At 43.0% G+C, this 127786-nt stretch overlaps 1 protein-coding gene and 1 pseudogene across 1 annotated transcript; one reads left to right on the top strand and one right to left on the bottom strand.

The window, feature by feature from the left end:
* Nucleotides 1–51450: 51450 nt before the first annotated feature.
* Nucleotides 51451–121593, bottom strand: PIP4K2A (phosphatidylinositol-5-phosphate 4-kinase type 2 alpha). Its single transcript, XM_066627273.1, has 10 exons — nucleotides 121195–121593; nucleotides 96042–96139; nucleotides 93430–93526; nucleotides 79417–79569; nucleotides 65122–65268; nucleotides 62568–62606; nucleotides 57696–57809; nucleotides 56832–57072; nucleotides 55323–55426; nucleotides 51451–53820 (listed from the first exon to the last, which is right to left on the bottom strand). Exons 1-10 carry the CDS (start codon nucleotides 121333–121335, stop codon nucleotides 53740–53742), a joined length of 1215 nt encoding a protein of 404 aa, XP_066483370.1. The 5' UTR covers nucleotides 121336–121593; the 3' UTR covers nucleotides 51451–53739.
* On the top strand, nucleotides 113421–113537 carry LOC136655126 (5S ribosomal RNA; annotated as a pseudogene).
* Nucleotides 121594–127786: the final 6193 nt, after the last annotated feature.

Here is a 127786-nt window from a genome sequence, read left to right as displayed (position 1 = left end):
ATCTTAATGACCAGCAATTCCCATTTCACCAACTAAACTTGGTCCAAAATGTAGAATCTATCTTGTTGCTATTTCAGCACTGGAACCCCAGTTCAAGCCAGCAAATACGCACACATGGAGTATAGACCCCCTTCCTCTAGCCAGATCTGGTATTGCCAAGGACTTTTTTCAGGTACATTTGCAGGTGTCTTTCTGCATGCCACAGACAGGCTCCTCCAATGTCCTGCACCTCTCCAAGAAAGGTCTGTCTGGTATCTGTAAAGGAGTATAACCCCTTTACAGAACAACCTGCTTGTTGCCTTAAGGGTACAGGTAGTACCTTCTACTGCTCCCAAGAGATGCCAGCAAGCTTCCTTCTTACTATGTGTTGCTACTGGGAGGAATGTGTTGCTACTTACTATGTGTTGCTGTTGACAGGAGTCCAGTGTTGGTTTCATCCCTGTGGGCTGATCATTTGTTCCCTTGCCTCAGGGCTGCATTGGGCTGAAAAGTTGGGTGGGATTGGGCCCTGAATTTGGAGATTTATGAATGCAAAGTGCATGCTCTTTCACTCAACTGCGGGTCTCTCCCTTTTTCAGGGTTGCTAATACAACAGGATGCTATGGAGCTAACAGGATGGTGTCCTCTGGTTGCTTCCATTTATCAATCAGGGGTGCATATGTAGTTCCTGTTGTTGGAGTAGGGTCCTAAAATGCAAGCACTGTAGGGCTATCAGCTTGAACAGGATTGGCCACCTCTATTGAGAGCCGTTTTTTCTCCAGAATGGCCAGTCTATAAAATATATGGTGGATGCAAATTATTTCAAGTACTTGTTTATATCAACCAATTAATGTTTATTTATACAAATCTGCACTACTACTGTGGCATTAGCATACAGCTCCTAAAACTTTCCCCCTCTAGCAGCACTTTCTTCTTAAACTCCACCATTTGTAAATATACAGTTGATTGTCCTTTTGATAACTGCAAAATGTAGGCTGATGAGATGCACTGTATGAACATAAACTACTAAATAGTAGAGATGTCAGTGCATTACATTTTCAGAGGATTAATCATCTGCCTTTTCACAAAAATAATGGATTGCATTTAAATACATTTGCAAAATGTAAGTGCCTTTTGGAGATATTTCTGACAGCATAACTTAGCATTTAAATGATGCAGCATTTATTGGGTTGTATCCAAAGAGAGTTAGTCATGAGAAAGCACCATTGAAATCACTGAGTTGGTTTGACTGCTTAAGGTCTCATTTATTTTAATAGAATTGAGGAATCCTAACTTTCTTGTTCCCCATTTCACATTCCAGCAATGTATCAAAACCAAAATAGCATTAGCAATGAACTATGCCTTTAACTTGCAACTGCATCAGTGAAATCACTGTTGGCACCAAAGGCTGGAGGAGCTTTGGACCAAGTCCCAAGTTCATGCTTGTTGGCCCCTTACACTCCCCTCCCCCATGATTTTGGAGGGTAGCCCAGCACTCCAACAGTCCTGACACACCCTCCAAGACCTATCCTGCCCATTCATCCCCCCCCCATAACCACTTTTAGTAAAGACTTGAGTGAGTTTTAAGGACACACCATTGTAGATTTAACATCACATCATGTTAGAATTGAAAAAGATCTGCTTTTGTGCAGGCAGCTACTACAGCATCCCTGAGAAGTGGCATCTTCATTTAAATGATAATTAAACATACGACAGTGAAACAAATTACAGAGAAAAAGAGGGTAATGCAGCACAGTTAGCAAGAGTCATTAAAAAAAGACTGTACACCTGGACATGAGCAATGGAGGAGAGTGGTACATCTCTGCTGGGAAGGCACAGTCCTGACATAAACATGGAGAAGGTTCTACTTCTCAGGCCATCCGTTGTACCTTGCCCATCCAGTATACTTTGGATGGGACTCTGTGCAGCTGATAGCACACAAAGAACTTGGACACTGATGCCAACATTCAGGGAAGTTCCCTCAGGACAAGGCAGTTTGTCAGGTATCTTAGACCTAGGCTATGAAGACATTCAAAGGATAACACCAGCACCTTGAATTGAGCCCAGAAGCAGGAGGATAACCAGTGAAGATGAGAGCCAGATATATATTATCCTTACGCACATTTTCCAGGGAGTAATCCCTGTTGAACACAACTTTTGGGCAGACATGCATAGGTGTGCACTGTCAGTTTCTTAGTCCCTGTTAAAACTGTGACAGGTGCAACCTGAACCAAGGACCATTTCTAGACTGTCTTCAAGGGCAACCCCACAATCTAGACAATAGTCTAGATTACTAAACTAATACTAAAATAATGAATTATACAGCTAATGGGGCTGTATAGAGCATGGGTATCTAACCTGTGACACAGATAATTCAGGTGGTATAAATAGCAGGGGGATTTGGTAGAGCCTGGCTACGGTACGGAATTCTTCCACCCTGTGTTGCTGCCTAGCATGGGACATACCAAGGCACAAAGAGCTTCAGATGCATGATCATGCACATGAAAGTGGTGCTAATTCTTTGCGCCTGAATGGGGGTTGGGGCATGTGTGTGGGGGGGTCTGAACACTAGCAGAATTTCCCATTCTCAGTACTGTAGGTTTTACATTCAAATGAAATGGGTGGCTACAAAACCTAATTTAAGCGTCCCTTTTGGAAGCAGCCTTAAATGTCTAAATGCTTTGCCTGACCCTGGACAGTAAATAGCAAACAGGTAGTGTTAACCTAGCATGTTTATGATAGAAGGCTTGCAGGTGAGACTTTTCGCCACTGGGGAAGCTTAAATATTTTGAGGGAATGTACCTGATGGCCATTTGAGTGATATTAACTAACTAGATCAAACCAAAGTGTTGAGAAGATGCAGGGCCAGTCCACAAGCCTAGCCACACCTAAGATCACTTGCTCATCAAGATGCCACAATTGGCTGGGCATGCTTTGTCCAAAAGGCAGGATGTTTTGGTAGAAGGCTTATGGTGTATACCATGAAGAAGCTGGCTTGACCTATATGAGAAGTCAAGCATATAAGCTGTTATCAAATACATCTCTGAAATCAAAAAACAACCATAAAGACTTTTGATGCACTTGAGAATGAAAGGGTCCAGAAGGGAGCAAAATATATATGTTTCCCTCACTCAGCAGGATAATTTCATTTCTGAAGGGGACGGACAGACCAGAACACACATCTCACGAAAGGGTAACCTATGAAAGGGGAGAAGATACAGAGTGGGAACTGAAATAAAACTACGATCAGAGCAACACACTGCTTTCTTTTTCTTTTTGGACCCAGAAACAGTTGGGTGGTGGAAATTCTTGTGTTTTGGAGACCTCCCCTCCTCCTTTATTTAGGGAATTATAAAAACAGGATAAAGGGAGAAAAACAGAGAAAAATAATATGAATAAAAGACATAAAGATTACAAAATATACTAAGAAGCAAACTAGCCACCTTGGGCGCCCTTCAGGGAGAAAGGCGGAATACAAATCTAATAAATAAATAATAAATATAAGAACAGTAATAAGCAGATGTGGTTTTTTCAGTTATGATTAATAAAAACACCTAACTGCTTTCTGCACTTCTCATTTTTTTGGGGGAGGAAATAAATCCTGAGATCTGCAAAAACAACAACAACAAAAAACACCATTCTCTAACACAGCAATTTTCAACCTTTTTCATCTCACAGCACACTGACAAGGCACTCAAATTGCTAAGGCACAGCATCAGTCTTTTGATAATTAACAAGGCACACTATGCTGCTGGTGGGGGGTTCACATCCCTCAATGGCCCTATTAATAAATGATATTTAATAAATAAATTTGCCAATTTGCCATGGCACACCTGTCGACCACTTGTGGCACACCAGTGTGTCTCAGCACACTGGTTGAAAATCATAAGAGCAACCCCACTGGATCAGGCCATAGGGCCCAGCTTCCTGTAACTTCCGGTGGCCCACCAAATTCCTTAGGGAGCATACAAGACAACAAGAGACCTGCATCCTGGTGCCATCCCTTGCATCTGACATTCTGAGCTAACCCACTTCTAAAATCAGGAGGTTGCACATACACATCATGGCTTGTGTATATGAAAATTGCTGCTCTAACACCTCAACATGCATCTGCTGCTGCTATCACCTATATCACCTACCTAGTATATTTGTAAAGTGATTATAATTTATAATGTATAAAAATGCACCCTTGGAATAAAAACACATAGCATGGTTTTCTGCACTTCTAACTTTGGAAAACACCAAAATCTGAGAAAAAATAAAACAATCTTCTAGAGGTGAGTCAAAAGTACACGTTTATGAACTGTAATGAAGTGTTCCCATTTGGAACCTTTTTTACTGCCTCTGCTCCTGTTCTGTTGTTTGTGGCAAACTAGCAGGGAATGACAGAGAGCAATTGGAAAAAAGGATGTGCTCTTAGCATTTAGTCTTGAAAGAATAACCGTCATTCTGAGCATTGTACTGATGACCCCTTAAAGCACAGAACCCATTTTATGTGTTATATCTTTTAATGCCAAAGATGTACATGCTAGTTTGCCATGGATGCAAGAACAAAAGAAGGAATGTCTCATGAAAACATTAAAGTCTGGGCTTATTTTTCTTGCAATTTTATTCTGGCTACCCATCATCTTTCTGTTTTTTGTTCACAAAGAGGAGAACATGTGCTTCTCATCTGGATGACAATTCAGAGTAAGGCAGGGGAAATAATAAATATCTCCTATGGCCCTATCCTCAATGTTCTCAATTTTCAAAGCAGGTACGCCTGCAGGCAGATTAAATTTCAAACTAGAGCAAGAACTGGAAAAATAAGAGCCCCTCTCCTCAATTATTTGCACCTTCAGTGAGCGGGGTAAAACAGGGAGCCAAAGCAGACCACAATTTGATGAAACACTTCCAAACCTTGCAATATTTCACAGGTGTAAATAGTGACATCCTAGTCCTGTATCAAGGATCACTGACCAAGGTTTCCCCTTGTAGTATTTTATCTTGCAATAGCTTATTCTCCACAAATTGAAAATCTAAGAGGGTTTTGTCCTTTGGGTTAAAAGAAATACTAGAAATCAACCAGTTGTCCTACAATATGTTATCACATGGTCCGGAGGTCAGTCCTCCTACCTTCCACGATCTTATGGACCCAATGAGAACTGCAGGTGCTTAGTGGCCATGGCTTTTACTGGGGAATAAGAAACAACCCACTCCAACCAGATGGATCAGTCATATATCCTATCCTCCCTCTCAGGCCCAATCAGTCAACATGAGGTATCATGAACTTGCTCCAGCTATTTAGCAGGTGCACTGCAGATCCCAGCTGCACCATTGTGCTGGCTAGGGCTTACCCCAGGGCAAGGGAACAAATGTCCCCTTACCCAAGAAGGCTGCCAGCACTGTAAAAAAACAAACCATAAGATGCAGTGCAGGCCACATCATTGGTGCAAGATTGGGCTATGTCTTTGAGGGAGACTATACTGTATATACCAAAGCAAACTCCTTGAGATTAGATCATTGTTTAAGAAACACTTGGTAAGACAGGAGGAGGTTCAAAGATGCCTCCAGTATGACTCCTGTGCTTTTTAAAAAATAGATAATTACCACATCTTGATGAACTTGCATAGATAGCTACACATTTTAAAAAGGTGATTCACTGTAGAGTCATTGTCAATTAAGTAGACAGGACAAACAAATCTAATACATCCTGAATTATAGTTTATTGCTGAAAGTCCACATTCCTGGGGATAGGATCCTGGAACTAAAACAGGGCATCTTGTTTGGCAGTATCTACACCAACCAGTGACATGGTGAACTAAAAAGAGGTCTTTAAAAATTTTTTCCCCATGTTTATACCCCTTTCACCAAGGAGCTCAGGGTGATGTACATAGTTCCTTCCCTCCTTTTGTCCTCACAACAACACTGTGAGGTAGGAGTGGCTGAGTGACTGGTTCAAGGTCACCCAGGAAGCTTCAAGGCTGAGTGGGAGTTTGAACCAGTATCTTTCAGACCAACTCCAGAAACAATATACCACCAGTATACAATGCCTAGATAGTTTCACTCCAAATGGAACCATTTCTTTGAAGATGTTATGCTTACACTCTCCTGTTGCATTCAGGGATGGGAACTTGAGTCAGGTGACTCGAGTCTGAGTCATGAAAATGCATGTTTTTTGCTGACTCGTATACACTCGAGTCACACATGTGGAAGACTCGGCAAAACACTCAAGTCGAGGTCCCCTTGACTCATCCCCACATATGCAGACTTGAGTCTGCCTGTATTCGGGTGTGCTTGCTTACTGTTTTTGCTGTGTGAAAAGCCTTGTGGGGCCATCATTCAGACTGGGCAAGCAGCAGGAAGGGTTCTAGCCAGGAGGCAAGGAAGAGTTAATGTTTGCTTTTGTAACAAATAGAAGACTCTGGCTCTCTTGGCCATCTCTGCAAGAACCAATGATGATTTGACAAAGGATGGGAAGTCTGGTATTTTCTTTGCTGAGGTGGAGCAGGAGGAGGAGCCCAATGGGGTTCTTGCCTTGCAATCAGCTGAAGAATCCCAGGGAAGGGAATGGAGGCAGGTGCAGGCTCTCTTGCCCATTTCTGAAAGAACCGATGATCATTGGATGAAGGTTGGGAGGTCTAATATTTTCTTTGGCTGAGATAGGGCAGAAGGAGGAGCCCAAGGGCATTCTTACCTTGGGATTTGCTGAAGTCCAGAGAGGGGGATGGTTCATAGCGATCACGCTTTCCAAACACAAGGCTCCATTGTTATGTGGGATGAGGAAGCCTCATTGAACAACTGGCACAAATGGGACTATTTCTGAGTAGAGCTGCAAAGGATTGGGTCATTGTGGTAAGCCTTGCAGTTGCTGCGAGTGACTCTCCTTCCTCTTGCCACTTCTGTCCCCACTCTCATGCAGTCTGTCCCACCTCTCCCGCCTTGTTTACTGATGAGTAGGGACAGCAGGGATGTGTTTAAAGAGAACTCACACTCATACACACATTCTGGCAGCAATCCTGTTTTTTTCCCCATGGTGGGCTTTTTAAAGAGCCCGTGACTCAAGTCTTTTCGAGTTGCAAAAAAGCAACTCAGAAAGTGCCCCCATTATGACTTGTTTGAGTCGAGTCATGGGGGGGGGCAGAGACGTGTGACTCAACTTGAGTCAAGCTCCGCCTGACTTGCCCATCCCTGGTTGCATTTATACCAGTTTGCATGTAAGTTCAATCTCTGGCATCTTCAAGGAGACATGGGAAAGAGCTGTGATTCTGGATTGACAAAGTTGAACGAGATGGCAATGGCTGGGTGGTAAAGCAGTTCCTGTGTTATATATATGGTGCTATATAATAAAAATACATTCAAGTATCAGTGGGCTTACTCCCATGTGAGTGTGTATAGGATTGCAGCTTAAGACTTGGTAAAGATATAGGAAAACCTTAAAAGTCACTATTAAAAATGCTGGCAGGCTAGGGCAAATAACAGTTGGTACCTAGCACTGTGAAAACATCAATTTTTTATTTATTTAAAATATCTATATCCCACCCTTCCATCCCTGAAGGGCCTATCTCATATCACTTGGGTGCCAAGTGAGCTTCTGTCAGGAGGGTGTTCTGATCTAACACCCCAATCCTAGTCAACTTTCCAATGTCGATGCAGCCACAGTGCAACCTCAACATAAGGGAATAAATATCCCCTTACCATGACTCTCTCCTCACTGCAGGATACAGAACGAATAGCATTGGCACTGGAAAGTTAGTTAGGGCCAAGCTGTAAGTCGCTACAATACCGTCCCCGAAATGGTCCTTTTTCTAGTCATCACCCTCTTGTTAGGTGTCATATCTCAGATCAAGAATGAAAAGCGATTCAGGCAAGTTCATGAGGAGAGGGGCGTAGTGGATTAATCTCCTGCACAGAAATAGAAGTGGGTGGCTAGCAGACGGGGCAGCCTTGCATTGGAAGGCATAAACAACACTGGAGTCTTGCCAGGGTCCCCATTTAGAGATAGGGTGGAATCTGCCCTCCCCTCCATCTTTCAGATGGCATGCAGTATTCCTCAGAAGTCTATGATTGCTAGAGATCATGAGATACAACGATTATCCTTGTTTAATGCTGGACCACATGCAACTCTTGAGAATAATGAACTTACTTTGATTTGTAGTGGCTGACTCTCTTCATTTTGCCTTTTTCACTGTTGGAAAGAGAACAGCAAATGGGAATTTGTGCCTTTGCCATGTTTTTATTCATATAATACTCGGCCACTATAGGTGAAAATGGGCCTTTCTGAAAGCTCAGATGTAACATAAGCCCACAGCAAGGTAACCCATGGCTACACGCTGAATGCGAAACAATATTCTTATTAATCTTTTCATTCTTTACCATGGGCCTCTTCTAGGGGTGTCTGGTTTCACAGTGTGGCAAAGCAAGGGGAACTGATAAGCCACATGTTTTTCCCAGAGTCGGTGCAAAAAAGAAATACAACAAGCCACGACTCATGTTACAGTAGAGCAGTTGCAGAATGGGTCTGAGGAGCATTGTTTCATGCTCACGGCATTTGGAAGACATGGTCTTTAAAGCAGGGAAGGCAACTTTCTAAATCTGGTTGGCCAGTACACTTCCCACATTTTCCTCTCTCCTGTCATCTACAGAGTAAAACAGTTGCAGGAACTGGGAGCCAGCAGGTCTAAGGACATATCTATACTACAATCTTGAACTTCATGCCTTCTTCCCAGGGAACTTTGGGAATTGTAGTTCTATGATAGGATTATGGCTCTCTAATAAAAAATTGTCAGCACCATAGTCAAATGACAATTCCCATAGGTCTTCGGAAGAAACTATTTGGATTAGTCATTGTTGGGAGTAGGTTGCAGGGGGTCTTAGGACAAAACAGTACCCCAGGCCCCCCTGCACCTTCGTCTGTTCACAATGGTGCTACCACTGGGTTAGGGTCACCCTGGCTAGGTGTGCCCTTTGATGAGTGTGTGTCCAACCTGGCTGACCCCTGACACCAGCCCTGGGAACAGTGGTATTAAAATAGATACACATTTGTAGTGTAGCTGTGCCATAAGTATTATTATTATTTATTATTAACAGTATTTATATACCGCTTTTCAACTAAAAGTTCACAAAGCAGTTTACAGAGAAAAATCAAATAACTAAATGGCTCCCTGTCCCAAAAGGGCTCACAATCTAAAAAGATGCAAAAGAATACCAGCAGACAGCCACCAGAACAGACACTGCTGGGGTGAGATGGGCCAGTTACTCTCCCCCTACTAAAAAAGGAGCACCCACGTGAAAAAGTGCCTCTTACCCAATTAGCAGGGGTTTCAACTTTACTATGAAACTATGAAGTACTGCATTTCAACTTTGCTGTGTTATTCAGAAAAGGGTGATCATATCAATCCTTGCATACACATTTTGAAACACAAATCTGAGACAAGACTGAAGCAAGATAAGAGCCCATTCAAAAGATTTCTGAGTACTGGATCTTTTTTTTTTTAAATAGAGCCCAGATTTCAGTTTGTTTATGACAAACTTATTTGCAAGCCTGTTCAACTATGAGGCCACATCTCAGATGTGTCTCTCCCTCCCCAGCATTTGGAAAAGTATCAATCGTTATCTGAACAAATGATCAATTCTGATCATTTTTATAAATGGATTTTCTAGGACACTGGACACCACTCACAAGGAGAACAGGAAGTACTTGGTTTATTTAAAACTTTTATTGCATATTTTAAATATGTAAATATATTAAATATTTAAAATATTGATATCTCACCTTCCTATTAGATTCCAGCCCCTCCCTATTACATGCAATGGGGATTTTCTTGGTAGAATCAACAGTGCTGGATCTATTTTTCCTTTATGATAGCCCAGCAGAGTGTCAGTGTTCTCAGAGCATAGATCAGTCAAATTTTTTAGCACCAGGACCCACTTTTTAAAACATTCTATTAGGACCTAACTAGGTCTACCAGATTTTTAAAAAAGGAGATAAAGAAAGAAATATTATTTATTTATAATAACCAGAAAAAGACTCTCAAACTTTATCTCTCTATATTTATACATGCTTGAAAACAACAGCTTAACTCCTTGCAGAGCAGTTAGCAGGTATCTTGCAAACTGCAGGAGCTCAGCTCTTTGCAGGGTAATTAGCAGCTACAGTATCTGATTTTTTCAATAGCCCCAGGGCTTGGCAATTAGTTATCTGACCTTTCCATCACGCTTTGGCGACCCAGCAAAAATCAGGTTTTGACCCACCAGTGGCTTCCAACCCATTGGTTGGGAACCATTGGCATAAATCCATTATCAGTAGCTATTACTGTTCAGTGAGCTAAGTCTTTTTTCTTCTTCTTCTAATGTGCCAGGCTTGCCGTGTGTGTGCATCCATGCATGTCTGTGTGTAATTTGGGCCGAATTTATGGTGAACTGGTCATGCATGGGCTCCATCATGGCTCAGATCACATTTGGACGTGCTAAAATGATGCATTTGGGAAAGGTTTGTAATAGTGCCTCAACCTGTGTTCTGCACACATGGTAAAGTCCTCACATTGCCCATTCACCAAAAGCATTTAGCCACATGCTCACTTGCTGTGTGCAACTCAGCTCTTGATGCCAACTGGGCACTAGGGAAACCAACTAGGGAAACCACTTTCTGGTAACAAATCTAAACAGACACAGCTGAAGTGAACCATGTTTGATGCCTGGATGTTTTCAGTGTCCAGACTTCTGTCTTTCTTAACTTCTATATCTGATTGGGATTAATGTGAAAAAGCAACACAGACCTGTCAACTGTGAAATACAAGCAAGCCTGAAAATTAAAATATGCAAATCTAAAATGATATGCAAATCTGCAGGCTTAGAAACACAAAGGGCAGAGTGGGCTGTGCAATGGTTGAAAAGCTACGGAAGGAGAGAGTTGCCATGTTATTCCCGACAGTGGAGAATCAAGTTACATTGAATAGATTTCTGAATATATATTCCTAAAGCACACAATTTGATTTTACTAATGAATTCAGGAATTGAATCCTAATATGCTTCGCCCTGGCATTCAGGAGAGGTTTATTAGTTCTTAAAATGCTTTATGCAATGACAGTGCTTTGTCATTAAAACTGCCAGCTTTTGTGATAACATGTATATTGGAATCATAATGAAAAAAGGCTGGGCTGTTTGCTGCATCCAGAACAGAGGCATTTTTCCTCTCCAGATCTCTATCTGAATCTCATCCCCTGGCCTGTGTGATCGCACCATATATACATATAATTTTTTCCCTCCTACTTCCCCACCCCCTGCAAATTTGTGATGGTTCTGGAAATGAGATGGAGCAGTAGTGGTACACCAGAAGGAATAAGGAAAGCAACTGTCAAGTTCGTACACAAGCGCTGCGTGAATACATACATACATTCTGTCTCTGGGCACTGCCTAGTCACTTGTGACATCCCTGAAGAAATGTTAGCGACAACTAATTAAACAAGCAGCTGTCACCTGAGGTGCAGATCAAGTCTAAGGTTGTGAAAACAGTGATAGAGAAAGCGTGTCCCCTAATGTGGCAGGACTAGGCTTATCAGATTTCAGGCAGTCCCTTTGGAGACCCAAGGGTCTCTCACTCACACTCAGTCTGTCACAGAAGTATTTGGGCAGAGGTTGACTCCCAAGCAGTCAGTCAGCAATGATTAAACACCAGCATGCCGGGATCTCTTGTTAAAAATCTCAACAGAAAAAGAGAGAGAGAGAGAGAGAGAGAGAGAGATTCTTCTTGGAATTTAAGAAATGTCATGTGGGGACAGTCCACACTCTTCACTGGAGGCCGAGAGCTACTCAGCCTGCAAGCTTACAAACCTTGAAACCTTCTAGGAGTTTGTTTGGATTAGAACATCCTGACGGGGGGAAATGTATTGCACAGGGGCTTGGTTAAAAGCTGCAGGGCCCTTCGTTCCCCAGGTCACTGCTTTAAATCTAGCCTGGGCTTAACACAAGGTCATATACACACACGGCCATATTTTGGAGAGTAATTAAAACAGTGTTGATATTCCAGCCATGTTATTAGCTACTGTCAAAAAAAGGTCAGGCCTGTTTATATGGGCAGGAGTTATTAGCACTGATTGCTGCTGTGCATGGAGAGTGTCTTTTCCATCACAGCGCATAGTCAGGGTGATCACTCTCCGGACCCACCAGCACAATGGATGCCGCATCTCATGGTGTAAACATTCTGACAGCCCCAGCTGCAATCTGGTCCACTGAGGTGCATAGATTTAAGTGGATGTAGTATCAGAAGAGTTCTTGGGGGCTACACTGGCTGTAAACATAAGTATTGTTTCATGCGCTCCACTTCCTCAAATGACACATCGGTTCAGGGGCTACTTTTCACAGGGTCAGTTTTCTCAAGACTGAGCACTGGGGACTTAGGGCATTTGTGCAACCATGTACTGTATTTACTGACAAAAACACTAACTGAGCATGTGGGGGGGGAGGCAAGCACCCAGGCACTAATTTTAGAGCAGCATCGGTTTCCCTAAAATAACTACACCTTCTCCCCCAAAAGGTTCCTTCTTGGAAGCCAGCTGCTGAAACTGTCTCTCCTGCTAGCTGCAGTCAAAACTGGCAAAGTGTTTCCTTCAGCTAAGAACACAGTTCTTTCCTCTAGCACAAATCACATAGTCAAAGCCCTGAGAGAAGGTCATTTTGCATATCCAAAGAAGATGCTTGGAAAAGTGGTTTGGCTTTTCCTTTCATAGAAGAAAAGACAATCAAGAGGGGACTAATGGTTAATTTTTATAATACTATACTATAAGAATTCAGGATCATCCAGTGAAACTGATTGACAGTAGATTCGGGACTGACCAGGTTTGAAGGGACTCTGGGCAAGACATCTTCCATTGCCCATCCCATCACCAGTGGGTCTTTTCATTTTGGGGGCAGAGAAAGCCCCAAAGTCCTGAAATGTTGTTTGATTTATTGAAAATCAGTTACAAACAGAGGCTGATGTATTTCAAGCAAGGTCTTCCTTAGAGACAGAAGATGAATGATTTCAGCAAAAACTGATTCACCATTGTGCACTCACGTCATGGAAGAAAAAGAAAAGATTCTTAACCAATTTGCTGGTCCGAATAGACCAAATTTTTGATATTAACGAATCAAGGGAATCAATAAATATAGTTTGGAAGAAAAGAGCGTACCCTCTTTGTTCATGAGATGCCCACATATGTCACAGCAAGCAATATCTTGCTTGGGCAGAGGAATTTATCTGTCTAAGACAGTGTCAACTACATGCACTATTGCTAAGAACGTATATTAAAAATAGTTTTTAAAAATCCCCTTCTTGAGTAAAATCAACGTTATCTTTTAATTCATCAAAGTTGTGGAATACACCTTGTTTATGAATTAACACAGCAATTCTATACACACTTATCTGGGAGTAAGCTCCATTAAATTCAGAGTTGCTTACTCCTTAGCAGTAATAGTAATGCATAGGATTAGTTTGTAAATGTTGCAGACTGGGGAGGTCTAGGAACATTGGCTTGACAAGGACCACAAAACGCGCTCTTGAGGGCGTTCGCCGTCACTGGATTCACCCCCCCCCCGCCATTGTCCAATGTCCTAGAAAATGTGCTTATAAAAACTTTCTCCTCTCTGCACACACCTTGATGTTCATGTCAACCAGAAACAGAACTTCAGTGTTGGGACTGGAATGAGCACCTGCCATGGCTGTGCGACTGCTAACTAATGAACCTGGGAAGCAGAAGCTGGAAATGGACCCAGAGGCCACCCTGCCTCCTGATCTAGTCACCCACCCCACTCTTTCCCCATCCCACTCAGCAACTGCCCCAGATAAGAACTTGGCCAGATGAGTTAGCGAGAATCAATTTATAAGGTTGTGAAAATGTCTCATAATGCTTAGTGTGGCATGTTAAGAATATGCAATGACTGAAAGACAAGCCACACACCCACTCCTTGTATGCACCTTGTCATTCTGATTCAAAATGTTGCACACCCTGCGAATACAATATATGAATGCAGCACTGGGCAGAAACCAACAGAGGGAGCTATACTCACATCACACAATTAACAAGAGATCACACAGCCATGTCAAAAAAAGGCAAACAAGAGGGGGCCATTGACATGGGAAAACCACCACCACAAAATTTCCCATCTTGCTATGTGGCAATGTGATGTCTGCTGGATACATGGAAAATGGAAGATACATGTTAAGCACTGGGATCAGTGCAGGAATTTCTTTACCAGTCAAAGGATGTGTGCTTAGTCTAATTTTCTCATCTCATGCTTCAAATTCATTTATTGTGTAGGAGGTTGAACAGTTTTTGAAATTGCAACAATATCAGTTATATACCCAACCATATTTTAATGATAAAGTCAGGAAATTAAAATAATTGTCTTTTAGACAATTATAAATAAAGGCGCAGGCTGGCATCCAAAGAACTGAGCTAGAGATCAAGGCTCACACTGCTGAAGTTGCATTCAGCTTAAACGTGGCTTGTCTCTTCAGTAGCAGAGACTGCAGTGGTGAAAATAGGAAGCAAAGCTCTGACCATGCCAGGACTGGCCAAACTTGTTTGACATTAAGAGCTACATACAATATACTTGAGAGTCGCCAGAAAAATATTTGAGAGCTACAATATTTAAGAAGTATTTAAATTCTTAAATAGATTTACTCACCTGAACATTAATGTATGTTTTAATTTCATGGAATCTCTGCTTATACCCAGTAAACAATGATAAAGCTTGAAGATGTCTTGTTAACCTTTTATGTTAATTGTGATGCAAAAAGGAGCTCAGCCAACATATTTCAGAGATCTGCACGTTAAATATCAAAGAGCTACACGTGTCTTGCAAGCCATGGTCTCTGCTGTAGACTATTCCTGGCCTTGAAAGCCTTTTGGCATAGGAGAGGCAAGGAGCAAAGTGCTACAGTGGGCAATTGGAAGCCCAGGATCAAGTACCTACACAGCTGATTAGGTGGTTTTGTGCAAGATAGTATCTTTAAGCCTGAGGCCTAGGCTAGCCCAAGCATATTGTGAAGACCTATAAAAACAAGAACTCTATATGCTAAAAAGTGTATAAAAATGAAGAATGATGATTACATAATTGCACATCTGCATTCAATTACAGGAAGATGCATGCTCAGGAGAGTCAGCATGTGGGAGGGCTCAGATTCAATCACCACTTTGCTCAGTGAAAAAAAGACCCAGAAAGTCTGATGCTCTGGGTAGCTACTGCCAGTTCCTAGAGTAGAGTGCACATGGACCAGGTGAACAACGTTCTGACTAAGGGACCATTAATTCCCCAATTCCATACGTGGTCTTGGACCAACATTCAAACCAGTGCCTGCTTCTTTCAAGGATTGTTAACTCTGCTAGGGCTGTGATGCTCACTATTAAATCAGTTTATAGTTTTCAAATTAGAAATGTGGATTTCTTTTTATGATGAGTGGATTTGGCAGGTTTGAGCAAGCTACTGTTCTGAAGAGCTTCCTAAATCAATAGGATTATTGCAGGACCACTCTAGAAAGATTATGGAGACAAACCATACATACTAAGATGCACTAATAATACTATTCCTGCTCCTTTAAAAACATCCCTTTGCAATTTTACATTATAAATCAGTATTCATCATTCATTAAAAATATTATGTGTTTTGCAAGTCTGCTCCCTTTAGATTCAATTATATATGTTTAAAAATGATTTTACGTTCATTTTAAAAATAGATGGCTATAAATTTATTAATTACCATAGATACTTGCCTATAGTACCTGAAATTTTTGCCAAGTAATCAAGCTCCAATTATCACTTCGCCTTATCTCTGGGTCAATCAGAGGGCAGAGCTTTTCTACTCTGAAAAGTTTTGTTTCTCAAGGGCAGACAGGTGCCAAGTTTCTCAAGCAGCAGGCAGGCAGGCACAGCTCCTTAGAAGCAATTTGTTAACCTTTTATTCTCCTTCCTTCTGCTGCAGCCTGGTTCTGCTTTGCAAATGCTTGCAAAGCAGGTCTGTTTTTTGAAACACCAGGATGGGAATCCTCCTTTCCATCTGAAGCAGGCTACAATTCAATGCACCCTTGCTTAAGAATAACACCCATGGAAAGCAGTGGGTCTACTTCTGAGTAAAAAGGTTTGCAAATATATGCAGCTGCATCTCTCTGCTGTGAATTGAATTGCACACTCCCAGTTATGTGTTGTATGGGTTGTATGTTGTACATAGAGCTTCTGGCTTAACACACCAGACACCTTAAAGGCGGATTTGATTCATAGATCTCCTGCAGAGGTTCCCAACCTTTTTCACTTGCATATTCCTTGGCAGACCATTTCCATAAACTGTACCCTTCATATTAGCAAAATGTTTGTAATTAATAATACAAGCCCTCATCTCCTCTATACGAAAGCCCAGACTTCATGTATTCATCACATATTTTCTCTTTTCATCTGTTTGAAGAACAGAAGACTCTGCCTTTGCACTCTTTTGCACCAGAAGTGTGCTGAGAAATTCTGGGTGATTGATCACTTTCCATATTATGTTTCAGCTTTTTTACTGTGCTGGTTTTCAATCGCTGGTTCATACATGAATTGATGACCAAAAACTAGCTATTGGTGGGGCTTTCACAGCCAACTAGCTACCTCCCTTCCTGGTCCTTGCAAGGCATTCCTGTCTTGCAAGGCATTCTGGAGCATGATCTGCCTTTTTCTACCATTATTCCATTCTTTTTCAAGTACCCCTCAAGGTCCTGAGGAGTGTCACTGGGAGTACGTGAATACCAGGTTGGGAACCACTGTTTTACTGGTATGTGGTTGTGATGTTCATGGCAGACGTTGACCCTGCCCCCTTGGGGGAGCCCGAGCACGGGGGGCTTACCCGGACAATGTGCGCAGGTCGTCAGCAGAAAGAAGGACAGGAGGCAGATACAGCAGATTTGTATAGACGATTTACTCTGGTTAAACTCTTGACATTCATGGGGCCTGTTACATCACAGGCCCCTTTGATTTACAGAGACAAGCGGCATCAGCGACCTACATGCGTGTTCCCCACTCCTTCCCGACCCCTTGTGGGTTCCGGCAGGGTTCCCTGGCCGGTGCCAGTCGGAAAGGGATAGGGGTTCCTGCTGGCTGTCGCAGCATTGTCGGGGGTTAGCTTAGCTGTCCTCTGGAGGTCCCCTTGTACCTCCGGTCTTGCCCCTTGATAAGCTGGCCTCCAATGTGGGTAGTTGAGATGGGGTCCTTGCGGCAGCAGCCTCGCCTCTCCGGTTTTCACCCCTGGGCCCCAGGCGGGTCTAGCATTGGGTGGTTCCCAGCCTCCGGCCTTTCCCTCCAGGGCTGAGGCTAGCAAAGTTCCCCTTGAAGCCTCTGTTGGCTGAATAAGGCCGGGGTGGCTACCCCCTCGGGCCTCCTCTGCAATCCCTCTCCCAACTGGAGAGGAGTGACCTCTCCCTAGGCTGTCCAGCCTCCTTATGAGGCTAGCCTTGTTCTGGTCCAGCCCCACCCCTTCTGCCCACGTGGCTGCTGACTGCTCCCAGGAGGCACTAGGGCCTACTCCCAGGGAAGTGCCTTGCCTGGGATCCCAGTCCTGATAGTGCCCAGGTTCTACTCCTGAGGAGGCCCTTACCCCTGAGGAGACCCCTGCTCCAGGGTGATTCCTGGCCTCCTGGGCTGGGCCTAGGTGACAGTGGTTTACAGTGCACTTACTCTGATAGTGTTTACAAAAAGGTGATGAAGACCAGAATTTAAAAAGAATAAAAATGTATCTTATGATCTTTTACTATGTTTTTAATAAATTAGAGACTACAGTTCTTAGGTAACAATTAGTGGTGGTTTATTTTTCAGGATCTGGCCTCAAGTAAAATCAGACAAAACTATAGTCAGACCCCCCCCCCTAAGTTTAACCCCCGACTTATCTGAGGGTCATAGAAAATTCCATTATTGTTGGCTCAAAACCTGCCCTCGACTTATCTGTGGGATCAACTTATAGGCAAGTGTCTGCGGTATATATGAAGCGGGAATTATTTTCCACACACCATAATATTTCAACGTGTGACAAGTCAATTAAATGTACAAGTCATGCCTCATTCAGTGGCTGAAAGAAAAATCAGTGGAAAAATAGCTTTAAAGACCCACTTCCAGGTTTCCTGCTTCTCTGTTGTCACCCCAGAATGCATTGGTATATAGACTCTATACTGCATTCAGCCACTAGATGGGGTGAATAATAGAATCTAATGATGAAATTGTCATTATTTTGTAACAGGATAAAGATAGGAAATTGGATTTTGGTGCTTTTTTCCCCTTGTTACAAGGCATTTAAAGATGGAGTTCGGTATCAGTGGTAAATCAGTGGATAGTGGATACCAAAGTCCCACCTGTCTGCAATTTTCTGAGTCAAAGTGCAAACACACCAATAGACAATAACACATAGAGCAATTGCTGTTTGACAGACATATGTTATTACATCAACCCACATTTTTCTTTGCTTTACTACTGAATTAGCTCTTATTGGATGATAGAAATCTCATTTTTCTACATGTTTTGATAAGTCATTTCACATGAGCATTTTCTCTATTTGATTATGAAACTATTCCAACAACTCTGCATTGTAGACTAGTTTGTCTGGCTAAAACATAAATGATTATTTCTCTTTAACACAGCTTTAATTCAGCACAGCTGTTGGATCGTCTTAAACCGAAAAATGAATTTGGTCAAAAATGTCTTCACTGAGGTAGGCATTTCTTTAAGCACTCTAAGAAATAAAATATAAGGGACAAATGTGAGGATACATTTCCCCCTAAATTCACAGAAGTATTCAAGAAAAAACATGAACCATCTATATGTACGTATAATGAAGGTTTCCCGCTGGATCCTAGGTGCTTCCTCCAGCAGAAAATGTCTTTGGAGTAAGAAGTCCTTTGCAAAAAGAAGACTTTTCACAGGAGGAAGGGAAGTTCAGGATACAACCGAGTTTTTCAGATCTTATATGCTGTGGTCCTATGGTAACTTTAAAAACATGTACTGCATATTATATTAATTTCTCTTGTATCTACTGGTGGCACACACCCATCTACTCTTACCTTAATATTGGTGCACATGAGAAAATTCATTTTGCACATGGAAAGAAAAAATTAGAGGGCCCTGATTCACCTCTAGTCATGCACAACAGCTAGTGGCCCTGGATTGGGGTGTGCAGTTCCCTCTGTCTCCAAAAATGCATTCAGACAACTCAGTAAGCCAAGGTAAGCATCATGATGAGATTCATGACCAGGTGCAACTCTGTAACTGCATCAGAATTGAATGTAAAAGACGGAGCCATGGATATGAACATCATCCTATGTGACAAGTGCACAAGCATACATTTCTCTGTATAATCATATGTTTGAAAGCTGTGGCCAACGGTAGTTTTCCAGTGTATGCACATGCAATGAAATAGACACATGTGCAGGCAACACATGCGACAATTGATGTGGTTTTCAAGCTTTTCTGGTATGAAAATTCTTCTGAAATCCTTATCTCTGACTGAAACTTAAGTACCTAAACTTGAACTTGGTCATACTCATCTCTTATACAACCTTTGTTTCTTCCTTCCTTCCTCTCCTTCTATTAACTCCCCATTGGCAGGACTTAAATTGTAAACTCCTTGGGGCAGGGACAAACAGCTTACCTACAACGCTAAGGAGAGAGATGCTGCGGTAGTTGTTGCAGTCACCCCTGTCACCTTTGTTCTTGTACAGCGTGATGATGTTTGCATCCCTCATGTCTTGAGGTACTCCACCTTCTCTCCAGCAGAGACAGAGGATTTCATGCAGCTCAGTGACGATGATCTCTTTGCAGCATTTTAGGACTTCAGCAGGGATGCTGTCTTTTCCAGGTGCCTTGCCAAAGGCAAGGGAGTCCAGGGCCACGTGAAGTTCTTCTAGGGTTGGTTCACTGTCAAGCTCTTCCAGCACAGGCAGGCACTCAATGTTGTTCAGTGCTTCTTCGGTGACTACATTTCTCTGGAATATAGCTCAGAGTAGTGCTGCACCCAGCGTTCCATCTGCTGCGCCCGATCCTGGATGACCTCGCCTGTGGCAGACTTCAGAGGGGCAATTTTCCTCTGTGTTGGACCTAGGGCCTGCTTGATACCATCATACACCCCCTTGATGTTGCCCGTGTCAGCTGCTATCTGTATCTCGGAACAGAGCTGGAGCCAGTAGTCGTTAGCACATCTCCTGGCAGTCTATTGGACTTTGCTGCGAGCAGTTCGGAGGACCTGCAGGTTGCGCTCACTGGGACAGGCCTTGTATGCCGCTTGAGCTCTCCTCTTTTCCTCAATGACTGGTGTCAACTCCTCAGAGTGGGCTTCAAACCAGTCTGCCGTCTTGTTGGTCTTCTTGCCGAATATGGACAAGGCGGCGTTGTAAACGGTATTCTTGAAATGTTCCCATCTGTTGGATGCGTTTGCGTCGGCCGGGCCTGGAAGAGATTCCTCAAGCGCTTGTGCAAATTCCTCCACTTTTCTCTGATCCCGGGTCTTGCTGGTATCAATGCGAGGTCTTCCTTCCTTTTTCGTGTGATACAGTCGCTTTGTTTGCAGTTTCACTTTGCTGCACACCAGGGAGTGGTCAGTGTCGCAGGCAGCACCATGATAACTGCGTGTGATCTTGATGCTGGGAAGGCTGGAGCGTCTGGTGAGGATCAGGTCGAGCTGGTGCCAGTGCTTTGATCTTGGATGTCTCCAAGAGACTCTATGTTGGGGCTTTGTGTTGAAGAACGTGTTGCTGACACAGAGACCGTGATGACAGCAAAACTTGGTCATGTCGTGAGAATGGATGATGGCCGGATCCCAAAGGATCTCCTCTATGGAGAACTCATGCAAGGAAAGCGCCCTACAGGTAGACCACAGCTGCGATACAAGGACATCTGCAAGAGGGATCTGAAGGCCTTAGGGATGGACCTCAACAAGTGGGAAACCCTGGCCTCTGAGCGGCCCGCTTGGAGGCAGGCTGTGCAGCATGGCCTTTCCCAGTTTGAAGAGACACTTTGCCAACAGTCTGAGGCTAAGAGGCAAAGAAGGAAGGCCCATAGCCAGGGAGACAGACCAGGGACAGACTGCACTTGCTCCCGGTGTGGAAGGGATTGTCACTCCCGGATTGGCCTTTTCAGCCACACTAGACGCTGTGCCAGAACCACCTTTCAGAGCGCGATACCATAGTCTTTCGAGACTGAAGGTTGCCAATATGTATATGGGGCAGGGACCTGTATTTGTGCTGATGGTACTGTGGAAATAAAAATTAATAATACAAATATCTTCCTTGTTGAAAAGGCAAAAGGTGGAAAGTAGTCCTAGAATGTATATGTGTGTGTGTATGATTGAGAGAGAGAGAGAGAGAGAGAGAGAGAGAGAGAGAGAAATGAGGGTTGAATAAAACTGCAATTACCAAAACTACAATTACTGCAGTTAATATTTTTGCTTTCCGTTTAAAATGAGAGACTTTGTGAGGGCTATGTGAAGCAGGATGGATTTGATAACAATGATTTTTACGATACTGAAGGCTGGAAGTGCTTGTCAAGAAAAAGTCAATCGTAAAACGCAAGTTAATGAACACCAAAAAAGATTTGCAGCAAAAATACATGCGTATAGTCCTTTTAAAATGATTTTCAGCATATGAAGCTGAAGCAAATAGAAAGCCTAGACAAAACACACACACACACACCCCAACCAAGAGGCTTCTTATAAAGCAAACACAGGGAATTTGTTGCAGGCTTAATAGAGCTGCAAGGTAAATTGGCTGCTTTTCTTTCTATCAGAAAGAAGAGTGTATTTGATTAAGTTGTAGAGGAGCCATTTCTTTGTTCCTGAGATGACTGAAGGCAGCTTTTTGACTCAGAAAACAGGCAGACCAGAGGGGAAAAAAATCTATTAAATAGATAACAAAGAAGGAAGGCACTTAAACAAATTCTGTCAAAATTCAGGGAGAATCCTGAGAGGTATATAAAAGATATATTCATCTTTGTCCCGTATGGGCTCAGAAAGCAGTGGGCTATTTTAGGGCAGCCCACAAAGAGGAGTGATTTCTGGACAGCGTATACAGAAAGTGAAAAGCCCTAGACATTTTTGAGTCAGAAGAGCTAAATCTATAAGGACCAATTAAATACCCCACAACTCTTTGGGCTTGCTAGCATTGTCCTCAAAACTGCTTGCCCTGGAATATTGTAACTGAAATCAATGAAATGATTCTGGAAATAAAGTGATCTGAAAATGACAATTCTCTATGTGCCTTGCTGAGTTAAAGTTTACCAGGCTAGCTGCATGATTTTCACTAGGGTTGCTTTTGTTTTTTTAAAAGGTAAAAACTGGACACATGAGTGCAGTTTGGGTTGCCAACCAAATGAAGAATATTTGGTCAGTCCACCTGCTTTTTAACAGGTTTAATAGATTGAATTAAACTATATTTGCATGATACCCAAACCTCACTGTAAACAGTTTTTTTGAAATACTGAAGAAAATGGAAGATCATTTACAAAGCTGTTAATTTTTACATGGGATGGCCAACATCAGTCCTGTCTCTTCCATTTCCCATTGCAGGAACCCATTAGAGTTAAAACTAAGACTAAAGAAAAAACTTAAGTGTTTCTTTAAACTGCCACTCTACCATATGAACATAAGAACATAAGAAGAAGCACCACTGGATCTGGCCAAAGACCCATCTTGTCCAGCTTCCTGAATCTCCCAGTGGCCACTGAATGCGTCAGGGAGCACACAAGACAACAAGATACCTGCATCCTGGTGCCCTCCCTTGCACCTGGCATTCTAAGGTAGGCTATTTCTAAATCCAGGAGATTACACATACCCATCCTGTAATGGACTGTTCTAGAAATCTGTCCAATCCCCTTTTAAAGGCATCTAGGCCAGATGCGATCACCACATCCTGTGGCAAGGAGTTCCACAGTCTAATTACTTAAATTACCAGGCAAAAGTAGCTGTCAATCAATCAAATCTTTAGCTTATTAATCTACCAACTAGTGCTGGAAGGTCTAAAAAATATACACATCCAAAACAATACAATGGTCATAGGGGCCTAATAAACAGTTTCGTGTAGGCACTATCCATTGACCAAGGGGTGATTTAATTAAAAGCAGCCTTGTCAAATCAATATATTTCTAGTAGCTGTTTACCCCTTCTGGCCCCAAAAATATGCACCAGCAATATTATCCTCCAGATTGAGGGTCAAATTACCTTTTCTTGTACTATTTTCCCAATTAACCCTCACCCCAAAGTTGGTATTTGCTCCAGGAGGCAAAACATTCATGTATCATAAGGGTCCTTGTATGTCAGCAAGAAACACCTATTCCCTATCTTCTCTGTGTAATGGTTTTTCACCATTGTGGTCTGCTGATGGGTGTGCTTTGTTTTTTTTTAAAGCCAACACACAGGGTCAAATAACATTGTAATGTGTAGTTTGAACCTGAGGAGCAAGTTCAAGAGTAGCTTTCAGTTCAGGATTCCCACTGGGTCAGAGTTGTAGCCTTTGAGAATGGCCTAAAGGAGCTCTTTAGCCAGAGATGTTTGGACAAACATTATACACTGCTTACATGGCAGTAAACTCAATATTCCCAATAACTTTTGTATTTTTCTTGGGGTTTGTGCTAAGAAAAAACAAAACAAGACACAGAGCATGTTGTTCTACTGACTGTATACTAAGGCAGTTCTCCGACCTGATTATCCTTCAAAGTCAATATTGATTAGGGTTCATCTTTAGTCAATATTTACATTCCAGGCCAATACATTTTTATATTCAACTCTCTGTATGCTTGATAAAGACTTTTCAATGAAGCATTTATTAGACAACTCCTGGACACTGTTTTGTCTTCTTGAGTTTCACAAGCTTCTCATCCAAAGGTATAAAGCTCATTTCTCAGTACAGTTTCTATTTTTTTCAGTTGTGCGTGTCCACTTCTCGGAGATTTTAAATAAAACTTGAAATCAACCCCCAAGAAAAGACTCATACATAATCAGCACATTTTCACACATTGCAAAAGAGAAAGCTTATTTAAGCTTCTTGCATGCTGTGGTTGCACATCTGAACATCTGTCAACATCTAAAACGAAGAAGACCCATCACTGAAAACAAATGTATCCAAAATAGGTTTTACATTCAAAGTACAGATATATGGGAATTGCAAAATGAACCACTCATGTTTAGTGTATGCTACTTCATAATCCTTATCTCATTTGTACTCGCATAGAGGTAGATAAGTTAATATTTCCATTTTACAAACAAGGAAACTTGCCCAAGTGCACTCATGGTTGAGCAGACATTACCTCTAGAATCTCTACCTGCAGCACTAACGTAGTGTTAGTTTTGGTGACATATCACTGATGTATATTCACATAAGAATTGCCATATGATCTTGTCTAGTCTTCTGATTTCACTAGAGAACAGTGTGATGTCTCTGGAAGCTCACAAGCAGGCATGCTAGAGACTACCATATTTTGTGTGTTTCAAACATTTGATAATCAAAGATACACTGCTTCAGAATGGAGAAGTTTGATTGAGCTATCATGACTAATAGCTGTTGATAGACCTAATAAGACTACACCGCCCATCCTAAGTACTTATTTGCCAGAAGACTTCTTAGGTCTGGGTTTTTAATGGACCAGGGTCATACCAGTAAGTGTTCCTTTATTCAGCACTTTGGATGAAAGGTATAAAGGGCAAGGATGAAAAGGGAAATATTAAACAAGTCAATTTCTTACATTCTTGAATGGGAACATAATATTGAATTACAAGTCAAGGAAACATCAAAGACCTAACCTAACTTCCTCTGAAATCAATGGGAGTCTATTGATTACTCTAATGGAAATTAGGATGAGACTGAAATCATTAGAAACAGCCTGGAAAACAAGGAAATGAGGCAGACAAAATTCATTGCAATGTTAATCAGAAAAAGCAAAGACAGTAGGAGAGAAAATATTTAAAAAAAGGAAAAAAATAATTTAGCCTTCCCTGCATAATTCAAATATCACCAAGTCATCAACCAAATCAACAAATAAATATTTAAAAATTAAATTTAAAAAAATCTAGCTCCCTATAGTTTTCTATAATGTTCTTATTGTCTATGAACCTTTTCTTTTTGTATTTAAGGGACAATGTTCACAAAGCACCCCAAAACAAAGGAGATCGTGATAATTTTAATGATCCAGATTATGGAGGGATTGAGTGCAGAATTTATTAAAGAAATCGCTTCAACACAGTTGTTCAGACTAAATGGTGATGCTTAAAATAGCCACTGAATATTGATCTCAATTATATAAGCTTCCCAACAGTAAATGTGAGCAATTAGTCCTTTGAAAGTCACAAGACTGTTCATTGGTCAGATTAAAAAAGTAGTTACGAAGATTATGCAGGCTTCAAATAATTATCTAATATTTAATTTTCTAAAATAAGAACACATCTGGATACTACCTGACACTGAAATCAAATAACATACATTTGCAAGGAAATGTGTTCAGGGCTGACATGTTTTGGATTAAGATAAGGAGACTATGATCTATTTTAGATACTTGAAAAGCAGGTATCTTTGGAGGGAATTTTAGAATGAGCTCCCCAGGGAAATACTACAAAAGCAGAACACATCCCTTTTACATTTTGGGAGGGGAGGAAGAAAGGCAGTTTTAAATCTAGCTTTTGGGACATGGTTTGTTAGTAAGGATTGTTGACAATGGACTTTCAAGAGTTGAATTTTGCTATTTCTTTGATCTAATTGGTATATTTTTATATAAAAATGTACAACTTATTAATTTTAAAACATCTGGATCAATATAATGTTATTTGAAACAGCAGATCATTTAAATTTTTTTTCCTATTCTTTCCATTCCACAGCCTCTTCTCTCCCCTTCTCTTCAACCTTGTCCTTACAATTTGAACTGTTCATTAGCTTTGGCCACATTGAACATGGTGGGAGGGGTATATACATACTCATATAAAAGACATTAAAAAACCCCAAATGTCTAGGACTGCAGTCTTTGATCAATTATTCAAATGAATCAAGCAAAAGAAAATTTCGATAGGAGCCCAATCCTATCTAACCTTCCAGCAGTGGCATTGTTAGGGGGCTGCGGGCCGCACTGGGTGAAGCGCACGGGGGGATGACGTGCACTGGGGGTGACACGCTAAAATCGTGGTGGTTTGGACTAACACCATCATGTTATATACCGTTGGATGTGGAATTTCCAGCAGAATGCAATGCAAAAAACCAGAGTGAAATATCTCCTTTCTATCAAAAGTTATGGACAAAAAAACCCAGAGAACAAAAAATGCAAGGAGCCCTATGGAAAGTGAAACTGAGCCATATCGCGTGTTAACTTGCAAGTAGGCGAACTTGCCTTAGTCCATTGGAAAGGGCAGGCTGAGAGAAATCCAACGACACCAGAATGGTCCTGATCCAACGAATGCAGCCCCCCAAAACACCTGAGAATGAAGTCCCTCCCTCCAAGCAGACAAATGTATTGAGCCCTATGGAAAGTGAAATTTAGCCTCACTGTTGCGTTTGCTCGCAAGTAAGCAAACGTGCTTTGGCTGGTGGTCAGGGCAGGCAAAGGGGAAAGTGAAGCCACCAGAATGGTCCTGATCTGATGGAACTGGAGCTCAACAAATGCTCCAGAAGGCAGCCTCCCTAAAAAGGATCAAAACAGGCTTCAGCTGATAAGGTGAACATTTTTGAGACTTGCAAAGCCAGGTGGATCCTGACAGTGATCTGGTTTACACAGAAGTTCTTAAATTGAATTGGGCACTGGATGGGACTGAAACCTTACTGATTTTGGAGGGGGGTGTTATTGCAGGCAGGTGACAGAGGAAATTCACTTGGTGGACCAGGGCTGGCTTCTACTTATTTAATTATTTGTTTTACTTTAATTATTTATACTGATTTATTTTAATTTGCCTGATGATGTCACTTCCACCATGACATCACTTCTGGTGGGTCTTGGACAGATTGTCATTCTAAAAAGTGGGTTCCAGTGCTAAAAGTTAGAGATCTGCTGCAATCAGGTGTTAGTAAGTTGACACCTGAGGGGTGGGGTCTGACAACACTAGTGACTAAAATCACAGTTTGGAGGAATAATACCATCATATCAATCAATGCGTAATTTCATGCAGAATATGTTCTATCTTTGTTCTATCAAAAGGTACAGCCAAAAAAACCAGTGGGGATGGAGTGATGGTACATTACCATGCCCACCACCTGGGGTGTTGCCCCGCCCACTGCGTGGGGGGTGATGTGCTGGCATCCCGCACCAGGTGACGCAAACCCTAGTGATTCCACTGCCTTCCAGCATTGATGCAGCCATGCCAATGAGGCTTGCACTGCTTCCTGTGGTGGGAAGCAGTCACGGAGGCCACCTCAAGGTAAGGGAACATTTATTCCCTTACCTTGGGGCTGCTTTGCAGCTGCATCAGCACTGGAAAGTTGGATAGGATTGGTCGCTAAGTAGCCTAACTGTGAAATCCTATGAATGTCTCAGAAGTAGGCCCCAGTCTTTTCAATGAGGCTTCCTCCCAGGAAAGTCTAAGGTTGCAATCCAACACACACTTACATGAGAGTGAGTTCCAGTCAACCCATCTGGGGTGCCTCTGAGCAGACATGCAGAGTGTTTCATTGTAAGATGTCTTCAATTGAGTGATAGCCCTTAAGCTATCATCCTGCCTGGGATTTTTTTTTTTCCAAATTAAATGTTGACATACATATCATGACAGGGTATATTAATGCTGATACACTTCTGTAGGCACTGCATGGACAGAGCATGCACAGATAGACAAAGCTGTAAGACAAATTATAGTAATTTGCAAGGAAATACTATTGAAATCAATTAGAGTTACTTCCATGTGAAGATGGCCAGGACACTTCATTTTGTAATTTCACTGGGTATTTCATTCATTCATTTTTAATTTATACCCTGCCTTTCTCCCCATAAGGGCACTCCAGGTGGCTGAAAGTACATGTTATCTACATGTTGCACAGCAAATGTGGTTGCTGAATGAACACTGTTGTTTTCCATAGTGGTATGAATTACTCACATGCATGCATATATCTCAAATTCCTATGTACACACATCTGGAGACCTTGTGGATGGCTGTCCATATGAAACAACAAATAAGTACTGCATGTAAAGATATGAGGCATACACCAGTAATGGAAATGCGCAAGATCCCTTGAGGAGATCGGGTATGGTGTCAATAGTGGCTCCATACTCTGGCAGGCAAGCACTAGGGCCTTAGATGAGTGTGCTGCACCGCTGCAGTCTGATGAAGGCAATAGGGCCCTCAGGGATAAAAGCAGCACCTGAAGAAAGGAAAAGGGGTGTGGATAGTAGGAGGAGGGAGACTGGACTGATGGATTAATGGACTGAGGAAATAATGACTGACGGACTAACAGACTGATGGGCAAATGGACTTCTGAGGATTGCTGGAACAGATTGCTGGTCTGCTGGTGATTGCTATGTGGCTTCCACACCCAAGACCCGCTGAGAAACAAGGTGTTGCTGTGGTGGCTGGAGAAGCTGCTGGCAGGAGAGGGGAACAAAGGGGAGCTAATTAGCTTTAAGTGGGCAGAAGTTCTCTAAGCAAAGCTTGGACTGGGGATCTGGCAAAACAACACCTGAGCATTTCATCTACTCTCCTAGTGCAGGGCTGTCCAAACATTTTGACAAGAGGGCCACATCATCTCTCTGATACTGTGTCAGGGGCCTGGAAAGAAATAATTTATTTACTATTTAAAATTTGAATAAATTTACATAAATGATATATTAGAGATGGAACTTATATGAATGAATGAAGGTCTTGGAATAGCTCAAGGCCAATAAAAGGCATTGCACAAAGCAAGGCCAGCCTTTCGTTCGCTGCCACTGCTGCATCACAGACATGAAACAGCAAGTAGTGGAGGGAGCCCTCGTCCCACAGCTCAGATGAGAGGTCGAACAGTTATCCTCATGCCCAGAGCAGTCGGGCCAGCACAGGCTCCAGCAAGTCTCCAGAAGGCCAGAGGCTCATTGGAGACTGGGGGCTCCCTGAGGGCCTGATTGCTTTCATTAAACTTGTAAACATTTAAACATTTTCCCTCTTAAAATGCTAAGCATTTGCTCTGTTTAAATGATTTGTTTTAACATAAATGGCTGGCTTTCATTAGCCTGTATCAATAAGAAAAAGGATCACCGATTAGCATATAAAAGAATATATCTTTCTATCTTTCCCTCCCATTCCCTTGCCTATATGCCTTGCTAGACAACTTTTCACAGTGTAAACATCACCTGGTAACAACTGCACATCAAACAGCTATGAATGGCAGAAGAGCTAGAGCCAATAAAACATTTGGCAACCCTTTGGCAACACTAACTACAAGAGAAGGATAGGTAATCAACTTAACTGACATGAACTGACATGATGCCCCTCAACATAATAGCAATTATTATTCCTGTTCTGTACTTATAACGAATGATTTAGATATTTCCTTTGGTTAAAGCACCCATACCAAACCTCAGACAAAAATTAAACCTTGTAAAATCAGATGTTTCTAGCAATATAGCACTATTTGTGTACATGGTGTCATGCAAAATTTCACAGGCAACAATAAATAATTTTCTGCCCCAAGTAACTTACCATTCAAAACAGACCATGCTGAAACCAACAGAGGGGAGACAGAGACAAGGGGAAGGAGGGATGAATGTGGCCACATGCCATTACATGTACAGTACTTAAAGCTTGGTTATGGCTGGGAATGGAGACTGGGTTTTGAGAAAGGAGAGGGATAACCTTATGTTAAAACCTTATGTTTTTTTAATATAATTTTGAGCCCAACCAGTACAATAGAATGTGATTGGTTGACATCAACAAGAAATATGCTAATCCTTCATTTTACAGGGAGAAAAAAACACCAAGGTTATGCACAAAAATTACATTGGCATTGCAGGATGTAATGTTTATAGTACTTTTCCAACTCCCCTTCCTCTGGCCTAACAGCTCTGGAGAACAGAGACATATACCTGCCTCTCAAATTGCAAATGTTCATTTATTTTGGCTGCATTGGCCACCCTATTGAAAAGATGGTGTCTATGACTGTAAGCACACAATAGAACCACAATGAGGCAACGATAAAGCTGCAATCCTGTGATGAGACACACAGAGGACAGACTATTGAATTCTGTGGGCCTTATTTCTGAAGTAAACAGAATGCTATATAAAAGGTAGACATCAGTATTATGCTGAACTTTTTAAGCAGTGCACAAACAAAGTGATTCTGGTGAGCCAGCCAGAGAATCAAGAATGGGGAGAGTAGTTTGGAAATAAACCTGTTTGGGTCCCCTCAGAGGGGTGGGATACAAAAAAGCAAGCAAGCACTTTTTTGGGAAAAAGGAACTGGGGTTCTTTTATTTAATTCCTATGTTTTGAGTCTTTGGGGCACATGCTATGATTGTTTGGTTTTTCCTTCCAGTCTTTCTCTGCAACAGTGAAGACACAGCAACCTCTTTTTAAAAGCATTTTTTTTTACTGAGAGTCACATTTTTAATTAATTTTTTGAATCAGCCAAAAGAGTTGTTCGCAAGCCCCTGAGGTCAGACCATTGAAAGTTATTTGTGCATTGCAATATGACTATAGACCATGTCAGACCTGAATATATTTTCTAGCTAGACAATAAATTGGTTCTGCACAGTTGCATATATTTGCTGGAGACCCTGCCTGTCTCATAAATTCTCTTTTACATCCCCCATACCAGCCTGCGCATCAAGCTAGTTTATGCTTCTTAGTTTATGCTAGTTTATGAATCAGGTCCATCAGCTCTGTGTGGTCAACATGGACTGGAAGCTGTTTCAGGAAGGAGTTTGTCTGGGATGGATCCTGGGCCCTTCAATCCAAGCATGAAGTCTGCTGGCAAGGCAAGGGAGTTGAAGGAAGGGGGTAGAGCTGCTGCTCTGGACAGTCGCATTTTTACTCCTTCCTTCAGATCCCCATTCCTTCCCTCTTTCAAAAGCAGAGGGGGGCATCTGAGGGACAAGAGGGAGAACAAGCTGTGCTGTGGTGGCTGTGGAGGAGGAAGGAAAGGAAAAAGAGTAAGAAAAGCAGACATTTATTGGCGCTCAGGACTCTGCAAGCTCGGTGTGTCAAGCAGGAAAGGAGACAGGAAAGTTGGATTGTGTGTGTCAAGAGAGGCACCTCACTTCTGGACTGAGCCTGGGGCTGTTCCAAGCCCATATTTTATTCTTGCTGCAGTTATGTACATAGATAGCAATGATTCATGGTTCCAGTATCCCTGGAGAACAGTTTCCTTGAACTGCATTAGACCTTTTCAATATTAGTTAAATATTGCAGCATGCCTGAGGTTTCCTCTCCTGTGGCTGCTGCTTTAGGGCCTTCTTGCCTCCCTTCCTTTTTAACTGGATGTGATGACAGTGGTGCTTGTTATTAAAAGCAACACATTCAACACATGCAGACTCCAAGCCTGCACATTCTTCTTCAGGGAGACTATAATAATACAGAATGGAATCTCTCCATTACATCATCCAGAACATTTGAGCATAAAACATGCATGGTCAAGTCACAGCCTGGCAGCTCTCCAGCTCTGTTGCCCTCCTTTGCGTGGCAGCAAAACTCAGGGCATTTGATTCAAGGTGCATTTGATTCAAAACTCAGGGCAAATCCAGGGTGATTGGACTCTGAACACCTTATGGGTGTGTTCTTATTTCAAATCAAATTGCAGTAGCACTTGCAAGTGACCAGATGTGACAATTCACTAAATTACCTGTGAACACAAACTAGACAGGAGTTAAAAAAAAAAACAACCAGTTAATTAAAACCCCAAAGGAAAAGGAATTAAATCAAATGAGGAAAGGGGGTTTGAGAAAAGAACAGGCTGATGGAAAATGCAACTCAGCTAGATGGACACAAAGAAATGGTTTGACCAAAGTAGATGCAGGCACTTGACACATGGAGTACTACTCAAGAGAAAACCACATAAAACTCTGGCTTGGAATGAAAAGAGGAAACAAAATAAAATTAATTTCCTAAGCATGCCCAACTAATAAATAACCCTCCCCCACACTCCAGCAGCACACCATTCAACAAAGTGCTGTGGCACATTGTTTGAAAATCACTAGATTAGAGCCTGATCACCTCTGGGCCAGCTGTGGTTAATTCTGCAACACCAGGCTTGTATACTTATTCCTAATATGCTAGTTCCTTAAGTGCCAGGCATTTTTTTTTTTAGAGGTGCACTCGCATGTGAGCCCCAACCTGCAGTCTAAAGTGGTTCAACCCATTCACAGGTCTACCACTTCAGAGAAAAAGAGGACCATGTGAACAAAAGTGCAATTCTAAGAAGAGAAAATTTGAGGAAGGCTACTTTGAATTTCTGCCATGCTTGGCCCTATTGAAAGGTTTTAAGGATGATAATACGAAACTGCCTGAAGTGCTTGTCTCAGGAGGCAGGTTGGAAAGGAGTGCCCACCACCCACTTGGCTCTGCCATTCCTCTTACTCCTCCTCCTCCCTGGGTTCAGAAAGGGGAATAGGGCAGAAGAGGAAGTATGGAGGAGAGGAGAGTAGTGGGCTAGAGCATCATGCTGTAGCTTACTGTTCTCCAGCCCTCCTTCTTCTACTCTGTTCCCCTCTTTCTTCAGGGGGCAGGAAGGGCAGCAACAAAGGGGGCAGCTGGTATACCGCTGGACATGGAGGTAGCTTTTGGCACACTGCCACTGATGCTGGATTTGGACTAGCCCTGGCTTTTAGTAAACTACTTTTGGACAATATATTAATGCAATTTATAAATGAGATCAATTTGGATGAAAGCTGATAATACAAAAAATTGCTGGACTCTCTGGTAAGATTTGCTCAATAAGTGTTTAAGAAGTAAAATCTCCCACAAGTTTGGCTGAAATGAAATCTCAGAACCTGTTTTTTTTTTTTTTATGGACTATGCTTTGGGCCCACGTGCGCCATTCTTGTAGTCTAGATGTTATTTGCATCATCTTGGCTAGTAATGACTGGATCAGCAGAAAGAGCTTCTGTGTTAGAAGGGATTTTGGGATCAGAAACATCCCCAAAATTCTTGTGAAAGTCAATGACGTTAAATGGGATATTATTTGATCAGCTAGAAGTACAATGCCACATCAGTATAATGAGTTATTTTGGGGGCACTGCCTGCCACATCCAAATCTCCATTCCTTGATTGACTGTTTCCTAGAGGATGTACAAATGTTTGCATCAAGTTGATTAAATGCCAGACTAAACTCTGTTTTCTCTATTTGGTATAGTAGAAAAGACACAAAGCTGATATAATACAGTATGTATCCTATCATGCATTTTAAGCCAGGGATGGGAGTTACAACCTGTCAGTGGTAAAACCTGAAGCTGGTGTGTTTAGCCTGATCTAGATCCATAAGCACCAGCTGTTGTACAGCTTTCCTGTTTTTCACTCCCACCATTCAATTGTTAAATGCTTCCTTTGAAAATCTTTAATTGGCTCGAAAATAGGGGTTAGGATCAGGCTAGGGTTGTTCACTGAATCTGGGATTGAAGCAGTGGCGTCGCTAGGGGGGTGCAGGGGTGTGGGCCATACCAGTTGACACCCCCCTGGGGGGGTGACATGCCCTGGGTGGTGATGCGCTAAACATCACAGCATTAGGAGCTACCCTGTCATGCCATGCACTGTTGGATGCGGAATTACCAGTGGAGTGCAATGCACTAAACTCAAGTGAAATTGCTCCTTTCGTTCAAAAGTTATGGCCAAAAAACCATAAAGAAAAAATGCTTGGAGCCCTATGGAAAGTGAAAGTGAGCCATATCGCGCATTTATTCGCGGGTAGGCATACTTGCCATAGTCCGTTGGAAAGGGCAGGCTGAGAGGAATCCAACGACACCAGAATGGTCCTGATCCAATGAATGCAGCCCCCCCAAAAACACCCGAGGTTGTTCCCCTCTCCCAGCTGCAAGTCTATTGAGCCTGAAAGGAAGCCACGTGGCTGTGTTTACCCATGAGTAGGCGGACTTGCCTTAGTCCATCAGAAAGGGCAGGCTGAAAGGACTCCAAGGACATCAGAATGGTTCTCATCCAATGAGTGCAGCCCCCAAAAATTCAAAAGGGAGAAGGAGGTCCCTCCCTCCCAGCCCTATGGAAAGCAAAGCAGACTCATGGTCACGTTTACTTGCGAGTAAGCAGACGTGCCTTGGTCAGGCCAGGCAAAGGGGAATGTGAGGACACCAGAATGGTCCCGATCCAATGGAACTGGAGTGCAACAAATGCTCCAGAAGGCACCCCCCCACACACACTAAAAAAGACAAAAAAGAGGTTTGAACTGGTAAGGGGAAAGTTTTCTATTTTGCACTTGCAAAGCCAGGTGGGTCTTTATCTTGATGTACTTGAAATAGAAGAACTTTAAACTGGGCACTGGGGAGGCCTGGTTCACTGATTCTTTTTTTGGAGGGTGTTATTGCCGGCTCTGAAGGCCTTAGGAATGGACCTCAACAAGTGGGAAACCCTGGCCTCTGAGCAGCCTGCTTGGAGGCAGGCTGTGCAGCATGGCCTTTCCCAGTTTGAAGAGACACTTGGCCAACAGTCCGAGGCAAAGAGGCAAAGAAGGAAGGCCCATAGCCAGGGAGACAGACCAGGGACAGACTGCACTTGCTCCTGGTGTGGAAGGGATTGTCACTCCCGGATTGGCCTTTTCAGCCACACTAGACGCTGTGCCAGAACCACCTTTCAGAGCACGATACCATAGTCTTTCGAGACTGAAGGTTGCCAATATATATATATTGCCGGCAGATTACAGAGTAAGCCCCATTGACCACTATGGAACTTACTTCAGAGTAGAGATGCATAGGATTGGGCTCACAGGCTGCAATCCTACCCACACTTTCCTGAGCGTAAGCCCCATTGACCACAATAGGACTTACTTCAGAGTAGATTCACTTGGTGGACAGGACTGGCTCCCCCTTATTTAATTATTTCTTTTATTTTAGTTTAATTATTTATAATTATTTATTTTAATTTGCTTGATGATGTCACTTCTGGCCATGACATCACCTCCAATGGGTCCTGGACACATTGTCATTCTAAAAAGTGGGTCCCAGTGCTAAAAGTTTGAGAACTGCTGCAATAAGGTGTTAGTAAGTTGACACGGGTGTGTATGAGACTCTACAAGTTTTCAAAATCACTAAAATCAGAGTTTGGAGGAATAATCCCATCATGTTATATATCAATCAATGCGTAATTTCATGCAGAATGCAATGAAACAAACCACATTGAAATATCTGTGTTCTAACAAAAGGTACAGCCAAAAAACCAATGGTGGCGGGGCGATGGTACATCACCACGCTCATCACCTGGGGCATTACCCCACCCACTGCATGGGGTGACACGCAGGCCTCCAGCACCAGGTGACACGCAGGCCTCCAGCACCAGGTGATGCGAATTCTAGTGACGTCACTGGGTTGAAGTGAGATGACTTAGCTTTAAGAAAACATTCTGATGGAGAAACTGTTCAACTGCAAATTGCCCACAATTTCTAGTGCAAATTAATATAGCAGACAGTAGACATCAGATTCCATTCATGCAGAAAACAAATGCACATGCCTAATTTTTAAGAGAACTGGAAATTGTTTTAGAGAGAGACTGTGTCTCCTGGTATTCACATGCAGATCATTTGTCCACCCTCCTCACTGGTCAAGTAAGTTTTACAGGCTTTCAAAACCAGGATCTTATGGGACGAGTTTGCTCAACACGAGCAGGGATCCCACTTTCAAACCACCTTTGGCTCTCTGGAAAAAAAAACACACACACCACCCCCCTTGCCTGCTTCTTAAGACCTCATTGTACAGTGAGGCTAATTCCTTTATAGCAGCAAGAGGAAGCTGTGCTCTGACATTTATAGCTACACAAACCTGCCTCCGCTGATGGTCACGTCTTTAACTGTGACACAGACTAGAGATCTAGGCGGATTCCATTAGATAAGGCAAATCTGAAGGCAAGCACATTTGAACTTGGTGAGGCGGCTTTTGTTTTGGTGGTGACAGCATTTTTCTGGACAATGAACTGTAAGTGATAAATGCAAATGTGTCCTTTTTCTCTAGGATGGAGAGCGACCTTTATCAGAGCAGAGGAAGGGAGGCGCTCATTTCCCCAATGCTGTTTTGTTGCATGCTTGACTGAGTATTTGTGTCCCATGTGGGGAAACAGAGGCAAGGCAACATCTACACATTAACCTCACAGAAGATGTATATATTTTCCCAACAAATCTGACTAAGGAAAAAGCCTTAGCAGCATAAAATGGTTACTATTAAAAATATTTTATAAAACATGAATAAAAATGGTTCATTTGAGAACAACCGAAGTCTGCTGGAATTTAGACATGGATTTCAGTGGGATTTTGGCCAGCCTTCTGAAAGGCTTGTCGGGACAATGGCCATGTGGCTGCCTGTCCTTTGGTTCAATGCACAGTGGAGGACAGAAAGTGTCCTTTAAAGAGCAGATTCATTTCTCCTTAAGTATCTCAGCAGTGACCATTATTGCCACAGATTCAGTAATCCAGGCCAGTTTGTTGCAAGTGGCTTGCAATGTATAAATTGCAGGAGAGAAAAAGTAAGTGCTGAAATAGCATTCCAATCTGTTCTCTTTGTAACACCAAGATGTGTTACATCATAACCTGGGAATGGACCATTTCAAGCAAGGATTGCATGACTGAATGCTTCCCCATCTTAAAAAGGACCCTGTATATACAAAACTCGCACATCAGACAGAAGGCGAGATTAGAATCTTTTACACTGCAACAGGCAGGGAGCTTGTGGTATGGAATTCAGACATGAGCTCTGCACCTACATTCTGATGGAATACAACCATCTTAGGCAAGGGAAAGAGTCTTCTGCAGTATACACATCTTCTAGAAGTCATTGCACTAAGTAACAAATGCTTAGGCTGAATCATACTGAGCAGGTAGGCTTGAAAAATTATTTTGTTTTTGAAATTTTCATTTTTGTTTTCAATGTTTTCATTTACATTGTTTTTTTTTTTGGTTTTCCACTTTTATTTTTGTTTTTAATTTTATATATATATATATTTAAAACAAGGCATAATGTTACAGTAGCTAAAGGCAAATGAAGGAGGGCACTGCAAATGGACTTCTACTTGTTATCATTTGTTCCATGGCTCCTTTGATTCTGAACAAATGGAATTCGATATGAATGGAACCAATTTGGATCAGGTTCTCAAAACAAACACACAAACCTCTCCTCCAGAGCAAGTCCACAGCTGTATTATATGTGAGTTGCAGGGGTGCTAAGCAGGCTTTGTGGACACAAGCATCTGTGCAAATGTTTATAACTGGTGTGCCAGGATATTATGACCTTAAACTTCATTCAGCAGGACTGAAATTGAAAAGCTGAATATGAAGGCAATTTGATAAAACAGTTTCCAGAGATATATATACAGTATTTGAAACATGCAATGGAACATATAGACTCCAATTTTTAGAAAGGGAAGCCCAGACAACTAGAATGGAAGAAAAACAAATGGTTTAACTGGAGTTATTTCATGGATACCATAGAGATCAAGTAATTTGTTCTAAGTGCCACTGCAGGAGAGAGAGAGAGAGAGAGCGAGCGAGCGGGCGAGTGAGAGCGCATCTTTAATTGTACGTTTTGCTTGCCTAATAAAGGTCATAGATCAGCATGTGGGAAACCACTGTATTTAAAGTTAGTTTTAGAAAATTGGTGTGTGTCAATTGCAGTTTTGCAATTAGGTCATTGTAGACTGTGGTTTTTAGTCTTTCCCAATAAAAGTCTTGTGTAGCCTTGGTATGGTGAGAGGCAACACAGAGACTCTGACATATTCTTGCGAGTTAAATCACATATTTTTAGAAGTCGGAATTTTTCTAACAAGTTTTAAGGACCATGACAAAAAAATGAGATACTTTTTTTTTCAAAAGGCAGTGACAATGTTAGCATTTCATGACAGGGGGAGTGGATTAGCTCATACACTCATACTCCCATTGATTTGAATACAGGGCAGCTGAACACCAGGGATAACAATAATAACTATTTTGCATGTTGATTGTTGGCCCAATCCCAACCCAGCTCTGTACCAGCAGAGCATGCACTCTCTTGAAGCAGGCTGGCAAAACACTTTGCAACAGTGCAGAAATTAATGGCACTGCGGGGAACGTTTGTAGTGTCCTGCAGGTGCTGGCCCAGAAGGAGTGCATGTTGGTGCTGATAAGGGCTGCTCTGAGCAGTGTAGGGACAGGGTGGGGAGGGGGAAGGAGGGAAGGGGTGTAAAGGGGGGGAGGGCAGAGGTGGCAGCAGAGGATTGGTGGATCAGCCACGACGGGGTGGGATCAGCAGTGCTGGTGTGTGTCGTATCCAATGCCCCTTTCAGGGCCTGATTTGCTGACATGAGGCAACATGGACTTTTGCCAGCTATTTAGCAGGCACAGATCCAAGTTGCCCCATTGCATTGACTGGGGAATAACCTGGGGGAAGGGAATGAATGCCCTCCAAGCCTGGCTGGGTTTTGACTGGTGTAGCTCACCTTACTGTGCTGGCATAAGGGGGCACTGTGTCCTCTGGTAGTGATATCCTGCAGATATACCCTTCACATATAGGCTAATGGGTTCTGAGCTGCCTGTGACAGGTCAGGAGAGAGATCTTGGAGTGGTGGCGGACAGGTCGATGAAAGTGTCGACCCAATGTGCGGCGGCAGTGAAGGCAATATGCGGCAGCCAATTCTATGCTTGGGATCATTAGAAAGGGTATTGAGAACAAAACGGCTAATATTATAATGCCGTTGTACAAATCGATGGTAAGGCCACACCTGGAGTATTGTGTCCAGTCCTGGTAGCCTCATCTCAAAAAAGACATAGTGGAAATGGAAAAGGTGCAAAAGAGAGCGACTAAAATGATTACTGGGCTGGGCCACCTTCCTTATGAGGAAAGGCTAAGGCGTTTGGGCCTCTTCAGCCTAGAAAAGAGGCGCCTGAGGGGGGGGCATGATTGAGACATACAAAATTATGCACGGGAAGGAAAGAGTGGATAGAGAGATGCTCTTTACACTCTCACATAACACCAGAACCAGGGGACATCCACTAAAATTGAGTGTTGGGAGAGTTAAAACAGACAAAAGAAAATATTTCTTTACTCAGATCTGTGGTTGATCTGTGGAACTCCTTGTGGAACACAGATCACAGGTGATGGCGTCTGGCCTGGACGCCTTTAAAGGGGGATTGGACAAGTTTCTGGAGGAAAAATCCATTACGGGTTACAAGCCATGATGTGTATGCGCAACCTCCTGATTTTAGAAATGGGCTGTGTCAAATGCAAGGGAGGGCACCAGGATGCAGGTCGCTTGTTATCTGGTGTGCTCCCTGGGGCATTTGGTAGGCCGCTGTGAGATACAGGAAGCTGGACTAGATGGGCCTATGGCCTGATCCAGTGGGGCTGTTCTTATGTTCTTATGTCCTTATGCAGTGCTATGTTAGTTGTCATAATGACTATCGCCCCATGCAGAAGCTGCTCAGGATCCCCTCTGGCATTTTGTGGATTGACTGCCTGTGAAAAAAGCTGATTATGTCCCTTATAGTACATGTGGTTAGAAATAACTTGTATGCTGTATGGACACCAGGCAAGACGGAATAAAATTACAGAGCAAGGTACTTGAAGATACATCTGGGTGTTATTTGAGAGCCCTGGAACAACACTAAAAGTAATACACTTCTGTGGCTTTATGGAAATCATCCCATTTAGAACAAAACTGAGAAAGAAAAAGTCATATAGTCCACAAAAGGTTACATCAAATATTTATTTATTTATTTATTTATTTATACATACATACATACATACATACATACATACATACAGGTATTTATATACTGCCTTTCTTTGTCCGAGATTTCTCCTCGGACTTTAATCCAAGGTGGTTTACATAGGCAGGCTGTTCTAAACCCCCGTAGGGATTTTTACAATTGAATAGTTCTAGTCTTTCATAGAACTCCTCGTTCCAGCTGGATTCCTTCCCGGTCTGGCCTCTCTCTGGCCCTTCGCCTCCCATGCTCCACTTGATGGCAACTCCTCTTTGCCACCTAGGGTCAGCTCATCAGTATATCAGCGTGTTGTCAGTTCTCGGGTACTTCCAGTTGTTTTGAACTGGCAGCCTCAGATCTTCAGGCATACTAGGCGGCAGCTCTACCAACTGAGCCAGACCTCCTGCCTCCCCAAATACCCTCCCCAAAGACTGATCAGAGTTGAACTGTCTGTTGGAGACAAAATGAAGACTTGAACAGATGCAAATGACACTTAAAGTAGATTTAGAGCCCAATCCTATCCAATTTTCCAGTGCCAGTGCAACCATGCCAATGCGTTGCACCCTGTGGTAGGGAGGCAGTCATCTAGGGCTCCTCCAGGTAAGGGAACATTTGTTTCCTTACCTCAGGCCTGCATTGTGGCTGCAGTGGTGTTGGAAAGTTGGATAGGATTGGGCCCTTAAGCTCCTACCCTGCAATAGGTCTGGATGCTGGCATGGGGGGAGCGGCCCTCATTATGAATCAGTTGAAGCAGAACACCTGGTTCAGGACCACCTGCCTCAGCACTGCTAATGATGAATGATTTCAAGGGGGACTGAATCCTGCCACTGACTCCACAGCCAAAGCAGTTTCTGGAAGGTAAAAAGGAATCCCAGAATTTCTTAGAAGCCTTCCATGCGCAGGCCCATCCTAACTGCCCAAGAGATCGTACCGTTCTATTGCATGACGGACGGTTATTGATTGTTTGTTCGTTTGGGGATCTGTATCCTGCTTGTCCTCTCACAGAGCACGTAAAGCAGCTTACATTTCAAATACAAATACAATTAAACAACAAAACCAGTTATTAAATGTCCTTGAGGATGGGCAGTTGGCAGGTGTCCAAAGGGGGCAGGTCAGCTGACTGAGGCTGAGATGTTCCGTATGCTCTTCCTCCTGGCTCCTCCTTTTTCTACTACATCAGTCATAGAAGAGCAGGAGGAAGATGCCCAAAAGTCTCATCTGCTTCCCTCTGCAATGCTTGTGCTGCCTGTTAGTGGGTAGGTTTCAATGAATTCCTGAAGCACTTTTAAGCATAACGGGGGCTCCTGCATTTGTGCAATTTTTACTTTCCTTTGTTCTTGGGTAAGGAACTTTGGAGTCAGTCCTCAAACTTGGAGTATGCTGGCTGCATAAATACAAGCAGGTTGGACGTAGGGGCAAATGCTTTTTGAATGCAGCCACGTTTACCGCTTCACACGTGGTACGGGTGGAGGGACGGCACTTGAGCTACCCAATCCCAGAATGGGCTGAAGGCCACAAGAAGCAATCCTGCCTGCTGAGGAGAGGAGATGCAAAGGAGAGCTCGGCGCAATGTGCCAGAGAAGATTGGCACTAATTACTTGTTTGAAGCACAAACAAAAGCAAAGGAGCAGAAAGATGTCCCCATGTGGCGAAACAAGCACTGACAACCTGACACTGTGGCTGGGGTTGACTGATGCACAATAGCTGGTGGCTGCTTCGCCGGATAGCGCAATCTGTATTGCCATGCTGGGAACGTCACAGTGTGGGACAGTGGCATTGCCGCCGACAGCAAGCCAGTGACGGCTTTCTCCCTTCTTTAATGTGTGGCAATTCAGACATTGTTAATAGGGGGTCTGCAAATCACTGCAAGGTTTTCAGTCAGTCCCCTGTGACGTTTTAATTGAGGTTGTGTTCGCAAAACTGCAAAGCTTCCAAACTTCCTTCGTCAATTGTACTGTTCAGTTCCTTTATGCTCAAGACAGACAAACTGAAACGACCAGCTTGCTTAGCACAAGAAAACGGTCCTTATTATTTTCCTTGCTGTTTTAAAATAAACAATGCCTTGGACCATGCGTTTGAACAATGCAACCGGTCTCCCACAGTTTGAGGAAGTATCTTTACATTGCACTCAAATGGACGTATGGTATGTGAGCTTCAACATCATTTTTCCCCCCCAAAGGAGCTTAAAAAAAAGTAGGGAGAGGAGACACTTCAGCCTCTCCTGGCTACGGTTTCTTCAGTCCAATTCACCTCCAGTTGCTGTGTCCTCCACAAGGCTTAAAATACTCGTTTGTCCTTTTCCAACACTGCAAGGAGAAAAACCAGTCAGGGAGTGGAATTAACAAGCAGGTAAAGGGCTAAGCACACCTCCCTGCTGCTGCTTTACTGCAAGGCGAATGTTGCTTTCTTTTGGTCAACCGGTGAATCCATGAGTTTGCTAGAAGCAGAACTCAGACTCAATGATTTAAACCTGCAGCAACCACATGTCCCACTTACAGCTGAATCCTATGCATGTCTACTCAGAAGTAAGCTCCACTGAGTTGCATGGGAATCACTCCCAAATAAGCGCATACAAGACTGCCTCCCTAGACTGAATAGTGGCTGAATGCATTACCACATATCAATGCTTCTGCCATGGGATTACCAACTCTATTTCCTGTCACAGAAGTTGACATTTGGAAAATCGAATTAAAAACAAAAAAAAATCAAATAGATAACCTTCATGAAGGCTAGAAATACATAGAATTAATTTGTGGCAGAGCTAAGCCCTAAAATGGTTCTGTGCCTAGAAGAGTTCTAGGGGAAAAAAAGTGAGTAATAAAGAAATACCCTTCTAAGTATATGCGGAGCACAGTTCCACCCTCCCTGAAAAATTACAATCTGTTCCTACGCACTTGGGCCAATGTTTAATTTCTAAAAAGATCCCATGTAGTGATAGAGGAAAACTTGTATATTTGTCAACATTCCCCTTTTTACTTTCTTCTGTGCTAGAAAGAAAGAAAGAAAGAAAGAAAGAAAGAAAGAAAGAAAGAAAGAAAGAAAGAAAGAAAGAAAGAAAATTGTCTGAGAATCTGATCATGGAAGCAGAATTAATTTTTAATCATTGCCTGCCTTTAAAAACAAAGCAAACAAAGGTGCATGATTTTCACAAATCATTCAAGAATTTGGACTTACTGCACAATTTCCATGGCACTACTGCAAACCATTAAAATAACAAGCTGCACATATAGCCCATCTCAATTAAAGAGCTATCTCCTGGTCAATTTCTTTGGCTTCTACTAATTCACATTGATTTTCCTGTTTGAGCTGCTATGATGTTGTGTGATCCCTATTTCTCCAAACAGTGAGAAGTTCCAAGGGGCAGCTTTACTTCCCTTTGGATACAGGAGCATGGAAGATCTATGGAATATTTGTAGTATTTGCTTTATTTACAGATACAAGTAGAGATAAGTGGAGCCAAACAGCAGTCATTCCTACAAAGCAGGTCCACTGTTCTACAGCAGATCCTCAGAAAAGCACCTCCCTTGCAGTACTTTTAGCGCCCCCCCCATAGCTCTCCCATCAGCTGGAGAGATAGTACCTTCTTAGAGCTCTGATGGCTATTTTAGTTCCTTCAAAACACTCAAGAGAGATCTCCCACCTGCAGAAGACAGTACACCATCTCCCAATGCAATGATGAACCATCAGCTTACCCTTCTGGGCTATTAATCAGTAATCTGCCCAACAGAGCAACCCTTGACCAGGGAGATCTGAAACATTGAGACATCAGCATTATTGCACCTTGTCCGGTTACCAAAAGGCAGGCAGGATCATACCTTTACCATTGTCCATGAGTTTTCAGTCAACCTGTTTTCTCATCTTGCCCTGACTGCATGTTGTTGTTTGCAGTACTGAGCCTGCCATAAGAAGCTACATCACCAGGGTGGTCCAGCACATGGCCTTTGAAGCCCATTTTTGGCAGCACCCAAAAGCCCTGCTACAACCCTCCCACCTACCTCCACCTCCGCTTCCTTCGACTGAGCCTGCTGAATGACTGTGGCAGCTCAGAAGTAATTAGTGGTGACTTTACCACGTCACTGCCAGTTACTTCCGGGTCTGCCCAGTCAGGTGGGGTCTGCCAGGGTTATGTGCCCCCCCCCGGCTGCCAGAAGTTGGACCACACTGGGCTATGCTATGGGTTCATTAGCTTAGTACTAGCTACATTTCTTTAAGATCTGGAGCAAGATGTTTCCTAGTCCTCCTATCATTTAGCTGGAGATGCCACAGACTGAACATAGAACCTTGAGCATGCAGTTTGCAGTTTATCATTAAGTTGTGTATGAACATATAAAGCTGCCTTCTATTGAATCAGATCCTTGATCCATGAAGCTTAGCATTGTCTATATGCAGTGACAGTGTCAGATGAGGTCAAACTCAATCCTATCTGATGATAGCAGGTATTAAACTTTGGATGTTCTACCTACAAAGCAGGTGTTCTACCACTAAGGGCGCAATCTTAACCAACTTTCCAGCACTGGTATAGCTGTGTCAGTGGGGAATGTGCTGCATCCTGGGGGGCAGTCATGGAGGCCTTGTCAAGGTAGGGCAATGTTTATTCCCTTACCTCGGAGTTGCATTGCCCTTATGTCAGTGCTGGAAAGTTGGTTAGGATTGCGGCCTAAGTTACACTCCATCTCCACCCCATAGCCCTGATCCACTTGATCACACATTGAGGCCTATGAATTATGTGAGAACTACTAGCTAGGAAACATGGGCCCAATATCTATGGCATGAAAGAAACATGAGTCCTCTCTGCAAATAGGAGGAAGAGCTGTCTTTTACCCAAACATAAGCAGGCAGGAACAGCAATCTGTCTGCAATTTGTCGTAGTCCTGCCAAGGTCTGTTTAATGTCATATCAGCCTGCTGCAGCATCTCATTTGTGCAGCAGAAACAAATGTGTGACCAAATGTGCTCTGTGTTTCATCAAGTTCAGTATCCCCTTCTACAACAGTAGCTCTTCCCAAGGAGGAGGGGTTTGTATTTAACCCTTTTTGGTATCTGTCATCTCCAGACTGTGCCTGGGACTCAGACACATCTAATAAATCTTGCAGTGTGCAAGCGTTAAGGTGCAGATGCAGAAAATCTGAATCAAGGATCATTCTGGAGCTCAGGGGCTACAACTGCATCACTAGGCAGAGAACTAGGCAATAATGAAAACATCAACACAGAAAAACCCACTTGGCCACCACTGGATACCACCTCAAGTGTAGGAGTTAATCCAAAATGAATGGTACTGAAGTTGTAACTGGGTTACATTCTGGGCCGATCAACATGTTTCTTGCCTATTGAATCAACAATGACTCTAACAACACTGTCTTACACACTGCTCAGCTTTTGGGGAACATGTCCTCTGGTTTTGCTGTGACCAATGGTGATTTTTTTTTACCATGTGTGAGGGTTGCCCTGAAAAGGGGGGGTTCTCAGGGTGTCATCTGGTGGGGTGCCGAGGGTCAGCTGGATGGTCTCATGGAGGCCCTGGGTGGGGTGTCCAACTCCCTGGGGTTCCTTGCAGGGGAAGCCTCAGACCAAGCCAGGGGGAGGGGGTTAATAATAATAATAATAATAAAACTTTATTTTTATCCCGCCCTTCTCCCAAAAAGGGACCCAGGGCGGCTAACAACATATAAAACAAATTAAAACATAATTTCACAGATAAAAACATATTAAAAACACATTAGCAGAACCCATAAAAACAGTAGTCAGAAGAGTCAGAATAAAAGAGCATAAAACAGCAGTTCTTAGAGGAATCGGGCCTGTAAAAAAGCAACTAAAAATATATAAAAGATGTTAAAAAGGCCAGAACGTCAGAAGGCTTGGTTAAACAACAAAGTCTTCAGGCCTCGCCGAAAGGACTCAAGAGAGGGAGCCATTCTCAAGTCAAGGGGAAGGGAGTTCCACAACATTGGTGCCACTACTGAGAAGGCCCTATTTCTTGCCGCCGCCCCACGTACCTCCTTAGGCGGCGGCACTTGTAAAAAGGCCTTCTCTGATGACCTGAGAGGACGAGCCGGATTGTACGGGAGTAGGCGATCTCTAAGATAACCTGGCCCAGAGCAGTATAGGGCTTTAAAGGTCAAAACCAGCACCTTGAATTGGGCCCGGAAACGAATGGGCAGCCAATGTAGCCCCCGGAGAAGCGGGCTGACAGAGTCAAACCGCCTAGCTCCAGTGACCACACAGGCCGCCGCATTCTGCACTAATTGCAGTTTCCGAACCATCTTCAGGGGCAGCCCCACATAAAGCGCGTTACAATAATCTAACCTCGATGTCACCGTAGCATGGATCACCGTGGCCAGGTCTGCACGATCCAAGTACGGACGCAGCTGGCGCACCAGCCGAAGCTGAGCAAAGGCCCCCCTAGCCACAGCCGCCACCTGGGAATCCAGGAGCAGCTGCGAGTCCAGGTGGACCCCCAAGCTGCGGACCTGCTCCTTCAGAGGGAGTGCAACCCCATTCAGAGCAAGCTGATAATCCAGCACCTGCATCGAGGATTTCCGAACCAGGAGAGCCTCTGTCTTATCCGGATTTAATTTCAGCTTGTTAGCCCCCATCCAGATCCTCACTGCTTCCAGACAGCGCTCCAGGCCCTCAACCGCCACCCTGGAGTCTAGAGGAAAGGAGAGATAAAGCTGGGTGTCATCAGCATATTGATGACACCCCACTCCAAACCCCCGGATGACCTCTCCCAGTGGTTTCATGTAGATATTAAATAGCATGGGGGACAGAATTGAGCCCTGCGGCACCCTGCACCTCAATGGCCAGGGTGTCGAACAGGCATCCCCCAGCACCACCATCTGGGACCGACCTTCCAAGTAGAAGCGGAACCACCGCAAAACAGTGCCTCCAACTCCCAACTCGGCCAATCGGCCCAGAAGGATACCATGGTCGATGGTATCGAAAGCCGCCGAGAGGTCCAGCAGGACCAACAGGGACGCACTCCCCCTGTCCAGTCCCCGGCGTAGGTCATCCACCAAGGCGACCAAGGCAGTTTCCGTCCCAAAGCCCGGCCTGAAACCAGATTGAAAAGGATCCAGATAATCCACTTCATCCAAGACCCTCTGGAGTTGGGCCGCCACCACCCGCTCAATTATCTTGCCCAGAAACGGGATGTTGGAGACTGGCCGATAGTTGTTCAACACATTGGAATCCAGGGAGGGCTTCTTCAGGAGGGGGCGAACCACTGCCCGCTTCAAAGCAAGCGGCAGTGTCCCCTCCCCCAAAGAAGAGTTGACCACCCTCCCCGTCCACTCAGCCAGTCCCCCCCGGGCAGCTCTTATCAGCCAAGCTGGGCAAGGGTCAAACAGGCAGGCAGACGGCCTCACACTCCAAAGGAGTCTGTCCACATCCTCAGGCTGCACAAGCTGAAAAGAATCCCACAACACTGGACAAGCAGTTGCCAGGGGACATCATCAGACATTGTCAATGTGGCATCCAAGTCATAACGAATGCGATCGATTTTATCTGCAAAATGTTGCGCAAACACATCACAGCGGCTGACCATGTATTCCTCCTGGTCCACTTGCGGGGCCTGATGGAGGAGGCCCCGCACCACACGGAACAGCTCTGCCGGACGGCTATCAGCAGACGCAATGGTAGCAGAGAAGAATGATTTCTTCGCTGCTACCACCGCCACGGAGTAGGCTCTGTAATGAGCTCTACTCCGTGTCCAATCGGATTCATCACGAGTTTTCTGCCACCGTCGCTCTAGACGCCTGCCCTGCCGCTTCATCAGTCGCAGCTCCTCAGCGAACCAAGGAGCCGCTCCGAGTCTGCGACGTGGCAGATGTCGCTCCGGAGCAATCTCATCCACTGCCCTGGACATTTCCCCGTTCCAGAGATCAACCAGGGCCTCAGATGAGACGCCAGTCTTGGCAGTGGGGAAATCCCCCAGAGCCCTCAGGAAACCTTCAGGATCCATTAGCCTCCGGGGGCGGACCATAGAAAACGGTCCCCCGCCTCTGCAGAGGTAGGAATTCGCAAACAGCCTAAACCTTACCAGGAAGTGATCTGTCCATGACAACGGAGTGATCTTGATCTCCTCTACATCCAGATCACTGCCCCCATGCCCAGCTGTAAACACCAGGTCCAGCACGTGTCCTGCAGTATGTGTCGGGGCCAAGATCTTCTGGGACAGGCCCATGGTTGTCATGGCAGCCATGAAATCCTGAGCTGCACCTACCGCAGGGGCCTCGGCATGAACATTGAAGTCCCCCAGCACTAACAGGCGGGGGGCCTTCAATGCCACCCCCGAGATCACTCCAGTCAGCTCAGGCAGGGAGACTGTTGGGCAGCAGGGCGGGCGGTACACCAACAGAATCCCAATCCTGTCCGGTCCTCTCAACACAACATGCAGGCACTCGAACCCAGCAGACTGCTGGACAGGGCACCTGGTGAGGGAGATGGACTCACGATAGACCATTGCAACTCCCCCTCCCCGTCCCTGCAATCTTGGCTGCTGCAACACCTGGAAGCCTGGCAGACAAAGTTCAGAGAGACTAACACCTCCCTCTACGTCCAGCCAGGTCTCCGTAATGCATACCAGGTCGGCTTTCTCATCCAGAATCAAATCCTGGATGATACAGGTCTTATTATTCACCGACCTGGCATTCAAAAGTAGCAGCTTCAGATCCAGGGACTCACCGCCAAGACCACCAGGCATCCGAGAATTGGGGGAGGGACCAGAAGGGGAGATGATCTGCCTGTGATTAACTCTCCTTCTCCTGTAACGGCCTGTCCGACCCCCACCGCCATATCTCCCCTGGCCCGTCACTCTCTTGATAGTGGCACCCTTCCCTTCCCCTGAGCTCCCTCCTAAGAGCACACACATGTGGCGAGGCCCGCCTTCTGAAACTGGCCTGCAGGCGGATCCTCTGCTGTAAAAACAATTGTTGCTCCTCTCTCCCCTGCCTCCACTGACGGGGAGGGTATCCGACTACTGCTAGTTGGTCCGCTGACGGAGAGGGCACCTGATCTTCCGGGCACGAGCCCCAGGCTAAGAGCCACGGGCCAAGAGCCCTTTGGCTCTTGCCCTTCGGCTCGCGCCAAAGGCTCGCGCCTCTGGCAAGCCCAGCAAGCTGGAAATGCCTGGGGAGAGAGGAGGAGAGCAATCAGGCAGGCCAATGTCAGTCAGGTCAGTTCATGACACCCTTGTCCTCCTCCCTGGAGGAAGGACCTGAGGCCCTTGGTCTTCAGGCAGGGGCTCCAGCTCCAGCCTTCCCTCTCCAGAACTGCCTGTCATCACAGGCCTCCTGCTTTTATCCTCTCCAGCCACACCCTCGGCTCTTCCCCTTCCTCCCTCTCTAGGCTTAAAGGGGCCCTGACCCTGGCCTGCTTCCCTCCTCTTTGGTGGTTAATGGTGACCCAGCCGTGCTCACTGCTCAGGTCAGGTGAACCCTGGGGGGACGGTCTCTCCCACCCAGCTGCCCTATGATTTACCTGGTCAGCTGGAGAGGTGGTGTTGGCTCTATAGCCAGGCAGTTCTGCCCCTGGCCTGCAGCCAGGTAAGGCAGGGGTCGGACAAGGGTTCGACCCCTGACACCATGGAAGGAAAAACTTGAGAAGTCTGGAGCTTAATTTTGGGGTGTCTGAAGGCCCAATCCAGTCCAACTTTCCAACTCCGATGTATTCACAATGCAGTCCAATGGAAAGGGCACAAATGTTCCCATACCTTAAGAAGTCCCCATTGTCTGCCTCTCCACCACAGGATGTAGCACATGCTCCACTGGCACTACTGCCCCAGCACTGGAAAATTGGATAGGATTGAGCCCTGCCTCAGGTGCATGTGGAGTTGCCTGATAGCTTGCAATGAGTAGAAACCAACTTTTGCTTAATTTTCTGTATGACTGAGCAGAACTGAATGGACAAGAGCAGCTGCCTGGGTCCTGGAAAAGCATTGGTCAGGGTGACTCAGACCTGATTTCTAAACTAGGTGCTGCGGCACCTCAGAGCATCATGGGAGACTCACAGGGGTGCAGTGAGCTGTCCCCATAGGCCTCTTTCTTCTCGGCCTCCTGGGTGCTGCCATCTTAGATCACTGAGACCTCGTGTGATCCAAGATGGTGACACCTAGTATTATATAGTGGGTCCATGCAAATAAAGGAAGGCATAGCGAGAACAGCTCAATATGTTTATTCCATCTTCAGAACAGGACCTGGCAATGAATCTGACACAAGGCAAACACCCCTGGCTTTTATACCGTTTAGCTCCGCCCAGACTCCCCATGATTAGTTAATGTTTCAATTGCACCAGAGGGCCAATCGGATGGTAGGATTCCGATCCATCAGCCGATTGGCCAGCCATAAGTCTGGGCCAATCAGTTATGAAGGATTTCGCTCCTGCATAACTTGCATACATAACACCTAGGAAGCCCAGAAGAAGAAGCCACCATGAAAGAAGGGCACTGTGACCACGGTAAGTTTGCGAACAACTGGCTTAGACTGATGCCTGTAGAATGGCAACAAGCACTTTTCTGAACATATTTCCTAATATCTTCTGCATATGATCTAAAGATAGACTCCTATCAAATGGGAAGTTCTCTGTGTGGTATCTTACTTCCAGGGTGAGGTTTTTAAAATGGGTGGGCAAGGGATCCAAGAAGATGGTGTTGAAGGGGCAGAGGGCTATCTCTGGATTGATGGGCAGGGAGTGGCTGGCTCTGTTATCGATAAGTGAGCCATAACAGGAGCTCATAATACAATTTCTAGAATATAGATTGTTGAGAATAGTCTGTACTAACCATGATAAGGAAGATAGTGGAGACAAAGGTGTTGACTTGGGACTCAGCATTCTTACTATAAGATTTCTGTTTCTTTTTACTTTTCTTCTTGGGGTTGATAGACTTTTGGGAGCCCTTACCCCTGTGTTTACTGGTTGACTTTGTAGAGCCCAATCCTGAGCTCTTTTAGCACCTTAGGCATGTCTGCGGCACCCAGACAGGAGGGGGCACTGGTGCTGAGCCAGCGCCAGTCAGTACTGAGCCTCAGCGCCGCTTGGAGGGCTAGCCAGCGCTCCAACAATGGCAGCTGGCAGTATGTAGTATTGGGACAGGGGGTTGGGAGGAACCGGAGAGGTTGGTGGGAGGGATCAGCTTGATCCTGAACTCCATGTTGGACAGGAAGGCCTGACATTGAGCCTCAACTCTGCATGGGCAAAATAGCCGACACAAACTTGAGAAGCCCCATTGTGGGTCTGTGACCTCCGGCAGCTGCTGCTGGACTACAGGATGCATCGGTAGCCACTTTGGTGCCACTGCACCCGGCACTGACGGCAACTTTAGGACTGGGCTGCCCATCAGCGTTTTCACCTTTTTTGAGCCACTTTTTTTGCTTCAGAACCAATGGGAGTGATGTTGGAACCAAAAATGTCAGAATGGAAGACACAGAGGGTGCTGACTCAGAAAATGGCAGAGTCCCTGTTGACAGTGGGATCAATAGAGTACCCTCCCAATCAGACAAAGACATATATGTAGGGTGTGTGTATGTTTGTGCGACTGTGTGTGTAGATTTTACTGCAGTCCAGTGAAAAAGCTTCTTTTGTGATCAGTTCAGTGAAAAAGTTTCTGTTTGTGATTTTAGCGAAGTTATATGTTTGGAAAGCAAGTATTCAAAACTAATTTGCCAAAGTACTTGCACACAGTAGAAATAAAGTGACAATGGGTTTTCCTAGCAAGTCAAAAGTGCTTTATTTTATAAAGCCTTACTCATGTCTGGAGTGTGTTTTTAGAACTAGGCAATACAATGCGGGTCTTCCTTATCCCCTCCGGTTTATCAACAGTAATGAATGACAAGGACTGTTACAGACAGAAAAAAAGGCTTTGTCGTTAGCTCATAAAAAAGCATACACTAATTGGCCACAATGGAATATTTACTCTTTTAAACGCAATGTGTACCTCATCATTTCCCAGTGGTATTCTTGCAGTCTTATCCTGCCTTAGAAGCCACTGTGATTTTTTTATTTTTAAGAAATAGAACATTCACATGGTGCCAGAGATCATGGGTGTGCATGTATGGGGAAAGGGACAAAAGTAATAAAAATCAAGCCACAGTTATCAACTTAAATACATAAAAATACAGAAGTATACACATACATTACAGTACTGTTAACATCACTAGAAGGGTAACATAATCGTGTTAAAAAAAATGTACAGAGGACCAAGGATGGTGTTGCCTTTGGCTGAATAAGATAGTAAGATCAGTTGCTACCTTCTCAAAGTTTTCTGCAGTCAACACTACATACATTATGCACAGATGTAGCCTTAACAGCACTGGCATTACATTGTTGGAGAAGACAACCTGGCACTCCTGGGATAAACTAGAAGTTGCAGAGGGAAAGGGTGATTTGATGTTTTTGAGTTGTCTATGAACGTCTGCTTCAAAGAATTTGTTTTTAAAGGCACAATTTTAGCACAGTGTACAAGTACTGAATAGATAATTTTAAGCACATCTAATTCTGTCTTTTCTGAAGCTTAGAGCCTTTTGTCCCTCAAACCAATTAAAAAAATTTTTTAAGATAGGTTACTGCTGGCAGCACACTTTTAGGCAATTTATTGTCCAACGTGATTTGGAGAAATGCCAAGCAAATTACGATAATAAAACCACCTAAAATACCTTGAAACAATCTGTCACTGTACTGTAAAATATATTTTTTTTCTATCAGGAAGGTGAATGAAAACATTCACAGGAACATTACTGCATGTTACACTTCAAGAAATTACTTCATCTGTACTGCAAAATAACTTTACATGTAAACTTCAGATTCACTTACTGTGCACAAATGCCAAAGCATCCCTGTTTTCCTATGAATGTAAACAGTAAAAATTTAGGGCTTTAAAAGAAGAGGGATCATTTTAATAAAATATTTTAAAAGCGCAATGTAAGCATTTAGACGTCTTTTTTTTTATCAATTATAGAACAGACTTTCCTATGCCTTTTTTCCCATGTCATAGAATCATAGAGCTGAAAGGGACCGAATAGGTCATCTAGTCCAACTCCTTGCCTTAGCATTATGTCAGATAATGCTAATATTGCCCAAAATGATGCATTTTTTCCCCTAAAAAGCATATTTGATTTGATTTTTTGGTAGCATAATCAGTTCCTATACGATAAAACACACAGTGTAAAATTGTTGTGTAATAAGACAATGAAATATTCTATTCCTGCCCCCCACCCCCAGAAATAGATGTTTATTCTTTGCAAAAACCACACACAGCATGATTATGGCGCTACAGCTTTGTAAAACTTGAGACTCATCTTAGTTGCTGGAAGAATATTTCCTGTTGTGAGGGGCCAATTTTACAAAAGAAAATAAAAAGCAAAGATGCCAACAAGAAAGCTTCCAGCACACAGAACATACGTCATCATTATTCTTAAGAAGTGCCAACATGCAGGGTTGTTAAGTGTCACATTCGCATAAGGTCATTGTCGTCATCGCCACCAATACTGTCTTGCATCTTTCAGTTCAAAATATAAAACTGATCCACAGTTTACCATTTAAACCAACAAGAACTTAACATGCGTATATGCCTTTCTTCCTGTCCTCCCCCCCCACCCCAGCTCCTTTGCCCATTCATCCCATCTCAGCTAATTTCCATGGAGTGTCGTCATTGCAATGCACACCGAGTAAACAGCTGATCTATTTTAATTAGTTAATTAATTTATACTTGTATTTTTGTTTTGTATACTCACACACACAACCGCGTGCACTCTCACATACACACACATACACTCCAGAAATAACTAGAACTATGCTGGGCATAATCAGGCAGCTGTTAAAAGCAAGTTTTTTCACCCCAGTCGGTCATCTTTGCCAGCAGATGTAAACAAGGGGGCTGCCTTCTGCGAGATAGCACTTTAGAGTTCCTTTTAAAAAGAAGCTTGTATCCTTTACACACTTGTAGCCATCGCTGCTGTTCCCAGACCTTGTATCTGTCCAACAGAACATGATAGGTTACGTCAAGATGTTGGCAATAAAGTCCAAGAACCTCTTTGAATACTGTTCTGGGTTAACTGTTGAAATCTCTGCACCAGCCTGAAAATAAAAGAGGAAGAATGAAACAGGTTGCACTTAAGGCTTGCGAAAGGTTGTGGCACTTTACAGTCTAACTGGTCTATCATGAAACATGCTCTCACAAGCGAAAGAGGTACTTCATCAGATGCATGAAACAGTGGGTGGAGAAGCAGTTCTATGCATGTGTTATGATAAATATCACATACAAGGGCTGAGGTCAGGGCCTAGGAGAGGGGGATAAAGGGGGTAATTTGTACCCAGGCCCAGGGTCCAAAGGGGGGCCCAGAAGCCAAAGGAGAGGGCTCAGAAATTTCCTGGGATGTTATGTTTTCCTATCTACTCAGACTTGTTGCCTGCACGGGATGCTGGAGACACCAGTGATGTCACATGGGTTGATAGACATGGGCTCCAAAGACTTTTCCAGCTGTCTCTACCCTCCCCCTACCCTGTTTCACCCCTCCCTGCCCCATTCTGCTTGCCTGTCACCACCCTCCCCGGTTCTGTTTCACCCCTCCCTCTTTGCAAAGGGGCCCAAAAGAAACTTTGTACCCCCTGATAAAATTCCTCTCAGAGGCCCTGGCTGAGGTACGTTGAAGAATTAACAAGAAGAGAACTAAAAAGGTAACACACAAGATACACTTCTTGATCAAGTAATCCAGCGTGTCTGGTGCGCCCCCTCCCAAGAAGTGATTATGCTTAAAGTGATATTTGCTAGCTGTAGCCAATTGCCCAAGCTCCTCCAGCTCCATTCATAGTAGAATTGTTTGATGGGAGGGCATATATTTTTAAACTAAATACTTTCATAAGAATGCTTTGTAAATTAGAGGTTTTGCCATCTGTATAAATATACAAACTGCTGACAAGAAGATCATTAAATAGAAGATCACTCAATTACAGTGGGCCCTGATCCCATGTCTAGAGGATGTTGACGTCAAGGGCATCTAGAAGGCGTCAGAAACTCACAGGTTTTCTGAGGCGTGGAAAGGTGTGAAAACCAGACGTGCCTTCCAGATACCTATGGGAGGCCTCTGAGGTCCATAAGGCCTTATCATTTCCACTTTCATTACCCACTGAAACTGGTATCTGCAGAGGGGTCCAGGAACAGATCCCCCGTAGATACCAACGGCCTCCTGTAATTACATTTCAGCTAATAATAAAAAGGAGTAACCATTCAAACCTCCACAGTGTTTGCAAAGCTTCTATCAGGATTAAACTAACTCAGGCATGGGAGACCATACCTGAACTATTTCCCCAGTTGGGGAGAAGGGAAAAAAATATCCAATTCCTTATTCAGATCAGGAATACATCACAGAGGTGAAAGGGTTAACCCTCACTTCAGTGTGAACTGATCTCCCACCTCTATGCTCTGCTAGTTTTAAAAAAACAAACAAACATTGGTAGATCCAGTCATGGATTTTCTAGGTCTCATTTAGCTTGGCCCGCAGAGATTGAAAGCATTTCTTTATGGATTAATACTGGAAGATAAATTATGAAGCTGGAACATCCACATCAGTGACACTCACGCCGTGTTTGACTGTTTTTGCAGCATGGGCAGCTTTCTTTTTTGCATCATAATGAGTAAGAATATCAATGATGGCCATAAAGTATACCTCCTTCCTGGGAGCATCTGTGCAAAAAAAAATAAAAAAATTTATACAAGTAAATTCATACATAAATTTTACAATTAGGAGGTTTATCATACATATGGAAGGAAGCTGGAATAAACCAAAATATGGAATTAGTGGCAGTCAGTGGTCTTTGCCCTGCTAATAGAATTCAAGGACCACCTACTCCCATATGAACCTGCCTGGGTGCCAAGATCCTACATTAGTGCAGGACCACCAGTATGTACTGAGATCTTCAATGACCATTCTGGGTCCCCTGCTGAGATAAAGTGTTGAGACAAATTATTGTCTTTAGAAAGTAAGCCTGGAATTAAGCAAGTTGCCAAATATTTTCAAAGACAGTAGGCTTTTGAAATACAGGTGGACCCCTGTATCCATGGGGGCCCACCTGTATGTTCCATGTATTCCAGGGCCCCCATGGATATGGAAACCAGGGATACAGGGGAACCTTGTCTCCACGGCCCCACATGCCCATTAACATTGTTGAAAGGCTTACTCATGGTGAAAATGTTCTTGCTTGAACAGATCGCTATAAGCATTCAAGCTTATAGCGATGCTCAGATGGGCTGCTGGCAGCCTGAATGCTTGAAAAAAACTAGATCAATGCTAACAGAAAACAGGAAGTTAACTACTTCCTGATAGCATCTATGTAGTATTTTAAAGTATTTAGGCTGCTGGCAGGGTGCTTGAGCATCTCTATAAGTTTGAATGCTTATAGCAATCTGTACAAGCAAGAAAATTTTCACCAAAATACTACAGTAGTTAACTTCCTGTTTTCTGTTAGCATTGATCTAGTTTTTTTCAAGCACTCAGGCTGTCAGCAGCCCATCTGAGCATCACTATTAGCTTGAATGCTTATAGCGATCTATTCAAGCAAGAACATTTTCACTATGAGTAAGCCTTTCAGCAATGTTAATGGGTATGTGGGGGGGGGAGAGGGCGCAGGGGGTCCCTGAATCCACGGGTAACTAAATCAGCAGATACTGGATCTGAGGATATGGGGGCCAGTCTGTGTATGTCAAAGCAACAATTTGTTTATTTGGTAAGCAGTGGTTTACTCATCAGTGATGTTCAGTGAACAGCCTTTCCAAACAAAAACATCTCCTTTTAGACTTCCAATTAGGAATTTCTCTTTCTGCAGCACAGCAGTACAGTATTGTTTTAACCACTTATATCTACTTGTTTTACACATGAACTGTATTCTGTGTTCTCAAACAACATCAGATATTAACATTATAGTAAGATAGATCAGAGGTAAACAGAGATCTCCTATTCTACTTTAGCTGTGCTAAACAAAAACAGCTAAAAAAAATCTTATTTCATAATGGCCTTTTTGTCTCTATGTGGTTTTTCTTTCTATGGCTTGGAGATTCTGATGCAAGAATCAATACCTGTAAAACCACTTACTTTCATGGCATTTTATTCCATAAACATCAATGGCTGGATCAAATTCTCCTGGAGCCAAAGGCTGCAAACTGTTCAGTGTATTCCCTGGACTGTCTGGAGGTGTTCCAACTGTGGCAGCTCCATCACTTTCTCCTTCATCTTCATCATTCTCTTCACACTCTACCTCTTCTTGTTCTGCTCTCTCCACATCATGAATGCCAACTAGCAAACTGTAGTCCATGAGTTTTAACTGAGCAAGGAACTAGAAAGTGAATTCAAGGTCCAATTAGGAAGAGACAAATTTTCTGCGGGAAATATAGTAGAAGTTATAGGTTTTTCACATTAAAAAAAACCTAAATCTTGGCAACCTGGAAGTTTTGGCAGTGATGCGATGACATCATCACTCTGCCATTGCCAAAATGTCTAGGTTGCTGAGCTCCGCACCAAAGGTGGGTTGCAAGGCTAAAAGGATTGAAGAAAAACTTATTTAAAGGAATCAGGAATGCTCATTGTCTTAAGCTACCAAAAAATACAATATGGAGATTAGTAACGCATGCAGTTATTTCCCAGGGAAGACATGCAAAAACAGGCCTTGAAAGGCAAAACCTAGAGGACTTCTCTGAGAAACCGGCTTCATAATTCTCTTCCTGTGAAAAGTTCAGGTATAGCAAAACACGGGTGTGTATACCTGCATCATCTAAAGCAGCTCCTACCAAACCCGTCCACAGACCAGATCCGGGGTTTCGGTGAATCCCTACCCCCCCCCTCGTGAACGACACTTACCATTCTGGCACACTACAGCTCTTCATGTCCATGACTTCTAAGGATTACCCATTTCTGGCTAAAGTGTATTATATTTAAGAGCTCGTCATACAGCATTCTTACCTCAACATCCTTTTTAAGTTTCTCCAGGAACATCTTTTTGTTGGCTTCATCAATATAAATCTTTTGACCATCATTAATGAAGTCATTATCTTTGAACGTTGGAAGTTCTTTGGCCTAAGACAGACAGACAAAAGCTAGCACCAAAGGACCACCCCAAACAGAGACATGCAATCAAACAATCATCTTCAGTGAAACATACTGACTGATCATAGAAGAACTTAATATTCAGAGCTATCAAAGATGCAAACTAACACCCACAAGAGGGCATTAATGAGCTGTAGCAACAGTGCACGAACATCACTTCTAGCATAAGGAATAGAGCCTCACTCTGTATTCACGCACATCTGTAACATATTTTCCCCACTCATTAAGAGAGCCCTAATTTGCTTCTGTGATTGATTTGCTTACATTGAATCAATTACAGAATTCAAAATAAAGAAATGTGTTACTTGAGCTGTATTTAAAAAAACCAATAAGAACATCTTCACTACCTCATTGTCAATATTCATTGAAAAATACAAATGCTTTTCAGTAGCTGAGCAAGGAGTAAATCTCTAGTCAGAGAATTTGTACCTCTTGGTAGAAGCTACAATTTTACTACTCAGAGGCACCAAGTGATACCTGGCAAAAGGTATACTTGTCTGCATTTTTACTTTGTCACTGTACCCTGGGTGTTGATATACATAAAACCAAGCATTTGACAGGCAGCCTTCTAACTTCTTTAAATAGGCACACTAACCCAGAACAGATGGTGTGAAATTTCAGTGAAATTGTCACTAAGAGAAACTATTTTCATACAAGATATTTCAGGTAGTGTTTCCTAAAGCAACTGGAGACAGAGGCAAAGGTAGAATATCTGTTTATTCTACTTGCTGGCAGAAGTTCCACTAAAATGTGGTGATTTGGCTGCCTCATGTGGACTTAGTGAAATCAGCAGGGGGACTGACATGGTCTGATGTAGCTTACAGGTACAGTATCTGACACATTATCAGGTGCTCTGAAACTGTCACTAGAAGCACTGTTTGCAAGCTCCTTAAGTAGTACATTTGCATGACTAACATACATTGTATTGTATTGGCAACCTTCAGTCTCGAAAGACTATGGTATCGCGCTCTGAAAGGTGGTTCTGGCACAGCGTCTAGTGTGGCTGAAAAGGCCAATCCGGGAGTGACAATCCCTTCCACACCGGGAGCAAGTGCAGTCTGTCCCTGGTCTGTCTCCCTGGCTATGGGCCTTCCTTCTTTGCCTCTTAGCCTCAGACTGTTGGCCAAGTGTCTCTTCAAACTGGGAAAGGCCATGCTGCACAGCCTGCCTCCAAGCGGGCCGCTCAGAGGCCAGGGTTTCCCACTTGTTGAGGTCCCACTTGTTGAGGTAACATACATTACCGAGGGTCAAACTAGATGAGCAGCTGTGGGGGTGATTTTCAGAAGAAAAATTAAGTGCACTGGTGGTAGGAAGAGGGAAGGATTAACCTCTTCTCAAATTGGTGATCTACGGACCAGTGCTAGTCTGAAAGCCATGGCTTGTTGGTCCATGGCAAATTGAAAGAAAGAAAGAAAGAAAGAAAGAAAGAAAGAAAGAAAGAAAGAAAGAAAGAAAGAAAGAAAGAAAGAAAGAAAGAAAGAAAGAAAGGGAACCAGTCACTGGCACATTGGGGAAAACAAAATCAGAAGTACTGCTCCTCAGGGCTGACTCAAGTGAAGAAGGTAGGCATGGGGGGAGGGAGGGTGCAAGTTCAAGGAGACCCATTGGGGCCAGCAGCCCTTACCCAGGGGTAAGGGGACGTTTCCCCTTGCTTCTGGCTAAGCCACTGCAGGCCACAATCCTGCGCTGGATACAGCGCAAGCCTCCTGGCTTGCCTATTCCAACGCAAGCTAGGATAGTGCCCTAAGAAAGCCTTGCCCTTTCCTTCAGAAGGCTTTGCATTGAAAGACTGTCCTATCACGTGGCATTACAAAAGAGATACACTTACAATATGCTACGTATGCCAGGTTAAAGTAGTAAATGTTGCTCGTACAATTTATTAAGAACCTTTCTTGTTCACTTAAACATACTGGATATGCGAATTGAAAATTGAATTGAAAATTACTTCCTGAATATATAAAAAAAAGAAAAGCCAATGGCACAATCTCCAAGCAAAAGTCAGTACTTAGTGTTGCAAATCCCAGGAAATAAATACACAGATAAGCTTGTTGTAGAAGCTTCCTTACTGGCAATAGGCTCAGAACATCAGCAGTAAATGACAGTACAAACAGCTATAATTACTACATTTATGTCACAGTGAAGAATGCAGTACAACTATGATAGACAAATGACTTGTATATTCCACATTATCCTTGTCCAGTTTATACAGAGCAAAATAATCCAAAGAATGAACAAATGCAGAAGTCAGTGTGTCTAAATTAAGAAAAGAGGAAAATTAAAGCACCACATGTCAGAATTTGACAAGTGTTGAAGCTTGTTGTTTTCTAAATCAAGACATTTGGAAGGGCTGATACCAGCTTCCTCAAAAACAACAATTTCATCACTGTGGAAGTCTCAGTGCAACAATAAATAAATGTTTGTTTTTTTTTAATGCAACTCTGGGCTGCAGGCAAAGAGCTATGAGCAGAAGAAAATGCTTAGCAGCACAAACCTAACTTGCACTGGAACAGGCAGGCCGGTAGGGCTGAGCTGTACCCAGCGCAAGTTTCGGACTGGCTGTGGCTCGGCCTGAGGCAAGGAGAAAAAATTCCCCTTACCCCGTGTCACACCACAGCAGCCCCAGTGGGTCTACTCGGATCTGTGCCACCTGAAGGGGTGGTGCAAATCCAAGCAGACCGGAATTGCCCCGGGCTGCCCAGGAACGGGACAAGTATCTGGCATAAGTGACGGATCCTGGTTCCGTCCCCTGCTTCCCTGCTGCCCAGCCACAGGCCCATCCACCACCACCCCTCCTCCTGCTCCAAAACGTCTCTTCCCCACCCTACACCTCCCCCCTGCCTTCCCCATGCCCCCACCCCAGATCCCCACACTGGGCTGGAAAGGCCAGCGCAAACCTACTGGGCCCAGGGAGGCTGGCGTGCACCCTTGAGCTGACCTCCCCAACTCACAAGTTGACGCAAACATCTCATACGACATGTTTGCGACAGTCCTGGGCTGGCGGGGATTGCGCTGGCCCAAGGGGCTGCACTGACCCAAGGGACTGTGTCGGCCCAATGGCACATTTGGACTGTACCTTAAGTTGAAGTATGCTCAGTGATAGAACATGAAGGTTGTCTAGACATTCTCAGACTTCTGCTTGCATGAGGGAGATATCATCTGTAGAACTCATTTCACTTTTTTTTGCATAACCTGAGGTTATGTGAGGAATAACGTGAGGTATAACGTGAGGTATAAGATACCTCCTACATGCAAAAGTGGTTTTGTTGCAAGATTTTGTCCTTAGGACCAGAGCTTATCTCCACAGATATGCAAAATATGTTTAAGGGGATAAGTCACTTGCACAGAAGGTGCCTCTGCTGTGCCATCTGCACACATGTGTCTTTTACCTGATGAGTGGGGGAGGAAAGTGCACCAAAAGCAGGAAGAAAGAGGCACAGACACAGCAGCATGAAGGTACCTTGTTGGGGCAACTTGGCCAGAGCATCAGGCTCTTAGCATTCCTGCCATGAGTCAAACACTGAAGAAGTGGAGAAGAAACTGCCTGAGTTATACCTAAAGGTTAGTCGGGGTGGGAAGGGGTTCCAGCTCAGAACATGTGTTTCTGCATTGGGGGGGGGGCAGTGGCAGGGACCTGATCCACATGGGGAGCGGGTGCTGAGAAAGGGCGGGGTTAGCACTTCCTCCCTCTGCTGCTTTGCCTTTCCCCTCCCCTCAACTGGTAAAGAGGGCAAAGAGCTTGGTCAATAGCCCAGTGTAAAAGGGTTATCGCCTCTCTCACTCATCACCATCATCTTGGTGTGGATCACAGCCTTGCATATTTTTATTCCAGAAATTTAAAGACACAGAACAATAGATTTCATGGATTGCTCTCTCTTTTAGTTTGCCTAATGATGGTGACTGTGAGCAAGAAGTGAAGAGACAGAAAGGGAGGGGCTCCCTGTGGAAAAGGCAGAGGGCCCTCCAAGAAAAGAATAAAGTCAGGTTTGCAAGAGTGTAATTCAAAGCTAATGAGGGAATGCTGTGGTATTTTAAGTCACTATTTTTTCATTAAACTTACTTAAACACACACCTGTTACTGGCAGCATACATCACAATGGTGGATCTGGGGGGGGCAAGGGTGCAAATGCCCCAGGCACCACCCCTTAAGGAGGAGGCACCACTAGCCTCACCCCCACACCTATTTATCTTTTTTTTTTTAAAGCAAAATAAGCCAGCAGCTCCACCAGCTTCTTTCGCTTTAAAAAAATCTCCTCCTGATGAAGCAGGGGGTGGCCCAGAATAATTGTTGGAGAGGCAGCACAACAAAGGTACCTTACTGGGGCAGCTTGGCCAGAGCATCAGGTCCTCTCTCCTCTTTTATAGGAGGAGAGGAAAGGGGAGGCCTAGAGAGGCAGAGCGACAGGAGTTGCAACTCCTGGCACACTGCCACTCTAGGCCAACCCCATCTTCTCCTCTTATAAAGTAAGAGAGGAGGGGGTGCGATCCAGTCCAGCTGCGAATCACGGCCGGAGAGGCAGCAATTCACAGCATCTCCGGCCGCAATCCAGGGCTGAGTCTTTCATTTCCTTGGATGTATTACATTGGACCATTATCTTGACACTGATGCACATAAAATCCATTCTGCACAAGAATGGGGAAAACAAAAAATGAGAGGAAACATTGGTCTTCACTATTCTGCCTGTTTGAAAGGTGAAGTTAAGTAACCAAATAAATATAAGCTTTCCATACCTTTTCCTTGTCACTAGCTTCTCTTGCTACTGTAGAGCCCTGAAATAGAAAAACGAAGTCCAAAATGAAATTTATACTACTGGAAAAAGAGATGCAGGAGCATAAGTGCTACTGACACAGGCTTACTTCATGAAGCTCCTAGCAGGCTTTTTTTCATGCAAGTCCTCTGACAAATTTATGCAAATACACCCAACACATACTGTACTATGCCTTCAATGTGGTTCAAACATCCTGTTGCAGTACTCAAGACGTTAAATAAAGTACTGTAATCACTTCGTTTTTTACAAAGGTCATTTAAAACATCTAAGCAGCAGCTCTATGAAACCAAGGACACGTGACCTGTAGCAAAGGTACTTTCACTTTGGGAGTTTTGGATTCTTCTTGTCCTGTTGCTATTAGCTTTAATTTTACTATCAATCTCTAGAGAAATCATCTTCAAGAACAGTGTAGCACTACAGACAAGGCTTAATCTGTAAAGGAAACTGCCATCAAAGCCTGCTGTGCCTACCTTTTTTTAAATGAGAAGCATAGCAGTCTATCTAGAGATAATTAGCAGCACAGAGATGCCAAGTAAGATGCAGCTGTTCTTTACAGTAGCCAGAATTCAAAAGCTGCTCAGGGGCTTGCACAAGAAGCCTGGTGAAATGTTTGCCTTTCTTTCTTTGACCCGCAAATCCCCAAGCAGCATTACAAACTGCTTTTTAAAATGCTCCTAGGTTGCAAAAGCGGTTTGCTTTGTGACACAGAGGATTTTGGTTAACAACCACGTCTCAAGCCCCCTTGTGCTCACAGAATTACTTCCACATTTCTTGTTTTTTGTTGCAAGTGGTTGCATGGTAGCTTGTACTTTTGCTTAGTTAATCTTTGCTCTAGCAGTATGCAGGGACCACAGATCTGCATAAATAAATTATCCAAACAGAGTTGCCTTATGCCAATTATCTTCATGCCACTGACACAGTAGCAATTTCTCCAAGGCACACTTACAACATAATCCCATGCATGTCTACTTGGAAGTAAGTCCCATTAGGTTCAATGGGGCTTGCTCCCAAGGAAGAATGCAACAAATTGTGGCCTTACATCCAACAAAGACTCAGATCTGTATAATTATATTCAAGCAATATTCATAACAACAAATAAATCATCTTTTTTATACAAACATACAAAGCTATCTTGCATCATCGGATCATTGGTCCAGCATACTCCCAGGTGGTGGCTCTTCAGGTAAAAATGGTATTCTAAGCCTTAATCTTGGGTAAGAGCTCTTTAATGAGATTGCCCTTGGGAACTTTTGACTTTCAAAGTATGCCCTCTATGGTAGTTTTCTCAACCAGTGGTACAGATATCACCAGTGGTACTTGAGTGGTATCCGATGGTACACAAGGGATCCCTGGACATCTGCCGCCCACCAACGAGACCACGAACGTGACAACAGACAGCGTTAGGAGGATGGGCTTTGTGGGCAGGACTCCAAAGCATGCTTATCTGCGCTTGAAAAAGTCCTCCTGTCCACTCTGAGCATCATACTGGTGTTTGTTGCATTGCGTTTGTCTTGCCAACCCAGACTAACTGACGATGATGTCACCATCAGATACTTCCTCTGGTACTTCAAATAGATGGACCACGTGAAGCGGTACCATAAACGACAAGCATTGAGAACCAGCAGAGAGGCTAGCACCACTTGGCACTGGGCCTTTGTGCTGAAGAAGCACTGGCTGGTGAGTGGGCTGCTCAGGCCCCACAGGTTACAGTGGTGGCCATTTTGGTGCCGCTGCACCGGGCAGCACAGGATTGAGCTGTAAAGAATGCAACCCATTGTGTTCAATGCAACCCACATAAGCATGCATAGGATTTCAGCCCTGTCTCTAACTTGGATATACTTTTTTTGTGGCTTGCTATACCTTGTTTGTGGCCTTGCTTGTTAAGGAAATAAGGAAGGATACCAATAAACGAATTTCTGTCAGTTTGTTATTAATCTGTTCTGAAATACTACAAGCATAGATTTGACTGAGTTAATATGCAATAGGAGTTGCTGACTGTGGCTTTTCTGTCTTCCAATATTATCTAAATTTACTTTAACACAACTTTTAAAATAACCTTCATTTATAATTCCAATGCATCAAAGAGATACATGAGTTTTGCCTTAACCGTTAAAGTGGTTGTATTCATTACCTCAAAAACCTGTATGCAAAGTAAGCTGTAGTAATTGAGAGCCTCTTCAGCTGTTTCCCATCCCCTTCAGATGACTTTAACTGCAACCATTAGCACTTATCTTACTTTCAGCTACCACACTTCTGCTAAGCCACTTCCTTTACAGCACACACACAACTCAAAATTATCTTATTTCCATAGAAGGTTTCTTTTTTTTTTTTTTGGGGGGGGGGGGGTAGATAAGCCACAAACTATTTTAGCAATCATAGTTTAACGGAATTGTTTGCTAGATTCTGTTTTATGTATCATCATAGCTAGCCTCCCAAGTATTTAACAGAATTCATACCATTTAAAAACTATTAGCAAAGATTACTGTAATATTCACAAAGAAAATATAACTGCTCACCTTTAAATCATATTTTTTATAAACAGATAAACGATGGCTGAATACATTTCTTGTAACAACCATATATACTTCAACTCCATCAACAGTAAGCCGGTACATGCCCAAAAACTGAGGAAGTAGTGTATTTCCATGACACTCCACTATAAACTAGACAGGGAGAGAATATGTTAGAATTTTAATTAATAATAATAAAACTATAAATATTGAAGCACATTAAAATAACTGTGAAAAGTTGTATTATAAGCAAAACACTAAAGCTCAGAAGAATCTATTGGAGCACCTACATTTTTTAACTATTATAGACTCTGTGGGTCATGTTGTATGGAAATTGGACAGTTCAAGAAGGAATTTCAACACAGAAATGAAATGTGAAAGCAAAAATAACTCCATTGGATTTGGAATCTCTTCAGGGTATTTCATCAACACTTGTTTCTCAAAAACACTGAGAAACCACATTACCTACAAGTTCCCTTCCCTGCTAGTTCTCACCTCAAATCTGCACCTCATGATTACAGTTCACTTCTAGCAGGTAGAAACTATGTACTGTCACTTCCAAGATCTCAGCATTCCCTCACAAAAAAGGATGGAGCCTGCCACCTGCAGATATATGGGAGCTATGAAAACAGATATGTTCTGTTCAGATAAACACAGTGTGTAGTATGCATCAAGAACAGTGTTTGGCTTGCACCTCCCAATAAGGTGGTGTCCTCAGCAACGTAATTCAAGCATTTTGAATATTCTTTTCTTTCAGATAATAGAGGGAAGTACGGTAACAAATGGTTTATTGAGGAACCAGAAGAAGAACTTGTTCTAAAAGCACCGTATCTTCCACATGTGCATAAGAACTTTTCAGGTATTTCTTTTGGGGGCATCCACCCCATACATCCCCAAATGTACAAGAGATTCTGACTGGGAGATTCTGACTACTGCTCTTCTCCCACCTCAGGAATGCATGTTTATGATCTAGTAATTGGTTTCATGGTCTCAATGGAAGTGCCTGGGATTCATAAAATTGTATTAAAAACAGATCTTTACACACACACACACACACACACACACACACACACACAGAGAGAGAGAGAGAGAGAGAGAGAGAGAGAGAGAGAGAGAGAGAGAGAGAGAGAGAGAGAGAGAGAGAGCTTCTATTTCAGTGAGTTTCAAGCAGCAATACCTTCATATCTTTAGGTTTATAAGAAGAGGCTTTCTGCTGATGAAGTAGGTGCCTTGTCCTTTATCCTGCACTGAATTATAATGAATCTTTTTGCTCCATCCAAATATATCTACTATCAACTAATTTTGTCTTGCAATCATGCTACCTCTACTCCTCTAACTCTGTATACAGCGGGCCCTCAGTATCCACAGGGGATCCAGGTTCCCCGTGGATATTTATTTCTCCAGATAATTAAACCTGTGGAAAGCCCTCAAAGATCCTCCAGGAGGTCACCAGAAGCCTCCCTATGCCTCAGAACACCTCCCGGACATGACCAGAAGACACTTCCAGTCACAGCCAACAGGTCATGCAAGCCCTCAAGGGCAGGTTGGCACTTGTATGGGTCAAATCCACAGGTGCCAAACTTGTGGATAAGGAGGGCCCACTGTACTCTGGATCAACTCTTTTAAGGATGAAGTTTTTTAAAAAGGCAACCAGGGATTGAACTCCTTTATCTTATTCTTCTCATTTACAAAGTGCCCAACAAGACAGTACTATTGAGGATGCTAAAACATAAATGGCATTTGATGAATGCTAGTATAATTTAGTTATACAAAGCAACCTTAAAATAAATCCTGGGACAATGACTTTAATTACAGTAGAATAAGTAATGGGAGAACTGACTACATGTCAGAAAAATACAAAGATAAAACGCAATTGTATAAACTTTGAAATTCTGCATTAAGAATGAAATCCAGTGATTTTGTCCATATTGTTTCTTCTAAACAGGATCCACTCATATATAATGCAACATGTAAGATAAAGCACTTCTAGTTTGGGATCACAAACATCTAGGATCAGAAGAGTAATATCTATGTAAAAGGTGTAAAGAGTACAGAAATAGATTTGCAGAGGAAGTCACATAATAGGGTATATAAAATTGCAAAGTGTATCTGAATGCTATCATAACTGTGAAGTCTTTTTTAAAATTCTATTGTACCCTGCAAAGGGTCATGGTTACATAAAACTACAGATCATAGAAGAGAAACTCTGATTAATCCCATGAACATCCTTATACCACCAAACAACTTAACTTTGGCGACACTCTTAACTATACGTAGTTTAAGCCATTTCTGCCCAACGTTGCACATACGCAACAGGGACCAAACGTGTACACCTGTGGGCTGGGCAAAAATGGGTTAAGGACACTTCACTTGATTATAACATCTTATCCACAGTCACTACCAACTGTACTGCCTAACACAGTATATGCACACTGGTACACGGTGCTGCGTGCATGCCAGGAAAACATAACCTAGGACGTGGGCTGATAGCAAAAAGGAGCGTCAGGTCCCATTGGGCTTTGTGTAAAAAGACCAACTTTGGTTTGCTGGAGCAACTCCTCCCGCCTGTGCTGACTTGCAAGAAGCCCACGCTTTTGAAAACTCCCAACACAGTTGCACCTTGATCAACTATGTCATTCAGACATGCAAACAATGCTGCATTTTGGGAGCTTCCTGGCTCATAGAGAAAGAGGACCATTTGTTATCACCAAATAATATGTGCCCTCAGCCCCTGCCTTCCCTTGCTAACATCGCTGAATTTCCAATCAAGAGCCTTAAATTGACTCAGGACATAGGTCTCAAGAGCAACAGAGAAGTCTCTAGATGCACCCTTCCCAGGGTGCTATACAACAGAAGGCAAACATCTCCAGTGGGGCAACACAAAACCCATCAAGGACCACTCAGAAAACATTTTACAATGGATGCAGGTGTCCATGAGGTGCCCCTTTCCCAGGCAAAAGTTAATATGCCCATCTGCACAGGAACTTTTTACTTTCAAAGTAACACTGTTTGCTATACAATGAGACAGGGCCAACTAACAAACTGTGAACCACAGGCATGCAACTGGGACTCTCTGCTTGAGTACAGGTGCGGAACACTCGGAAAAGCTTTGGAAGCTTCCAAGGTTGGTTCTGCCCATGCAGAGGACTCCATTACATGTGCCTGTACAAATACCACAGAGAACAACCACCACTTCACATTCAAAGCTAGTAGCTATTTTACATTTCAATCACCATGCCTTTTCTTCCAGTTATATTAAGAACCACAGGCAATCAAAACAAATGACTGAGTCCAATCCTACACCTGTCTACTCAGAAGTAAGCCCCATTATAGTCAATGGGGCTTACTCTCAGGTTAGGGTGGATAGGGTTGCAGCCATAGAGTTTTAAAAAGTCAACTTTCCACTATACAGATGGAATTTCACATTTTTCTTTTCTGAAACCACTCTAGCTCATGTGATTGTGTGCATGAAAGAGAGAGAGTACACTGTGCTCTGGAGATATAAGCAGTGAGCATTTAGATATGCCCCCAAACATGCATTTCTAGGGATATTATACTCTGTGGTTGCAATGCATGTACCCATAAACTGTAACCATAATAAGAGGGGATAGGAAGTGACTCATTGACAAAACAATGAGAACTCTATGGAACTATGGTCTATGGAACTCCTTGCCACAGGATGTGGTGCTGGCGTCTAGCCTAGACGCCTTTAAAAGGGGATTGGACGAGTTTCTGGAGGAAAAATCCATTATGGGGTACAAGCCATGATGAGTATGCGCAACCTCCTGATTTTAGGAATGGGTTAAGTCAGAATGCCAGATGTAGGGGAGGGCACCAGGATGAGGTCTCTTGTTATCTGGTGTGCTCCCTGGGGCATTTGGTGGGCCGCTGTGAGATACAGGAAGCTGGACTAGATGGGCCTATGGCCTGATCCAGTGGGGCTGTTCTTATGTTCTTATGTTCTTAACAGTTCCAACCAACTAACTTGAGATTAAAATTGATATACATTTTTCATTAAAAACCATGCAATGATAAAGTTGTTAACAACAACAATTACCACTTGTAGCAGCAAACATAATTATACAAAGATCATCTAAGATTCTAGATAAACAATACTATTTCTGACTATATAGCATGACACAATCATACACACACACACACACACACACACACACACACACAGAGGGGGGGAAATAAAGGGTGAACTTTACTAGAGAGTCTGGAGTTGCAATGGTAACATGGAGGAAAGAGAAAAGATCTACAGCCTGCTGGGGAATCCCAAGACAAGACAGCAGATGGGGGTGGCGGTGGCTGGAGAAGAGGAATCAGAAAGTTACTTGTCAGCGAAACGTTTTCCAAGGGAGATAGTGCAGGTTTTCGAAACATAGCATGAAGTCTTAGAAAGAATGGGAAAGAAAGCTCAGGCTGTAGAGAACAGGGGTTGCTACCTCATTCTGAAGGCATAGAGGTGAGGAGAAAACTTATTTAGGCATTCATTGTTTTTAGCAATAGAAGATGGAGTTGTCTGAGACAAGGATAGCTATCACTTGCACTTTAAGCTGAGGCACTTCTTTTAGATGGTTCAGTGCCCCAAGTCACCCTGTACAACCCACAATGGTTTCAGCAGAGTCAATTAAGGAGTGAGGACCAAAGGGAGCTTAGAGGGTCTTTCCAAACCTCTAATTCCCTCCTAGTTGAAAAGGTAGAAATATCCCCAAACTTGGCTCCTCAGTTGCCCGCTGTAGTAGAGTCCCAAGTCTCCAAGAAGATTTTCAGCAAAAGATAAGAAGGCGGCCAGGAAAGTGAATCAATTCCTCTCTCTTGGGAAAGGATGTCTATAAAGAAGGCTACCTGATGAGGAGATCAAAGCCTAAAATAGACCTAAATGAGGGTATGAAATTAAAATTTAACTAACAAGGGGCAACAAAGCTATACCATTAATTATGTGTGAGGAAGGAAACTGCCACTTAATTGAAAGAGGCATCCCAATTATTTCTAGTTCTTATCAAAGATCTAGTTCTTATCAAAGCTGAGAAGTCAGACAGACACCACCTCTTTAAGCAGCCACAATGGTTAAAGCAGTAATTTTCAACCTTTTTCAACCTTGCAAAATGGTAAGGCACTAAAATGGTAAAGGCACATCATTAGTTTTTTGACAATTGACAAGGCACACTGTGCTGTCAATGGGGGGGCTCACATCTCCCAACACCTCTCTGAGAACACCTCACTGCTCTTCCTTTCCTGGTTGCAAAGGCAGCCTGTTTAAACAAGAAGGCACCCCCAGTAAGTGTTTAAAATAGTTTAATGGGTGTGCGGGGTGGGGCGCACAGGGGTGAGGGGTTGCACCCCCATGCACCCATTATATCATTTAATCACTTAGCTTGATTTTTACCCTGGTAAGTGTTTAAAGTGATGTAATTGGCACATGGGAAGTGAGGGGGCACCTGCAGTATTCGCTGACCCCCAGTATCTGCGGGAGGGGGTCTGGAATGGAAACCCCACAGATACTGGGGCATGTCTGTATATTCCAGATTCCAAAATTTGTGAAAGGAAATAGAGATAGGTTTTCGTTCTTGCACTGGCTAGTAGCTTGTATTTATTAAAAAAAATAAATTCTTAGTCTGAGAGACTGTGCCCTTCCTTCAAGATCCTAAAAGAGGAAATTATATTGGAGATTTGGCAAAGTACAAATCTACCTGATAAAATCTCTAGAACATTAAGTAGGTTGCTTTTGCAAGAAAGGCAAGGTAAACCTTTTAAAATGAAAAAGCAGTATGTTTTTTCTTAGTGCACTAACAATATGGAACTCTATGCCATCTCTGACACAATTTTAGAATTAGTATCCTGTCCAATGACTATTAAAAATAAAGAAAATATTGTCTATTGTTCACACTTCTTATTTTCCTTGGTGCCTTGACTAGGAACCGTTCGTCCTTGGCAACTTGGTATTAGAGGTGACCCATTTCCACCTAGTTTTGCCATACAAATGTCTGGAAAGTCCTTACCCAATGAGTTGTTTTATCAAACTTCTGCACAGTGCAATTTTATTTCTCTGACAATTTAATACAAAAACTATTTAGCAAGTCATGTTGCTCATCTGATGAAAAGATTAAACTAGCTATGTTGCAAAACAGATACACTCTGCACTCTTCTTACATTTATCCGATCTTTGAAAGAGGATAGCATTACAAGAAAGAAAACATGTGCGGCTGCACTGGTTCCACTCAGAATTTTTAAATAAGCAAGCATGATTAGCCATCCTAAAAGGATCAAGGATATTGCAAAAAAAAACAACACACAATCTGTTACCTCAACTGCATAGCTAGGCATCCACCATACATTAGCATGTAACAAAATGGAGGGCTTCTGAAGCTGTTTCTGCCCAACATATGCAACAGGGATCAAATGTATACACCCGTGGGCTGGGCAGAAATGAGTTAAATTCAAGTTCTCTTTCAAGATATTATTATTAATATTATTACTACTGCTGCTGCTACAATACTGCTATTTTTGTGCATGACACCTGGCAAAGAATTAGAAAGGTAAGCTAGAGATTTGAAAACTAGTTAGGAAACTTTCAAAATTCATTTTATTGAATTACACAGTTGAAAGTACTAGGAAATGGGCAGCCCAATCCTGAGCTACCCGGGGTGCCCAGGCTTGGTGGCACTGAGAACGACTGCCACCCGATCCTGCGCATCCCGGGCAGAAACTCTGAGAGGAATTCTATCAGGGGGTACAAAGTTTCTTTTGGGCCCCTTTGCAAAGGGGGAGGGGTGAAACAGAGAGGGGGAGCATGGTGATGGTTGAGCAGAATAGGGCAGGGAGGGGCAAAGCAGGAAAGGGTAGAGACAGCTGGAAATGTCTTTAGAGCCCAGGTCTACCCACCCATGTGGCTCCGTAGTGTCCCCAGCATCCCCAGTCATGGTAGTGTCTCCAACATCCTGTACGGGCAACAAGCCTGAGTAGATAGGAAAATGTCAGATCCCAGGAAACTTCTGGGCCCCCTCCTCTGGCTCCTGGGCCCCCATTTTGACCCTGGGCCTTGGTACAATTTTTCCCCGTTACCCCCTTCTACTAGACCCTGGCCCTGGGCTACCGCGGGAGATACCTCGGGGGAAGGGGATTTTCATCCACTTCCCCCGAGTAAAGTAAGCAGCCCCGCAATGGGGCTAATCACTTTGCCACCGACCAAAAGGTCAGCGGTAAAGTAAAGGCGCTCGTGTAGGACGCAGAGTCCTCCCCAAGTGGCTTGGATCCTGTGTAGCAGAGCTCTGCGGACCTGCCTCCCTCCCTCCCCCGGCACACCTCCAGCCCACCCCCCTCCCCATGTCATGCCTCCCTGTCACACCTTCCCCCCGCCCTCTACCTGTCATGCCTCCCCCCAGCTGGCACTGGGCTAGCACGGGCGGGAGCCCGGCGGTGAGGCTAGCAAACATGCCTTACAGCACGTTTGCGACAGTGCTCGGTGGTACAGAGCCGTGCCACCAAGCACAGGATTGGGCTCTAAATGAGTTTAGCTTAAACTAAACATTTAAGAGATATCCAGGCATAATATAAACACTACACAAAATCCCTCACACCATTCTGGTGCACAGACCTTTGCATTTTGGGATGAGATTGAAGTCTTTGGGACTATAATTGGAACAATGGCAGAATTTTATTCTATTGTTCCTCATACAAGACACTGCAATGATTTAGTATACTATTCTTTCAATGGATGGGGGGGCAGAATGAGTCAAACATGCCTTCTACTAGTTGAGATATTGTGGTTTGGAGCAGAATGACTTGCTGCTACTGAGAATGAAAAGGCTTTGCCGTGTTCCTAAGGAGGTAGCAGGCTCCAAACCAGAGCTACCTTGGCACACACAACTGACATGCATGCACAGTGGAAAGAGTGAGACAGGGACATTCTGTGGTCCCAACAGCATTTGGTGCAATGCTACTGATGTTTCCAAGGGTCAAGATATGTTACATTTAATTTGCAAGGCTGTCTTACTTGATGCCAACACTGACAGATAAGGCTGTTATTTGTGCAAATTATTGAGAATCAGAACTTATTCCATAGCTGTGAAACCCACCAATATCATCTATGTTGTACAAGTTGCCCTTGGGAACTATGCAGCAATAAAAGCACCAAACCTTATCCATGTCAGATATTTATAATTTAAACCTTCATCTTTTTACATTGATCTCAGGTGCACAGAAATGTCTATCAAGAGTTATGCAGTTGTCACGGCTGTTCAGACTGTGGCTTCATGTCAGTGATCTCCGCTACTGACTTTGTTCTTTGTGTTGTCCTGTGCTTTGATGACTTGAACATATTCTAGTCTAATTCCTCTAGAGCATTTCAATATACATTTTGACAAAAGTAGAGCATTTCCCTTTGAGATTCAAGATGCTATATATATTTCAAAAGTTGCACTGGTTCAGTCAAAGTGCATAAAAACAAGTCTACTTAAACCAATGCAAAACCTTAATGTAGGCCTGAATCTCTTTAAAATGTAGACTGCCATCAATATCCTGCCCTAAAGAGTTCAAGTAAGAACAATGTATTCTATAGTAAGCCTTTTTAAAAATCCAAACGCAGATGCATTTAGACTAAAAGATATTTTTCTTTAATGCAAGCAACCAAACACTAACTCAGACAGAAAAATGTTGCATAGTTTCATAAGATACTCAGGTTTTGCCAAACATCTGGAAGAAGAGCATTCCACAGAGCCAAAACAAAGCTAAAATACAGAGCTCTTTCTGAATTCACCTTCATCATTTCACAGCTTGGGGCATGGAGGGCTTCATTAAGAGGACGCTTTTGACAAGATGGTGATCTGCCAATCATCATAAACCTACAAAGACTGTAAGCCTGTTGGAACATCACAGGTCATAACTAGGGTGATGTAGAAATCTGTATGGTCTTAGCTCTACTACACTTTCAGTGTTGAAAGTGTGTTAGCTTGTCTAGCAACTGGATGAACAGTAATCAAGATACATGTGCATATCCCATACTCAATTTTTGGAGCTAAAACATACTTCATGCTTCTACTAAAGTATTGTCCTCTGCTGGCTGAGTACATGCATCATCATGGGGCAAAAGGCCATGGAATGCAAGAGGTATGGTCAAAGGTACTGTAACTGAATAATTAAGGCTACAATTCTATCCATGCTTTCCTGGGAGTAAGCACCATTGACTATAATGGGGCTTAGTTCTGAGTAGACATGCACAGGATTGGGCTCTTAACGCATAACTTAATATGTATGGTGATAATTCACACCTCTAATTGGTGATAGTATAATCTTCCTGGTTTATCTAAGTCAATGATTACCTCTCTCATTATTGGTCTTAATTCAAGTCTAAATGGATACGACTGAGGCTGCAATCCTAACAATACTTTCCCGAGAGTAAGCCCCATTGAACAAAATAGGACTCACTTCTGAGTAGACCTGGTTCGGATTGGGCCCTGAATCTCTAGATGAATTCTAATTCAAGAGTTCTAGAAATCAAGTTGGCTTGAGTGGGGGAGTTATGGTACACAATACCTGCTCCATCTTTACAATATATTGAATTTATTTGCAGCGTGGTCACTTAAGGCATATTAGTGTAGTGGAAACACACAAGACCTCTCAAGGAGACAGGGTGTGGTGTCAATAGTGGTCCCTTGCTCTGAAAGGTCTGGGAAGCCCTGGGTTAACACCAGGGTCTTCAACTGCAGTGAGTGTGCTGCACAGCTGCAGCCACTTAGAGGCAACAAGGCCCTCAGGGATAAAAGCAGAACCTGGAGGAGGAAGAGTCTTTGGGTAGCAGAAGGAAGGAAGGAAGGAAGAAAGAAAGAAAGAAAGAAAGACTGACTGACTGACTGACTAGTTGATGGACTAACTAACGAACTTAATGACTGCCTGGTAAACCGACTAACTGAATGGAGACTGCTGAGTGGTAAAGAGCTAAGGTAATGCTGCTGTACCTAGAAGAGCTGCTTTGAGAACTGGGAGAGGGGCCCTGCAGCCCTACAGGCAAGGCAGCTTCCTTCTTGTTGGTGCTGGAATTCAACAGTAGTTTTGCATGCCACTAGAGCTAGCTATGTTTGGGGTGGGGGACTAATTAGCTTAAAGTGGGCATAAATTCTCTAGAACAAGTTTGGAAAGGGAGTTTAGCACAACAATTTGTTCCCCTGATACATTTTGCTCCATGTAGTAAAAACTGTAAAATAGTATCTTGCAATTTATGCTAACTGATAGAAAGAATAAGAACTGTTAACATAAGATGCCATGTTATGTTGGTCTTAGACACAAAGAGTACCTTCTCTTGTAGCTCACTATTCACCTACTCTCTCTGCTTAAATCATTTGCTAAGAAACCAAGTGTGGAATCCTATAAAAACTTAAATACTGTAGTGATTGCTGAATGTAGTGGATTTTAATTCCAATGACTATGGATTGACTTAGGCTGCATCATGTTTAAGAGTGAGTTTACACAAATACCCATTATCATTTTTACTGTATTACCACTGCAGCTACATTCCCCCTTCCTTCAATGTTTCACAAGATATCCAGCTTTGCAAGACAACAGCTACATAATTAGATAGTGATTTGGTATCAAGAGAGATTTCAAAAGGCTTTTCAAAAACCTTGGGTTTTATCATTTGATATGGACCTACTATAATAAAAGGTATTTGATGTGAATTTATATATAACAAAATTATCACACACCCACCACCACCACCGCTACACCATCTATCCATCCATTCACACACTTCATTACATATGCCAAGTAATACTTTTCTCTGTGAAAAGCCATAAAGTGAATTAGGTCACCTGTAAGCGAGACAGAGAGAGTAAACTGGGACAAGCAAAATGTGTTCACATAAGAACCGCAATCTCCTTGCAGTGTTCAAATGTACAAGAAACTGACGGAAAACTGCCACCCTGCCTAAACACACATGGGTCTATTTACACATATGTTTAAATCCACCACCTGAAATTTTTCCATGCATGTTGTCCGATCAGTATTTTTCACTGGCATGTCAATAGTACAGGAATGACCATGAACTCCTCCACTGGATACATCTACATGCTTGACATGGCATGAAGAAAAAAAAGAGAGAGAGATCTTGCCATATTAAAAAAGGGTATGTGAGACTCTACCTTAAGTTCTACTGAAATCAGACCATTTACTGACATGCATGACTGAAAAGGAATACAATGAAAGAAAAGGCTAGGAATTTGTCAAAGAGTACTTCAGCCACCAATAAGGCAGGTTCTAAGGAGAAGAGGAAAAAATGTACTGTTTTGGTATCTTCTGTTGCAGGTGTAGAACCATTATCTTGTGTTGAATCTGTTCTTTTAATTTGCAGATAATTGCTTAGTTTTAAATAACTGCACTGCAATTAAATTATGTTTAACATTTAGAGTTTTAATATAAAATAGGCTTGGAAAATAAAAATATTAGTTCTAAAAAATTAAGTTCGTGAGATAAGAATAGTGCCTTTAATAAACTGCCTGCTGTATGCCTAGAACTAAAAGCAATTGATACAATCTTCAGAATTGTAAGTCTCAGTTGTACAATAATGTCAAAGTAGAGCAGAGAAGGAAGTAGACACATGACCAAAGTCTTGTACCATGAACCCCCCCCCCCATGCACGTACCCCAGAAACAAAAATCTCCTTGAGTACCTATCAAGCTTTAGTTGATCAGTACTGAAGTATAGTCAGACTCTTTGTGAGTCACTTCAAAATATAAACTCAGGTCAGCTCTTCCCCAATAAGATCAGAACCAGCAAAGTAGATATTCTTGAGCAAGAGGGAGCACTTCTAAGATACTGTGGGAGGAGCTACAACAGCTATTCTCAAATTGTGGATCTGGAACCCACCAGGGAGTCATAACCCAATTTTTGTTGGTCCGCAAAACTAACAGAGCAGACTTGGTGCAACTAAACAAGCTGCTACTTCGGGGAAGAGCACTCTGCTACCCAATCACCATTATAATCACAACCCTTGGCATTTATAAATCAGGCAGCAGCCTCCAAGCTTGGAGAACCACTGAGCTAGAGCACTCTGGTGTCAAATCAGCATGAGGTGTTGGTAGAGAAGAATAAAAGAGGCAGTACCAGCAATGAGTTCTGGGCCAAGTCATCTTCTGTGTTTAAGACCCCCCTTTCCTCCTCCGGAAACTGTATGTCTGTAAAGTGGCTTCCCTTTGCTTCCTTGGTTTCCCCCCCTTCTATTATCCACTTAGTGCATATCCACTCAGCTCTAGAGTCTTGCCTCCATCCCTGCTCTGATGTTTTAGTCTTAAGGCTGAAGAAAGGTAATGAGACTTTGCTCCATCTTCTTTCCCTTGCTAGTCTGCATTGGGTGGGAGTTTAAGAGGATGTTGCAACAAGGGGGCTATCAAAGCTAGACATGTCAAATGGTTTGGGCTTCAGAGCTTGAAAGCTGGAGGGGGCAAAGACATGAGTGTGTGCACAAGAGAGAAAGAGAGAGCGCGCACATGAGAAAGGGGCAAATTCATATGCAAGACAGAGCACTTTGCTGACTAGCAGTTCCCTTGACCTACTGAGTCATTGGCCATGGCTACCCATTAGGGCCACAACTCTATACACTGAAACAGATCAAAATCAGTCTCATTCAGAAATCCCTGTAGCTGGGCTGCCACTGCCCACTCAAGCACCTTGCCCAAAAATGGGAGGTTAGAGACTGGCTGGAAATTACCCAGATTGATGGGATCAACTGAAGGTTTTTTCAGGAGAGAGTGGATGACTGCCACCTTAAGGCAGGATGGAACCACATGCTGCCTGCCTGCTCAACCCATTCCCCCAGGCTGAAGTCACCAGCCACAGCGAGCAAGAGTCAAGCAAGTATGTGGGTGGTCTTACATGACCAAGAATTCTGTACCTACCCACAGGTTGCACAATTACGCTCACACCACAAAGGCCCACAGCCAATTCCAACTACCTGACATGTCTTCTTGGAAGATTCACGTAACTAGGATATACCTGGCACGTACAGTATATGTTGCAGTTTCTACAGCTATGTGCAAAAATGTTTAACAGACACCAACAGAAATTATGTTAGAATCCTTAGCTACTGAAGAAATGTACTTTAGGCATGTTTAGTACTTTGAAATGTACTTTACAGACATGTTTAGATGTACTTCCTTCATCAGAATGTCACATATTCCATGACTAAGAGTGGCACTCAAAAAAAAGCTTCCTAAACTAATTTCAATGCAATAAAATTCTCACTGTGCAACTTTCTCTTGTTTTTGCCACTCCTGTATGTTTTGGTTTGCCTAGGTATATACACACACACACACATTATCCTGTTCCCTGGTATCTGATTGTACTGTGTATTAAAACCATTCATCACTCTTATACCCAGAGTTGATGGCAGAAATAGCATTTGTTGAAATGTATCTAGCAAGCTATTTATTAATAATACTCTTAAGCACCTAAACTCAAGGTACTGTCCAAAAAACACTCAAGACTCTTGCAATCTAAATAAACAGATAAGGAGACAAAGGAAAATGGGGTAAAGGCAAGGCAATTGGCCATCATTAGAGTCTATACACCCTAAACTAAGACAAGCCCGCTTCATCTGTTATGGCACCATGACTCCCACCTCTTCCTGCACTCAGTCCTCATCTACAGAGACAAGTGCTGAATGAAAGTAGAATTCCTCCCTGTGTTCTAGACACCCTTGGCAGTGTGGGTTCTGGAACATGTGGGGAATTTGCACATGCAAATGCAAACATTCTGCATTTGCCTCTCAAAGCACTGAACAGAGGGAGAACTAGTGGGTGACCACAGAGCACATGACCAGATAGTATGCTTCTGTCTGTGTCCCACAAGACACTGATGTCTGGAAAAAGGCTAGAAGCAAGCTGTTCCTATCCCAAGGGACTCACACTGTACATTTAAACGGGACGGGGGAAGGGGGAGAAAAGAAAACAGAGCAAGAGTACTAAGATAACAGTGTGGGCCATTACACAAATGTGGCCTTCATTTTGCTGGAGATGCAGACTGAAGACTAATGCTAAAGACCCTACAAATTTAAATTGAACAATGTAGCAGATCTGAACTTCTGCATGTTTCTTTTTCTTTGTGGAGAGATATATTATTAGCAATATTTATATACTGCTTTCATATACTCATTTTTAAACTCTGGTATGTAAAGTGTTGATTTAACAAAAAAAACTGCCCTGGTTAAAGCTCTCTGTTTCAATTCCTACTTCCTGAAACATTACATGAACAACCATGTGTTTTTTCTTTAACACCCACCCACCCCCTTAAAACAAGCAATTACATTACCTGGTGGTATTTCTTCAGTATATTGTGCATCTCCGCTACATCTTCACTTGTTATAGTTTTGATGATGTATCTTTTGTCATAGGAAGTGTGAAATCGGGCACCGCTGCGAGCTTGAGAATCATTAGCAAGTGGACAACTTCTTGTCAGAGAATTCTGTCACATCAATTAAGAGAAAAATACTGTCAAAACAAAATAAAGCTAAGGCGAGCTGAGGTGTCACGGAGAGTTCCGCAACTTTAAAACCATTGATGTCTAGCTGAATGATGCAATTATCAAAACATGGCAGTTACCCGGATTATATTTTTAAAAGTGTTTAGAAACAGATTGAATGGGAAACCAGTTGAGTATAATCATGATATTCTGTAAATAAAGTAATAATCTTAACAGTTATAATAGCTTTCCAGACCACTTGAAAGGTACAGTAGAACCTCTTTAAGTTGACCACCCAAGGGACTGGAGGAAATTGGTCAACATAGGGAGGTGGTCAACATATGGGGGAAAAAAGGCATTTAAATATTATCATGTTTAGCTCCCAGGACAATAAATGCAAGGCCAAGTTATTATTTAGATTGGATTTTTAAAAATATTGCAATATTGATATTGCAAATATCAATGAGAATTGATGCTCTTGTGATGCTTACTATTTATATCATCTATAGCGAGAGACAGAGAATGAACAGCCCACAATCAGTGTTTTAAAAAAACCCTGAAAATTCATAGCTTAAAAAAAACTAAGTTGAAGAAAATACTTGGTTTCATAGCAGACAGGCAGACCAATGCTATCCCTTGCCAGCCCATAGAATGTGGCATGTTACATAGCCCCAACACCTGAAAAACAAAACAAAACACTTTTTTACTTAGGCTGCTGGCCTCCACTGGGTCTCCTCAGATTCACTAAATGCCAGAAGGTGTTTGATACGGTCCGTTACTAAAAGCTGTTGAGAAAACTCCACAGTCAGGGAATAAGAGGACAGGTCCTCTCATGGATTGAGAACTGGTTGGAGGCCAGGAAGCAGAGAGTGGGTGTCATTGGGCAACTGACAAAAAAAGCAGAGAGAGAGGTGGAAAGTGGAGTTCCTCAAGGATCTGTCCTGGGACTGGTGCTTTATAACATCTTCATAAATGACCTAGAAACAGGGATAAGCAGGGAGGTGGACAAGTTTGTGGATGACATTAAACTTTTGTGAGTGGTGAAGATCAGAAGGGATTGTGAAGTGCTCCAGAAGGATCTATGCACAAGCAACCTCATGTCCCTCACAACTTGGTACATGTCCAGGTACAATTGGCAGCCGGTGCAGTTCTGTCAGCTATGTGCAGTGTGCCCACCTATAAAAACCCTTTCGCACACGCGCTAGCAAGCGTAGGGGAGGGATTGTCGCATGGCTTCTTGCTTTTCCAAGATGGGACAAACCAGACAAAACACATGCCCACAGTATCATATTCAGTGGGCAACTTACAGAGGGTAAATTAATACTTTGTGCATTGGTCTGTGCAATGGTCGACGTGGTCAAGATACAACTTGCAGAGGTGGTCAATATAGAGAGGTTAGTCTCCCATAGTGTATATGCAGTGTCTGTCCATACTGTGAAAATTAGGTCACCTTAAGGTGGTCATTATAGAGAGGTGGTCAACTTTGGAGATTCTACTGTATTCCATTAATAGAGGAGGGTGAACACAGTTATTTTTTTCACGTATTTTGGTGTTTTCCCAAGTTAGAAGTGCAGAAAGCAGTGTTATGTGTTTTTATTCCAAGGATGCACTTTTATAAATGATAATTGCTTTAAAAGTGTACTAGGTAGGTGATATAAGGTGGTATTGTGTCAGCAGATGCAGCCACACTCATGTAGAGGTGTTAGAGAATATATAGAGACCTTAGAGAATTGTTTTATTTTTTTCACATATTTTGGGGGGGGTGTTTCAGGGGGGTGTTTCAAACTCCAGGAGAGTTTGAAAACCACAGGTTTATGCTTTGCAATTTAATACTGTGCATCTTTGAATGGTGCTAGCCTCAACAAGTGTCTCAGCAGATTTTAAGATGGAAGGGGGTTATAACAGCAGCAAAGTACAATGCAATTTGTGTTTTAGATGCAGTACTTTTGTTCAAGATATAGTGTCATTCTGAAAGAATGAGGACATGTTCAAAAAGAAGTTTGTTCCATCACAACATGGTGCCAAGAATGTAGACTGGGGCTTTTTAATTGAACCTTTATTTACATGCAGGTCCCTTCAGTAGTACTGTTATCTTCATTAAGTATACAATAATCCATGCTCCAGGAATGAGTCAGAATAGCTCAACCAAGCAAGAGCTTAAAAAAAACACAGCACCATTTGGTGGGGCCTATTGTGAGGCTGTACTGAGCTACAGTAAGCCAGATCAAAGTCGAATCTACTATAGAAGTTACGAACAAATCTTGTGCAACCTTACAAACAGAAGCATAAATCACTAGCAAAGCAAAATAGCAGCACCACTGTTTAACCTACATAGACTATTCATCAGACAATGCATCAGACACAATCATACAAGATTTGCTACCTCAGGCAATAGAGAATAACCCAGTGCAATACCCTTTATCTGTCACTAGGAAGTTCTTGGAAAAAAATGTTATTCTCACACAGAGCATTTTCGATTGAGGATAACATGTGGGAGGACTCAACTAGTTTCTTTTCTGGTTAAAACCAATTGTGTAAAGCAGTGGTTCCTAACCTGGGGTACATGTAACTCCAGGGGTACTTGCTGGACCTTTAGGGGTATTTGAAAAAGAATTGAATAATGTTGAAAAAGGCAGGTCTGTAACAGAATGCCTTGCAGGGCTAACATGAGGGGTTATAATTTATGGAAATGGACTGCCAAGGGGTACAGAAGTGAAAAAATGGTGTAACCACTTTTTTTGGAAGCACTGGTGTAAAGGACTAGCATCTAAACCTGATTGAGCTTACCTGTCCATATGTTCAAACATGAAAAGAATAGCAGGATCATGCCTAATGACCATGCCCCTGATGGTAGCCTGCCCCTCTGGCCACATCCATCCCAATGCCTGTGTGTTCAGTTAAACATGTCACAGAGGAATAGACATGTGCTTAGGAATCCTGTGCAATCTAGGCTCCTGATCGCACAGAAGAGCCTATACAGGTCCTAGTCATCAAAACCTCATAGCAAGCACAAGCCAGCTCTGGTTTGCAAACACAGCCAGGAGGTGGCTTGTGCTTGCTATGTCTGAAGATTTCAAGCCTTGGGGAGCCCCCTGTGGAGGGCTGCATGGGGCTGCCCACACTTCCTGATGCTTGCCCTCACACACAGTAAGTAAAAGCACCCCCTTGCCCCCACCCCAAGCAACACTATCCTGGGATCATGTTGTAGCCCTCACGTCTACCCTACACAGATTTTCTTTGGGAGTAAAGCTCCTAAAAAGTTTGAGAACTGCTGAATGGATGACAGAGTGTCTATACCTTTAACCATTGTACAGAAGAGGGAATTTGGGCAGGTGCAGCTTTTTAAACCCTTCCATGCTGAGCTGCACCTGCCCAAATTCCTTCTTCTATGCCAGGGGTGCCCAAACCCTGGCCCTGGGGCCACTTGCGGCCCTCGAGGCCTCTTAATGCGGCCCTCAGGGAGCCCCCAGTCTCCAATGAGCCTCTGGCCCTCTGGAGATTTGTTGGAGCCCACACTGGCCCGACACAACTGCTCTCAGTGTGAGGGCAACTGTTTGACGTCTCACATGAGCTGTGGATGAGGGTTCCTTTCACTGCTTGTTGTTTCACATCTGTGATGCAGTAGCAGCAGCAAAGGAAAGGCCAGCCTTGCTTTGTGCAAGGCCTTTTATTGGCCTTGAGCTACTGCAAGACCTTCATTCATTCATATAAGTTCCATCTTTAATATATTCATTTATGTAAACATGTAAGTTTATTCAAATTTTAAATGTAAATTAGTTCTTTTTTTCCCCGGCCCCCGACACAGTGTCAGAGAGACCATTTGGCCCTCCTGCCAAATCCTTTGGACACCCCTGTTCTATGCAATGGTTATAGATATAGGCACCCTGTCCTCTATTGGATCTGGTCACCCTATGTATGTTTCAATCTTAACAAGTGCGTAATGTGAAGCTGTTAAAATTGCTTCAGGTTTAACTATGGTTTTCTTCTCCTTCCCATCCAAGAGAGAAGAGGTGAAGTTCTGCATGTGGGTTTTATAGAGCCCTATCCTCCATAACTGTTCTTATGCTAGTACCATCACCTTTCATGTTTTTACTGCTCAAAAATTGAACCTGTAAGAGTATTTGCCTGGACAACTGGCTTCTGACGCTTCATTTCCTGCACAAGTCTCTTTGAGAACTTGGTTGAAAAACGTAATATATAAATATTCAAAAGTAATTCAATCTCCACTCATGATTAAAATGCCTACCAAAATTGATTACTGTTGCTTAATAACAGATGACAGTTTTCTCCCAGACAAAGTGGTGTTGAGACCAGACCAGACCCAAGGTGGTCTCACCATTTCATTTAATCAAGTCTTAACACACTGTCTCTTTTTCCAAAGCCCATCTTCAGGAAGATAATGTTTTGCACATGTTGGACATTTAGAACTCAATCCTATGCACGTCTACTCAGAAATAAGTCCCATAATAGTCAATGGGGCATACTCTCAGGAAAGGGAGGATAGGATTGCAGCCTTAGATATCTTTTTCCTTCTACACTGACAGAACTGCATCATTCTAGGCAGAAAACAGACTATTTGTTACCAGAGATCTTGTACGTGCAAAAATGTTTCCACCCACTGGCTTGGTCACTGTGCGACCATAGACTATCTTTATGATTATGGTTCACTAGTTGACTAAGAAAGCACTTTCTGAGAACACATCCCACCAGAGAGGCTGTCTTGCTCCCAGAGCTCTGTAGAGCTGTCACCTGGTCTATGTCATCAAACTTCATGAAGTACTATGCGCCTTGGATGTGAGGTTGACAGCTGATGCCTTATTTAGGTGCACTGTTCTGCACCTTGCCACATGCCCAACATACACTACGTCCATGTAAGAGGAAAGCTTCTCTACTACATGTGACTGCACATATATCACAAAGAAGGTAGATGTATTTACTTATAGGACTTGATGCTCTTTTGCTATCAGATGAAGAGCCAGCCAAAATGGGACAGGCCTGCATCATGATCTCTTGGCATGCACCCAGCACCATGTACACATATGCATTGGGAAACATGTTAGTAGTGACTCTGGTTAGATATTTCAAGTAGAGAGTATGACAGAAAAAACTGCCCAGAATTTCTCTTCTTTCTTATGTCAGCTAGCAACCACTGCAATTTAGGGCACTGGGGATGTGGCAATGGATGCTGTATACTTTTAAAATTCTCCTTTCCTTTAATTGTACATTTATCCCTCCAGAGTTACCATCCATAACTGCCTCTCTCATCCTCGATAGCTGCAGTGGCTGGTAAAAAACACTGGTAGCTAGGTACATGCACATCCATTCGAATGCCCCATGTCTTCATGTCACATGTGTCTCAGAGCACATACAGTAACAAAACTGTTTAGCTGACTGTATTACTATGAATGAAACATAGCTGTCTGCATTCCATACTCTTATGTCTTTTGGCTTTGGAGCTCAGGAGAACAAGCAACTTTCTGGTTCATAAACTGACTATTTTTTAGAGGTCATCTTACAAGAAAAAACTATACAGTTACATTACTTACACATTTGAAACATGTTCAGCAAGACATTTGAAGTACCTTCCAATTTGGACATACAACTACCCTCCCCCCCCCATTACCAATCCATCCAACAGTTGCCTTCTGAGCAACCTTTGGCTGCAAATGTCACCACATCTTTGCACAGGTCAATAAAGAGATTGTCTATATGTGCTGAAAGTAGTCAGCAAAAGCATTCATTGAAGGTCATGAAATTTAACACTGACCTTTAACACTTAAAATTTTAATCAAAACAAGTGCACGTCCCATACCAGAGGGGATATAAGCGCTTGTTAGAGCTCCCATATTACACAGCTTAGTGAAGCCAAAAAGTCTATTACATTTTTATATTTTTTTTAGTAATCTTCAGTTCATTTCTAGCAGGTTTCCGATACAGAATTTTTATAATCACACAAGATGTTCAAGACATTTCAATTGCAGCTTTCTTCAGCCAATATCCATTTCTAAGCCTCAGTGCAACACTGAAAATAAGGACATTGTTATGTTTGTTTGTAAAGAGTTCAGTTGTCAGCTCTGTTGGGTTCCTAGCCAAACCCAGATCAGCCAGGCTGTTCTTGTTTCTAGGCCAGGCCTCTTTGGATCATTCCACAGTTATCTTCTCAAGGCAGTTGGGTTAGGAAGTGCTCAGTTCAACAGCAACATATTTACAGCACCAATCCTATGCACATCTCCTCAGAAGTCCCACTGGGTTCAACAAGGCTCACTCCCAGAAAAAGTGGATAGAGGACTACAATCTTATTGGTTTATAATCAAAGAGAATAGTTTATTCAATTACTGATATCTGGTATTAAATCCATACTATTCCAATATGTACAAAAACACATGTTCTTGCAGTCTAAGGTGATTAGGAAGTCCTCTCCTCAAATATGTTGAAGGTACATTTGTCAGACACACAGACCCCAAGAGCAATGAGACAAAAATGGTGTGATCTGATCATCTGAAGAAAAGCAAGGAGGTAGGAACTGAGCAGCAATAGGTGGGAAACAGGTTGAAAGACTAGGGAAAAAAGGAAATGAAGACGCAGATGTATTAGGAAAATGGATGGTCAGAGCCCAAGAACAAGAGAAAGAAGAATGTGGCAACTCAAGAAGGAATATGGCAGCCCAGAAGCTGATAAAAAATGTGCTACTGATATTTTAAAACAAGAACATTCTTTACTTCAGGGGACAACTTGAGAGAAAGTTGTGGTGTTTCTTTCCACATATTGGGTAGTTAAGGGGGTATTGTAAGGTTTATTCCATCCTGGCAGCCTAGCCACTAGACCATCTGCTGCCTTATCTTTTTTCAGTGAGAATATTAAAAGAGCAGCACTCTTCACCTTTGAAGTTCATCTGCACTATGGGTATTTAGAGATTAGTTACAGACTCTAGGAGGGCAGGAAGGTTTTTGAAAGGTCAAATTAATTAGCCCATTCTAATCTTCAATCTTTTCTATCTTTCACTGGTATAATATCATTAAATTATAATTACTAGTTTCACAAGACTAAAGATTCATGCAGTCACAGAATGTGTTTAACCCATACAAATATTTTAACAGTTGATTCATAAGTTTAACAACCCCCCCCCCCAAAAAAAAAATCACATGTACTTTTTTCGATTGAGGCAAAATCCACAAAAACAAGGAGATTTAAAAAGGATCAATAATTGATTTGAGCAATATCAGCATTTAAATTTTTTGTAATTTGCAGAGTTGACTAGAGAAGATTCCTTGAAGTAAGGCAGTAGTAGATTCTTGACAGATGCCCTGATCTTACAGTGACCCTCTCTCACATAGCTGCCCTTTCATAACAGCAGCCTTGCTGGATCAGGCCAAAAGAATCTTCTGGTCCAGCTTCCCATGGTGGCCAGTCAGGTCACCACAGATGCCTCAAGGAATCCTATAAGCAGGCATGCCCCTCACTTGATATTGCTCTTCTGCAAACAGTACATAAAAGCATGCTGTAAATTTCCAAATAGAAGATCATCAAATCAAGGATCCTGTAAGGCAGTGGTCTTCAACCTTTTTGGTGCCAAGACCCCAAGGAAGGAAGGAAGGAAGGAAACTGGAGACCCTCCACTGATCCTGCCCCCTTCCCAGGACCTGATCCCAGGAGCTGCAGGGCAAGACAGTGAGAAGAGGTTGTGCTGGATTATATCAAGAACTCAGTTTCGATAAGGCTGTGGCATGATGGATTAGATCAGAGTCCTCTCTTGCACAGGTTGTAAAAGTTGCCGCAACCCCTCAAATGACCCATAGGTTGAAGAACACTGCTATAACTTAAAGTCTGCCAGCTCAAATGTTAAAGTGAAGGTCAAAGAGGTCTATGATAAAGGAACATACTTGATGGGGTTCTGGTTGTGTCTGTTTTGAGACCAAGGTTTGGGAAGTATGCATACCTGTTCCACAGGACTTTTAATGACTACACAATGTCTGTTTATGACCAGGAATGTCCTAAATACCTTTTCCTGAAGCACTCCTAAAAAGGTAAAGGACTGCAATGTTCCTGAATGTGCAGGGAGCCTGGTGAACAGGAAATCTTTAAAAGAGTGAGAGCGGCAGCATCAGAAGATCACACATGCCGGTTATTCAGACTTGTGAGTCTTATTTCACTTACTTTATATCCAAAACACACTGCACAATAAAAAAAACACTGCCATACAAAGACCAGCCGTTTTATATACTTGTGGGAAGCAACAGGCACATGAATATAAGAAATATACCTGAAAATATAATACTGTACTATCTACACGAGATTCTCCATTCTTCAGTGTTCTCTGTATTTGTGACTGAAATAATTGGTAAGATATTGAAACCTTATAAAAATTTCAAAAAGGTAGCCTACCTTTCTTTTAGGTAGGAAAATACTTTGTACCTTGCCCAACATTCTACAATAAGACTCCATTAAGTTTACACATTGTTAAGTAAAGACAAAGATACTTAATACAAAATCAATCTCAGACAGGCTGGTAACCAACATGTTAGAGTTCTTATCCCAAGTGGAAAATTGGATCATTTCTTCATATGAAATAGAAGGGTATGGCCATCTATAGTTTGAGTATGAAGTGAAATGCTAGAAAAAAGCAGGCAAATGCCTGTTTGCCTCCAAAGAAGCAAAAATAAGATGCAGAAATAACAGCCATTTATCCCACTTCTTACTCTTAAAAATATGTTGAGAATGTGGCCTTTTGAGCTTCTTACTCCTATGGACATACGCTTTTTCTGAATGTGCTGATCGAGACTGGAATTGAATTTTGATAATACAAATTCCAATAATACTGGATGTGGGACTGAAGTTGGAAGAAAGGGGGTCCCTAAATGAAGAGGACAGAACTGTCACAGCCACACAGGGCACTATGAAAAATTTTGACCATTAACTATGTTATGATTCTGAGGGAGGAAATTCAGTGTGCTTTATAAATAAATTCATTTACAAAAGGAAAGAGATTTCTTTGGAAGCATGCTGATTAAACCCAGTAAGCCTTTTTCCTGATAAAGGTCAAAGTCATCTGCTAATGACTGTCCTACTTTTATGACAGTGGTCTGACAGCTATTGATTAGGTCTCTCAGTGGAATGAAAAACTTTACAAGCACAATGCAAATCGAGACCACTTAGCCTTTCAGTTAATGTAAACATTTCAATAATTAATGCTTAGCAGCACCTCCAAAAAGATCTAGGCCACAATTCTAGGCACACTTATTTTGAAAGCTGCATGGTAGAAATAAAACCCATTAATTCAAAATGAGCAAGCCTCAAGTTCATGAATGGGACTCAAGTTATTTGGGTAAGTGGATGCCTGTATAGATAGTCCCTGTATCTGCTGATCCATTTATCTGCAGATTGGGGGGGGGGGGGAAGATGACCTTTCAGCATTGTTTAAAGGTTTACCAAGGTAAAGTGTTTGTTGTTTTCACAGGTCACTATAAACTTGCAAGCTTATAGCACATGCAGACGGGCTGCTAGGAGCCCGAGTGCTTGAAGACATTAGATCGAAGGTTAAGCCTTTAAACACAAATGGGTACCCCTCCAGAGATAGGGCTTCCCCATATCCACAGTTTCTGCATTTGCAGGGGACCTCTAGTACAGGTACCTGCTGATGGAGGGGGGGGGGGGCGCCTGTATTTGCTGCTCTTAAATAGTGGTTAAACACAGCTGTTTGCAGGATCTGAACTTGTGTGTGTTATACAAAGACATATATAGTCTCTGGAACAACTTATCAGATACACCAAGTGGGGATTCTAAAGATAAAAGCTCTTTAGGGAGAGCACTTGTTTTAATTACATGGACATGACCTACTAAACAAATTGTGCCACTTGTCTCGGTTTATCCTACTTTGCTCAACTGAAGATCATGGCACAGTTGAGTATTCTGTATGGATTTCATGAGCCACATGTTCAGGTATTTAAATTACTGTACAGAATTACTATAAAATATGGTTGCAAGTAGACTTAACTGAGTGGAGAGCCCACTAATAAGATGCTACCACATCTCAGCAAGACAGCACATGCTTTCAGATTCAATCCCAGGTATTCTGGTTAAAGGATCTTGGGTAGCAGAGTTCACAAAACAAAACAAAAAAACCTTTCTGACCAAGGCCATGAAGAACCAGTGCCAGTTAGAGTAGATGAGTCTGGGCTATGTGGACCAACTTGACATAAAGATTAGCATCCCAAGTTCATAGAGAGGTGGGACCTCTTTATCCGCAGATTCAGAACGCATGGATTTGACTTGGCACAGGTTCCAAATCCATGATAGAGGGTATCACCTGACCTTCCAGATGTGACCAGAGGCTGCGCACAGGCTCCCCGGGCCTCAGAAAGGCCTCCAGACATGGCAGACGGACACCCCCCCCCCAAGGATTCAATTATCCACAGGTTTTGGCATCTTCAGGGGATCTGGGAAAGGACCACCACAGATACCAAGGTCCAACTGTACTCCGTTTAGACATCTCTCTCCCAGATTAAACTCAGGATAAACTAGTTCTGTGCATTTACATATAAGTGGAGGTCATGAAATGTCATAATCCACCTCCCTTCCCCAAAAAGTTAAGTGTTAATTTCAATAAATGCACATGTAATCCTTTATAAATACAAAACAGCCAGCAGTCTGCCTGCTGCTTAAGGAGAAAAAGAGAAGGCAGACTACCGAATGAACATTCACAAGGCATTGACAGACATACAAGTCAGCAAATCAAAACCAAAGTTTAACTGCAGAGGAAAAAATGCAGGAAGTCTTGATTTGCACGCATCCTCTTTTCCAGTGTTATACTATCACAGTTACCAGAACATTTCAGTGGAATGTAAAACAGAAGTAGCAGCAGTCACATAATTTATAGAAGGTTGTGTGCGTACATCAAGCACTTGCGAGTTCTCCTCGGGACCCTCAATTTTCAGAACCATGCTTGTTATTAAGCTGCTCCAGTTCCTGAAAAAGTTTAGTCTGAAATTCTCAAAGCAAAAGGTTCCGTCCCTTTTGTGAGAATGATCCTATGAAGTCTGCTTTCCAGGAGTCTCATCCCCAGTACCCTGTCTCTTGTGACAAAAGGAACAACTATGGGTGATTAGCATTGGCAGAAGTCAGTGTGATGGGGGTCCCTGTTAGAAGTCACTCCGTCTTTAAATTCTCAAGCTTGACGAATCAAGAATAAAAATTCCCCACACTTTTTTATGGCTGTATATCTTCTCTCCCCTCCACACTCTTGAAGGAACATCTTCAATATTTAGATTTTGCCCTCTAAGCTCTTAAATGAACATCATTTCAGTATTGGCAATTTAGCTGTTGAGATCATTAATTGGAACAACAGGGAGAGCAACCCTCAATCACTACCCATTTCACTTATCTTTCTCCCTTGGCAACCTGTGCTACTGCAGCCACTGCTTCCTATAATAGCTGCAGAGGAAATATTGGACTTCTGGTTTTCCCCTCCAACCACTAAAGGAAGAGGAGATGGTGGTGGAGGCAGTGTTGGCTTAGATGTCGAGGAAAAGAGGAAAGCCCTACCCACTCTCCTCTCACGTTCTACTGTGTAAAAAGTGGAGGGCAGCCGCGCCCAGAACACCAATCCCATGCAAATCCCAGGAGGCACGGCCAACTGACTGGCAAGGAGTTGCTTGAGTGACAACATGCTGCCGAGTCTACTAGAACAAGATAGCCAAGAAGGACTTAACAATTTCCTTAGTAGAGAGAAGATGGGAGATGCAAGAAAGAGGAGTTGGGTGCAGTAAAGCTCCTCTCCTAGGGGAGCAGAAGTGTCCAGTTTTTTGCTGTGTAATGTTGATTGGGTCTTATTTTCAAGTGTATTCTAGAGTACAAAGGGCCAGTTTTTCTTGCCCATCTATCCTCCACGTTAAAAGCAATTGATATTTTTAGTTTTTCCACTAGAAAAGGTACAAGTTAGACTCTGCGCAGGTTGGACACATTCCTTCAGCTGAGTATACACCATTCCAACCAATTCAGTTCCCTTCTGCCTACAGGCTCAGATTGAACATCTTCAGGATGAACTACAAAACATGTATTCATCTATGCCATATGGGATAGGTCAAGTACAAAAAGCATACAGAGAAAACTAGATTCCATTAACATACGGCAATTTTAATGGCAATGTTCTATAATAAGCTTGAGCATATATCCTTTTTATCTTCATCGTTTCAGGAGATACTAAAGGCATTTTCATCTTATCTGCAACTAAGCTTACTGAAAGAGATATGCCTAATACAGACCGAACAAAGATGACTATTCTTATTTTCATGTGCTACTTTTCACAATATGCAAAAAAGCTTGCCCCCAAAAGCTTGTACAAGTGCCCCGTCCCCCCTTTATGCAATGTATATAGGCTTGGAGCCAAAAAATCCCACTGTGCAACCAGAAGGTACTTCTACTTGCATAAGTGTGTGTGTGTGGGGGGGGGGGGGGAGGAATAAATAGATTTCCCTGTTGCTTCTTCCAGTACTGGCTCTACAAGGTTGGGGACCTTCTAGAACAACTTTATGAATAAGAGTTACAGAATGGGGGAGAGAAGCCCTTCTGCTTGTGCAGTGGAAGGAAAGCCATGGAAAGTCGACACCGCTGCCTAGACAAAAAAATTTACAATATTAGTCTAGACCAGCCATTTTCAAACACGGTGCCGTGGCACACTGGTGTGCCACAAGTGGTCCACAGGTGTGCCACAGGAATTTGGGGGAAGGTCATTTATTAATAGGGCCAATAGGAGGTGTGAGCCCCCACTGGCAGCATGGTGTGCCTTGTCAATTGTCAAAAACCTGGTGGTGTGCCTTGACCATGCCTTGTCAATGTGCCGTGAGACGAAAAAGGTTGAAAATCACTGGTCTAGACAGCAGCATAACGTTTTCCCAAGGGCTATGATATAATAGTATAATTGGACTGATTCACATGTGTCACAATCTAATTTTAACGTTAGGAATCAAAAGCACAGTTAAGGCAGAAAAAAATGCAGATAAATAATAAAGCACAGAGGCCTTCGAAAGCTTTCTGAGGCCTTGTGGGGGCTTCCACGGGCTTCAGAAGTGCCTCCGTCACCTTTGGAGGCTTCAGGTTGGGTCAAATCTGGCTGAATGTGAGTCTGGGGGACCCACGTTGAGCCAGATCCATGGATACAACATCCACAGATAAGCAGGCTCAACCTACGACATTCCACTGGTGCTCCTGAGAAATGATTGAAATAATGGAGACTGATAATTTCATGTGCTTTCTGCATTCACAGCATTAGGAGCCTGTGAAATGGCTAATAAGCATCCTATAATGTTAGTATTCAAGCTTGCCATCCTAAAACATACACTAATTTTCTTTATCTTTTCTGCCTTAACCATGCTTTTTGATCTGTGCTTAAAACCTTTGGAGACTTTAGGGGGTGCCTAACTGTGGATTTTTTATCCACGGTTTTTAGGTATCCATGGGCGGGTAAGGCATAGCTTTCTCATGCCACTGTTCCTGTGAAACTAGTATGCAGAAGTTTACCATCTCTGAATTTGTGGGCGTGGCGGGGGTGGTTAAGAGAGTACATGTAGCCATCTTGACTAGTAGACATAGACTTGTCCTTGTGGCGCACGGAAAATATACCACCTACCTAGTGCACTTTAAAGTGATTATATTTTATAATATAATATATATTTTGAATTTACATAACACTGCTTTCTGCCTTTCTAAATTTTGGAAAACACTGAAATCCACAAAAAATAAAACAGTTTTCTCCCACCTCTAGGTATAACCAAATAATGGTACAAGGCCAGGCTTCAATGTAGACATTTTCTTGTTACAATCAGAAGAGATACAATTATCAATACTCATTTTCTAAGAAAGCAAGCCTACCTGGAAGTCCTGATCATCAATTGCAAACCTCTCTCGTAGATTCCGAAAAACCATCGGACAATATTCCTTGAATTTGAAATGGCTTGGCATGTTTTCTCTGAAACAAAGATTTGATTAAATAAGGTAAATCTACTGGGATAATTATAGCTTCTATATAAATAAAACCTGCAGTAATAGGCTCTCCCCAGCAAGAACAGAAATTTTCAGCCAATCATAGTTGTATACTCAGATACAGAATGCTATAAAATTGTTATAAAGCAATATAAATTTTCCACATCTTTGCATTGTGACTCAGAACATAAGGTTTCTCCTAAATTTGACCTCCTGGGAATTATTAACCGTATAAAAGGACAATATTCAACAAAAAAAACACAACACATCAATACTTTCACAAAACCAGAGGAATATTTCTCATTCAACTTGCATAAAACCACAGAATAGGAGCTACAGTCTTTGTTCATTTTTACCCAAACACAAATATATGAAGCCACCTTACACTGCATTTCACCATTGGTTCATCTAGCCCAGTATTGTCTATTACAAGTGGCAGAAACCCCTCAGGGTCTCAGAAGAGCCATTTACAAGTATCTTAGACCCAAGTTTTTTTTGTTTTTTTTAAACTAAACCTGGGTGTTTCTGCATGCCAAGGATACAGTCTACTACTGAGCTATGGACCACTATCCTAGGCAGTAGGGTACAGTCTGCCTCATAAAGACCTTTGGACAACTTCTAGTACCATTGATCAGATTATGGTGGACCTACTGGACATCTGGAAAAGCTGATGTTTCTTTTGGCCGAGTGCTCCCGAGAGCCAGTAAGAAATGGCTGCTGATTTTCTCCAAAGATCTTACCCTCACTCCTGACCTAGTTCAGATTACCTCAAATGTTATGCCATCTGAAGCTTTCAACCTTTCCCTTCAATCAAGTAAAGCCCTGCAGTGCCAGTGCCTCACCATGGATAGATACAGGCAAACAGCAATTATAATTGTTAGCAATCCTTGTGATGCAATAAGTAAGGGACCTCCACCAGACAGCAGCCATTTCACTGGCTACGCAGGTTCTCGGGGGTGGGGGTCAGAAACTGGATCCACCGGGGAGCCCTGTGCCTGTAGGACAAAATACTGGCAGAGTACTTTTTCTCCCACAAACTCCATCTGTTCACAAGGATGTAACTCAATTTGCATGACTCAAACCTCAGAAAATTATTCAAGCCGCCGTTGACTGCAAGGCTTGTCTAATGTAACACATCCACATGAGGCGGCTCCCAACAGATGATACCACTGGTGCAGCTCATCTTAATGATGGCTAAGCACATAATCAGAAGCATATAACATTACTGCTGAAGTTCCCCGTTTGCTTCCAAAAGCAAATCTGTACTGGCTTTGATTTATGAAACAGAAGTCTCTGAGATAAGATATACGAGTAAATAAGCATTTAAAAGGAAAAAAATGGGCCTATCTGTAGAGAGAAGCATCCTTAGCAATTCTCTCACATTCAGTGCTAGACTTCTGGGAATCTTGGGCTCCAAAGCCCCTCCACTGGCAGTCCCATGTGCCCCACTACTTCCTTCTGATAGCACACTGGGCATCATGACTACCACTAGTAATGGAGACACTCTAGTTGGGTCTTTTGGACCTGGGTCATATTTACAGGCCTCTTTAGGAGATATTGGACTCTGTTAGTTATTAGCAACTAGAGTAAGACAACACAGTGACTAATCTTGTCTCAAAGGCTAACAGTATTATTGTGTCATATAAACAAAAGCATAAATGTTTGGGGAGATTCATTTTAATTTTCATTGCAATTTTCAACTTGTGCATCTTACGTACATGTTTAGCTTATTGCTGTCTGCATTGAACTTTTATGTTGAATTAAGACAACAAATGTGAAATTTTTTTTATTTTTCACATTTTTATACCGTCCTTCCTCCAAAGAGCTCAGGGCAGTGTAAACGGTTGCTCCCCTCCTTTTGTCCTCACAACAACCCTGTGAGGTAGGTGAGGCTGAGAGAAAATGACTGGCCCAAGGTCATCCAGGAAGCTTTGTGGCTGAGGGGAGATTTGAACCCGAATCTTCCAGGTCTAAGTCCAATTCCCAGACCACTACACCACCCTGGCTATTGAAATCAATAATGCCGCTGTTGATGTGGATGCTAAATCAAAACTTGTATTAAACTTCAAATTTCATAACAAAATAGATAATTGACAAAGGGGGTGCTATAAATAAATTCTATAAATGAGGTGGAGGGGAAGAGGAGGGAAGAAAAGAGAATTTACTCCACAGCACAGCTATTTCAACCTCTCTCATCTCATAGCGCACTGATAAGGCGCTAAAATTGTCAAGGCACCCCATCAGTTTTGTTTTTTTTTTACAATTGAGAAGGCACACTGCACTGCCAGCAGGGGGCTCACATCCCCCAGTGGTTCTACCAGTAAATTACACTTCCCCAAACTCTTGCAGCACACCTGTGAACCATTCGGGACACACCAATGTGCTGGGGCACACTGATGGAAAATTGCTGCCACAGCAGGACATGCCAAACATACATTCTACTGACAGAAAAATAACTAAATTTATAAATCTTGCTAAGAATAAGGCTTATTTCACATTACTTGTTGAAAAGGTGATTGTCCACTTTTATCTTTGAATATGCTTTGAAGTCATCTGGCATCAACATAACAGGGATTTGAACATGGCTCAGTTCATTGATCTACAGTAAAAAAAACACACACAACAAAAAAGAGAGAAATTTGAATTAAGGGTAGAAACATGTTCCTCTAGTCAAAATAAGTACAGAGAAAAGGACGAACACCACATTTCAGGATATTATTTTGCTGCTGTTTTAGAACTCTGCATTAAAAAAAACTTGCATTTCATTCAGTTCTGAATAAGAAGATTCTACATAGTGAGTTAACACCCAAGCAAAAATTTAGACCAGTGGTTTCCAACATTTAGGAGCCCACGGACCACTGAAACAAACATTGGAATTGTCGTGGACCGCGTGCAACCCCTTCCATCCCCACTAGACAAAAAATACAATTCAATTTGGTAGCCCATGGGGCAGTACTCGGTGCGATACTGGAAATGCCAGCTGCAGGGGGTCCATTCTCTGCCCTTTCTAGTGATCCATGGGGAAGCATGTTGCCAAGCGAGCATTCCTCCACAGACTACCAGAAAGGATGGAGAATGGACTCTCCTGAGAACAGACTATCCACAGCAACAGCCAACACTTCGGCAGTCCGTGAGGGAGCACTCACTTGGTGAGGCACCAGAAGTGATAAATGGTGATAATCTTTTTTTCCCCCGTGACCTCGTGGACCACTTCTCAGGGTCCCCGGATCACAGGTTGGAACCACCGATTTAGACCAAGGGTCTTTCTTGTTCACAATTGATATTCTAAGCTACTACACTAGCTCTCCAGACACTAACTGGATGAAAAATGTGAGGACTATGGGAATTTTTCAATAAAGGTATTAATATTTGATTTTGAAGACAGTCATGCAGCATTGTAAAAGGGGGGGCATGTGACCATGGGACTAGTTAAAGTACACAAATGAAATATGTTAGGATAGTTTAACCCATAAAAGTCATTCTAGAGCAGTGATTTTCAACCTTTTACATCTCATGGCACACTGACAAGGCACTAAAATTGTCAAGGCACGCCATCAGGTTTTTGACAATTGACAAGGCACACCATGCTGCCAGTTGGGGGAATCGCAACCCCCATTGGCCCTACTAATAAATTATCTTATCCCAATTCCTGTGGCACACCTATGGCCCACTCACGGCACACCAGTGTGCCAAGGCACAGTGGGTGAAAATGGCTATTCTAGAGGAATGTGAAGAACTGGCATACTTCACAGACACAGAGCCTAATCCTATTCAACTTTCCAACTCTGGTGTAGCCACAATGCAGAAAGGGAATATATGTTCCCATACCTTAAGTAGGCCCCAGTGACTGCCCCTCCACCACAGGATGCAGCACACATCCCACTGGCACATCTGCACAAGCACTGGAAAATTGGGTAGAATTGGGCCCTAACTGATGGAGGCTTCAGTTCCAAAGCAGTTCCTATTTGGCATAGTTTGTACTTCTAAAAGAATCACTTTTATTTCCCAAAAACGTGCTACCACACACTACTACGAAGTTGGACAGAAACTTGTTTTGAGATTATGATTTGGGCTTCTTTTGTTCTGTGCTATCATTTTGTCTTTTGAATCCCTGCAAATTAGCTGCAACGAAATTGAACAAAAACATCTTTTGATGACAAGAGAGGCAGAAAAGTATAGTACATGTCCAAATTATGAATATCATACACTGTTCAACTTTATATAGGATCCATGAAATGTTGAATAGCAAATCCTAAATAGGAGAAATTTCAAGAGATATTTGATAACTAGAAAAGCCATTTCTGCACAAAGGTGCATATATGCAACAGGGATCAAATGTATACACCTGTGGGCTGGGCAGAAATGGGTTAAATAATATTTTGACAATGGTAATATGTCAAGTTAATTTGAATTCAGGAATGACATGTGCAACATTTTATTTGTTTCAGCTACAAGGTACATTTTGTTTTATAAATATTTTCTTATTTTGGCACTTTTTAAAACCTACTTTGAGGGGAAAAAAGAAAACAGCTGAATAGTTTTTCCTGCAACATTCTCCCTTTCCCCACTGGACTTTCAACTCCCACAGATTCACAGTAAAATGACAAGCAATCATCAGGAAAACCTGGAGCACAGCGGTCCTTGCCAAGTCTCTCAGAGTGCCAACCTTGTTCAGTTGTACCAGAGACTTTGCTTTCTAATGGCAAGCACCAGAGTCATGTGTTTTAACTCTTTCAGCCACATCTGAACATACCGCCATGTTCCCCCATCATTCCTCAGACACTTTCATTCCACTGTCCTCTAACTGTACAATACTAACAATTCAATCCTATGCATGTTTACTCAGAAGTCCCATTGTGCTCAAAGGGGCTTACTCCCAGGTAAGCGTATATAGGAGTAGGATGTAGTTAGACAGCCCAGTCCTGTTTGTACGCAGCCATTTATGACAGTAGGCCAGAGATCTGTTGTCATATGGCTGCCAACAGTGCACACAGTGTTCCGTCAGCGGGCATTTTGCACGTGGTACTGCAAGAGGCAGCAGCACCCCCAGGACACTGGCAGATCTTCCCAGAGCAGGTAAGGCAGCAGCAGGGGCAGGGAAGGTGCAAAACTGGGTAGAGAGGAAGGAGGAACAAGAAGCATGGATGCTGTGGGAAGGTTGATTTGGTGGTGATAGCATGTGTCAGATCCTACCCTTCTTTTTAGCAACCTCCCCACCCCTTCATCTCCTCAGACTCCAGCTCCAAGATGACCCATCGCAGAGCGAAAGGCTTATGGAGGGGTAATGGTATTTAAATCCCCTTTCTCTTCCAAATGCTCCTGATTCCCCTCCCTACTTGATAAAATGTGTGCCTTTTCACCACAGCAACAGGGGAAGGGGGGATAGGATTGGGCCATAAGTCTTTAAATGAACCTGTACTTCATTTAGATTGCCATTCATGCTTACTTGGGAGTGAGACCTGCTGAACACAGTATAGTTTACTAAACTTGCATAGGATTGAACTGTTCACCACTCAAAAAATGCATTTTGATCACACATGCCCACAAAGAAATTAAAGAGCATAGAAAGAGTACAGTAGAGTTATTTTTTTTAAGCTGAACTTAACTGTTTTTGGAAATATTGCACTATCTAGGTTGCTTCCCCTTCACATTGTAACCTAGAAATGTGGTACCAGCTCCTGTCCTGATTGCTCCGACCAAATAAGTTTAAAATGTAGGAGAAGAATTGGGATATGCTGCAGGAGCTAGATGCGGGATATAGTCACAGTTGCCTTGATGCATATAAAAAGTACCATTCCTCCAAGAACATTTTTCTGCTCCAAAAGAAAACTGCCACAAAAGATTTTCAAAAAGCAAACAATAAGGCAGACCTTAGATGAGTTTGGAACATTCAGGTGTGTCACTACGTCTCCATGTAAATGAAAAAGGGAGTATACTTTTGGATTAACACCAAGGAAGAAGAAAGTCATTTCTGCCTCATATCAATGGAGGGTATGAAAACTGCCATATCAACCATGTTTTCTTTCAATTTTTCTGCATTTTGGAAAGCTTCTGTCCTTTATTCAAGAGATCCTTCATTCCCAAGTTCACTGTAATAAGACTAATATATCTCAATTTTGTAAGGAACAGAATAAAGCATACCTTAACTACAGAGTAGCCCCCACAGCTCTATCATTCTAATAGTGCTAGGTTTCCGCATTGTGTTTTCACCTTCGACAAAGAAACAAGACCATTTGCCTCTCTGAATGAGCTTATTTTTCAACCATCTGTGCCGCCATCCAACATACCTCTAACCTTTCTTGCTAATTGCTGAGCTGACATTTACATTATATGTGTATCCATGTTTTTTCAGCTACTTTACCAGACTGCAGAAGGTAAACTACCGCAAATGCTTGACAAGAAGCAAATATAGTGGCTAGCTTGGAATTTAGTACAATGGAGACAGGCACAGCAAGGCAAGCTTTGAGTAGCCTTTGTTCTAGGCCTCGCTCAAAATCACAGCATCTCTAATGAGATGGTCAACAGGAACAGAAGAAGAATGGATTGTCTCTAAACTTTTGATGCTTGCCTAAACTGGTACGAGGCACCAGTCACTACTGAACTGCTCTGTGTCAAGGGCAGAATGGCAGCTGTGTCTCATCTGGTGATCCGAGATGCAACTTGCATAAAAGACAATGGTTGAGCTGCACTGCATTGGTACAAGCCAAAAGATTAAATTTAGTGCCAGACAAGACTCACAGTTTTTACTGTGGAAAAGGAAAAGTTCTTACTTAAGGAAAAGGGTTTGGATTGCGACAAATCATATCAACAATCCTGCTTTGGGGGAAGTCCATTGATCGGTGGTGGAACCTTAAAGGCCCCAGACATAGCTGGGCATAGAGTGGGACAGGGGGAAATAGTTCTCCTTTCTCTTTCAAAACCTCCTGATCTATCACCTCCAGTACAGCACATGCTTTTTGGAATGGTTGCATCGGTGGGAGGGAAAGGATTGAGCTCTAATCTGAGGTTCCTCTGCAGAAAGTTTTTGTAAATAGGATTTACTACTTAATGGAACATAATACTTTTACTCCAGCAAAAGGCTATAACACCAATTGTGTGTGTCTCCAACCTCCACTTGCATGGGGGGGGGGGCGGGGAAGAAAAACAGAAGGAATACAAGTTAAGCAGGGCATATATTCTCTCAAAGACACAAGTGTTTCAGAGCAGGTCTACTAACCAGACAATGTGATCAAGATACAGTAGTACCCAATTGTCCCCTGCTAATTGGGTAAGAGGCACTTTTTCAAGTGGGTGCTCCTCTTTTATTTAGCAGGGGGAGAGTAACTGGCCCACCTCACCCCAGCAGTGTCTGTTCGAGTGGCTGTCTGCTGGTGTTCTTTTTGCATCTTTTTAGATTGTGAGCCCTCTTGGGACAGGGAGCCATTAGTTATTTGATTTTTCTCTGTAAACCGCTTTTGAACTTTTAGTTGAAAAGCGGTATATAAATACTGTTGTTAATAATAATAATAATAATAATAATAATAATAATAATAATAATAATAATAATAATAATAATAATACCATGTTTACAGTTATACCACGGCTGAGTGATTAGCATTAATTCAGAAGAAAAATGTCACTCCTTAATTATTTAAGCTAAGTTTATAAAGCATGCCCTTGTACGAAATATTAACACTAGAGTCCAAAAGGGCAGAGGTAGCAATCATTCCTTTTTAATGCTTTTGTCTTCCATGTTGAAGACACTCATAAAACGATTCAGGTGTCCTTTAAAAATGTTTTGCCTTTTAATTCAGATTAATTGCATGGCAAGTGCAGAACAGTTCCATGATCATCTTCTTTTTTTTTTTTTTTTTAATAAAGGCTTTGGCTTACAACCAGTTCAAACTGGAAAGGTTACCCAGAAAAGAATTTCATCAACTACAGGTACAGATTGGACAATTGAAGTAGGGCCTGTTTCTCTAGCTCGAGAAACAAAGGCACTCGTCGTAGCGGATTCACAATCCTCAATAAGCAGCCCAATTCTGACCACCTTTCCAGTACTGAAGCAGTCACAATGCAACACCGAGGTAAGGGAACATTTGTTGTCTCACCTTGAGGAGGATTGCCCCCCGCCCACATGGTGCGCTGCATGCCCTGTTGGCACAGCTGCACTGGCACTGGAAAGCTGGCAAGGGCTCAGCTGAAGGTCAGTAATTTCTTGGGTGAGTAAATTATTTTTGTACAAAAAGCTGTCAAGAGTAGCACTATCATCTGTGCTGTACAATAAGGACAAGTTGCAAATACTCCCAGTTTAAATGACAAGCACTGAACACATGAAAATGGAGAGAAGGGGACTCGTACATCTAAAGGGAAGAAACAAGGAGAAGTAGAACAAGAATATAATGGACTAGCTGTACACTGTAATGTAGAGAAACAAAACATGGTGACAGTGGCGTAGCTAATGAAAGTGTTGCGCAGTGTCAAGTGCAAAATGACACCCTAGAAATGACCTAACTTCCAGAAGCGACGTCACACCCGGACTTTTAAAAAAATGAAAAATGTGGCAGCTGCATAGCTAAGGCATCTGCTATCTGGAGCCAGAGAAGATTTTGGAGCCCCCCTTCCAAGACGAAATTTAATTAAGTAAATTAAAAAGTTTGCTGGTTAATTGGCCATAACTTTTGATAGAATAAAAATATTCCAACATGGTTTGTTTCATTTAGTTCAGCATTAAATTACCTTTACAATGATATGTAACATGATGGTATTATTCGCACATATCAAGGTTTTCACAATTTTGGCCACAAGAGTCAAGCTCAGCTTGCTGCCCCCCTGAAGCCTGTTGCCCAATGCATTTGCCACCCCTGCACCGCCTTAGCTACGCCACTACATGGAGAAACTTGTGAATGACAGAACCGACCTAGATAACATATGCCCTGCTTTGTAAGACTGGCTTTTAGTGCCAAGTTAAATTAATTTAAGTACTGGTACCCTGCTCTTCAACTGGCAAGACTCCCAGAGGAGCTTATAGAAAGTCAATGGGAAAAATCATTGCAATAGAAAGGGTGCACATTGAGGGAGACAAGCAATTACACCTCACTTGCTTGTCCATCTCCTCCCAGGGCAGCTGATGGTTCTGTCACCATGCAGGGGACGGAGCACAGTTCAAGCATCAGCAGGTTGAAATAGCAGTGGCAACTTTTGCTTGCTAGTTTTATTTTAATTCCTTCAAGCTGGTGAGCTTTAGTTCTAGAAGTTTCCAAATATTACTCTGGCAGGCACAGAACTGTGTGCAAGCAGGCACATAGGACCTCTTTTCCAAGTTACTGCTTGAGAGGATTAGATCAGAACAGAACACAGCAGCAACTTGTCTGTGAAGTCATGTAGAACAGGAACTTGAGTTTGAGTGCAATATTTCAAACTGTTATGAGCCAATTCACATTTTTCAGCCTCACCAGGTAAGTCTTCTGTTTCCTCAGGTAACAGCACATGAGGCCCGTGGGCTGGATACGGCCCATTATCCAGCCCACATGACAATTGGACTTGCCCAGTGGCACCCTTTCAATAGTGCCACTTCTGCAGGTTCAAAAGGGAAAGATGGCAGGAGGCCTTAGTAGGCAAGGAACATTACAGGGGAAGGGGCAGGGAGAGAGAGAGAGAGAGAGAGAAATGTTGCTGTGGACAGCCCAATTATCATGTCGGTCACCCTTTCACCAGGACAGTTTCTGCCAAGTCATCATTTGGCAAAGCACCTCTCAGCTGCTAAGCTGTGAAGCGATGCTGTGGGCAGAGGCAGAGCTGCTAAAATGACAACCTGCGTGAGAATTGGGCTCTCCCATACCTTGAAAATATGATCAAGATTTGCATATTTTTTTCTTCTATCATTTGAAGCTAATTCTATGTGAGGACCACGGGCCTGGAAACCAACTTAAAAAAAACACACCAAAATTAAATCAAGAGAGGACAGTTCAGATGAACTATCAAGAAGGCCAGGCAAATTACACTGAACAAGATCAACATCTTGAAAGTGAGAGTTATAAAGCATGTAATTCTATTCTCCTACCCCAGAAAATAGACAGTAGTTTAACTATACATTTTAGGAACACAAGCCTAATGACAGGACAAAGTTGTGAGCATGCAGGTAGGAGAAGGAACATTTGATGCCCCATTAAGGCAAGACAGGCATTTCACTTCCCCTGCTGGCTTAGGGCCCAATCCTATCCAACTTTCCAGAGCTGATGCAGTCACAATCTAGAGGAAACAGGAACAAACGTTTCCTTACTTTGAACAGGCCTCCATGACTGCCCCCCACCACAGGATGCAATGCTCATCTCATTGGCACAGCTGCATCAGCCCTGGAAAGCTGGATAGGATTTGGGCCCTTAAATATTCATCCCTTGTTCTATAATTAAATGTAATATTTCAAAGCAGTTCTACACTGATGCACCTAAATATTCAGTTACTTTCAGTTGGTACACTAATGTTATCTTAACTGTCTACCAAAAATTAAATGCCCAAGGTACTCTACAGTAACACAACCCAGATTAAAATGCGCACACCACATCATTTAAAATAATTCTGATGCTCTGTTCTACGATTACATACATATTAAGTACTTTACCAGAAATCAGCATCTAAATGCTGCAGAAACAATAAATAGTAGCTGAACGCCCAGACAGGATTCCTGCTGTGGAGCTGCTGTCACCCCCCTCCCAACACACACACAGCTGGAGAGCAACAGAAGGGATTCTATTTTTGTCTGCTGCACCATGCACTTTTTTCTTCCCCACAGGTAGATAAACAGAACTTCCTTGGTCTCTTTTACTGCTCAGTAGGTCTTGAGCATATGTGCCAAGATAACACTTCATTAGGCCCAGAACCACATGCAGAACCAGATCTCTACCAAAAAATAATGTGGAAGAAAAGAGCATTCAAAATTCTTTCAGAGGAAATATGCAGCACTGAACACCAACTATAAAGGGATTAAAAAGATGAAGTCATGCTCTGGAACATCAGCTGAGCAACAAGAGAATTCACAAGATCACTCAAAAAGGCTTTGTGGTCCCTGCAAGCTGGAGATAGTTCAAAGCTTAGGTATAATAAAAATGTCCTGAAAAAGCCAACAAGTCTGAGCTGCATTTTAAGACACAGTTGTGTTTCAGACTGTGTTGTTGCCTTCCCAGCTTTAACCAGGGTTGTTCAGGAGAACCAGTGCTTCCAACCCGGACCCATTGTTTTTAAATGACAATCTATAGTGACCCATTAGACAAAAAAGAAATCTAGAAAGAAAATTAATAGATAAAATAAATAATTGGAGTCCTGTGTTTCCAAGGCTGCTAGAAAACCATACATATAGTATGTGCGTATAGATATCTGCTAGACTATCCCAAGAAACAAGAGTTCAAGAACTGCTCCCCCAAACCTTTCCAGTCATTCCAGGTTACCCAGGAGGCTGAACTGGAGATCAAGATGTGCAATTAGGGACTTCCAGACCAAACAAAAGGCTGAAACTGGGTTCACATGTGATCTACGGCATGCCAATTATTAGAGAAAAATCAGAAAATGTGACATTTTAATTTGGGGATATAAAGATAACCTCATACCACAAGTTAGCATTCCAGCTAACAATTTTCTTCTGTATCCCAGCAAGAGTCTTGCAAAGTTTTCTTGTTTGTTTAATGTTTAAAAAAAAAATTACAACTCATCAAAAATCAGCTTGTGACCCACAGATGGGTCCTGACCCTCAGTTTGGGAAACATTGATTTAGACTAAAGAGAGATGGATAAAATATTTTAATATAGATAATTTTACAAGTAGCTTTTCTGGTCAGATCAGAAAGAGAGAGTGTTTTCAGTAACCACAAGGTTACTCTGAATACAACCTAGTAATCAGCACCCATTTGTTTCAGCTATGGCAAACATGATACTTTACATTTTCCACTATTCCCAGCACTGTTTTCAATACGTGCTATTCAATTTTAAATTATAGAAGCAGGTATGTTAAGGTACTATTTGCAGTGACTACAGCAAACTTGCTTTTTTTCTTTCAAGATAGTAGTAATATGGACTAAATAATCATAATGACCTTAATTCTACTATGGTGTGTGTGTGGTATTGTTCTTGGTTCTTTAATGTTCTGCATGCATCCCCTTATTCTTTCTTAAGAGTTAATCTAAACTGGTTTATAAGGGGATGCATGCAGAATATTAAAGAACCAAGAACAATACAACACACACACACACACCCCATAGTAGAATTATTCTATTTGTTAAGAAGAGAGAACAGTTTTGTACTGCATGAGCCAAGTCACATGCAGAGTATGGTTTCCTGTCATTTCATGTTAGTATTTGTACCAATAATAGTTGCAAAAGTTCTAGGGAAGAAAACTCCTGCAATACCTTGTTTCAAAATGTTATGTGAACTGTTGGTGCACACCAAATTAACTTGTGCTGCGGAATTTTAATATAGCAATTCCAAAGACAAGAAGCCTTGTGCTTCCAAAGACAAGAAGTTAGCTTTGGCATAAAGTCATACTGCTAATTGGGTAAGAGGCACTTTTTCAAGTAGGTGCTCTTCTTTTTAGCAGGGGGAGAGTAACTGGCCCACCTCACCCCAGCAGTGTCTTTTCTAGTGGCTGTCTGCTGGTGTTCTTCTTGCATCTTTTTAGATTGTGAGCCCTTTTGGGACAGGGAGCCATTAGTTATTTGATTTTTCTCTGTAAACTGCTTTGTGAACTTTTAGTTGAAAAGCAGTCTATAAATACTGTTAATAATAGTTATAATAATAATAAGAAGAATACAGGGTGGCCACTAAGGCCCTAAGCATGAGATTGTGTGGATATGGGACTGAAGCCATTTAAGCTTGCATAGGGATGTTCTGGCCACCATTCTGGAAGGGCCACGGGGCAATTTTAAAAGCTCAAGTTCAAAAGAAGAGTGAGTCAACCAAGTCTCACTTTTTCCATATAAAACATTTTATCTTTAATGAGGTTTTCCACTGTCTTTCCTGGAACAGATGTTAGACTGACTGGCCCATAGTTTCCCAGGTTCCCTCTCCTTCCATTTTTAAAGACTGCTGTGACATTAGCCATCTTCTCGCATAGAAGATTTAAGGGACATGCTGCATATCAGCAATTTCATTCCTTAAGAACTCTTTGGTGGATGGCATCTGGGTCCAGTAACTTATTGATCTTAGGGCATTGACGGCATCTTGTCTAGATGCCGTTAAGTGGGGATTGGACAAATTTCTGGAGGAAAAGTCCATCATGGGTTACAAGTCATGATACGTATGTGCATGTTCCTAATTCTAAAGGCAGACTACCTCAGAACGAAGGATGCAGGAGAGGGCACCAGGACCCAGGTTGTCTTGCTATTTTTTGCGCTTCCTGAAGCATTTGGTAGGTGGGCCACTGTGAGATACAGGAAGCTGGACTAGATGGGCCTTTGGCCTGATCCAGCAGGGCTCTTCTTATGTTCTAGCCAACTTTCCAGTGCCAATGTAAGCACAATGCATGTCTGAACAAATGTAAGGGAACAAACACTGCCTTACCTTGAGCAGGTCTCCGTGACTGCCCCTCCCCCAACTGCAGGATGCAGCACATGCTCCACTGGCACAGCTATGCCAGTGCTGAAAGTTTGGGTAGGATCGCGCCTTAGGTAGGTCTGAAATGTCTTGTCTTTTAACCTATGTTTGATTTAATTCCTTAGTCAAGAGGGGCTGCTCAGGCAGCGGTATTTGCCCACGGTCTTCTGCTGTGAAGACAGATGCAAAGAATTCCTTAAATTTCTCTGCAATCTTTTTATTGCCCCTTTCTGTTCCTCACCATCCAGTATGTCAACTGCTTCTCTGGCAGGTTTCCTGCTTCTAACGTATTTGAAGCCGCTTTTATTACTCCCTTTAATGCTGCTAGCCATACGCTTCTCAAAGTCTTTCTTGGCCTCCCATATCATCTTTTTACATTTCTTTTGCCTGTGTCCCCCCCCCCCAATTAGGGCAAGACTTCCATTTATGGAAGGAAGCTTCCTTGCCCTTTACAGCCTCTCTAACTCAGCTCATAATCCATGCTGGCATCCTTCTGAACTTGGTTGAGCCCTTTTTTCTTTGCAATATGCTGTTGTTGGGCCTCTATTACTGTTTTAAACAGCACTTCCAAGAATGCTATCTTTAGGATCCTGGCTTTGAGCTTCCTACCTGGTAGCCTAAATTTGGCCTCCTGCATTTGGTGCCAACATGCCCCACAACCACTACCTGCTCCCCAGCACTCTCTATCAACCTATCTAGATGAGATATGATGTCCTCAATCTTCTCACCAGACAAGCAAGTCACCCTGCAGTCCTCACATCCATCACAGACCCTTCCCTCATGTTCCTAACTATAAAATCACCTACTCCAAGAAGCCCCCAACCCCCTTTTTCAGAGAAAGTGTGACAGGACATGGGTCCATAACCTAAAAGGGACCCCACTGGGGCCAGAATGAGATCCTCCAGCCCTGACACTTCATAAGAACAGCCCCACTGGATCAGGCCATAGGCCCATCTAGTCCAGCTTCCTGTATCTCACAGCAGCCCACCAAATGCCCCAGGGAGCACACCAGATAACGAGAGACCTGCATCCTGGTGCCTTCCCTTGCATCTGGCATTCTGACACAGCCCATTTCTAAAATCAGGAGGTTGCACATACACATCATGGCTTGTAACCCGTAATGGATTTTTCCTCCAGAAACTTGCCCAATTCCTAGCCAATGAGGAGCTACCCATCTGAGAGTCAGATTACATCTTCTTGTTCCTGGACTTGTCTCACAACTGTGCAAGTCAACACAGTCATTAAATCATTCTGAAGATGGACTAGACAAATTTCTTTAGATATCAAACAAAAACACAAAATTGAGCAGACATACTAAGTTCAATTTCTTTCCTTTCTATTGACTACACAAGGCTTGTGTGTTCTTAAGTCATTCTGACAATCAAAATCAGTCTCCAAAAGTCCCTGCTTTTATTCCCACAAAATACTCTAGCCTTCATCAGGTTGAAGTGACCCTCCCAGTAAAACGATGAACATAACTGAACTATCTACATGCCTCAGGCACTGAGGCAAGAGAGTTAATATTCTCATGTAATGCAAGAAGGGAAGAGGCTGCAATCTCAGTCAATGTGGTATTTGATTCCAGTTAAGTGAGTTTAAGATCTCAATGAGAGATGAAGGTTAGAACTTTTCCTAAACAAGCCTGAGACCCCAAGATCTACTTTGCTGCCTTTTTGCCACTTCCTATATTTTGCACCAGTAGGTGCTGGAAGATCTGTGAACACCCAACCTTCCCCCAGGGGCAAACACATGCTTGTCATTGCTTCTAGAATCAAATGAAATCTGGAGCAGCTACCATTCAAGTCCTCTCCCCCTCACTCTAGAACAGGCTTGGACTGGAGATATTGGGGAACATCACTGGAAGATGTCCTCCTGCAAATGGTGGTGAAAGAGGAGAACAATACACACACACACACACTATGGCTTCTCATCTTTTCACAGTGGCACAAAGCCAAGCAAAGGCTGCATTTGACTATTTTATATAAAGTTAGTAGCTATTGTCACCTACATGGCCTAAACAACTGCCTAAGTAGGGGAAAACTACAAGATCTCTAACCGTACAGATAGTAGATTCATTTGCCCAATTGCTGATTTACTTCTACAAATTATTTTCCCCCTTCTCTCTAGACTGGTGTAACCAGATACTACTCAAGTGACTAGGCGTCCAAGCAGGTTTCATGCATAGATAATTTTGGGGAAATTCCCAGTGTGTCATGTTCAGTAGGGTTCTGCTTTTTTATGCTAATGTTATGCAAGTCCAAACTGACACGTTAAAGTGGCAAACACTGACCAAGAATGCTTTGAACCAAGAGCTTTAACATGCAATACTTCAAGAGCATCCAGTAAACATTTCCTGCTTTGATGTTTATTAATACTCTAGAGATCGGATTAGCAGTTCCACTGGGTCTCTGTCATAGCATGCAAGAGAGAAAACACAAAAGCTGTTTATTTAAGTGTTGTTGGAAGCTATAAAGAGATTACATGGTGTCCGTCTCCAACCTCAAATGTCAACACCCTTATTTCACTTAAGCCTTTCATTCCTTCCATCATGTATTGAACTCGGCTGAGTAGCATCTTTTTACTCCCCAGCAAACTGAAGAAAATAAACTAGAAACGAGGACCAACAACTGAACAATGTACCCGCTATGAAAATCTCAAGAGCAGAAAAAACTAATTGTTACCCATTCTTTCATATATGTTAAAGTCACCACATGCAACAAAATGGGGACAGAATGTATCATTACTGGGGGGAAATGGAACGGGAAAAATCATTCAAAATTAGTCCCACAACTACAGCCGGACCAATTTAAAGTAAGTGGCTGAAGGACTGCAGATTCAATATTCTCCAAAAACAGAGGAGAATAAGGACATATGCAGCAGCAGGAAGTAAGGTCAAAAGCACAAGACTCTTTAGAACAGAAAAGTATATATTAATAGAGATCTGGTTTTTCACCAGCTAAATAATCATAATGCAGAATTCAAGTCCAATACAGTCATGGAAGCTAATTAAGTAATAATGAGTGCTATCTGACCTTATATTACATACATGATTTGTCATCAGGTCAGTCTGAAGCACTGACAATGCTTTGTCCAGTAGTTATTCTAAAAAACTCTACTAGCTAATCAGAGATTGTATGGAATTGATCCAAAATATTATCCTTCCTACGAATGTTTAAAGAGATAACTCGGGGGGGGGGGAGCTAAAATTCTTTAAAATCTACTTACTTTCAAAAAGATTATAGACTGATCCTTGGCATCTGCGGGGGTTCCGTTCCCAGAACCCTCGCAGATGCTGAAAACTGTGGATAATCAAATCTGCTGGAAGACCTCCCAGACACAACTGGAGATGCCATGTCCAGGACATCTTCTGAGTCACAGGGGAGGCAGCATGCCTCTCCACAACTCAGAATGCCTGTTGGAGCCAATTTAGCAGCCACTTGAAAAACAGAAGTGCCTACTAAATTGCTCCAGGCGGTCCTCTGGGGACCCTCTAGCCTCTAGTTCAGAACCCGTGGTGGGTTAAAATCGGCAGATACTGAACCCAAGGATAAAGTGGACCCACCGTACTTGGTTTCCCCTTCACCACCTACGAGCAAATCCATGACGAACATGGAACACAAACTCAGGTCTTCCATCCAGACCACAGCAGCAATTGCCTGTTAAAGGTATACCATCACATGTACATACTCACCTACACTTCAGTCTAGGAATTCATTCGTTCACAGAGCATTGCATCTTATAGTAGCGCCCCCTCCACATGTATACCTGAGTTGCCAGAAAGTTTTTTAAATGCTAGAGGTGTAGGGGCAGAGACAAATTAAATTTCATAACTGATTTGGCCATTCAGACAAGTACTATAAGGATACCAATATCTACCTCCATGTTTCACAGTATTCCACGCAACTGAAAGATGGTTCTTCTATCCAGTAAAAATGTATACAAATAAACATTAACAAAAATCAGACACGTCATCCAAGCCTTAGGGAACATTAGGGAGCAATTCAATATACAAAATCCCATGCTTTAGACATGCCACTGAACAGTGTTGCACAAGACCCAATTCTGCAATGAGCTTTTGAGGGGTTCTTTCCTGTGGTGAACCCCTTTTCAAGATTGCAGCCCACTTATGCCAGCCTCAGTAAGATTCAGGAGGCCTAACTTTTAGATACTTTAATGTTAAAGTTTAGTTTTATTCTCCTCCAGTCTTTGCTCTACTTATCATTTTTGCCTATAGCATGTATGCTAATAAATAAGCCTACAATACCCTTTTTCTTCCCGTCAGTTCCTTCATCTTAAACCCAAAGGCAAAGAGAGAAGGGGTAGAATCACTGAAATTTGTGCTTGCAGCAAATGACTAAGGGACAGTTCACATCCACCACTTATCACATGGAAAGATCTCCACAAATGAAAAAAACAAGTTTGCAGTTGTGTGAATCAGCCCTTATCCAAGTAATTTTAACAGAGCAGAACTTATTACCAGGAAGATGGCAGAGTAAACATGAGGCCTCATGGTGTCTGGGCTAATGAAAAGAGAAATAGTTTTACAATCAACAGAACATACAGCTTGTAGTTCTTGGGATTATATAATTAGGATGACTCACTATATATCCTTTCAGCAAGAAGTGGATTGACAAGGAAGCAGGATGACCCTTACTAACTGGGCAAAGAGGAACTTTTGAAAAGTGGTGGCTCTTTTAGCAGAGGAGAGCAACTGTTTCTATTCAACACACAGTATCCCCCATCCCATGTCCATCTATCGGTGTTTCATGTGTGTCTTTTGGACAGGAAATCATCTCATTCCTGTGTTACATAAACCACTTTTGAGAACTTTTTGTTGAGAAATGGCATATAAATTCCAAATAAAATCAAAACCTAACACAATATAAAATGCATTGACAAGTGATTATTTACGCCACTGAACAATGAGAATACCATCAGTTCCACGGCAATGTACAAAAGCAACTTTAAGTTGTGTAAAGCCTACCTCATTCAAACTCTGAAACAGACAGAAGTACAGTACTTGGATAACTTGCCACTACTACTTGCATCACCTAATCAGTATACAATACACTATCTATATTTCTATATATAGAAAGTATTTCACTTTCTAAAATAATATTTAAGTAACATGATATAGCAATTGAAGATTTAGTTGGATTGGAAAGCTTACACCAATATGTTTCCCTAATCAACTCAATTTACCTCATCCAGAAGAGAAACTCCTCTCTACAAGATTGGTGCTCTCTTCCACCACTTTCCTCCTCCTAAGCCAATTACCTATAGTTCCCCATCTTTCACTAAACTTATATAAATATACGAAAATGCCAATTGATCACTTTTCCCATTCACACCTTTAAAATAAGCATTCTTGGATCAGGATCAGCTTATAACATGCTTGATGCTACATCAGAGAAAGTTGAAGCTGCAATCCTATACACCAGTGGTTCCCAAACTGTGGTCACAACCCACCAGGGGAACTGGAAAAGGCAGGGATGAGCTTACCTGGGGGTCACCAAGGCTCTCTGGATGGTCTGTGGAGCCTGCAGCCCTCCACAAGCCTCCAAAAAACAACTTCCTGTTTTGTGACGAAAACCGGAAATGGTTTTTCTTCTTTTTAACAGCAGTTTGGAGCTGCTGGAAGGCTGCAGATGGGGTTGCAGGCTCTCCAGACCCTCTGGAGGATCTTAGTAACCCCCAGCTAAGTGTAAACAACCCTTCCCTCATCTGCAGCAGCATGATAGTCCTGGAGACAGCACTGTTAAGTTGACTGTTCCTGAATTTTGTTTTGTTGAACAGCAAACTCCTAAGTTCTCCATATTGCAAAGAGCATTTAAAATTAAAAAATTCTTCCTGGTAAAATCAGTTTCTTTCAAAACCCTGAGGACTAACCTCTAATGATCTTAGGGAATGTACTTAAAAATCACTCAAACTTTAATTATTCTGCTCAAGTGTAAAGAGAAGTTTGCATGAAATGATAGGGGCTGTTAAAAATCAGAGTAGAAAAGGAGAGAAAAGTTTCTTATTTCCATCAAAGTGTTATAATTTGTTGTCTGAATTTTACGCCCAGCAATTTTTTTTGCAAGTTACTCTGCCAACTTAGGTAAAATACTACTGAGGCAACACTATACTTTCATTTGAACAGAAACAAAACAGAAAAAGCTTAAGTATCAACATACATTATAAAAAACTAACATTATTTATTCCCCATTCTCCCTTTAGTTCCTCCCAGGACTTTCCTCACAGTACAGGCTAACCCTCTTTTCTCAACTACCATTAACTGGCACTTGTCACCATCCACGCACCATCACTTCAAACAGTCAACCATATAACTGTTACCCTGCACATGCCCAATCTCATCTGATCTTGGAAGCTAAGCAGGGTCAGGCCTGGTTAGTACTTGGATGGGAGACTGCCTGGGAATACTGGGTGCTGTAGGCTTATAACATAGTCTTTCGAGACTGAAGGTTGCCAACCATATCTATCCCATTTTGTACCAACCAATAAAGATGCATTTCTGTATTCCCCCTTCAGTCCCAAACTCTCATAACGAGTGTTCCCTCTAAGGGGTCTGCACTACTGCACAGATCCTTTCCATGGCTGGGCAGCAGTTTCTCCAAATGCCTGATGATGACATGATACATCAGCACCAAACTTCTAAAAATCTGAACAGCTCAATTTTAAGCTCACAACTCCGTTTCTTTTTAAATCTTGGAAATATTTCTAACACTCTAAGCAGTTTTCAAAATTAACCTGTATACGATACATTATGCAATTTTGCCACAATTAAAGTTCTCATTTCCTCATGTCTTTTTTTCTGTGGGGAAGTCAAAAAATTTCCATTACATCAACATCTAACAGCAACCGAGAGCCCAATCCTATCCAACTTTTCAGTGCCAGTGCAGCTGCAGGGGATAAGTGTTTCCTTACCTTGAGAAGGCCTCCATGACTGCCTCTCCAAGATGCAGCAGTCGCCCCCCCCCAACTGGTACAGCTATATCACCACTGTACAGGAATTGAATAGGACTGGGCCCTGAATCTCCAAACATTCTGTGCCTCTTGAACTTTGACTTGATTTTATCTACTTTCTGCCCTTTCTAGTTCAGTTCTAACCATCTGTTCTGTTTAAAGTACTTCTGGAAGCTCTTATTACATGTACACTACTACACTACTGGAACTATGTGGTTGGCAAACTCTACCTGGTTAGTTCTGTTAATACCACCCTGGACTTTTTATACCTTGTAAAAATGTCAGTTCTGCATAGTTGCCATCTTAATTGTGCACACAGTGTTCCATTACTACTAAAGTGTAGCACTAATTTTCTAATGGATCCACATATTGCATCAAACAATTTGAACTCTGTTTTGGATAGCCAGGCTTTCATGATCTTGGCATTCATTGCAGTAGCTTTTAGAATTTCAAACAAGCAAATCCTGGAGTTCTACACATTAGTTGCCCAAAGACTATCAGATACATACCCTTCAAACCTAGCTAACAGTACCGAGAGAGAGAGAGAGAGAGAGAGAGAGAGAGAGAGAGAGAGACAGACAGACAGACAGACAGACAGACAGACAATCTTCCTAAAGTCTGGCCTGAATGAAGAGATTCTTGCTAGTTTCCACCCACTCAATTAAGTGCATTGGGATTTTTGTAGGCAAGCAAGTCCTCACAGTATATCGAGGCATTTAAACAAAAGTTAAGTCAGATACACCAAGTTAAATTGACTGGGAATATGGGGCAGAGACACAGCTAAGCTGCATTGCCACAGTTATATTAAATATTTATTGTAGAAAGTCCAGTGGAAACCAAAAGCAGTAAAAGCTAATACAGCTTATGAAGGAGATTCAGAAAGAAGTGTAGTAGTGTTATTAGGAGAAATGGAGAAGACCTAGCAAGGCAGATTGATTCAAATCTAGAAAAAGACCAATTTCATCAAAAATGTTTGTGTTATTGTTTAGATCAGCAGTTCCCAAACTTTTCAGCACCAGGACCCACTTTAGAAACACTGTATCGGGACTCAACTAGGTTTACCGGACTTTGAAAAAAGGAAATCTAGAAAGAAATATTTATTTATAAGTAACAACAACTAGAAAAAAGATTCTCAAACATTTATCTCCCTATATTTACACGTGCTTGCAAACTTCAGGACCTCAGCTTCTTGCAAAGCAATTAGCAGCTATCTTTCTAACTGCAGGAGCTGAATTCTTTGCAGGGTAATTAGCAGCAACAGTATGTGATTTATCAAATAGCCTCAGGCCTTGAGGAAGTTCGTTATCTGATCTCTCCATCACCCTTTGGCAACTCACCAAAAGGAGGTCACAACCCACCAGTAGGTTCCGATCCACAATTGGAAACCACTGATTTAAACACATCCTAAATAAGAATCATACTAATTGTCACAAACACATATAATTAATATTGCTCTATACCAGGGGTGCCCAAACCCCGGCCCTGGGGCCACCTGCGGCCCTCGAGGACTCCCAATCTGGCCCTCAGGGATCTCCTAGTCTCCAATGAACCTCTGGCCCTCCAGAGATTTGCTGGAGCCCGTGCTGGCCTGATTCAACTGCTCTCAGTGTGATGGCCAGCTGTTTGACCTCTCACATTAGCTATGGGATAAGGGCTCTCTCCACTGCTTGCTGTTTCACATCTGTGATGCAGCAGTGGCAGCAAAGGAAAGGCTGGCCTTGCTTTGTGCAAAGCCTTTTATAGGCCTTGAGCTATTGCAAGACCTTCATTCATTCATTCATATAAGTTCCATCTATAATATATTCATTTATTGAAATTTATTCAAATTTGAAATGTAAATTAATTCTTTTTTCCCCGGTCCCCAACACAGTGTTAGAGAGATGATGTGGCCCTCCTGCCAAAAGGTTTGGACACCCCTGCTCTATACCAACATGTGCATTTGCTACATTTTCCTTTACCACCCCTAGGAGAGATTTCTTTAAAACATTCTCAAAAAAGGTCCCTTTTCTTTTGTAACCTGCAGCCTTGACAGGCTGTTGATGTCAGGTGCCCAACTAAGAGCAACAATAGAAAGTGCTTTCCCCCCCATTAGTTTGCCCCTTTGTCATAAAATCTGCCCCCCCCCCAAAAAAAACCCTACACATACCCATACCAAGAAGTAATTTTGAGAGTAGATCAGAGGTTTCCATGAGATGGAAGGTAAATGTCCATTATCTTTGATGGGTAGATAGTTGCAACTATTTATAAAATTACAGTACTGACTGTAAGCCAGTGGCAAAGATGAGATACTTACATGGTGTAAGATAGGAGTAAAAGGTCACCCAGATGATCCTGTGCTGTCAGGATAGCTACTCTCCCCCATTTTCAAGTCATAATATATCAAAAGTTGGCACAGTAGCTCTGCCCCCCTGCACTCTTCTTGCATTCAATGAAGAAACTCCTCAAATTAACCACCTGCTTATGTGGTCAAATGCTGAAAGCAAGGCAGAGGCAACCCTGGGGGTGCGTGCCACTTGGTGTGGCACTTACCTGGAGAAGTTTAGCATTTTGGGGGTTATGTAATGACATCAACTCTGACCTTCTAGGCTATTGCATTGCTTTAAATGTGATAAGCCATCTCTGGACCACCTCTGTTTGGAGATCTTTGGCCCCAGTCACTTTGTGTTCTCACCGGCAAGCAGTGAAAACATGATCGCTGGTGAAGGCATGAGGTGGCTGGGCCCAGAGCAGGCCAAAGAGCACTGAACAGGCAGTGTGGCGTGAATCCCCACTGCGAGGCTACTGATGCAAGGGAGTGGGTGGCAAGGTTAGACAGTGTGTCCGTGCTGGGAGAGGCAGGCCATCCCAAGACCTTCAAATGCTTGTGGCAGAGTGTCAAATGCTTCCTCCATGCCAGGTAATGCGACAACCTCTACCCTCCTCGTTCCCCAGACTGAAAAAGGAGGTAAGTATGGAAGAGAGTGGTGAGCCCACCACTCCCCCTTTTCCACATCCAGTTTTTTTTTTTACTGTCTCAAGGAAGAAAAGTGCATAGTGGGAAGTGTGTACACCCCCTGCAACTTACTGCCTGAAGCAACTACTTCAATTGGTTTCATGGATGAGCCATCCCGAGGAAGAGCTGCAGTACATTATTCTAATGAGTCCCTCACACATTCCTGAATAGGGTTACAATGCTGAGTACTGCATATAGAAAACTTCAGAGGATGATTACGGAACCTTTGTTTAAGGTTAGCATTTAGAAGCAAAGTAGTCCCCTAGGATTTCTGAAATACTTTTCTAACTATAACATTCTTGGTAAACAGAAATATTACTTTCTACCACACTTATTGGAATCTGGATAATAGTATCCAAACCCGTAAGAAAATACAGTATATATTCACAAAATGCAGTGATTGTTTCACTTCTGCATTCTTTCTACAGTGTTAAATACAGCAATGATATGTTAAATACAACATGATATGGCAATTTCTGCACTTCTGTGATTTATATTGTTAAACTTTGCTTAAAATGGTAAAAACACTTTGGCATTATCCATTCAGTTGAGGTTAAAAGAAAAGTTTCAACTCAGAGTGGAAACCAGCAATTCTCATTACTGAATTTAAAGCAAGCTAGAATCTCTTTTTCAATATACTTACTTCTGAGTAAGCGTGTATAGAATTGCACTGTTCAGTCTCCCATGTCCAATTTAAGGTACTGTAAAGTTACTGTCCTTTTTTAAAATATGCAAAGCAACATACAACTAACAGGAACAAAATTAGGAATAGCAGTTTAAAAATGGCACTAAACACAACTATTTCTAAAATGTTTGAAAGACCAAGGACTCTGCCTGGGGTCTGAAAGACAACAAGATACACATAAGGCAAACCTCTCAGAGTGAATTCCCCATTCTGACTTACTCCCAGGTAAGTGTGCAAAGGACTGAACCCATGCAGTGTAATCCTGTGCATGTTTCCTCAGTTCCAGTTAGCTCAATAGAAACCACTCCTAAGAAAGAGTGCAGCCTTCGTTTACCTTATAGAAGTTTGCCCTTAGGCATTAGTCCTAATTTTTTTTTGAAGTTTCTGTGTCAATTCTCCCTTTCTTTATTCAAAGGGCTTCAAACAGGGGAAAAATGTTTTGTCACAGCAAGGCTCAAAATTAAGAAAGCTGGTAGAAACCCTGCATTAAAGTGACAGTTCACCATATCCAGCACCATAAGAACTTTTGTCCTGTCAAGACAAATGCCCTGTTATGATGAACGATTTTGACATCAGTGTTAACAACAAAGAGGCAAGCAGCAACTCAAGGCATTTCCTACTGCAATCAAGACAAGACGTCTGTTTACATGATCAATTATTCTGAAATAATAACCTTTGATACATTTACATCTGCAAGAGATAGAGAGTTCTGAGGTTAAACTGAACTGAAAGGGGGTCAACTACTCGTTTCTCAGTCTACCTAACAGGCAGGCCATTATATGGCATTCTCAATGCTGCAGAGAAGCATGCATCTGAATTGCCAGAAATGGAGCTCAAGAGTCTGGGACTCCTTATTTTGCAGTATATAGAAATAAGTTCCAGGTTAGAATCCTGACCTTCATAAACATATTCAGTGTTCCTTCAGGCATTCTGCTTAGATTTTAGACTTCAAGAAAACAGTTCTTTTCCCTCGATGGAAAGCTTTTTGATAAGTTGCAGAGGGATATTCACACGACACCAAAGAACCCTACTTCCAAATAATGATTATTTTAATTTTCAAATCATTATCCTATGCCTCTCTTTTGGTTCTTCATCCAGTATATCTAGAATTCAAAAGATAGACCTCGTTGGGATACTACTAAGTCATATAAATTAGTGTTTTTCAGTGGTAGGGTACTTGAACTGGTGTCTGGTGTTACTCATGAGACCCTGGGACACCTGGCAGCAAGACCAAGAATATGATACAAACAGTGGTAGGAGGTTTGGCTGGGTGGGCAGAACTCCAAAGCATGCTTTTCCGCACTCGAAAAATTCCTCCTGTTCACCCTGAGCCTCTTACCAGTGTTTATTGCACCACTTCTACTATCCTAACTCGGTAGACCATGTGATAGGTAGACCATAGGTTCAACCGCTTTGTGAACTTTTTGTTGAAAAGTGGTTTATAAATACTAATACTATTATTATGTGAAGTGGTTTGGCAGAGGACAAATTTTGAGAAACACTGAGATAAATACTTGTGCAAAAGTGCCCATCTTCCATGAACATATCAACCATGTGACCAAACCAGTACTTCTATGAGAAGGTGTGAGAGGTGTCAAGGGGCCTTATAAATATGGACATTTCCCACGTATAGCCACCTCATGTTGAATATGCTTAGACATATCTCAATGCCAGTTTGCCAAGGAGGAAAAAAAGAGGAGTGGGGGTGGGCTCTGAGAGGTGAAGTTAATGAAGAAGCCAGGCGTAAAGTTAATGACATAGCCAAATTTTGCTTCTGCTCCAAGAAGCTGAAATATGAAGTCAGTGCACTAGCGCAGAAGTACAAATTCACTGTTAAAGGGCAAGACCGCAACAACTGAAGGAAACAGGGCAGCATAAGATTTCTGGCCAGGCCAGTTGCACAACGATTTCTCTTTAACGAGGCACTGGCTTTTATGGAAAGAGACAAGAAACAAAGTGCAGGCACCAAAAGTTCATAAGATGTGGTGCATGTTGAGCCTTCAACATGCAATGTAATTTTCAACATTATACAAAAAATCCTCCAGCTCTGGTCAGGGTACACACTCATGTAATTAGAGATAACTTCTTCAGCTAGATGAATAATGCAACCATACACGTTTCCTCCCTTGACAAATACCACCACTCTTGTTCCACTTTTAAGGCAGCATCTTGGATGACTGTCCAACACCTTAAACACCACTATACAGTACCGACATGTGCATCCCAATAGAGGCGATACATACAATTTGGCTGAAGTCAGAAGATCTGACCACGGTCAACAATAGTCAAGTTTCATTTTTCCTCTTTCCTTGATCTAACTGGATTAACACCGCACAGGTAAAACAAAAACACAGGGCTAGTAACTGCTAGCACCAATTCAGAAGCGGGACACTGCAGCATTCCATGGCAGCGACATGCCTCCAGCTCTCCTAGCCTGGCAGTACGTAGCTCAGACATCATTAATCGTCCTGTCTTCCAGCTACATAGTACACATTATGTTTTGGGGGCTGGGAGAAAGATGGTTTGCTGGGGAAGGGAATAGCATCTCTCAGCTTCTCTGCAGTCTGACGTTTTTTTTTTTAAAAAAAAACACCGCTCAGCAAAATGCATCCATTCTGGACAGCAGCAAAGCTATTAGCCCTGTGGCCAAAGTCACGCAGCTCTATCATCAATCTAGCACTGCCCCACTGTCAACCATACCCAAAGCATATTACCAAGAGCGGCATTTGTTACAGTTGCTCTCTCTGGAGAAAAAGCACACCAACAGCAGACTGAGGAAGACAGGAATCGCCTAGCTGCACGGTCCACCTAATCCAGCATTGTGTTTCTGACAGCTGCTGGTCACAGGCAGAGAAGGAAGGCAACAGTCACCCTCTGGTCTGCCTCCAGCATTCCAAGATCTACCATGGTGGTATAGCTGGCACATACCACCACGGAGATTCCATGTAATAGCCCTAGCTCATCAGTTATCAGACACTGGGGGTATTCCCAACTGCAGGGGCATGCCCAGGGGGTCTGGTACCCCAAGGAGAGGGAATGCAGACAGGAAGAGCCCACATCCATGACTTCTGCCACCCCAAGGGCAACACATCTCTGAACTGGCATGGCCAAGGGCACCATCCATTCTCAGTGCCTTCTGCCTCTGGGATAGGGAGCTGTTGCCCTCTCCCTGCCTCCAGCAGCCAGTCCCCCTCCCTCCCTCCCTACGTGGCAAGGCAGGGGACGGCGCTAGGTCTGTCTGAAGACCCCAATGCCAGGCTGGATGCCCACAGAAGAAGGGGGGAAGAGGCAAGACTCCCTTACAGGATGCGGGGAGCAGCAGCTACTTTGGAGTCAGCAGTAGAGCTCCTGCAGTGACAGGAGCAGGAGGAGGAAGAGGCGAGCCTGCGAGGAAGGCGGTGGGCTCGGCCAGGCCAGCGAGGCAGGCCACCCTCCCCGGGAAGGGCTCTTACCGAGTGGTTCACCCCCCACATGAGGACGCTGAGCAGCGGGTCGCTCGCCCGGAAGAGCTTGACTTTCTGGGCCACGAAGTGCTTCTTCTTGGTCTTGGTCTTGCTCGCCATCACCGACACGATGTTGCCCGGGGCCGCCATGGGAGCCGGAGGGGAGCCGCAGCCGGGGGAGGGAGGCGAGCGCGACGAGGAGGGGGCGCCCAGGCTCGGCACCCCGCAGGAGGGCGGGCAGAGCCGGGAGGCGAGGCGGAGCAGGGCTCTGGGCAGCACTAGTGGGGCTGGGGCTGCAGCTGGTCTCCGGCTCCGCAGCTGCTGCTGCTGGTGCCGCCGCCGCAGGACGCTGCCAAGCGCATCCTGGCCGGGCCGCCTGCACTGTCGCCACCGCCGCTCCCCGCTGAAATGGCCCCGCTCCCTCCGCCCTCCTCGCGCAGGCTCCACCTTCCTCCGCCCTCCTCCCCCTCCCTTCACCCACCCATGCCAGCACCTCGCCGTCAGCGCGCCGCGCCGCGCCGCTCCGCCTCCCTCCTCCTCGCCCGAGCAGAGCAAGAGCTCGGCGAGGAGAGGCGCGCGGGGAGCTGCTCTGGCTGCTGCTGGGCACATGCGCGCTGGGCGCGCGCTCCGCACACTGCCCAGGGCTGCGCGCCCCTTCTCTGGCCAGGCTCCTCTTGGCCTCCCCGCCCTGTGAGTCGGGACACACGAAGCGTCAGAGCGGACTGGTGGCTGGGAGCTCAAGCCCTCCCTCCCACCTACCCCCAGCAAGGGTGTCAGCTGATTCTAAGCATTTAGAGCGTGTTTACTCAGGAGTAAGTCCCAGTATGGTCAATGGGTCTTACTCCCAGGTAATCATGAGTAGGATTGCAACCTTACTATCCACACTTACCTGGGAGTAAGTCCTACTGACTATAATGGGATTTCTAGTTTTGGATTGGGCTCTTAGTTAGACAATCTTCTGCCTTCTGTCCAATTAATCTATCCAGTAATACGGTGGTTCTCAAACTTTTAGCAACAGGACCTACTTTTTAAAATGAGAATCTGTCAGAATCCACTGGAAAGGATGTCATGACTGAAAGTGACATCCTCAAGCAAGGAAATGTTTAACAATCCTAGGCTGCAATCCTACCCGCACTTACCCAGGAGTAAGGTCCCAGTTCTATCCAACTTTCCAGCACCAGTGCAGCCACAATACAGCCCCAGGGTAAAAGAACAAACATTCTCTTATCTTGAGGAGACCTCTGTGACTGCCTTCCAACCTGCGATGGAAGTGCATGCACCGTTGACACGACTGCACCAGCACTGAAAAATTGGATTGGATTGGGCCCTAAATCCCATCAACTATCATTGCTAAAAGCATATACATAGTAGCCTATTAAAAAGTACAGATCTGTCACATTTCCCCAAATACAGTCACATACCATGGTAGCATCATATTAAAAAGAAAATATAGAAAGGAATGGGGACTCACCCACAGTTTGAGAAACACTACAGTAATAGATTCAAGTTTAACAAAAGAAAGGGACGTAGTTAGACAGTAAAGGGCACAGACTGGTGCATCAGCATCAAGAAGAAGAAGAAGGCATTACTGGAAAAACCGACATCACCAAGACCTGGCAGTGGCTTAAAAAAGGTAACTTGAAGACAGAAACAGAGGGTGTAATAACAGCTGCACAAGAACAGGTATTAAGAATAAAAGCAACAGTAGAGCAAAACAACAACAAACAGCAAATGCCATCTCTGTAAAGAAAAAGATCAAACAGTGGAGCACCTAATTAGTTGCTGTAAAAAGATCACACAAACAGACTACAAACCAAGGCATGACAAGGTAGCAACCATTATACACTGGAACATCTGTAAAAAAAAATATACATATATAAACTACCTGCACCCAGAAACTGGTGGGACCACAAAATTGAAAAAGTTGTTGAAAATGAAGATGCCAAAATATTGTGGGATTTCTGACTACAGACAGACAAACATCTATTGCACAATACATCAGACATCATTGTAGTGGAAAAGTAAGAAAGAAAAACAAATCAAAATCATTGATATAGCAGTATCAGGTTATAGCAGAGTGGAAGAAAAAAAAACTGGAAAAAAACACAAAGATTTACAAATAGAAATTGAATGGCTGTGGCAGAAGAAGACCAAAGTGATGCTGGTGGTGATTGGCAGCCTCAGTGTTATTCCAAAACACCTGAACAGCTTTGGGTCCACAGAGATTACCATCAATCAGCTGCAAAAAAGCAGCTTTACTGGGAACAGCTTGTATCTTGCAACAGTATTTATAACAGCAAAACAGGATAAAAATCAGGCATCACAGGTCCTTGGGAAGGACTCGATGTCTGGATAAAACAAATCAGTCAATAACACCTACCTGACTGCAAAAATATCATCATCATCAATCAAACAAACAATACAGGTGCTTTGTTCTTGCAAGCTGCAAACCTGTCCTGAAGTTATGCTTGCAGGTCAGGGATATGCTGTACTAAATTCTGCTGCAACAGTGGAATAAGAAATTGTATGGCAGAATTGCACCTCTACTACATTAGTGGTGCAAACTGCTAGCGTAACATCTGTGTTGCCAGGTCACCACTAACATCAGAAAAGCTGTGCATGGCAGGGAAGTGATAATTATAGGCTCTGTCAGTTGGGCCCATTCCCAATGATGATTATAACATTAGGTGTGTGAAAGAAACTGTGAATGTAAAGACATCCCCATTGGAGTCAAAAAACAGGCCTGGAATTTGAGAGGAGGAAAGAAGAGGTGTGGCAGAAGAGGAGCTTTCAGTCACTCAAAACCAGCCCCCCCCCCAGTTGCTTTTCTCCCCAATAGGAAAGAAGTTGTGGGTACTTGCATCTTCTGCCACAGGTGGAAAAGCAGTTGGGGGATAAACAGAAAAAAAAAAGAGCTGGAAGGGAAAAGTTTAAGGGCCCAGTCCTATTCAACTTTCCAGCAACAGTGCAACTCTGAAGTAAGGGAGGAAACATTCCCATACCTTGAGGAGGCCTTTGTTACTGCCTCCCCTCCACAGGATGCAGCATACACCCCATTGGCACAGTTGCACCGGCACTGGAGGATAGGATTGGACCCTAAGCCAACATTCCACTGCTGACACTCACAGCTTCTTGACACTGCTTTTAGTTATAGTAGTTCGTTCTTTAAATATCAATATGTATGCAAGTATGTATCATTTCCAGAAGATACAATCAAGTAGCTCTATAACTCTGATCAGACTTCCTCTGGCAAGTGTTTGTTGAAACTAGGATGATGTAGTGATTCTGGAGTTGGACTTAAATCCGGAAGATCCAGGTTCCAATCCCTGCTCAGCCATGAAGCTTCCTCACTGACCTTGGGCTGGTCACTATATCTCAGCCTCACATACCTCACAGGATTCTTATGAGGACAAAAAGGAAGTGAGGAATTATGTATACCACCCCAATTAACTACCCTGGCTCCTGTGCCACCTGGGACTACAAATGCCTCCCCCCCCCCAGGTTTAAAAACATCTGGTTTTATGAGAAAACCGGAAGTGACTTTTTTAGACCTTCGGAGGGCCAGAGAGGCTGTGTGCAACCTCTGCAGCCCCCAGTAGGCCTTCTGAGGCCTCTAGAAGGTCTTAAAAGGTCACATTCAGTTTTGTCTAAAACTGGAAGTAACCTTTTTAAGCATTCAGGAGAACTTCTAGGAAGGGGGGGAATGGGTGCAAGAGAGGGAGTCATGGGGGCACCTCCCACTGAGTGGCACCCTGGTGCATTTACCCACCTGACCACCCCAGGTACATCAGTGCACCACTCTGAGATCCTTGGAGGAAGGATGGTATAAAGATATGAAAAATAAATATATAAATTTGACATAAGAAAATAGTTCCTACTATGTCTCTGTCGGGGTTCCCCTCCTCCCACAGGTCCCCAACTTACCCAGGGAGAGGACTTCTGGGTCAGAGCATCAGGGAGGAAGCTGGTGGAGCATGGGGCCACCTCCCCATATGCTGCCTGGGTACTCCTGTGGGCAGCAAAGCGCAGTAGAGGAACACTGCGTGCCAAACCCCCCCTTCTCCCTCCGCCTTGGAGGAGGAAGGGGGAGACAGGATGCAGGCCATTCGGCTGCTGGGCAGCCACCCCTCCTATGCCTCAGGGGAGAAGGGGAGCACTCCCTCGCCCAGCCAGCCAGGGCCTGCCTTGCCAGGCAGGGCACCTGGCTGTGACATCAGGAGTCCACAGCTGGACCTCCCAACATTGTCCACAGAACTACAGGATTCAGGTGGGCAGAGCCAGCCCACCCTCCAAAGGCAGAGCAGAGGCAGCAGCCTTCCCAGCCTTCTCAGGAGCAACACTGGCAGCTCCAGGTAAGAGGAGGTGGAAGGGAAACAGAGGAAGGAGAGGAGTGCTGGTGATCCCAGGAGAGGGTAGTCCCAGAGACAGGTCCTTTTTGTACCATCCCTGTGAGGGAAGGGGAGGTGCCAAAGGGGAGGGATCTGCCCTACATAAACCTGGAGGCCAGGGATGACAGGGCAGTTGGGAGTTAGAAGAGCAAGCAGGAGGATCTGCTGATAGCAACCCCTACTCCTGACTCTGGCAAATGTTGCCAACCCAAAGAGGGGGAACTGGGTAATGCAAACCCCTTTCATCTGGGGAATTAGTCTGAGGCCTCCACAAGGGGGTCCCTCTCAGAAAGGCTGCGTGGGCCTTCCCCTTCCCCCACAGGGAGGCCTCACAGTCTCATTTCAGGTATAGTACAGCAGTCCAGATGAGAGGAATGAGTCCTGATAAGTAATTGGGCATTAGACCCTGTGCATGATTGCCAAATTCCTGTTCTCCAAATCCAATTTGGCAGCCAATTTTGCAGATTATGCAAATGTATTTATTCTGAATTTACATTAAAATAAATCATATCCCACCCTTGCAACCCCATAAGGGCCACTAGCTTACAACACCATCAATAGTTGCAGAATCCTATGCCAAACTTAAAAGCACCCAACACAAACCAACCAAAGTACAAGGCAGAGGTAGAATTAGCCAAAGGTCAGTTAACATAGATTTTTTTTAACTAGAGGACACACTTACATCCCAATCTTGTCCAGCATAGGAGCAGCAACTCCAAACAACTGCCACTGCATCCTGTACTGGAATTGAGCAGGCTGGGGGTCTCCTTGGGGTAAGGGGACATGTCAAACCCAACACAGGGGATAGGGTTCAGCAGAAGAGGCCTCTGCAAGTTTCACCCTCTCCAGGGCCTGTCCTTCCTCCTGTTTAAATCCTGTGTAAATCTCCCACTCTGCAATGGATCTCATCAGACCTGCACTAGTGATTTTGCTAGCACAAGCTTGAGGAGAGAAAGGGGGAGGGAGGCTGCTGCCAGAGAGGTTGGGATCTGGCACGTGCCACCCCTGGATTTTTTTGTCCATGGAGGGAGAAGTAAGGCATCTTCTCACCTGGATAGCCTGCAACTCCTTTCTTTTCCTGTTGGCACTGGAGGCTCAGTGGGGACAATGATGAATGACTACACCCCAGATCTCAGATAATCAAATTTTAGTCTGTATCCAGACTTTTCCTTCCTAGCAACAGCAAACCTGCAACTCAAACAGGTAGCACCTCATAAGAAAAGTCATTTTTATCCAAATTTGGAGCACTTATGACTGTGGTCTCAAGTCATACCAAGACCTCCTTGGGAACAGCAAGCAATTAGCATAATCTAATCTCGTCTGTTAGCAGTGATTCCTGCCTGTTGTTGACCCTTCCCATTTGGCACTAGCAGAAACTATTCTGTCATTTCTTCCTTAATGCATCACCAGCCTCAAAGGCTTCCATACTGGAGACCTTCTCTTCTGAGTAGGTCAATCTATTTATCTGGGTTTTCAGTGAACTTCTACATTCTGATCTGAGACACTGCTGGCCTCTGGTGTAGGTGCCAGTTTTCTTTCTGTTGAGACTGCAATGCCAGCTTCTCAGCTTGGGTGCTCATGCCCAAAGCATTTTTTCCCCCTCCTGACAAGTCTTTATGTAGTTCAGCAACAATGTTCTTCCCACACCTATTAAATGCCATGCCATGTCATTTATTTTAGTTGCCATTGTTTCTTGTTATAACTTTGGTTTTCAAAAGATGCTATGATTGCACATTCTGTCTATTACTTACTAGGAAATCAGTGGCACATCCTTTCAAGTAAGTGTGAGGCTGTAGATCTGGTATTTAAAAAAAATACTGCTCTGTGGAAAATAGGTCAGCTTTTTCATTTCTCAACGTTTTCAGATCAGAGAAAGAAAACGGATGGCACAGGTTGGAGAAAGTATTGTGTTGCCTAGCTGGATACTTGAGTGGATACTTGAGAGACCCAGTTTTGAATCCCTGCTCAGCTGTGAAACTAACCACTGTTGCTTTGAGTCTCATTCAATGCAGGCTTACTCAGAAGTAAGAACTGTTTGTGCTGTGGGCATGGTATTACTTTACAGCCTTAGGTTATTAACCAAGATCTTCTTTAGGAGACTGCATATGCTCTTGACTTTCTTTGAAACCGAGTAGGACTTTGCACCAAATAAAAGTACAGTTCTGGTTGCTGCTACTATTTTGCCTGTACATACTTCTTGTGTGGTTTCCCGC

The sequence above is a fragment of the Tiliqua scincoides genome, chromosome 5, assembly GCF_035046505.1.
Source record: "Tiliqua scincoides isolate rTilSci1 chromosome 5, rTilSci1.hap2, whole genome shotgun sequence".
Taxonomy (NCBI): domain Eukaryota; kingdom Metazoa; phylum Chordata; class Lepidosauria; order Squamata; family Scincidae; genus Tiliqua; species Tiliqua scincoides.
The sequence above is the reverse complement of the archived record's forward strand: the minus strand, read 5'-3'. Positions and strand labels throughout refer to the sequence as shown.

Coding starts and splice junctions, on each gene's coding strand:
- PIP4K2A (XM_066627273.1), bottom strand. CDS start 121,335: ATGGCGGCCCCGGGCAACATCGTGTCGGTGATGGCGAGCAAGACCAAG. Junction 65,269..79,416: donor TACTGAAGAAATACCACCAG/GTAATGTAATTG, acceptor CTCCCTGTCTAG/TTTATAGTGGAGTGTCATGG. Junction 62,607..65,121: donor ATAAAAAATATGATTTAAAG/GTGAGCAGTTAT, acceptor TTTCTATTTCAG/GGCTCTACAGTAGCAAGAGA.